Here is a 144179-nt window from a genome sequence, read left to right as displayed (position 1 = left end):
AAGTTCCCATCGGCAAAAACACGTGGGTTTGCTATCCTGGCTCCAAGATGGTGGAATGAGCTCCCCATTGACATCAGGACAGCAGATAGCTTGCACATCTTCCGGCGCAGACTGAAAACTCATCTCTTTCGACTCCACTTCGAGCGATAGAACTATTAACAAAGCACTTGTATACTAATAAAGGACTGGCTTATCTAAAGCCAGTTGAGTAGCACTTGAAATGTTTGGCTCTATGAAACCTGATGTACTTATATGATTCTGTTTTCTTCAAGGTTGTGTCTTCCTGGTCGAATGTACTTATTGTAAGTCGCTTTGGATAAAAGCGTCAGCTAAATGCAATGTAATGTCATATCTGTAGAATTCTGTTATTGCATACCAGGTGGTTGCTGGGTTAGATTATAGTATATTCCCCTCATAGCTGCATGCTTGGGGGGGAAAGCTCATTGTTGCTGCCTCAAAGACCTAGACACGGCAGTCTTGATAGGTAGTATATTCCCCTCAAAGCCGCGGTGCTGGGGGGGGGGGGTCGGCACTGGTCACTTCCAGGCCTACACATAGCAGTCTCTCTAGGTAGTATATTCCCCTCAAAGCCGCGGTGCTTAAGGGGGATGGCTTTTCGGGCTGTTCCCGGGCCTTCACATAGCAGTTTCATTAGGTAGCATATATAGGTAGTATATTCCCCTCAAAGCCGCTGTGCTGGGGGAGGATGGCTTTCGGGGTGTTCCCGGGCCTTCAGATAGCAGTCACTATAGGTAGTGTATATAGGTAGTATATTCCTCTCAAAGCCGCTGTGCTCGGGGAAGAATCGGCTCTGGGCTATTCCTCAGGCCTACACATAGCAGTCTCACTAAGTAGTATATTCCCCTTAAAGCCGCTGTGCTTAGGGGGAATGGCCACATGGCAGCTCGCCAGGCCCTCTACTTATCAGATTTACATCACCAGCGTCAGGCTCGGGCTACGCAGTTTTGGGGGATAGTATCTAATCTCCACGCAGTTTTGGGGGTTAGTTATTTAATCATCACTCATCATGCTATGTATATCTATGGAGTGATGATGCCCGAGCCTAGTCGCCAAACTCAACTATATGCTGCTTCTAATAAACATGTTAAAGGAACACGTGAGTTGTCTGACTGAAATGGGGCGAAGCCTGCGAGCTAGTTCAGGCAGTCAACTCGAGCACTTATGCTTCATTCATACATAACGCCCCCTTGCCACTCTACAACCAACCAAACAGAGTCTCCTTTATATGCCGCTCTATTTAACCTGCCAGATCTCTCTCTATGCATTGCTTGCTGCTGCTATTGCTGCAGCTACCTCTACGTCGCTGCTGCTCGCTGCCCCACCACCACCCCAGCTTCCACCCCAGCTTCCACCTGTAGGCTCGGGGGTTAGTTATTTAATCATCACTCATCGTGCTATGTATATCTATGGATTGATGATGCCCGAGCCTAGTCGCCAAACTCAACTATATGCTGCTTCTAATAAACATGTTAAAGGAACACGTGAGTTGTCTGACTGAACTTGGAATGGTTGAATAATCTGCCTGGTAGTACAGGCAATTTCAAGCACAATAATTCAAAAAATATCTAATTGTATTCTTGGTATGTCTCCACTAATGGTTCTGTCTAGCGACCACTTTTGATTTGTGTGCTCCTCTAACAATTTTTTGTTGAAAGAGGAGGGGGCTTTGACTTGTGTTGCCCTCTCCTCCTTCTACTCAGCATGTAATGAGCAGAACATGTTTGCTGGAGAAAATTGCTCTCAGTTTTCTTTCAGTGTGAACGGTTACCGTGGCACAGGGTTCAAGGCTAATTATTTTGTCTTTTTTTTTCTTTCTAGATAAACTTTGTTTTCCTCTTCAACATAGTAAGAATCCTTATGACCAAACTAAGAGCTTCAACCACGTCTGAAACGATACAGTACAGGTGAGTTGAGAAATAGATCACATTTCTCCTTTTGTTTGCTTTGACAGCATGTAGTTAAGAGGTGATGAAAACATTGGCATCAAAGGAGTGGATTTGGAAAACAGACTTATATAAACTCAATCATAATCATTTTCACAATTTTGATTTTGTTTCACTCAAATCCTTTCAGAGAGAATACATTTGTGAATCAAAGGAAACCATGTTAATGACAACATGTTCAAATCACCCCCAGTGTAGTAATAGTGTTTATCATATTGTTCTTTTGTGTTTTGCTGCATCTCTTTCCTGCTAAGTATTGCCTGTTCTTCCAATTATTATGATAAATTAAAAACAATGAATCACAAAAACACCGTCAAAACAAACCCTCATAATTGAAGCTTGTATGCAAATGTGTCTAAAACCAACCAGTACTTTGTGCAAGAGAGTCATTTCATTCGGTCCCTCCAGTAATCTTTGGAAGTTTCAAGCCTTTTGCACCTTTGATTACTTTGTCAACTGTGTTTTTATCCTCGGGGGGGATTATTTTGAGGGTGTTTGTAGTGTCGAAGCTCAGACAACTTGAGTTCAGGCTTTCCAGGCTGGAGTTGGATTTATGGTTGTGGCGCGACAGATATGCTGACGTGAAGCATGCAGCTTTGTTAACCTAAATATAAAACATAATGGTTTCTTCAAACTGCTGTCTCTTACACAGAAATGCATTAACAATATAACCAGCGGGGGGAATATTTGACAAGGAGAATTGGATTTTCTGTGATGTGTAAATTGCTTGCTTTGGCACAGAATGTCATTATTATGGGCAGTTTTCTGAGTATATATTAACTTTGTTTGAAAACACTTTTGGCACTCACATCTATTGAGTTACGCTATTTCTTTATCTTGTTTAAAATAACTCCAATGTAGAGGATTACTTTGTTGTTGTTGTTATTGTTTGTTTGTGTTCTTTGTAATTATTTGTTCTCTTTGTACATACAATCAGTACAGACCACTGTATGCATATATTTTGCTTTCCATCTCTAAATGACAAACACTGTTTATGCATTGTTGAAACACAAATATTTTTGATCAGAAAGAACTCCAACCGTTCAAACAGTTTCCCATTAGAAAAGAGCTGCAAGCCCTTCACTGAAACCAATTTAAATAAAGTATTAACTTACCATTTACAACCTCTAGTTACATCTTATAAACCGGTGCTTATTATTATTACTTTTTTTATTATTTTTTGTTATTACATTATTTTTTATTGGTTTTTCAGTTGAATTATACTTAAAGTTCAGGGTAATCAACCGTTAAAAACATACTGTTCACATTTTCTTTCTCCAATAAATTGATGTTTTCAAAGTAAATGGATAATCGTTTTTAATAATCATGATATCAATTATTGACCCAAATAATCGAGATTATGATTTTTGCCATAATCGAGCAGCCCTAACTGTACCCATCTTGCTTCATCTCCGATGCATTGATATTTTGAGAATCGAAGCTGTGAACTGTTATATTTCCCCAGCCAGTTGGATAACTGATGCAGATTCATGCCTTTTCCCAAAACCAACTGGGATGAAATCCAGGTTCTTATTATAGTATTTTCATGAATGTAGCTATTGATTTTCCATCCCTGTCTTCACAGAAAAGCCGTGAAGGCAACGCTGGTCTTGTTACCCCTGCTGGGCATCACCTACATGCTCTTCTTTGTAAATCCGGGGGAGGACGACATCTCACAAATCGTTTTTGTTTATTTCAACTCCTTTTTGCAGTCTTTTCAGGTAAGACTAAGGATAATGAAGCAGTATGACACTGGCCAACGCTTAAAAAACCCACACACAATGTGAGTCATGCTGAATTCTTAATGCATTTCCTTCTATCATTTCATAATTTCTCTCAGTTTTTGAGCTTTCTTGTGGGAAGATGATTTGAAGTAGCATTCTGCCTGTGCTTATACACAGCATGGTTCTGCTGCCTCATGTTCAGGGCTCTCAGCTGACAGGATTAACAAAACCATGTGGGCTTGATGTCTGCTCTTTGGCCTTTTTTTTATACCTTCTATTTTATGTGCTTAAATGTAAGACTGAGTGGGCAAAGAAAAACAGATTTCATGCAGTTTCTCTACCATCAAAGTTGTATAGGCTTTTCTTTTGCTTCTTCTCTCTAATTGCACCATCTAAATGATCTGATGTCTAATTAGTTACACAATACAGCCGCATTCACATCTTTTAATATGAATGTATCTCTTCTGCAGGGGTTCTTTGTGTCTGTGTTTTACTGCTTTCTAAACGGAGAGGTGAGTCATTGGAGTTTTGCAAAATACGTTTTTATTAATTCAATTAAGATATGTGTTGCTTGATATATCATCTTAAGAAAGCCCCAATAGGATGTTCTTGCTTAATTTACATCCTGCTACCCTAGTAACGCTGGTTCAAGCACGAGGTAGGATCAGGTATCTTTTGTTTAAAAAAGCTGAGCGATTTTCTTCTCTATAGGGAAATTATCGCATTTTGATTACACCCAAAAATAATAACGTTTCTCATTTTCCTATAATTATATGAAAGCAAATTGCTGATCTTCCAGCTTTTTGTAAGTCATTAATGCAATAATGAAGATTACACATTTGTCAGTAATTGTGAAAAATTAAGGACCCTCCTGCTGTGCTCTCACAAGCGTCGAATAATTGAAATTCGGAAGCCGAGGGGTTTGTTAATTTGATGAAGGATTGTGAAGAATTTATATTTTCTCCCACTCGTACAATAATTTATTAAAGTTGTTTTTGTTTTAAAGGTGGGGTAGGTAATTTTGGAGAAACCAGCTCGAGTGCGCTTGAATTTGAAAATAGATGAGAGTAACAAATGCGTCACTTCCAGGCAAAAATAACGGCTCCGCCCACTTTTGGGGGAAAACAAAGCTGTCAGTTGAACGGCGGTCAATACAAATTCTGAAGTTTTTGCCAATCCGATCAGAAATTGAAGAAAACCGGAGATTTTTGGGTCTTCAAAGAGCCCGATTCCAATGGCCAGACAGGCAAATAATTGCATTAAGCCATTAGAAATCAACGATCGGGCTCGATATGTGGTTAAATATAGCAGTAAGCTATCGATTTTCATAGATGAGAGTAACATCTACGTGACTTTACGGCCCCGCCCACTTTTGGGGGAAAACAACGCTGTCATTTGAATGGCGATTGAGCCTGAAGCCACAGAGCTCTTCTTTTACTGTCCTTTCTTCTTAGAGGAAGTACAGAAACACTGAACTCTTGATTATTTTTAATGTTTGAGGTGCAATAAACGACACAGCAGCTTTTTGGCATGATAAAACTATTATGTTCCGCCTTGCTCATGAGAGTAACAGCTGGAGAAATTACAGCCTCGCCTACTGATTTTAATTTAACCATATATCAAGACCGATTGTCGATTTCCAATGATTGAATGTAATTTTTTGCCTGACTGGCCATCGTAATCGAGCTCTTTGAAGATCCAAAAATCCACTGTTTTCAAAACAATTTGATCGGATTGGCAAAAACTTCCGAATTTGTATTGACCGCCATTCAAATGACAGCGTTGTTTTCCCCCAAAAGTGGGCGGGCCGTAATTTTTGCCCGGAAGTGACGTAGCACAACCGGAAAAAATCTGCGACTTCCTTACAGAGCCCCTCCTCCAACACACACGAACGGCACATGACCAATGAGGGCACGAGATAAGTTTGTGCACAGATAGAAGGCTGACAGGCAGGTAGGCCATCCAGTTATTTTAGCCGGGCCGGCTAAAATGATTGGTCTTGCTTTTTACAGTACTACGGCTTCCACAGATGACATTTTTTAATGGATTTTTTGTCAAAGCACTTAAGATATTCATTGCTATTGGGATGTTAAGAGCATTCCATGGAATATAACAAAAAGTGTATCTCGAGCAGGTTTCTCAAACTTACCTACCCCACCTTTAAGTATTCTCTTCTTGTCAACGACTGATTTGAATGGGGGAAGGGCAAAGTGGGTTGCATGCCTCTAAATGTATTGTATTATTTACGGACGGATCCTTTTAAATAGTTATTTCCATGAACTCAAACGTTGAATCATTGTTGGCGTATACCTACATATTTAACTTGTAGGCTACTTACTTTGAAAGATCAAAATTAGGATTGTATCTACCCTCTGTCTGGATTCTGAATTCAACACTAAAAGAATAGTTTGACACTGACACTGATAAAACGTTCATATTTATTTCTTTAAGCTTAAACTAACAGTTACGGTGAGCAACGGTTAGCGTGAAACACGGGAAAGGAGTTAGCCTAGCTCTGTCACAGCTTGTTTTTTTACACATTTTGTACTGGTTAAACAAATTAGATGTAATGTGTTTTTTTTTAACTGTTAATGGTCTCTATGCTAAGCTAACAGCATCTTTCTCCTGGTTTTAACTCCTTATTCAATAAAAAGTTTCATTGCTTATTAAGACCACTTGTTCAAGGTGTTATGTTGTAATAATTATTTAATGAATATACGCGACAGATTATTCATAATCATTTTAAAATACATTATGTTCATCTTCAACATTTCAGGTACGTTCTGCAGTAAGGAAGCGATGGCACCGTTGGCAGGACAACCATGCCCTCCGAGTGCGAGTGGCACGAGCCATGTCCATCCCCACATCTCCGACCCGGATCAGCTTCCACAGCATCAAACAGACCACAGCTGTGTGACCAGCACATCATCTCCACAACAACATCTCATGCTGTGTCTCAATTAAAATACTCTCCTCAGTACACTGCCATGTCGTGCAATGTGCGCAGTGTGTGAATTTACTCCATGTAGCGTTGTCTCAAACTGAACACGGCTGCTGTGTGCTCTCACTGGGAGCGACTATCGCCACTGTTAGTTAACCCAATACAATCATGGTGGCTACTTTTCAACTGTAGTATAGTGTTACATGTATTAAATATAGAAAAAAAAAACACATGTATACATTTAATTTGTATAGTGCTGTGTTGACCAAAGCAACCGCAATTGCGACTGCTACTTTCATTACGAGTGTCCAGCGTTTCTTTTTGAACGTTATGAGTAAACCACTACTTTGTCTTGCTTTTCATTGGTATGCTTTTGCACCTAAAATAGCACATACATTATATACAGAAGTACGCAACTTGACACATATCATTGATCTTTGTGTGGAGTACAAACATTGAGGTGATTTACAGAACAGACTTTTTCCTCCGACAAGGTCGTAGTGTGTCCAGTTGACTGAAGAGCCAGTCAATGTCTCTTGAATGGTAATATCAATTAATCTAAAAGTATACTTCAATAGTACATGGAGGTGTATCTCCACTGACAAATTGTACATGTTACAGGTACAGGGTTAAAGCCTTTCTGGAAAGTATTTAAACAATGGCCTCATGTTACTGTCACATCACAGCAAGTCTTATGTTAGCTTGTTTTCACTGTCATCTTACTGCTTAGTGGTTGTGAGAGGAGCAAGATCATCTTAGAGGATTTGCAGCAGGATACTTCAGCAGCTCATGCACTTGTTGGCATCTGCTCCATTGTTACCTAGAGGTGCATCGCTCAAACATTATTGCAAGTCTTCTTTAGAGAGATGTCAAAATGCTCCTTGAGTTAACTGTTTCTAAAACTATGAAAGGAAGGTATTTCATTCAAAAGAGGCACTGCTCTCTCTTATAAAAAGATAATTTAAATGTTTCTTTTTGATCAATGCGGGATGATCATTTTATACAAACAAGCCATTCAAGTGAAGTCCTGAGTCTGATCTTGTATACAGTGTTGATATGTTTGTCTTGTATTGTTGTAAACATTGTGTTCAGCTTCTTCTCTTTTCCAGCTATTTTCTTTCACCCTCTATTTCTTCTCCTCAGAGCAGGAAGGTGTGAACATAATTAGCAATTAAATGAGTGACCACCATGCGTGTTTGAGGCGGATGGATGAGCAGTGGAAAATTAAATCTTTCTTCTAAACGAGTAAAGATAAGATTAAATAATATAGAGTTGAGAAATTGGTGCCTTGTCATTTATGTAATGTATGTGTGACATGCTTAGATTCATCATGCAGGCACAGAGGGAGCAGATTACATTATTTTGGCTTTATGAAATCCTTGTGGCTTTCTAGTAATCTGTGTCACTACTAAGCTGCTGGTTTCAGAGCTTGATGAAATGAGCACCAAACACTTGCCTGTGATGCTAACTCCTACATCTGCTCAGGCTGCTCACAATAATGGGAACACTCATCTATCTGCAAAGTCAAACTCCAGAAATACGAAGGTTTATGAACAATCAAATAAGTCTTAATGATGCTGCTAGCTTATGTTTAAATGCAGATGCTCCTTTGTGTATGACCTTCTTTACATGCAGTAGAAGTATTTCTGTCAGCTGGTACAGTAAGAATGTTTAAAGAGATATTTTGATATGTTTGGTGATACACTTATTCACTGTAAAGCTAAGAGTTCAATGACAAACCACTCTGAAAGTGTTTTTTTCTTATCTAACTCTTATCTAATATTAAAATGAATTGTTTTATTTGATTTCAGGTTAACATTTATTTATTGGTTTATTCATATTTATGTCATGTGATATTTCAGGATAAAATGCACTGGATTTACTGTTGATGTTAAGCGTGGAGGTATTGCATCAAACATAACATTGTAGTAAAATGTACATTTCATATTTAATTGTTTGTATTTTTTTATACATTACAGCATCATTTGTTGTTGTTGTTGTTATGCTGCTCAACTGGACTGATATCAATTGTTAATCATTTAATGTAACTATTTCTGTAGTCCTGTTTCCAGTATCATTCAGCTGTAACACTGCAAAACCTTTCATGATATTATGTTTGCAAAACAAATACATAGTCTAATATTTTGATACAGGAGTAAAGAAAACACGTCATTTATTCCAACTCGCCAAAGAGATTAACCGTTTACCAGCATCCTGCATTTCTATTACCTACATGTTTCTATTGTTGCCATTGCATTTTTTAAACCAAATCATGTTGACTTTATGTTGACACCATTTATTGTACATGAGGAAATGTAATCAATGCAGTATGATGTCAGATTTGTTAACTTATAACTGTACATGAATACATTCGACTGATTAAATGGTATTTGTTGAACCACCTATGTTGCCTTACAAACAAAGGAAAAGGAAGCTCTGTAAATGATGTATCATCGTGCTACTGATATACATTTGTACATCCACATGTGAAAGGAAAAAATGTTGATTTAAATAAAAATGATACTCATATTTTTGTTGTTATTGTTATTTCCAAGGGAGCTCGTAAACAACAATGATCTGAGTTGACAGAATATGATGCATTATGTCGATTCAGTTACATTCTGCAATCTGGCATTGGCTGCAGATTGCACTAATGGGATCTGTTTAGTTGATTCATTTGCTATCAATCCCTCTATCGTCGAGCAGTGTAATAAACAAGTGCAGCAGTCTTTGAATGACTTTATCATATAATTATTCTAAAGATAGACTAATGCAGCTTCACTGGCACATGTGTTACTTGTAGATATAGTTTTCAGTGATTGAAGAGTCCTCAGAGAACACCTGCGGGATTACGTAACATTAATGTATTTACAGTTTTATATATTTCAGGCTGGGGTGGAGTGAAGTGCTGCCTGTGCCCAGAAGCCTCAGGACTCCATGAGTTATACGTCCCCCAAACAATTAGCCGTGACTCTGATGCAGCCTAATAAAGGCCTGTTGTGACAATTCATGCTCTGATGGTTGACCACTGCATGAAAGGCGGACAGTGGATATGATGTTCTGAAGTGTGCCAGCGCCAGAGGCAAGCAGCACATCAGCACTGCACTGAGGATTGTTTGCCCCCAGCCTTCTTTGTGTGGATACTAAACTGCATTTCACCAGTCATTACCTCAGCTAAAAATAAATGGCTTGCCTCTCAGCCCGAGGCCACCACTCCAGCCTTCTAATGCTTGATTTATAATGCTATCAGGAGGAATACTCAACACTATGAATCAATTATAACATAAAAAGAATGAAATGTTAATTAGAAAATGTTTCCAATCACTTAAGGCAATAACGCTTTAAAAAAATTATTATCATTTCCATAATGCAGATCCTAAGTGGGTTTATCTGTTATTAGAACAAATTAGCTTGCATACTGTAAATAATGTTGTCTGCAGCTCTTAAGTAGCTTCTCAGGATATACATTGCATTCAGAAAGTATGCAGACCCCTCCTCTTTTTCACATTTTGTTATGTGGCAGTCTTGTGCTTACATTGTTTTAATGATGTGTTTCCCTCAACAATCTACTTTTAATACTTGATAATGAAAAAGTGAAAACAGAATTCAAGAGTTAAATTGTTACATCACATTTACCTGAGTGTTAAGATGCTTAACTGAGTATTTAGTTGAAACTCCTTAAGCAGCAATACAGCATCTCTGACCTCAGGACCATGAATTTATTGAAGGAATCACCTCAGTCCCTGCTTTAGAAAAATACCTTCAGATCATGATGCTTACAGTTGATGGCAAACAGTTCAATCTTGGTTTCATCCGACCAGTGTATGTTGCATCTCCACAGGACCTCTGGACCGCTCCTGATTGCTCAGTTTGGAGGTCGGCCAGCTTCTAGAAGATTCCTGATTGTTTTCAACCTTTTCCATTTAAGAAATATGGAGGCCAATGGGCTCCTTTGAACCGTCAATCCAGCAGAAAAGTTTGTGGTAACCTTTCACAGATCTCAACACAAAGCTGTGTCAGTTCAGCAGGTCGTCTGGCCTTCTATCTGAATTGTTGGTGTGATATAACTGTCAGCTATTAAACCTTATAGCCATGTGTGTGCCTTTCCAAACCATGTTCAATCACTTGAATTTACCACAGATGGACTCCAATCAAGGTGTTGAATGATTGCAAAGATGATAAAGAGGAATGGGAGGTACCAGTGATACATTTCAAGTGACAAAGCAAAAGGATGCATGTTGATGGACTCCAATCAAGGTGTTGAATGATTGCAAAGATGATAAAGAGGAATGGGAGGTACCAGTGATACATTTCAAGTGACAAAGCAAAAGGATGCATGTTGATGCATCTCCTAAATACTCACGATACACTTTAAAAATACAAAATAGGATGAGCTCTCATATAATTGATATCAATTATTGAGAGTAATATCAAGTTAGATTTATATTATGTAAATAAAATGCACAAAAGAATGTAAGTGTTTTTCTTCAGTGACACTAAAGCCCGAATGAAGAAGAATATGAATAGTATAATAAACTTTAGTTCAAACCTTTGGCTCATAAAAGTGCAAAGTAAAACGTAAAAATCAATTTAATGCATCACTATAATCAAGATTGTCAAAAGATAACGTTTTATTGCAGCATTATATCTGCGACACAGGAGAAGCCTTTCGGAGCCAATGTCGATGCACTCTAAGTTCACATGAATAGCATTCCTCACATTAAATAAATGATGCAGTCAGTTTACTGAATTACTAAGGCTATGCAATGGAGTTGAAAGACTCCAGCAACCATTAACTGGTGCGATCCTTGAGGTCTAATTTCAAATTTACTGTGCACAAAAAATAACTGCTAAATATATAGCCTGATGCTCATGAGAGCTGAGCTGACTGACAATACGATGCGGTTTGATGAAGGTCAACCGACCACAGAGGGAGAAGTGCTTACAGAAGCTATTTGTGGAGAACGTGAAGGTCATGTTAATGTTAAAATTAAAATAGTTTAGTTGGATTTGTTTCCAAATTATTTCTCCTCAAATGCCCGTGGGCTAGTCATTACAACTCATGCTGTGCAGACAAACAATGTTCCACTTTTAATTATAATGTACACCGCCAATTTTCAAAGATACCAAATATGGCACTTCCTGGGGATATATAAATGTATGCTTTAAAAAATGTTGGTTTAAATATTTCACTTTATTTTAAAGTGTTAACATAGATTTTACTTAAAGCTCCTTATGGATAAATACAACGGGGGAACTAAGAGGATTACGACCCTCGGCCTCCAGTCAAACACTTTCAGAATGAACTGTCACAGTAAACGTTCACAGTTTAGTTGGTGGCAGCCAGAGAGTTGTTGAACATATTAAAGTAAAGTAAAGTCACTAAAAACCACAAATGTTCAAGTTAATACCTAAAAACTAAATGATAAAAAGTCATGATAAACTGTGAGAGATAGTGAATAAATGATTTGCCAAATGTGCAGCTGCTGAAGAAATTTAGGTTTTTGTCGTACTGTGACTGCAGATTGTTTTTTTAAACGTTTGAACATTTTCAGAAACAATGGAAATGTCATTTTCCAACCCTGTTAAAATAAACTGATCTTGCATGATGCAGGATGTGCACGAGACACCCAACCACTCTGAACTCCAACATGTTCAAGCAGCAGTGGAGCTGGAGCAGCATAACATTAATCATATTCAGTCCTGTGAAAAGGTTGTGTTCATTTTCTTTAATTGCAAATGTGTATTTCAAAGAAGGAGAGAAGGAAAGCGAGTTTTTTTTATCAACCTAAAATAAGTGAACGTGTGGTTTGACATTTTTAAATGAAAAGGCATCTATCAGTTTTGAGCTAGGCTTATTATGAGTTTTATGTGAAGAGTTGAAAGACGTAGATTCATCATCAATGTGATTAAACCGGTCATGGTTTGGATCAAATAGAAATTTGAATTTAAATAAGATTGAGTTTTGTGGCACCAGCCGGATGGATGGCTTGTGACCTTGAGAGGTTTTGTATGATCTCATTGGCCGATTCAAAAAGGTTGAAGCATTAATAATTACATATTACAAATATACAACCAAACTTTGTGGGTGATTCATTCATTCAGCAAATGAAGAGTATGTTGTTTTTCCTCATGTGTACTGAATAAATACAATTAGAATAAAGCAGGGATTATTTGAACAACAGTTCCTCCTGCTGGCTAAATAAGGAAACTACTACTACACATTTCGAATAGAGCAACAATTTATGTATCTGTATTATGTAAACATCTATTTTTACAATGCAGAGAACACATTTCACTGTGTGTGCTGTGTGCTCTGCATGTGTGACCATTAAAGAGGGCTTCATCCATCCCAACATGTATTTTATTTATTTATTTACAGTATATTATTTGTATTTTGTATTTCTTTGGGCTTATTGATGAACAAGTATTTTAGATTCTGCCACTGTGTTTAGGTTGTTGAACTTCAGACACTGATTTAATAAGAAATTCATCTTTTGTCTCAGGCTTTCATACTTCACATGTTTGCTTTTAGTAAAAAGACTTAATAAACTTGAACACAATATTAAATATCTGCCCACTGGTACAGTTTATTAGCTACACCTAGCTCAAACGGCAATCTTATACACTGAGTTGTTTTGACAAAGAAAACACAGTCAAATTGAATGTATTTATTCACTATGATCTTCAACAATAACAGGGGTAGGGTGCAAAGTGCGCACTGCATCTACACAAGCCATCGTAGATAAACAAGGTGAAATATAATGAGTTGTAAATTCATCAGAGATGCATGGAAATTAGAAATATACACGATGGGATTTACAGAAACATAAAGATATTGCGGCCAAGGATTCAGGGATTTCCTGGTGAAGGACAAGCGAACTAATCACCCCTCTTTTTGATTTGATAATGAGTGATGCATTACCAGAATGACAATGAAGTTTAATACGCTTGTACCCTTTTTAGGAGGCCATAATGTATTTCACAAAAGCTTCATAATTGATGCATCCGTTAGCATCCTCCTGGTTTTGCATCAGTTGATCCACCTCATCTTCCCTCATCTTCTCTCCTGTGGAGCATTAGAAAGAAACAGTAGGACGGTTAGCTCAGCATGCATCTTAATAATGATCGCTTTTTTAAAAAAAATCATTATGAAAACTGTTTAGCTCACCCAATGTTGCCAGAACATGTCTCAGCTCAGCTCCCATGACGGTGCCATTCCCCTCTTTGTCAAACACCCTCAGACCCTCCACAAAGTCCTCATATGTACCACAGTCCTTGGCCTTGCAGATGTGTTGGTGCATGGGCAGAAACTGGTCAAAGTCAAGCATCTTGGTATGCATGTCTGTGTGTGAAAAAATGTTTTTACCAAAGGAAATTAAATCTGCGCAGGCTGCAGTTCTGACCGATGTTGAACTTAATTGTAACCTTTCTGCATTTTCCACAGATCTGCATTTGAACCAGAACTGTGCACGTCAGTGGCGGTTCTAGACCAACTTTACTGGGGGGGCCAGGCTGGGGCCAGTTATTTAATGAGATGGGCACAATAAAAGCAGGTTAAAAAGACAAAGACAGTATAAAGTAATTCTGTAAAATAAACATAAAATACGGTAATTGGTATTTGTTTTTGTAAAGGTATTTGTTTTAGTACATTTAAGTTACAGTCCTTTGTTTCAGTTATTGAGACTAAGTTCTACAACACCAAGTTGTCTTTGTGTATTTGTGAATGAAGCGCCATCTCATGGTTAAATCCTGTAATTGAACAAATGGGGAAATGTGGCAACGCCCTCTAGCAATTTGGCAACGCCCCCTAGCAATTTGGCAACGCCCCCAGCCACTGGGATCCGCTGGGTTTTTGGTTGGAATCCGCTGGGTGGAGTCCTATCTGGAGTGCTACATCTGTAGAGTATTTGTTTTAGTAACTTTAAGTGACAATTTAATTAAAACACATAAACAGTATTTGCTTTTATATAAGGTAATGAACAGTTTAATCTCCACTGTACATCCGGGTCTCTAATTTGATTAAGTTCCAATAAATTGTAATATTATAACCTTTTTTTTTTTTTGGAGGGGGCCACAGGGGGGTCCCTGGTCAGTGTTACGGGGGCACTGGCCCCTGTTGCCCCCCCCCCCCCCAGAACTGCCCCTGGTGCATGTAGACATTGACCCACCTTCAACCTTTGGCTTTCCAAGGACATTCATGATCTCTGTGTTGGTAGGATTCTGGCCCAAAGCCCTAATCAGATCACCACACTGGGCGTAAGTGATTTTCATCTCGTTGGTTGGTGTTGTGTCAAACAGCTGGAAGGAATCTTTGAAGTCTAAAATCACAACGAAAAACAGGTGATTCCTTCTGATTACTATTCAGTTCATTGTGATCCAAGAATGCATGCATAATCTTAGAAACAAGGCCTTCAAGATGCTTCAAAGTAATCATGTTTAATGACATCGATGAGGTAAAAGTCCTTTTCTAGAAGAAGAAGGAGCCAGAAATAATCCACTCAAAAAGTGCCCTCATCTTTTTTTTAAAGGGATCTACTTTGATGGAAATATTTACTTTAAAATAATATCCCTGATCTGTTGTATCATCAGCTGTTGCCTTGCATTTCTCACACACTAATAGAGAGGGCACGATCACACAATCCACTCAATCCATCTATAAATAGCTGACACTCCATGCAACACAAACGACAACTACAACAACAACAACGTCAATCTTACCCTCAATTTGCTCTGGGGTGAATTCCAGCTGAAAGGAGACAAAGCAAACCAGGCGGTTAGATGCTGCAGATCATGCGTGATTATTGCAGTTCACAAGGCAAGTTAGTCAAATGTACAGCAGAATACATTCATAAAAGAAACACAGAAAAAACTATTAAATGTGACCTCTGGCCTGACCTTTGTCGTTACAGCGCTTATCCAACAGATCAAGTTGCATTCTGATCATAGTGCGTTGTTTATCGGTGACCTTCAGTCGGATGCCTCCTTGTTACAGTCCGTCTGCTACTGTCTGCCTCGTTGGAGTTTATTTTTAGTCGCAATATCTGGCGATGAATGTTTGATACTGTTAACACCATCCAGAGGTGATATTTTAACCGAGCTTAGATAAGTGTTTGGATAATATTTGTACAAAGCTTCATAGAGCTAGAATGACATTTAGGTTAATACATTAAAAGTTGATGATAATGTCCTGTGACGTTTGGATGCACTCACTTTAAGCATAATTCATTAACCATTTTTCGTGAGAAACATGAAGTTCAAAACGTTCAAAATAACCTTGTTTACAACTTTATCATCACTCTGTATTAATTATTTACAGGGATTCTTCAAGACCAACACACACTTTTAAAAAGTGGATATCAAAGAGATCAGTCAGCATCAGAATGAAAGGACAAAGCAATTGTAAAATAATTGTTGTTTGTTTAACATGTGCGCTATAGCAGAGAAAGAGATGTCAAACCAACTTCTAACATGGAAATTGAATAATACGTCTTAAAATACATTATTGTTCTTAATACCCATGACAAATGATGACTATTTATACTGTATATGTTGGCCTCTCATCAAATAGTGCCCATAGTTTATATCTGATGTCTGGATTTATACAAACCCCAGCTCCTCTATGAAGCTTTGTAAAAATATTATCCAAACACTTATCTAAGCTCGGTTAGAGAGGGATGACGATGGATGTAATTATCTATATTTTTCTTCCTTTCCAGATTTTCCAACCACTTGCCCTCAGAGAAATGCTGCGGGTGGTCTGCTATTCTCAAACATAATGAAATCATATTTTGTGGCTTTAACCAAGCTCCATTATAACAAAGAGGCTCCCCTCAAACAGGAAAACATATATCCATTGAGAAGGGGCCCAGTCAGCAGAAGATCTTTCCATGATGTCTGGTATCAGTTTGTTTCTGAATCCCCCCGACAAGAAGTCAAAGCTTTACACAATTTACAATGCATGTTTGAAGTTTAATGAAGCACTGAAATAACTATAATTGTTATACAAATTGTGAATATAACCTTTCATGTGGCTGTACTCTCCTGTTTCACTTGCACTGCTGAATTTAAGTCACACGGGGTCTCTGATGCTCTTTACACACCAGCTTAGCTTTCAAACAGACCATTGCTGTGAAATCTCATTATTAGTAACATCCCATAGTAAGATCATTAGAAATGCTTCTATTAAAAACATATTTTAAGTATTTACTGGTTAAGTTGAATTTCAAGTGTGAATAATTATTGGTTGATTAAAGACCAAAACACTCCAATCTGTCTAAAAGCAGATCTACAATTGCTCTGCAGTGCTGTTTTTCTTTTGTTTTACCGTGACTGTTGCAGGGTCAAACACCGGGGTCTTAGGGCGCTCTGGCTCTGGGGGTTTGGGGGCTGCTGCAGCTTTCGGCTCTTCTTTCTTCTTCGGGGCCATCGCAAGAATTCAAAGTGGAGGAAAGACACAGCAGAGGGGTACTGCGGTTAGAAGTGACCCATTAGAGGTGAGGTCCCTTTATCCACTGTCCACAGGTGTCATGTCCTCCACAACCCCCCACCCCCCCTCCCACAATGCCCAACCACACTGCCAACAATACAGGGATGACTATAAAAGGATGTGGCTTTGTGCTTCTATTTAAGACAAAGATTGCCATTGTGCGTGTACATCATCAGGATATGAAAGCTCCTACGCCTGGGAGCTTCTGATAATCAGGCTATTTCCATCAACATTAGTGAGACCTTGGTGTGACCTCTGCGATCCTGGACAGTTGACCGTGTTCAGTGAAGTGTGGTGGTTATTAGTGAGGAGGGGATGAAGACAAATGAAGATGTTGAAATGACAGAGCAGCAATGCTGTCTGATGGGAAGTGGGAGCTACAGTTCCAAGCAATTATCCTTGATTATTATGAAATATCGCAACCAATGATGGAGCAGTATTCGCTGTGCCCATGCTGTGCCAAGAGACACGTTTGTGATTATCATTTATCTGGTCTGATCATAGGGATTTTCAGAGCAATAAATACAAATCTGCCGGCTTAAAATAGGATTCATAGAACGCTGTCACTGTCTGATCTCTGGCTTTCGAGCGTTGTTATGTGAACATGCCTCTCTAAAGGCTGGGCATCAACAACACAGTGAGGAAAGTATCTAGAAAGAAATCTAGGATGACACTAAGTGCCACTTTCTGAAGCTGCCATTCACACTTGAATGGACAAGAAATTTGTACACAGAGTGGCAGCTAGGGTGGTGTTTCTGGTGTTCACATTGTTTTCAAATAAAGCTCATGTGAGTGTAACCAACCCAAGCAAACATTCAATTGATTTGCAAATCAATGTAGAGTGCAGCAGCCAAAGGCTATATTCTCTCTTCATAAGAGAATCATAGTTTTGATTTTTAGAAATACTGACTGAGATGTTCATTCAAAGACCTTCAAAATAATATTTTTGTTCCCAGAAAATTTGCTGAACTGCGTCCACACTGTAACCTGTAAGAGCCATTTGAATGAAGGGTCGTGTTTGGGTTTAAGCTGTCATAATTGTGTGTTATTTACTGTGTGTGCCAAGGGGTGTCGCTGTCCTATTACCTAGGGCACAGGTATTTAAGGTGTGTCAAGTCACATGATTGGGTATGTTTGACCCCTGTAGCACGAGTGTTACGTTTTGATTGTTTGTCCGGGCAATTATTGAATGACTTTGATGCCGTATGTATCCCATTAATGGATTTTATTATTTCACATCTGGTAACGAGCTTACCGATAGTGATGGCGAGATGAAGCCTTATGAAGCTTTCCAGCCAATTGGTTCGCAAAAGGGTTAATTTCAATCAATCAATCAATCAATGTTTATTTATATAGCCCAATATCACAAATGTTACATTTGTCTCAGTGGACTTCACAGTTTGTACAAAATATCAGTATGACAATACGACACCCTCTGTCCTTAGACCCTCACATCGTACAAGGAAAAACTTCCGAAGAAAACCCACAGTTTAAAGGGAAAAATGGGAGAAACCTCAGGGAGAGCAACAGAGGAGGGATCCCTCTCCCAGGACAGACAGACGTGCAATAGATGCCGTGTGTAAATTGAAAAGATAATACATTTGCAACATAGGTAGTCCAAATATTTGGAAATGCATGTGTGTATAATAGGAAGATGAATCCACGGGGATATCCATCCAGGACCTATGATCCAGGACCACAGCCACGATTCAAGATCCAGGGCTCGCGATGCAGGACACAGGAGCGCAGGATCATCCATGACTCCGGATTCCAGCTTATATAGACACCAAAAAGAAAGACATTTGGGGAAGCTGGGTTAATCGGAACATGAGAGTACACAGGTACAGACAGAGAGAAGGAAGAAGTAAGATGTCCCCCGACAAACTAAGCCTATATCAGCAAAACTAGGGGCTGAATCTAATCAGCCCTAACTATAAGCTTTATCAAAAAGGAAGGTCTTAAGCGCACTCTTAAAAACGGATAGGGTGTCTGCCGCCCGAACACATACTGGAAGCTGATTCCACAAATGTGGAGCTTGATAAGAAAAGGCTCTGGCTCCCATTGTACTTTTAGAGACTCTAGGAACAACCAACAACCCTGCATTCTTGGAACGCAATGCCCTAGTAGGACAGTAGGGTATAATGAGTTCTTTAAGGTAAGATGGCGCCTGCCCATTAAGGGCTTAGTAGGCGAGAAGAAGAATTTTAAATTCTATCCTGTGTTCTATAGGGAGCCAGGGTAAGGCAGCCAGAACAGGAGTAATGTGGTCCCTTTTCCTAACTCTGGTTAGTACACGAGCTGCAGCATTTTGAATCAGCTGAAGCGACTTGACTGACTTCTTGGTACACCCTGATAATAAAGAGTTACAATAATCCAGCCTTGAAGTAACAAATGCATGGACTAGTTTCTCTGCATCGTTTTGAGGCAAGATATGCCTGATTTTTGCAATGTTACGTAGATGGAAGTAGGCGGTCCTTGAAATTGATTTTATGTGGGTGTTAAAGGATAAATCCTGATCAAATATAACACCAAGATTCCTTACAGTCTCACTGGAGGCCAAATTAATGCCATCCATAGTTAGTATATCTTTAGATAATTTGTTTCGTAGATTCTTCGGGCCGAGTACAATAACTTCAGTTTTGGTCGTGTTTAACATCAAAAAGTTTAAGGTCATCCACGTTTTTAAGTCCTTGAGGCAGTCTTGAATTTTATTTAGATGATTAATTTCATCAGGCTTGATTGATAAATATAGTTGAGTATCATCCGCATAACAATGAAAATGTACAGAATGATTCCTTATAATATTGCCTAACGGAAGCATATATAATGTGAACAAAATAGGTCCGAGCACTGAGCCCTGTGGCACTCCATGGCTAACTTTGGTTGGCGTGGAAGATTCATCATTGACACGTACAAACTGAGAGCGTTCAGATAGATAGGACCTAAACCAGCCTAAAGCAGTTCCCTGTATGCCAACTAAGTGCTCTAGTCTTTGCAATAGGATATCATGGTCGATAGTATCAAATGCAGCACTGAGATCGAGCAAAACAAGAATAGAGACAAGTCCCTTGTCAGAGGCTATTAGAATGACATTTGTGACTTTAACCAGAGCTGTCTCTGTGCTATGATGTGTTCTAAAGCCAGACTGAAAATCTTCAAATAAATCATTGTTTTTTAAGTAATCACACAGCTGTTTTGCGACCGCTTTCTCAAGAATTTTTGAGAGGAACGGAAGATTAGAAATAGGTCTATAATTGGCTAAAACCTCTGGATCGAGGTTGTGCTTTTTAAGAAGCGGTTTTATCACTGCTACTTTGAATGATTGTGGAACATAGCCTGATAATAAAGACATATTCAAAATATTTAATAAAGAAGTGCTAATTAATGGAAACACTTCCTTCAACAGCTTAGTTGGAATTGGGTCTAACATGCACGTTGATGGTTTAGAAGAGAGAATCATTGAATTTAATTGTTCAAGGTTTATGGCTGAAAAGCATTCTAGTTTACTATCTCGTGTAATATTAGAACTTAGGTTTTCGGGAGCTGTTGATAACACTATACTGGTCAAAGGCAAGAGGTCATTAATTTTGTTTCTAAGAGTAACAATTTTATTATCGTTAAAAAAGCACATAAAATAATTACTACTGAGTGCTATGGGAATAGAAGGCTCAATCGAGCTATGGCTCTCTGTCAGCCTGGCTACAGTGCTGAAAAGAAATCTTGCATTATTCTTATTCTCATCTATTAATGAAGAGTAGTAGGCTGCTCTCGCTTTACGCAGTGCTTTCTTATATTCATTGAGAGTAATATGCCAAATTAAATGAGATTCTTCAAGTTTAGTGGAACGCCATATCCTTTCAAGTTGTCTCGACTTTTGCTTTATTTTGCGGGTTTCGGCATTATGCCATGGAGCTAATCTATGTTGTTTTATTTTCTTCTTTTTCAAAGGAGCAACAGAGTCTAATTTTATTCGCAGCGCATCTGTAGCACTATTAACAACATGATCAATTTGAGGTGGTGTACATTTTGTATAAGTTTCCTCCCCTACATGCAGACATGCTATCGAGTTAAGTATTGGTGGAATCTCTTCCTTAAATTTGGCTATAGCACTAACAGATAGGTTTCTGCTGCAGGAGCTTTTGACTAATGCTTTGTAGTCTAGTAACAGTACTTCAAAAGTTACTAAGAAATGGTCGGATAAAGCAGGATTATGCGGTTCGACTAATAGTTGCTCAATTTCAATACCATAAGTCAGAACAAGGTCGAGAGTGTGATTATAGCAGTGGGTTGGTTTATTTACACTCTGACAAAAACCAACAGAATCTAATATAAAGTTAAATGCAACAGTAAAGCTATTTTTATCATCGTCAACATGAATATTAAAGTCACCTACGATAATTACTTTATCTGTTTTAAGTACCAAAGTTGATAAAAACTCAGAGAATTCTGATAAGAATTCTGAATAAGGACCTGGTGCACGGTACACTGTAACAAATAAGATTGGCTGCAAAGTTTTCCAGGTCGGATGCGTAAGACTAAAAACGAGACTTTCAAAGGAGGTATAATTTAATTTTGGTTTAGTATTGATAAGTAAACTTGAGTCAAAGATTGCTGCAACTCCACCTCCTCGGCCCACGCCTCGAGCAATATGAGTATTGATATGGCTGGGTGGAGTGGCCTCATTTATGCTGACATATTCTTCATGTCTCAACCAAGTTTCAGTGAGACAGCATATATCAATATTATAATCTGATATTAAATCATTTACCAATATTGCTTTAGATGCTAGAGATCTTATGTTTAAGAGACCACATTTAATATTCCTGTTTTGTTGCACTGTAGTAGTTGTTACATTTACTTTTATTAGGTTATTATGTATGACACCTCTATTAGGTTGTACCTTCAATTGTCCTTGGGCAGACACACACACCGCTAATATTGGGTATTTTATTGGGTTCGGGATTCCTATGGATGACTGCCTAGGAGAGAGCGCAGAGAAGCGTGTAAGACTGCGACTCCGCCTCCTGGTCTCAACTCCAGTTTGTCATGGATTAAGTCCACAAAGCCCTGAAATGTTTGCCGAAATGAGATTTGCACCTTCCAAAGTAGGATGAATGCCGTCTCTCTTAATCAGACCAGGTTTTCTCCAGAAGGCTGTCCAATTTCATGAGGCTTCATCATGGGCTTCATTTGAACACAAACCCCCCTGTTGGTTAAAGTGTGTAAAACAGGCAGATTTGACATCTCAATAGTGTGCTCTATCTCAGTGGTTCTCAACTGGTGGGTCGCGACCCAAAAGTGGGTCGCGGACCCGTTTCGAGTGGGTCGCAGTTCCCATAAGATGTCTTCCTGGATTGAAGGGAATCATTGTACAAAATAGCAACTCCACCTTCTTTCTTATGCATTCTCTCCTAACTCATAAAACTAAAGTTGGGGGGGGGTTGATTCGATAAGAACAGCTGCACTGTTATTTTTGTTCAATCCATGTTTCCGTTAAAAACATAAAATCGAGATTGTGCTCAGTGATAAAATGATGCCAAAGACCTGACATTTAATAAAGCTAGTTTAAGTTTGTTAAATACACTATCAGTCAGATTTTTTGTGGCAAGCTGATTCACCGCTCTTAATCTATTACCTATCAACACAGATATCGGCAAAGCTACTGGCAGGCAGGGCCCCGGCTTGTCCTGGAAAGAGTTGAGAGTGTTCAGTCAGTGTTTGCGTTTTTTACACACACATTATTATCAGGCTTCGGAGACAGCAGATGCTGTCTTGAAGGGGGGGGGGGGACGTTTTGGTCCGGATTATTGTGGTAGGCATGGTGACGGGGGTGATGGTGCGCGTCTATGCTTCGGTGATTGTGGTGGGCGTTGTTGAGGAGGGGCGGGGGTAAAGGACATGCTGCCAACCCTGCGTATCGCCTTCATGCGGTCATTGAACTCCAGGAAGGACTTGGTGCCAACCCTCTGTATCTCCTTCACCTGCTCATCAAACTCCAGGGGGGTGGGCGAGGGTGAAAGGGTGAGCGGAGAGTAGAGAGAGCTGGGGTGTGAAGGAAGAGTCAGTGCTTCTCAAAGTGTGGTCCGCGGACCACTGGTGGTCCGTGAGCGCCCCCTAGTGGTCCGTGAGTATATTGGTAAAATTTCACATTTGAAATAAATACATTTATTTAAGTTTTTCACACTCTCGCGGGAATATCTCCGCAATGGAACAAGCTTAAGTTTCACTTTCGATTGCATGATATAGCCCAGATAAACACCTTCATCACACATGTTGCCACTTGTTTGTACCATCTTCAGGCGATTTGTAAAAAACGATGTGTTTTTGGATATAAATGTGGAGTTAGTTGGTCCGCGAGTGTTTTTTTATTGGTTAAGTGGTCCTTGGTATGAAAAAGTTTGAGAAACACTGCTCTAAGGTGTTGACAGTGGGGGGTGAATGTCGGTGGACACTCCTCCATTTGTGTCATAGGTCTCCCATAATCCTCAGGCGGGTGCAGTGATACTTCTTCAAGGTTTTCTGCGCGATGTGTTGTGTCTTTCTTCTGTTTTGATTCCTCTTGCGGTTTGTCCTTGGGAGAGGGAACAGATTGATGACGCAGGCAGTTGAATATGTTAGAAAAAAAAAAAGTTAAAATTGTCAATAAAATGGACAGAGTGGTCAGTACAGGCAGTTGAAAGCCACGTGTTCAGTGCAAACAATCTGCTGAATCTCTCCACTCCTCTTCTGACTGGTGGTAGAGGGCCACTGATGAACACCTCCGCATTTAGAGAGCTGACAGTTTCCAACAGACATTTAAAGTATTTTTTCAGCCCTTCTGACTTGTTTCACAACATAATTTGTTCCAATGTGCAGTACCACATTCTTCAAAGTCGGATGTTCAGTCCCAATATGCATGATCTTCTCAGCCTACAGTTATTTATGATTTTATTTATTTATAATATGACATGTTCCGACCTCTATATAAGTGAGGGTCTGAGCTCTCTTAATTCCATCGTGTCACCGGGCCCGGGTACAGGAAGGGTAATATCGTTTTTATTATACATCCATGGGTATTATGAGCGTTGTGGTTCAACCGATCTAAAGCACTTTCTGAAGCAGTCACATGGTATTGAGGGGCAGTGAGGTTTCGATTGTCATCGGTGACGTCACTGGCCCAAAACGATACTAGCTTCAGAAAAAACTTCGGGGATTACTCGACACACGCTCCGAAGCCTCGGAGTCGGCGCAATACGTAACATCACTTACCGATTCTTCATGGATGCAACAAAATAAACGGTATATTTCCACACAGCCTATAGCGTGTTATCCCCCGTAAAACACCAGGGTAGTTTTAGTATTCGTCTAAAGCACATACAGTAGGCTATCCTGTGAATCCACCTAGATCTATAAGCACACACAACAAATAAACATTCTGAAACCCTTTTTATCTGCCCCTTAAAGGTATAGGGTAGGTAATTCACTTCAGAAACACATTTTGTTATATTCCATTGAATGCTCTTAACATCCCGATAGCAATGAATACATTACATACTTTGACAAAATACATACAAATGTGTGGAATTCATCTGTGCACACACAACAAATAAACATTCTGAAACCCTTTTTATCTGCCCCTGTGGCGCTGTAAAAAGCGAGACCAATTATTTTCAGCCTTCCATCTCGTGCACAAACTTATCTTGTGCCCTCGTTGGTCATGTGCACGTTCGTGTGTGTTGGAGGAGGGGCTCTGTAAGGATGTCTGAAGGAAGGGGCAGATTTTTTTCGGCTGCGTATAGCCTACTTTCAAATTCTAGCGCACACAAGCTGGTTTCTCCATTCTTACTTTAATATAGACTTGACTGAACATTCAATATTTTTGTAAAGAAAGTATTAATCAGCTATCCTGTTTTTTTGGGTTTGCACCTACACCATGTTTTGATGACGTTGTAATGTTCTTTTAGTTTGGCTTTTTCATTGCTGTTGGTTTGTATTTACAGCAGTGCTGGAATTGGGCCGGTACTCACCGGTACGCAGTACCGGCACTTCTGGTTCTGACCCATGGAGTACCGGCACTTCTTGCTCAGTACCGGCATGCTGGCGGTACTCCTGTACTCATGCACCGTGCCAGTACTCAACACTCTCCCGCCGTTCTTATTATACATCCATATATATATATACAGCCGCCCGGTACTCAGTAGATGCGTCATGAGGTGCCGAACGGACATTCTCATCGCTCTAAACCGCTGGAGTTTCACAGCGGCTGTCAGCTGTTTACTCCTGTCATTCAAACAGAACGTGCTGGAGAGGGGGCGGGGCTTATCTTCTCCATGTAAATACTGTGGTGGAAACGACTATGTCAAAATTAACCTATTTGACCGTGATTTAATAGTAATACACGTTTCAAAATAATAATAATAATGCCGAAGTAACAACATACTGAAAACTGTTAGTAAAACCATGTTTTAATGCTTTACAATTTACATACCTAGATGCACGTGTGTTGTGTTTATGCAGTGCAACTCCCACCCAGTGGGTGGCTATGTAGAGTGATAGAACAGAGCAGGCACGCCCCGGATAGAAGGAAAGCAAGTCACGTCACAAATTAGCATTTCTAAAATGTTAGCGTGGATTAATAAAAGTGCAAAAAGACAGCGGTTGTCGCCGGAAGAAACTTCAAATACAGAGAATGCTGTGCCTGTGTTGGAAATTGTGTCTGATGGGGAGCTTTCTTTGGTTGATCCTCCTGCTCCAAGTTCTAGTGCATTAGCATTAGCACTAGCTCCGCCGCCTCCTCCAGAGCCTCTAACGTTAGCTGCTGCTGGCGCAACTGCCACCACCAACACCGGGCAAAGCGATGCACCTGACTGCTGGACAACGGACCAGGTGCAATATTTTTGCAAGACCAATGCATGGCTCCTTCTTAAAGATAAGAAGCTAGGATGTCGGATATGCAGAGATGTCAAATCTTTGGGAATACACACTGGACAAGGACTGAAACTGTCAACTGAATGGGGTGAGTGTGCAGTGTCTCATTTCGGTGTTGACAAGGGCAAACAACAAGCTAGCCTGAGAAAAAAAATCAAAGAACATAAAGAATCACAAGCCCATGTAAAAGCTGCTGACATCCTTACATCTGCTTCACGTGAAACTATTCAACATCAAGTGCAGTCTATGCATAAATCTGAATTAGACACCACTATCAGAGTTTTTCGAACGGCATATCAAATTGGCAAACATAGCCGGCCATTCACAGACATGCCAATTGATTTGAATGTACAGAAACTGAATGGGCTGAACGTGGGCAGGGTTTTGCACTCCAATAAAACCTGTGGCGAAATCATCGACCACATAGCTCATGAGCTGAAGAAAAAAATGGCAAAAGACATTACAGAAAACCAAAGAAAACTCTGTGTTTTGGTCGATGAATCTACCACTATTAGTGGTAAAACGGTGCTTGTTGTGTGTCTACGCTCAGCATTAGCTGATGCTGAGCCCGAAATGTTTTTTTGGGAGCTGATCGAGTTGGATGGAACAACGGCTGATGACATCACAAAGGCGTTAATGGAGTGTCTTGGAAGAGATTTTAACGAGGACTTTTTAGGTCAGTGTTTCGTTTCTTTGCATGTGATGGGGCTTCAGTCATGCTAGGGAAGAGAACAGGCATTGCTACCCAGTTGTGTAGTAAATTCCCAAGCCTGTTTGTGTGGCACTGCTCCAATCATCGTCTAGAGCTGGCAGTTGGGGATGTGGTCAAGGAGGTCTCAGGGCTCAATCATTTCCAGATCTTTTTTGACAAACTCTATTCCTTGTTCCATGCCTCCCCCAAAAATCAGAGGCAGTTAGCGCAGTGTGCGCAAGCAGTCGGACAGCGTCTCCTGGTGATAGGGCGTGTTTTGTCCATCCGCTGGGTGGCTTCAAGTGAAAGGAGCGTCAGAGCAGTCTGGGAAAACTACCGAGTGCTTCATGATCACTTCACAAATGCTGCAAACGACACGAGCAGGGATTCCAGAGACAGAGCAAAGTATAAGGGCCTGGATGATGTGCTCACATCTGCAACGTTTGTCAGCAATCTGGGACTGATGTACGATGCGCTCACAGAGCTCAGCGACCTCTCTCGGCAACTCCAAAAAAGAGAGATGACACTGCCTACAGCAGATAGGCTCTTAACTCGAGAAATACGAGTTTTTGAATCCATGGTCACCATGCCTGGCCCACACATGACTACAGTTCATACAGCTCTAGCTGAGAAGTCCTTCAAGGGTGTTGCCCTGCGTGAGAATGGCAGGCTTGTACAGATTCATGCAGGTCAGTTTTTCCGCAGTATGGTAGAGAATCTGAGACACAGAATGACTTCCACAACCTCCTCTCATGTCAGCACAAGAGAAATCCCATTACATGGCCGGGAGGCCCGGGACAATCAGCTAATCCAGGACATGAAAGTTATCCATCCTGGAAGTTGGCCTGAAGAGGAGTTAGACGTACAGTATGGGGACGTAGAGGTGCTACGTTTGTGCGAAGTGCTGAAAGTGGACAGAAGAGAGACTGTTCAGGGCTTTCGCGAATACAAGGAAACCAGGGCATCCCGTACACCTGCTGCCATGGAGCCTCTACTGAAAGCAGTCCGAACCATCGCTGTCTCCACTAGTGAGTGTGAGCGGGCATTCAGCTGCATGAACGATATCCTTACTGCAAAAAGGAATGCTCTCTCTGTCAGCCGACTGTCCAGCCTGGTTTTCATTAAATGTAATGGACCATCACTAGGACAGTTCAATCCGGAACAGTATGTGAGGTCCTGGCTGGCAAAGGGAAGGAGAAGTGCTGATGAAAGAGCCTGTCCAGCTCCAGCCCCTGATACTGATGTCCCCAAGGCCTTCTGGAGCCTTTTCTAACAATGTGAAGTATATTGCAAAGCAGCTCACCCAGTGAGAAGACTTTTGGCATAATGTGCCGATTTGTACAGATCCTGGAGATAGAAGGACTTCAGACCAACCAGGGAGTTATCTGATCAGCTTGGTGTTCAATGTAACTCTTTACCATGGCTCAGACTTTGTTACTTGCAGTTACAGTTTCTCATTTTAGATTGTGCAAATTTTGCATTTGTTTTGACATGTTCTTTGTTCATGCTCTTTATCATTTTTCTGAGTTGGAAAGTTAGATTGCATCATAGTTTACTTTATACATATTTGTATTCTTCAGTGGTGAAGTATATTGCAAAGCAGCTCAGCCATGTGAGAAGACTTTTGGCACTTTTTCGTTTTTCGTTTTCTGAGTTGGAAAGTTAGATTGCATTCAAAATGTACAGAAATACTTAATTTTGTTAAAGCTTTTTATAAAAAAATGCTTCTGACCAGAGCTTTGTTTCCTTGTCATTAATGTTGAACACCACCAGAGGGGCTCTCACCTGAAAGGTCTCTGCTTCATGTGTCTTCAGCAGAAGATCTAGACTTTGATTGCTATATTTTCAGTTAATATTGACCTTACTGAGCTTTAGCCATATCCGCTGCCTATCATAAAAAATGTTAAGTACAGTGAACCTTTCTAAAATATACAGTAGTAAAGAGACAAACCCACCAGCATTATAGTAGCCAAATTCTTGTTTGTGGGCTGTATATATAAAATTGACTTGAAAAAGTTGCTGATTTTAGAGTACTGGCACCTTTTTCATTCCAATTCAAGCACTGATTTACAGGGCCGCCCCTCCCTACAGGCAGATCACGCAGACTGCATGGGGCCTCACCTCGCGGAGGGGGCCTCATCTTGCGGAGGGTTCTTCATTTTGTGGAGGGAGCCTCATCTGAAGCGCAAATGCGGCACACCTACAGTGTGCGCGCCACAGTTTCTCTCCACTAGCATAAATCCAATGAAATCCTGGAATGTGACAGTCAAGTGCTTACAAGAGTGAAACAATACAATTTAATGATGAGATCATAACTCTAGTCTGCATTGAATGTATTTTCAGAAATGTGGACGTTTTACTAAAAGCATTTACAATGGATATTATGCTTAAATAATTCAATTTCTTCAGTGAACCGTTGTATAGCTCGTTACAATTTCATGAAACCATCTGAAGTCATAAATTATACCCATAATTACCATAATTATGAGAGCTAATTAATAATAACTGATCACTCATCAAAATATTGTCTACGTAAATTAAAAATATTTCCCTAATTTTTCCACTGCTGTTCTCTCTTTGTGAGGTGGGTGCAGTAAACAGTATGGATTGAAAAATAAATGTTTTGATTTATGTGTGGGTATCTGAATGTGTATCTGCATTGAATAATCAAAAAAAAGAGAAAACAATTTCTCCTGCAACTTATAAACTTGATTTAGCTGATCAGTGTCTGACTGTCTGACAAACAATCAACATGGGTGATAAACAGTGATACACATTGAGTCTAGTATTTGTTCTTTAAATATTTGAGCTATAGCTATACCGTGGCAGCACATCACTCCCACCCTCATCTACCTACACTGGTTGCCGGTCAAGTCCCGCATATCCTACAAAGTCCTCCTCCTTACCTACAAGTCCCTCCATGCCCTTGCCCCCCAGTACCTATCGGACATCCTTCACCCACATGCCCCACCCCGGAACCTGCGGTCCTCAAACTCTGGCCTGCTTACCACCCCCCGCACCAAACTGCGAACCTTTGGGGACAGAGCCTTCAGTGTGGCAGCCCCCACCCTCTGGAACGCTCTCCCTGCAGAAATTCGCAACATCCCCACACTTGACGCCTTCAAAAGGGCCCTCAAGTCCCATCTGTTTGCCAAGGCTTTCGGCCCCTAAATCGATCTGTTGTTTTGTCTGTCTGACTTTAGTTTTGTTATGTTTGTTTTTGCCCTATTACTTGTAAAGCGACCTTGGGTCCCTTGAAAGGCGCTATATAAATCCAAGCTATTATTATTATTATTATTATAGAATTTAGTAGAATTTCCCATCTTGTATCAAGGTGCCTCATGAATGATTTCCGCCTCTATGTATTGAACACGTTATAATTACACAGACTTCAATACATCCCTTTGTCTTTGCACAACCTTTTAATCTGCTCTGGGCTTCCATCCATCCCTCATGTGACAAAAGAGGCAACCAATCAAAGCAACAGTGGGAAATGGTGAGTATTGTCAAATCGAATTTAGTCTGTGAAGTAAAAGCATGGCCTTCAGCAGCATTTGTTGATTGTGCTATGCCGGACAACCTACATCCCCCTTATCCATTTGCCTTTTTACTGAGTTTTTATAGTCCTTGTTCCTAAATAAAAGCAACTATTTAAAAGTCAATATGAGCTTTGAATGAGCTATGAGACAACAGGTTGGGAAAACAACAACACTAATTGGGGGCCTGCACAGAATAATATCACTGTGGTAGTGATTATATAGTTGTATTCATGATTTAGACAAAATCTACCCACATCTTTAAAAGCTAACTGGAGAATTAAATTACAATTCTAGGGGATGATGTATTCACCTACGCAGCCTAAATAAAGCCTTATGGCTTAGGAACAAGTTGGTGAATTAGCATGACCTGTCAGGAGCAATATGTGCATCAATGGCTTGGAGATTGTTACACTCGGAGAGGCTATTTTGTATATCATTGTAGATTTTAAATTATTCATTAATGCATCAGAAGGCACTCTAGGATAATTTAAAATAGAGAAATAATCAGACTGCCTCTCTTGCTCCTGCTCACTGTGGCCTGGTCGGCCGTGGAAGAGAAGGCACATCCGAGCATAAAATATTTACCAGATTAATGCGTACTGGACAAATAATAGTCATGACTGCGGTTTGTTCCTCGTTATTTTCAAACAGCACATTACTGAAGTGGTCAGTGTCTGGCTGGAGCTAACCTACATAGAGACACAGACGGAAACTGTGTGTGTCAGTGCGATTATAAACAGATCCAGCCCCACATAGCTCAGCTCCAACCCCCCTTTAGATCCCACCAGGTGATTGCCATTGACAGCATGCAGCAACAATTCAAGACATGACCAACCACACAGTCAAGTTTTTGAAACATCCAAGACCTGCCCAATTTGCTATTTTGGAGGTAGTATGTTAATCTGCCTGGTATGTACCCTGGAAAGTGTCCAATTTGTGTACAATGCCGATTGTTACTTGGAACCATCAGATGACCTTGGATGCAGCTGTAGCCTTTGCGGTGTGGGGCTGTTATATAATTGGGAGTGCAATTTAGACGTGTCACAAAATAAAATCATTACTCATGTATCCAAAGTATCACTGCCATGTAGTTAGATTCTGAGGCGATATATTTCACCCTGCAGTATGTGCTGTTTATGGGTCCCAGGTGTGAAATCCAGTTAGGCAAGATACAGAGAACCCTATTTTCAGAAGGAGAACAATGAAAAGGAGAAACACTCTGAGATTGAATGTAGTGCCCCCCTCCTGGTAGATGGAAGAAATGTAAATCTTTCAGCCAATAGCTACACTACATCTAAAGGTTTTTGTTTGTTTTTAACTGCATGTTGTCATGGATCCATAATTGGAGGTTTTGTATGAATTATAATAATAATAATTCATTTATTTCATATAGGCGCCTTTCAAGGCTCTCAAGGTCGCCGTACAAACACAAAACAAGATACACAATACATACTGTAACACCAGCATAAGAAATATAAACAAGACAATGCAGTATATAAATCAATCAAATAAATAAAACAGAGGATGTGTGATGGGTAATGATCATGGTGGATATGCAAATGTGAAGAGATATGTTTTGAGACGTGATTTGAAAATGGGGAAAGAGCCAGTGTTGCGGATGTTAGGTGGGAGGGAGTTCCAGAGGCGGGGTGCAGAGAGGCTGAAGGCTCTAGACCCCATGGTGGTTAAACGGAAGGGGGGTGCAGTGAGGTGGAGGGAAGCAGAAGACCTGAGAGTGCGGATGGGCGTGTTGATGTGCAGGAGGTCGGAGAGGTACAGAGGAGTGAGGTTATTGATGGCCTTAAAGGCGAGGAGCAGAATCTTAAAAACGATACAGGATTTGACGGGGAGCCAGTGAAGTTGCTGAAGAACAGGAGTGATGTGGTTAATGGAGGGGGTTCTGGTGATGATGTGAGCGGCAGAGTTCTGGACCAGTTGAAGTCTGTGGATAGATTTGAGAGGGAGACCAACGAGAAGGGAGTTGCAGTAGCCAATGCGGGAAGTGACCAGGGTGTGAACAAGAATGGCGGTGCTCTTAGGGTTAACCCTCCTGTCGTCTTCGGGTCAAATCTGACCGATTTACTACTTTCATCAATCATATCTTTTTTGTTTTACATTTGATTGCATTAAGGTTTTATGATATCCTTCACAGTAGACATTTGAACATATACAATTGCTGACCACCACTTTCATTGAATTTTGGATGATTTAGTTAACTAAGAAAAGGAATTAGTAACCATCCGGATCAGATATAAACACACACACACACACACACACACACACACACACACACACACATACTCTAGATGTGTGTGTGTGTCCCTTATGTGCCCAATCCCCCCATGTGAATCACACTTGGCACTCACAAACACACACACACACACACACACACACACACACACACACACACACACACACACACACACACACACACACACACAGAACAATTTTACACATTTCCCGCTCGTATGTGCCCATCCCCCCCCCCCACACACACACACATACTCTACTTTGGTGATGATTCATGGTTTTTGTGTGAATAATAGCAGTTCAATCAGGAGAGACATGATGTATGAAATACATGTTTATTACCGGGACACATGATATGAGAGAATGGTGATTGACAGATTACAACAAATGAATGAACTGATGTTTGGCGATTAGGCCCCGGTTTGCAGGATGATCATTCGGGAGGGGACCACCGCTCCGATGAACCCCCCGGGGTCTAGACACTGGTGGTGGTGATAAGTAGTTCGGTCCAGTCCTGAAGGGAGAAGGTTTTAGCTTGGCCCTGTATTAGGAGACAGAGGCGAATGGGTGGAGGAGGGTTGTGCGTTGACATCTGAAATGACAACTGACAGAGAGGGAAGAGCAGATTTAAAGGGGTTAGCGGGTGCGATGATTGGCTAGCTGGGAAGTAACGCCCCTGATCACTTATTGGGAGAGGGGAGGGTATTGAAATGACGTGTAACACCAGGGGGTATTGGTCTTCCTAATTGAATTTGCGCTAAGCTTCATTTAAAACAGGACCGGTCAAATTTGACCGCGAACACCAAAGTAAGGGGGGGGGAGACGAAGACAATAGGAGGATTAAGGGACGGGCAGAGGCGGTTGATGTTGGGTAGATGGAAATAGGCAGACCGAGTGATATGACTGATATGAGATTTGAATGAAAGTGTGCTGTCGAGGATGACACCCAGACTCTTAACCTGAGGGGAGGGGGAGACTGAAGAGTTGTCTATTGTAATGGAGAAACTGTCAGGTTTGGTTAGGGTAGATTGTGTGCCAATGAGGAGAACCTCGGTTTTATTGTCTTTAAGTTTGAGAAAGTTATAGGACAACCAGGATTTGATGTCCTGTAAACAGTCAGACAGGGATGATGGAGGAAGGATGGTGGTTGGTTTGGAGGACAAGTAGAGCTGGGTGTCATCCGCGTAGAAATGAAAGTGGATGTTGTGTTTACGGAAGATATGGCCAAGAGGAAGTAGATAGATGATAAAAAGAAGTTCCAGTCACGAACACCGGTCGTGGCTGGAAGTGGCTGTGATGTGAAGGTTTTGAGTTGGATGATCTGAGTGCGGCCAGAGAGATATGATTTAAACCAGAGGAGAGGTGTGTCAGGGATTCTGATGGAGGTCAGTCTGTCAATGAGGATGCTGTGGGAAATGGTGTCAAAAGCTGCACTAAGATCAAGGAGGATGAGGATAGTTAATAGTCAGCTGCCATAAGGAGGTCATTAGTGATTTTCACCAGTGCTGCTAAACAGTAGCCTTGTTTTAGTCCATTAGAATAGATGAAATCTCAATATGTGAGTATACATTACATAGATGTATAATTCATCAGTTGGATACCTAATGAGAAACTCAATAAATATGATATCTTGAAAATCTTACAGAGAATGTCCAATTACTTACAAAAAACTGTTTCAATAACATTCATGATTAAAATGTATGCAAATGCCTCCAAACTCATTCTGTGTGTCTCTCATTTGATCAATATTGTTTCTAGATATTTACAACCATTTCTGACCTAAAAAGAAAACTTTTTCTGGGCCAAATTGTATTTACATTTGATTTGCTTCAACTAGAATAGATGTGGATGTTCCTTAATCTGTTGACCTCTATTTCCTTTTTCCCATTTCGTTTTAGCTATATATCACAATTCCTTAGTTGGAGGGTTATTCGGATCACCTCTCCTGCAGGGTGTGGGGACTGGCTCATAATTAAGAAATGAGACAAGTTTGGTGCATTTCCTCTCACAGAACTTCTTTGCTGTCTTAACTTTATTGATTGAACATATTAAAACCTAGCTGGAGTAATTATTAAACACCTTTACGCTATGTTACCTGCAAACACGGCAGATTGTAATAATGTTTGTGGCTGTTATGTTATGCCATGCTTGACTAACCTAATACCCACAGTAATAAACGAAATTTTGTATTATATAGCTCCATTATTTATTTATTGGTTTATTTGGATCAAATACCTTTCATATAAATCTCCTTATAACAAAATAGATGTAGTTCTATTGTGAAGGCAAATGAGATTTGTTTCTCAGCAAGTGTCATTTTTATGTGGTTGGTTTAAATGTTTCTCCTCCTAATAAGGTGTTATGTGAGGAGTCATTACTCCACAGGTGTATGTTTTATAATTCCCATTGACTGACAGAAAATAACTGGCTCTGTATTCCTCTGTATTCCTCTGTGTGGAGCTTTGGTGACACTGTTCCACTGTGATCATTTACCAGCACTCAGGATATGTGCGTTCATGCCAATGCTAAAACTAATAAGGTGGTTAATACGCCAGCTGGATTCCGGGTAGATGTGACGTATTCATTATCAACTCCACAAGGCATCAGTGAAGTGTGCGACCATGTAATTAATCTGTCCCCTGTCCAGCAAGGACCCGATGTGGTATCCAGTTTAGAGTTCAGTGCCAGCCTGTACCGGCTTCCCTCCAAAATAGACTGCTGCCATGTTGTTTGGCAGAAATTCTTATTTAGTAAAGATAATATTAACACTGTTTTCTTGGGAGTCACAGCTGGATTTCCGTTGAAACTTTTTTTATATCCACCTTAGAAAACAACATTTATGATGTGTGTGTGTTTGTGTTCGTGTGTGTGTGTCAGAGCCAATTTACTGATTTTTGAACTATTCTTGGTTCCATTCTTTTACAATCAAACACCTACAACACCAAACGTTTTCTTTCAGTGTTTGCAAGTGGACAATTCCTGCATCATTCTAAAAAATAACAAGGAACACAAGTATGATTCTTTCTTATGTATTTTTTAAAGTTTTGTTAAGGAGGGGGGTGTCAGACTTTAGTCCCAGCAGCTGTGCCACAGCGCCCCCCTTGGGCCGCATTGACCAGAAAACTATAGCTTTCACTGATTTAAAAAAAAAAAGCATATATTGTTATTTTCTTCACATTTATCATCAATTATGTTTTACCTTCATTGACATTAATTTACACTTCGAAACAAAGATGTCGTATTGGACATTGAGTTATTTTGCATCCCTGAATCATTCTGACATTTTCCAAGATAACTTTGTATAATAACATCTTCACATTACTTCGCTCATTTGATGAAATCCCCTTGGTGCCTGCAGCTGTGTTACACCAGTATCTAGACCCTACTGTTTCTCTATCTTACTCATGATTTAGTGAAAAGAACAAAGATATTTGTTTATGTGTTCAAAACTAATACACTGAATGTGAGACAGCAGCCACTCTCCGGGACATGGTGACCACCACACACCACAACTGTGCTAACCGCCAAGTGACTGTGACATGTGCTTGTTTATCTAAAATTGCATTGTGTGTTGCGATCTGTGCACAGTGCAGAGTCAAAGTCACAAACAAATCTCTTATCGCAGCTTTTCTTCTGGCCCTCAACCCCACTGCTGCTGTTTCTTATTGATCAGTTAAATTACCGACTCTGTCCATCATATTTGTTTACCAGCCTGCGCTGATTTAATTAGTTGCTGTGAAAAGAAAAGATTGTTGTGGCGATGCATGTTAATGACAAAATGAGATGTTTTTCAAACGGGAAATGTCAAATTCAATATGTTCTGTATAAGGAGTCAGGTAATATAAACTGTCATTCATGAAAAGATTTACATATAATTATTCAAATGTGAAATAATTTTTCACATCAGACATGTTTGTATGCATTCGCTATCACTGGCTGACAGTTTCAGTGTTTTGTTTTTTATATAAAATGATTCACAACAATCTGAATAAATTGAATCATCTGCACCCTATCCAATTTGTTTTTATTGCTGTGTTAACCTAACTTGATTATGCACACATTGTTATTTTCATTTGGTTACCCCATTCATGTATTGCACAAATATGCAGACACAGCTAGTTAAATCTAGCATTGTTCTTTATTATACATTTTTCACGAGGGACTTTGTTAAGCATCAGATTAAATGAGAACACACAATTGAAATAGCATTCTGTTATTGAAAGTTAATGTGTGATCTTGTTAACAATAGTTGATAACACAATCCAAATTAACAATGTTCTGAGACTTTTCTTAGTAATTTAAGGACTTCTTCTTAAAGCGTTCTGGGAGACCTTTTTTCCCACATGCTTCACATTGACATTACACTCTCCCCTGCTGTTTTGGGGTACAGTGCATTTTTTTGCCACCACCAATATCTTATTGCAAAACACTTTGGTTTCTTTGGAATTTGTTGACACTGTTGGACATTGCTGACAATCAAATATAACAAATATTTTTACTTGACATGTGTGTTAAGCAACTGCATGTGTTTGGAATTACAGTATTTGTGTTTGATTTATAATTATACATTTCAGAACAAAATGAAGCTGGACAATTTTTGAAAGAACACTTGTTTTTATTTTACACGGTTGAGGTTTGTTTGTATTTTATAGGGTTGAGGAAAACAAAATGCACCTCTAACTAAATTCATACTTCACCAGGTGACAAAAGGTCTGCCTTTCAAGCCCCTAATGGAAATACACTATTGTTATCTGTGTCAATCCAGGGTCAATATAATGTGACAGCTGTGAGGTGAGGCGATTCTTTTGTTGGGTGTAGAGGTGAGTCAAAGTTATAGTAACCTCATGTTCCCTTATCTTTCTAGGCCATACATTTGATCAAAGTTGCCTCAATGGCTTTAGACATGAACTTGAAAGAAGGACGTTTGTAAAGATAAAGATGACCATTTCAGCAGGCTGAATGCCTAACCCATGTTCGGGATGTCAGAGACAGAGTTTCTTTCACCAGATTGCTTCGTCTTCTCTATTGTCATGGTATACCTATGGGAGTGTGTGAGCTGTCAAGACAATAAGAGTTGCTTCAGAGAAGATGACTGGAAATAGCTTCCCATTCACAAATTGTTTTGAGACAAATAAAGGAAATTGGTTGTATTGTATGTGACGTTTATTGTCTTGGAAACACCACTGGCATGTAGAGCAAAGCTCTCTCATACAAATTGTCAAGTTTCCTGGGCTTTTTGGGGTGTAGTCCCCACTTGAAAGGGATGAGGCGTCTACGGACTTTGGGAACAGGATTTCACTCCAGTGACAGCTTCTTTTCAATACTTTTATTTTGATTGGCAAGTTCACTTTATGCAGTCACTTGCAGGTGAAAAACCTATGAAACAAAAAAGAGAACATTTTAGAATTTGTAACCATGTAAATAAAGCGGACTCTTTTAACTTGACTTTTCTGGAAATGTTGACAAATCAAGTTAATTATTATTTTTAAACTAGAAACTATTATTTCCCCTTCTTTCAGAGGTATTCAATGAATAAAATAAGACTTTACTATTTACGCTTCTAAATCAAATGGATTCTTTATAAGACATTTACTACTTCTAAACAAGAAAGCTTCCTTCTAAGCTAAATAAACAGTGCGTCTAAACTCTGACTGTGCCGCACCATTAACGCAGCACATTTAAACCACACAAACAATGCTGCGCAGCGCCGCTCGCGCTCTAACAAGACACGTGTATACACGCAAACAATTCAACAGAACATTCGCCAGCGGCTCTGCGGAGCTCTCATAGCATGATGGATGTTCTTACCGGCTGCCTGTCCTGACTGAGGTGCCTCCCGTCACCCGCTTCCGTCTACTAGGATCGCACACAGCTACTATTTAAACCCTCCTTGAGGATGCAGCACTGGGCTCTGTAATTAGGGTGATTACACCCAGCTTGCCAGAGGAGGCAGGACTGCCTGCGATCATTACACCTGTTTTCTATCCTATTAATTGGTGGTTTGTCTTTAAATGAAACATATTTGTAGTGTTTGATTTAAATTCTGAATAAAGTTAAGATATTTTGTTATTCTATGTAGCCTATCCATATCTATTAATATTCGACCACTTGTTATCTGTTTTTTATTTCATATTCATTAAAGCTATAGGCTCTGTTTGACTTTGACTGTCTGGTAAAATGTGGGTGGAACATTTAAATAAATGTTTGTATGGAAGAAAAATCCAACTGGAAGTATAAATAGAAATATTCATACGTGGTTCTTAAAACCAGTGAAGTGCAAAGAAAAGATCACACATGAAAACCATCATGTGGCCAAAACATACATGTGCTTTAAATTTATATGTGGGTTTTAACACAGCTTTTGGGAAATGCGTCACAAAGATATAGGGTTTCAATGTCCCTATTCCTACATTCTTGTATGGTTAGGGTATTTATATTCCTTGGTTTTTTGCAAAGGAACTTGTCAAGCAAAAATAAAAGTAATATGTCAATAGCTTATCTGATTGTGTGCATTAAACATCAGAGGAAGACCATAGGCCAAGTAAAAAAACAAAACATCCAATGGTAAGCCAGTTAATAGTTTGGGAAGACAGATTGTATGTCACTGTACTGTAATGTTTGATAATTTTTTCGCAATCTCTAAGGCGTACAAACCTGTGTCGAACTTCCTTCGTGATTAAACTTTTCTCACTTACCTGAGAACGCATTGGCATCTGACTCCCATCATTAAACTGATCTTAAATAATGAAAAAATGAATCTACAAATGGATTTACTTTTGAGTGGGACTCACGCTTTGATGGCAGCTTGCCAAGCTCCTTCTAGGAAAATTACACCATCATTTCATATACTTGGCTATCGCAAATGACTCATTGAACGAACACCTCTTACAACCCCAGAGATGTTTTTGTTCTCATGTTAATAAGCTCTCATCTGTTTTGTTGCCTGCAATTGGTGACATTTGCAAAGCACTTAGGAAACGTACAGAGGTACAGAGAATGTTAATCCTTCCAGATGGATGAAATATGATAATACATATGATGGTGGTGGCTGCAGAGAGTGGTAAAAAAATAACCAAAGATATTTCAAAGGTAAAGCTTCTGCATAAAAAAAAGTGTTACGCTGACAGATTGCAAATGAAGAAGAGATTAGGCATACTTCTGCCACAGTATGTTAAACTTCTGCTGCAGTATTTTGAGTTTGAGTTGGAAATGCACTAGGGTTTAATCTTTCTGCTTGATGAATAAGCAGATGTATATTCACAGCATATTATTCATTGGCTTTGAACCCAGGAATAACCTTTTCCTGTTGGGTAAAGAGCCTTGGCTTATTAAGGTTGATTACATTTGACAAAAACATGGCTTCTGGAAGATTAATGCACAGAGTTAAAGCAAAAAAGGGAAGGAAGGAAGAAAAAATTAATGTATTCATATTCTCACCACTGAACTTGTAACACATGATCATGGAAACGTTAGTGAAGCAGGTACTTAACATTTCACATGAGTAGAGATAAAAAAAATAGCGAATGGTTACATTTTTGATCTATTTCTGACTGACTAGGCAAAGCAACTATGCAGTAGATTGGACACCAAGGACACATTTGGGTGCTGTGGACCCCCAATTTCTCCCACTCAATGTGTCTTTATGTTTTGATGAAATGTCAAGGCCAGTGTGGTTAGAACTAAGACTTACTGGGATGCCTGGTCTACCAGTTTAGCTAACATAAGCCCCCAAACGGTTCAATTTTGACAAGAAATCTAATGTCGAAGGTCAACTAAGAACTACTGCTGAGCTGCATCGACAAGTGCTGTCGCAACAGCACAACATATACCTTTGGAGAGGGGCTGTGTGTGCAGCAGGGCGATCAGTTGTAAATAACATGACAGGTGTCCTAAGAATAATAGTTTGCTTTCGACACATTTTTGCAGCCCATCTCGATGTGACACGGGTCTTCTCCCTCACATTGGTATTACTCAACAATCTCTATCAACTTTTTTCGAGATTTTTTGTTGCTTTTGTCTAGCTATAGAGTGTATGGATGAAGTATGTTATAGGCCTGTCCGAATGTTGGCATCAAAAACAAAAGGCAATGGGATCTTTCAATTGGATTTTGGATTAAATCAAGGAATTTGGCAAAACTTCAGCTAAATGCGATTACAAGGGGGAAAAGGCCAACGTTAGGCTATGAGCGAACGACATCACAGTTGGATGCACATCACCAACGCCAAGCTAGAGGCCAATTCAAGTTTGTTTAGTAATGTTAATACTCAATTGTTATCAACCTCTGTTTTCTAGGCTTTGGCCATGAAATAAAAAGACAGAATCTTCAAAAATCCCTTTTGTGCTAACCACAATTATTTTATCACCGGGGCTTGTAAATGCTAACTATTTTCGAGGTTTTAGGAATCATTCCTGCAGCGCTCTATTGTTTGCACATAAGGATAACACTCAACTTTAAGTCCATTTAAGTTACAAGCCGTATTGAGGTTTGAAAAACAGTGTTTTACCCGTTTGTCATTCATTATCTGTTCAGACACCAGCCTCTATTTGGGTGTATTTCCTACATTACTGTTATATTTAAAGTGCAAAATAAATTGACCAACACTTCTCTCTCTCTCTATAGATATGTATTTATGTGTATATATTTATTTTATGTTCATATGCTTGAACATGCTACATAGGTCTAGTTTTTAATATGTAAGTGCACATCCGGCAGACAGGCCACAGAGCAAGTTAACATTTGATTTGGTTTCATGTCATATGATGACATTGTCAACAACATGGGAACATCACATCCGGATAAATTGCCCTTAACAGTTGCTTTGCGTCAAACCGCTCTACGCAGTAGCATATGGCAGAGAATAACTTTGCTTCTAAAACATTATTTTCTACGTGTGATAATGCATGTGTAATCTCAGTCCACAGCAGCAGTGCATCTCTGTGTGTCAGTGCTTTCGCAGCAATTTTTTTAATTGTTTCATAGTTTGCTGCATGTCATGATGTGTAGCAAACCGCAGAGCCTGTGAGGTAATTACTGAATTACAGCATTATTCTGATATCATAGCTGTGGCCCTGCATGGTTTAATAGGTGGAACATTTCACTCATTTTGTCACAGTTAAGTGCTGGTTCACTGTTGACACCACACATTCATAACAACATATTGTTCCCTCAGCTTTTACAGTTTAATAGAGATAGAATAAGCACTGGTTTTGCATAATACTGTAAAAGTGTGTTATTGTCAATATCTGCATGATAAATTAACAGCAAGTTTCTGTGTTCTCGTTTGAGAAAAGGCAATTTTGTTTTCCAAAAAGTCGTTAGAAAACTCACACTGTGAATCTTGACACTTGAGTTGGTCTGAAGAGGATATGAAACCAAACCCTGGCCACGAAGCAGCAGGTAGAAAAAGCCTTTGGAATCAGAAAGGGTGCATTTTGAACGTCACCTTCAACAACACCTGCAGAGTAAAAAAGGACAAACCATTTCCGACTGGAGAGAGACAGATAATCTAATCCAAACATTAATTTCCTGTTTTGTAGCTGTCTTTCACTAAACAGCTTCAACATTGTATTATCAACATTGTAATTCACAACTTAATGTAATTTTAGGAAAGTGCTTGTAAACATGAATTTAAACAGACACCATGTTTAAGGGGGGTGGATTTTCTCATGCATTTTAAATGTGATTAGTGTTGACAGTACTTTCTAATGCTGCACTATAAATAAATTCCATAATTCATGTCCTAAATTCTTATTCCTACCCAAGTTAATTACCAAAACATTATCAGCAAAAAGTCAAAGTGCTGGTTGTGCCCTAAATTGTCCCCTGTTACTGAAATATATCTGATTTACAGATGTTCACGCCCATATTGGTTGCTTATTATTACACATATAGCAGTAGGGTCTGTTTGAGAATTAATTAACGCCAATGTGATTAAATAAGTAAATACAACTGTTCATGATCAACAAAATGTTATGAATTAGTTTTTATTAAATGTTTGTACTTCCCTGAAAATGTGGACAAACTCCACACATGTCAAACCGTCCACTGTTTAATTTCCAAACTTCAGAAATGTGTTAACTAAATGCTCAAAAATTACTTAAGGAACCGTATAGAGCCTGTGATAAAAACGTACGTCTCCTGCATTATGTCTCGGTAATCCAATCCTACTAGATGCAACTTTTGAGAGACTGCAGGGGGAAAAAGTGGTTTGGCAAAGGCCATGCGATCTGTTGAATGTAGAGTTTGTTTGAGGGGTGAGAAAATATGTCATTTCGGAGTCGTGGTTTATTCCAACGTAAGAGAGTGCGCACCAATCAGAAGCCTTTACCTGCCTCCTCTCCGCCCCCCCTCCCCTTTCCATCCACATACTCACTACTGAACACGACCTGCCTCCTGCCACATCTGGAGACGCTTCCCAACACGAGAAACTTCAACTTTTGTGTTTCAGAAACACTCAGGCGTGTACGAACTGTCAATCCGTCAGGGAGAATTTGGCTTTTCTCGGTGTAGTAAGTAGAGCTTCTTGAAGCCAAGTTGGCGTTTCTGTCTTTCTCTGAGTTTTTTGTTGTTGTAACATTCGTAAACTGTGGCCGTGTGTGACTTTCATACATTCAGTTCCCGTGTCACTGCCACGCTAAATTGTGTTAGTTAAACGTGGTTTCCTGTTAACATGAAATGACACATTTCCATGTTGGGTTTTCTTGAGTCAGAAATAAGAAAAGTGAAGCGCGACAGTGCGTTACTATAGTCGATTTACGCAAATTAAGTCAACAGATCTATGAAAAGTTAGTCATGTCACGCTCTGCTCTGTGACAGGATTTGTGTGTCTTGGTAAATGTAAATCTGTCTGGACTCTCTGCTCGATAGACGGCTCTGTGACTGCGTTGATGGGGACATGAGAGAATCAAATAGTAAAATCCCACAGCGACTGGTGATGGAGTGATACATTTCGGGCTTGTTTGTGCCCAACACTGATTTAACACTTGGAAGAGTGGACTGGAATAAGCCATAAACCGCACAGCTCCATACTGAAGTGTTTAAATTAGTCTGGGAGGAAATTTAAAAGACCTAAAAATACAGCGTTGGTTTCTTCCCTACAAAGAATCATTTGAACTTCCCACCGCAGAGCGAGAGCGACATAAATAGTTCTGACATGTGGATGTAATTTCAGAAGAGGAAAAAAAAGACAGATGCAGAGAAATAAAGAGAACGGGCTGAGCCTGAGCATATAGTAGATTAAAGGAAATTAAATCGAGGGCAGAGCGAGGCGATTACAGAGTTATGATTTCACAAGCCGTCCTAAGCATCGAGAGGCCAGATGGAGTGAAGAAATACAACTCGCTCCACTTTGAAGAGAGTTAAACATAATAACAAATATCATCCGAGCATCATCATTCTGTGAGTGAACCCCACGAGGACTCTTGGAGGTAGAGCTGTCTCAGGTCAGCGATGGGATCCTCTCTGCTCCACAACCTGGACTTCCTTCTCATCTCACTTCTCAGCACTTTATGCCTGGTAAGTCATTTTATATTGTGTTACAACCATGCAACATTTTATTTGACTGTTTTATCAAAAATAACTGTTCCAGCGGTGCCTCATCTGTGCACACGTCACTGAGAGCAGCATTTCATAAAAGAGATACTGAAGAAAATATAATGCCACATTCATTTTTAATAAGAAAAAACCTGAATGTATTTACAAAATTTACTTTGATGTTAATGGAATCTGCATCTATTGCAAATAAAAGGTAGCATGCTTTTGCAAGGTGTACAATAATAGATGGACAGAAAAGCAAAGCATGTAGCAAATTGCTGTCATACTAATCTGGAGTTGTTGTAAATCCATGTTATTAGAGTGTTGGAGTTTTGTTTATTGACACACTTATTGACATATTGACATGGGCTGTAGGGGTTAATAGGGCTCCTAACACAAGCTGCTGCAATTAATGATCACACTTCATTAAATCCATCTCCCCACTGTTACAACAACACAGTGTTTGTGGAAATCAGTGCCTGGTAACCTAGGTTATGTAATAAGCATGGCTTTGTGTTAACTACAAATTGATTTAAGCTCTGCACCTGACTGAACCAAAGCAATTTTGCAGTTGCATTTAATTCATAAATGCAGCAGCTCCTGAACATGTTCACCTCTCTGATTCACAGCTGTAATTATTTACTTGCCCAACATTGTGATTTATAATTGCGCTTTCAAATATTGAAATAGCTGTATCCAGAGGGCCTGCCACACACACACACACACACACACACACACACACACACACACACACACACACACACACACACACACACACACACACACACACACACACACACACACACACACACACACACACACACACACACAGGCAGACAGCACACCGAGTTGGTTCTGTGTGTGTTTTGGCGGTGGCTGTTGTGCATTCAACAGGCAGTTCGCCCAGGCTCTGAGGTACAGTGCATTTTCCCAGTGATGTGGTCCATCACTGTACCGCAGTGGACCTCTAGGCTCATTGGTTTAGATGGCAGAGGAAAACAATTATAACATTACTGTGTATTTATAGCTGATTCAACATTTAGTCGTTAAAAGGCTGTGTCTGTCCATGGTGTTTACCCGTTTTTACACTGGTGTTTGCTCAGTCTTCCTCTCTGCAAAAAAAGCAATTTCTCATCAAACTGTGACCAAACGGTAGATTTCCCTGAAAGCTTAAGCTGTGCGTGGAAAGTGTGTGTCTCGGTTAAAATAAAGTTTACATTTTAAATTGAGACATACAGTTGTCAAACTAAATGGCTGTGTCATTTTCCAGAAGCTCAGCATGTAGCCTACTATACATAATATATCCTGTCATTAATGCCAATTTTCACCAGCACAACACTATTAATTAGTTGGGTCTGCATTGTGTTTTTTATCTCAGCTGGCCTGTTGCAGTGACAGCTCCCAGACAAAGCTCCTCATCACAGAGCCTTTGTTCAGCGTGACTGGCTGCCTCACGTACTCAGTTATTACAGGTTTTAAACGGAAGCACTGCTTTAGGATCCTCAGTGAGCGTTTAATTTCTCCCTCATGACTGTGTTTTGCCCCGTGATGACTTTCACGTGTCTGATTCCTGACTGGAAGGACTACAGTTGTATCTGTCTACCAGAGCCAAGCATTATGTCAGCACTGTAAATGCTGTCATGTCTTGTAGTGCACAAGGCAGTTTTTACCAGTTTGACTCCATGTGGAAAATATCTGTTAACGACATTGCGACATTAGCCCAGAAACAGTGGCTTAGTTCCTCAACGTGGCGGGAATGTCTTGATTAAGTATCTATGTTGTGTTGGACCTTAACATCTAACAACATTACAATAGAAGTTTACAGTTTCATCAAAATTGATGAAAAAGTAGAGGATGTGGCATAACAGGCAAATATATCTTTAAAACATATATATTTTCTCTTAATTTTCTCAGTATCATTCAAAAGGCTTAACGTTTCATTGGCCCTAAAAAGCACATAGAGCCCCCCCAGAATAACGCTTCTGAGTAGCTTTAGCCAAATAACCCTCTATGGAATTTCATAACACAGATTAGAGTGCGGGATAATCTCGTCTCAATCTGTCTGTGGTAATTAGGGCCAGCAGATTACTTCCCACTAATTCATGTTGGTGCATTTGTGAAACATGCTCCTATATTACAATTTATTTTTGCAAGGCTTTTTAACTGATCTCTTGTAGGAATTATTATAATTTATTTCCCACTTTTGGGAGTTTGCATGTGTGCCTGAAGAAGCATGAAATGAAGCATCTCCTTAAATGTATTCACTTTTAATCACTCGATCTCTGCAGAATCATGCAGTTAATCACCATGGACTTTCCTAATGAAAGATTATTCAGTTGACCCTACACTGAAAGGCTGAGTGATTTTTTTTAATTAACTATTATTTTTCATTGTCTCCCTATGAGCCGCCTATGTAAACATAATGTGCAACATTTTCCATCATAAAACGAATATTTTAAATCTCAAATACAGAAGAGAAAAAATAGATTTTTTAAAAATGCATTTGACTTAATGGGGGATATGAGATGTACATTATTTCTTTGCTTTCATTTTGAAAACTATAGTTAAAATTGTAAAATAAGTGCTTTAATAATGCTGCGTTATTATTGTAAAATTAATTCTGGCCGCATCAGTAAGCCTTATTTGCAATGACTTGCAATTTCTCTTGTGACACCTTATTTGATACTAGCTATTGGTCATTTACCTTTAATGCGTTGCATTTATTCAGGGAGTTTAAACCCTGTGGTCGTAGCCTTGATCTTAATTATCTCTCTTATCAGACCCCATTAAGACATGCTTTATTCATGAAATAAACCCACTAACATTTCATACAAATATAAATTGTTGTGCTATTGCAAGGATTGTACGCCCAATTAACAGATTTTACAGTTGAGGCTTCTTTTGAAGAAATCCATTAGTGTTGTACGCTTGGCTGGACCTATCTCCAATGGAATTATTGAACATCACAAAGGCTTTTACCTTGATGAGATTGGTCACTTTTGCACTAAATGTCCTTTTACCATTTACCAATCAGAGCCCAGCCCCACTTCTAACAAAGACAATGAACAGTCTATTTATGACTTTATCAAGTTAGTTCAACTTTAGCAGCAGAAGATCTGTGGAGCGGATTGCTAATTGTTGATTAGCTTGAGCAAATGTGAGCTCTTCCCCTGGCGGGAAGCTACAAACCAGGCCAATGCAGGACATGCCATCAGGTCATGGGAATACACGAAATCCACACCACTAAAAAAACAAACAAGCAGACAGAATATTCATTGATAATCTACAATTATGCGCAAATAAGAGACCTTTTCGAAATGCAGTCATCCACTCTGGAATTAATGCATTATGAACAATGACTGCTATATTTTCAAAGGTCCTATCTTTGACCAGGGGGGAATCAAGTAAAAATAATCATTATCAATTCGATTTTGTGACTCTATGCTTCCTTGGGTGTTTGGATATATCATATTAGAGGTGTTGTGATACCCTGGAATGAACAATAACCGTAATATTAAACAAATAATATAAACATAAATAATTGCAGCACCTCTTAAATCTTACTATCCATTACTGTTATTGGTTTATTTGTAGTCTTTTGTACAGTTTTTTGACAGTCCTGGTTTGTGTATATTATTATACTTCACAAACAAACCGGCAGTGAGCTTAGATCTTGCCCCAAGGTAGCTTTGACATATTGGTTTGTAGGCTGATAATTATTTGATACTAATCCTTCAAGTGGGAAAAGGATGAAACATTTTCATTATAGCTTTGACAAGGCATAGAGTTATGATTTCTATCCATCAGGGAACTCCCACTGTGTTTCCCATGTGCAGGTTCTGGTTCTATGGAGAATTGTAATAGTGTTTGTTACGTGTACTTCATTGTCTGGCCTCAATTCAAAATGTCTGAAAGAGATTTCTCTATCTAAAGACGAAATAAAAAAAGTTGATATCTGGTTGTACCGGTATTGTGTCCGTCTGTCCGGCGGGCTGCCATCGTTTATGCCCTTTTCACATTGTGTAGAAATGTAGAAAACAATATAACACACTGTTGTATCAGGTGGTGGCAGTCCACTGATTGTACAATGTTATGATTGGTTCTTAACAAGTGGCTTGAAGGAAATAACACACAATTTCACATCATGCAAACATTTCAAATTATAGCCCTTTTGAAAAAGCTGACAGTCTTTACAATTCTTCATGTTCGCTGCTGCGTATGTTTAAGCTCTCTAAAAGAACTCATTGTGATGAAATGATTTATCCCACTGGTCTTGGGTCTGTCGTTTGTCTATATTAAAAGCTTTTTCTCCGTATTGACATATAATGATCATCTCCACAAGCTTGATGTGAATTAGCAGGTGTGAAAGGGGACAACAGGTCGTGAAAGCTTTTAAAGTCGTGTTTTAGGTGTACTTATGGAAAGGGCTTAAAACCACAGAAAGCTTGCAGCTCTGCGGTGACGGTCTGCAGACACTTGCACTCATGGCTCGAGTGAAATGTCACATCATTGAAAACACACCAGAAAAAAACAAGTTTACTCCCTCTGCTTTGAGAGTATCATGTAATTGCCCGTGAAGGACTGTGGATAAATTTAAATCAGCAGGAGTTTCAAACGCTGAAGGGTGTAAGAGAGGCTATTTTAGTGCACAGATGGTACCACCTTGGTTCAAATGTAATTTCTCCCTCCAAATGAGATTATGTGGTTGGCAGACTTGAGACATCCTGTTTTGCAATTTAGTTTTACAGCGCATTATGTGGATTTAAGCAGCATGGAGGTGTAAACTATGTGTCAGCTGCTGTACATGCAGTAGATTGTGAGTCACTTCTGTCGTCACTGGTCAGTTAACATGTTTGTCTGAATTTTCCCTGGGATTAGTCTGGGATTGAGCTCACAGAGGCAACTTGTAATGGGAAAATACTTTTCACACACATATCATTATGCTGTGTTTTTCACTGCAGAGCTTTACAGTAGCTGAGAGGATTCCTGAGATAATTACAGAATAATCTAATTACTTGAACTTTTTCAATAGCAAGTCATACATCCTGTGGCACAGGTATCTTTTTTTGTGTATTGACTGACACATAGCTCAGTTTTTAGTGGGCCTGTGAGTCAGACTCATAACGTGTGTTAATAGGGGAGTCTTCAGTTTCACCAGCATGGTAAGGTTATACCATGGCTGTGTTTGACTCAGGAAAGGGCTTGTTTTCTTGACTTACCCTGACCTCTGCTTTTTTCCCCCTTAGCTTTCCTCTTGAAAGATGGAAGAGTATGTGTAACTCAATACCACTTTGTCTCTGCTCTATGAACTTCAGCATTCATAAATAGTTTGACTGTGTGTACGTTATAAGTTTTGGTTGTTGGCAACAACATATTTTTCCCTTTCTTCTATGCCTTTTTATATCTTGTAACCTTGACGACTTAATGATGCATTTAAATCAGCTTCCTAGTACTCAATAATCCTGTGAGTGACGCATCTTCAAAAGCACTTTGACAAAGATCAGTGAAACAGAGAAGGCAAATTAATGAGGCCAAAGATGTTTTTCAAACAACATCTGACATAATAGCTCACACACACATTTTCTTTCCCTTATTTTGGACATGCCATGAATTAAATGAATTGTTACCAGGTTGTTACTTGCCGATGGACAATTCCCAAGTTTAAGCTGAATTCCCCAGTGGGATACGGCTATCTCGTTCAAGTGGCTATTTGTCAAATATTTCAGAGTTATAGACTGCCTCTCTTCTGCCTGGCTTTGATAAGGTAATCTACATAACGTCCAATATCAAGATTGTTTTAACTCAAGCATTGCAATAAGAAATTGGCTGGAATAGCAGTATATTGAAACTCAACAATTCTAAAAGGTGGAGGCTGGTGATTGATTGCCAGTGCTTTGATACGTTTTCTTCTTATGTGGTCCTTCCTCATCACTTACCTGCTGTATCAATATTGTGGTGCAGACTTCCTTGCGGGCAATATGCTTGGAATCTCTGAGAACCTCAGTTGAGTTGACATGTGAAAATTCTCAGAAATGTAGATGCCTTTGTCGTTGACCTACGTTTCTGCTCAGCCCAACCCCCGCTGTTGGTGAAGGGATTGAGTTTCAAGTTTACAGAAGCAGCCAGACTCATTCTACCCTCCTAAATGCAACACCAATTGAGTTTGTACACAATTCAATTACTTACATTATCAGGGGCAGGAATGGTATTTTCTTATTGAATATATGGCAAAACAGCCACAAAAAATATCAAATCAAACTCCAATGTTAACCAATCCTTTTATCCTGTAAAAACAAAAACATTTTAAGTACAAGATTTCATACATCTGATCCAGTTGTTTACGTGATTTAAAAGCAGCTCAGATCTGGGCCAGGAATACTCCCCTGGCACATGGCATATGACTGAGAGGAGGCCGCATTTCTTAAAAGGACCTTTATTAGTTTCATTGCAAAACTCTGGGCCTTATGGGTTTGTAAGTATGCAGTTCACAGATCCAGATTTTCCAGCAATAAGTTAGAAATCCTGACACTGTACAGGGGAAGTCGAGCTGCTTGGCAATTAACGCGTGAGCCAATGAGAACAAACCCTGAATGTGGAAGCAAAGTTACGTTTTTTGCAGATCTTAAAGAGGTTAAAGTATTCGGTATAAATAAACTTGTAATGATCTACAGCAGGGGTGTCCAAACTTTTTTCACCGAGGGCCAGATACATACAAATATACGAAGGGCTGGGCCCCTCACTGGTGAGGTAAATTGCCTCATAAGTTAAAGTGCACCTATCATGCTATTTTTAGGTAATAGCATAGGTCTCAGATATATAAAAATATATAAAAAACATGTCTATGAAGTGTTTTGCTCAAAATACCAAACAGATCACCCATTCTAGCCATGCCTCATATCCCTCTATTTCACTTCCTGTTTCAAAAGTGCTGATTTTGGGTATAAAGCTTTTTTTTAAAAAAAGGAAATTGATAACAAAAAAGGAGGGGGTGGAGCTCATGCGGGACCCGGCAGCTACTGTCTAAACTAAATACTGCTGTGATGAAACGCCATATCATGGATTATCAAGGATTATTTCTGAAACAGTATGGAGCTTAAAGGCTTTCTCTCTTGCCGGTTATACCACAAGGTGAGTTCCTTTCTATTTCCTGCTTCTTCACACACATGCTCTCCAGTACAGGTTAGCTCTGAGTGCTAGCGATGCTAATATAAACACCGACCATATTACGTCCAGTCGGGCATTGTTTCTGATAGCAACTTTCTGATAGTGCCGTGGGTCAACATTTCCGATATTACGTCATATCGAACGTAAATCTGGATCAGCTCCGTTGTACCCCCGTTTTTAGAGATTTGGGTACGGAGGAAAAGAGAGAGGGTTTTATTTTCTGACGCTGCGTGAGTTCCCCGACGCACCGGGGACACATATTTATTAGGGCTGTCAAGTTAACGCGTTAATAAAAAAAAAAATTATTTATAATTATTTTAACGCGATTAACGCATGTGTATTTTTTGTCCTCGGCCGCCCCATAGTTTCAGAGAGCATCGAGTTTAAAATACCATCTACAAGCTGATGCTGACAGCCCTGCTCCTGCCGCCCGCTTGTGGCAGACCACACTTCCACGCTCACCGGCAGGCACCGGCTGGCCATCGGGAGGACCGGGAGGGTGTGTGTATGTGTGGCACGAGCGAGCGAGGCACACCTTACGTGTATTGCTGTTGTTAGCATCTGGTGCTAGCTAGCTGCGCTAACGGATATAAGGAGCTGTTTCAATGAAAACAGAGGAGCGACATTTCACCGAGCACTTGACTTTATGCAGGTAGCCAGACAGTGGGACATTGTACGAAAAGTCAGCACACTCAGCACGGATAGTGCGCGCAACATGATTGCAGCGTCCAGGCAGCTCCCGTTCGAGCATATGCCTTGAGTTGCACATAGCTCCAACGATCCATCACAGTGTCTCTCTCCACACACACACACACGCACACACACACGCACGCACGCACGCGCACACACACACACACACACACACACACACACACACACACACACACACACACACACACACACACACACACACACTGTATTGTATTATTGTATGAGAGGTTCCAGGTTGAATTGAGGCGAATATTTGTAATATTCAGAGGTTGTTGTGTTTAATATTCATGAGAATATTTGTCATTGTTGAAATGATAATAAACACACATATAAAGCATATTTGTCCACTCATATGTTGATAAGAGTATTAAAAACTTGAAAAATATCCCTCTAAGGTACATTTAGAACAGATACAAAATGTGCGATTAATTTGCGATTAATCGCGATTAACTATGGACAATCATGCGATTAATCGCGATTAAATATTTTAATCGACTGACAGCCCTAATATTTATGTATAAAAGACATAAAAAAGTGCATTTTGCATGATAGGTCCCCTTTAAGTTGTAAGTCAGCAAAATCAATCAAATGTAGGTAAATTATGCTTGTTACTTGAATATGCTTTATGAAAAAAAACAGCCTACATCACAGATCTCCATAGGGTTTCTTATATTTTGTTGGCAGCTCATCCTTTAGAAAAAGGAGCCTCAGATTGCTTATAATAACACAGGAAGGGTATATTTCAAGCTTGTTATGTAAATAAGTCATTAGGCTTTTTTCTTATCAACTTAGATTTGTTAGAAATAGTTCTACTTTAATTGACTGAATGTATTTGAGACATTTGGCTTATTAATTCATGAATACTACTGTGTAATATATGTTTGCATATATATTGGAGAAGTAGAATATAAGAGAAGCACAAGTTTCATTTGTGGGCCATATTTCATTATACTTTTTGAATTAGCTGAGGGCCGTTTCAAAATTGCCCCCGGGCCGTAGTTTGGACACCCCTGATCTACAGGAATTACATTTATATTTGTGACTGACATTAGTGAGTATAATGTTAATTAACATTAATGTGTCAAAGGTCAGATAGATAATTAACTCCTAGCACTATGCAAACTAGTTACTACAAGTTAAACTTATGGAACTCACAAGTTCTTCCTGCATCATTAGAAGATATTGCTCATTGTCCAAAATGCCCCTGTGTCTTTCCCTATAGCCCTATATATCCAGTGGCTAGTAAGCAATTACTGAATGAGTGGATTAGTGAAAAGGTTAATTAACTATTAAACCATGCAACGTTGGTTGATTAAATGTACTATGTCTATGTTCATGTTGTTGTGGTTTAATGTTTGCTTTTTTTAACAATCATAAGCAGTGCTTCAAAATGTGCGCAATAAAAGCATATTAGTGAATTTGTGCATAACACCATGTCACTCTCATGCTTATTTCTGGATTCAACTCTGCAATAAGGTGTATTGTTGATGTGATGTGGCAATGCAGTTATTGAAAGAACAATAGTTCTCTGTTGAATAAGTTCATATTTATTAGTTATTAACGATATTTTTCAGGGATAATATGTATCATAAAGGCTACAGTAAATAATTGTAAAAGCCGATTAATTATAGATTCAGCCTGTACTGTAATAAAGGAGGCTGCTACATCAGTTTAAAAGATTTCCAAGTTTTGTGTTAATTATCCCATGTCCAAAATGACTACTTAAAGGTAACCAAAAGTGCTTATTTTACAGGTCTTGGAGAGCACTACTACATATGCGAGAAAACAAATCTAAAAGCATTTTGTGGTTCAAGAGGGGCTGCACAAACTCAGGTTAATTGGCTGAATTGATGACACTTGAGTCAAATACTGTATGGTTGGGGCAGCCAACTATTTTAAACACAATTTAAAAACAAATGTGGTGGTGTGGAGCTAGAAAGAATTAGCCTAACATTAACAGAACTCGGTAGCTCACTCCTCATATTGGCTGCAGGTTATCATCTCAAAGCTACATTAGCTGCTACTAGCATAACACAACTGAATCCATCACCACTGAACTTGCATTGTGGGTAATGAAGGCACCAGGTTTTGACAAGGAAGAAGATGTAGCAAATGGAAAAGAGGATATTTTTGATTCTGCTGAAATTATGTCTTGGAGAATTTTGATAATGGGCCAAGGAAGCAAATTTCTGTCTGCAAGGTACAGTCGTCTGGTTTCAGTTTGTGTGCAGAGGCACTTTTTTGGTTCCCCTGGGAACATTTGAAAATGATTGCTTGCTAACAATTATGCAAATGAGAAAATGCTCAGAAATCGGGTGCTTTACGCTCTTTCTATGTGCTAATAATCTGGTCCACTTCAGTTCACCACAGTGTTAACCTATGAATTAAGAGTATATTACTAAGATTTAAATATACTTGGTTAGAGTGAAAGCAACACCTTCATACACTGGGAAAAAAACATATTTTAAAAATGTAGTCCATAAAGATGATTTTGTGTTAGTGCTCATTTTTTGTGTATGATGTGCAGAGCTAATTATCTTTGACTGAGTAACGGCTGTGTTAACAGTAAGCTGAACGTGTGATATCGACTTGCGCTTTTCTCATCCATGCAAACTGTTTGCCTTTCGCTACAGACTCTGCCTTTTACCCAGTTCCAGCCATTTTCAGTCAAATAAAAGCATGGTTCAAAGACCTCAGCACCAGTGACCCTGTAGTAAGTGGAAAGTGGAAAGCTCACGCTGACAGGCCGCTTGCAGACCTCTCAGTTGGAGCACACCGTGAACAGTGTTGTCCATGTGTGCTTACATTTCCCTCAGTGCACTAGACAGTCTGAGCATCCTCAAATGGATGCATCAACATTTGTGTCTCTGATATGTATTAAATCCTTAAACGCAGTGATATATATGTATCTTTGGAGTTAATCCATTAATGGCTCAGCACATCATTTAGTGGCTTTATGTAATCAGATTTGTGCAAGAACATCTTTTTATAGAGCAAGCTGGCTTGTGAGCAGCCTTTGACAAATACAATGATAAAAAACACCCTATGGAAAACACATTACAATGTCTACAATGTGATTTGTATATAATCTTCCTTAATATCTTGTGTTTCAAATGGACTTACTGTATGTCTTGTGAAGGCTTTTCCCTTGAAGTCACACTGGAAATTATGTTGCGTGTTATTTAAATTAAGCCCTCAGCAATGCTTTAAGGAAAGAGGCTACAACGCAAATAGTAAATATCACTTTGAAGGTCATAGTATAGTTGTTACAGTCATGTTATATAATGGTTTTCTATTGTTCAGCACAAAAATGAACCCTATGATAACAATTAATATGTTAAACTGAATTGATCAACATTATGGTTTTGTTCTAAAAAAGGAATACATACATAAACTAATAATAATAATAATAAGGTTGTCAGTTATTAAACTGGAGTGTTATTCATTTTCTTTTCTGTTAAATAAATAATTAGAGAGATGACTGACCTTGCTTGATGAGTTTAAGTAGTCCTCTACAAAGCACCTCAATCAAGGTGACCAAGTGCAAAGGTTCACTCTCAGCAGCCACTTCAATAAGCAAATCAAAAGGGTTGAATATTAGTGCAAAATGAGGGACACCTTGGGGTGCTTAAACGGTGCCTAATTTGTCTACAATTTAGAGGCTTTATTGGGGAGGCTGTAACAATTAGGGGAAAACATTGTCCTTGCCCTAGTTGTTAGCGAGCAGCAGGCTGCATAGTGCCCCGTTGGTCGACAGTGATAAGGGGCTGATTGACTCTACATGTGTCACCTTTTTTGTACTCAGCTCCTTCTTCACTCAAATGTTAAATGTCTGCAGCACTGATTGCTCTGTTGTGCTCAGCTCTTGCTAGTAATGGCCCACAACATACTTGCTATGGAAATTATTTTCATCAGGTTCCTAAGGTCACAAGGACAAGCATTTGCTTCTGGCTTCAAAGTGTGCTTCATTGTGTTCACTCCTACCAGTCAAACTGGTCAAATATTTTTGCCCACAGGCCCCCACTGCGCACCAGTTTTCCGTGTATTTGTGCTGACTCTTGGACAGGCAGTTCCACATAGCTTTCTGGTTCATTGACTTTAGTTTGATCATTATGTCGTCAAAATCACTCGCTGAGCTGTGACTTAAAAGCACAAGATCATCCAGAATGACCGGCTGTGGTAGTTATAGGGCTGCAACTTACAATTATTTTCATTACTGATGAATCTATGTCACAACACACACGCCCATCTTCGAATCACTAAACTAAAACATAAAAGATAAGGCATAACGAAAGGTCTTTGTTGGCCCATGCTATATCTTTCAACAGGCTTTATGTAAATCAGGCCAATAGATGTTTTGAAATGGATAGATATTTTTCTGCTGATAAACAGACAAACAGTGGAGGCAGAGTCGGGGTTTCTGGCATAACTTCTTCAAAGCTGCATGGAGAAGGGAAAAGGAGGTCAAAACTCCAGCACCACTTTTAGTAAATAGAGCATCACTTGGAGTGTATGATGATGCAAACAGACGGCATCCATGACCCCCTGGACTAGATTATATTGTGAATTGAAAATATCATCATTGATTATGTTGTAGTCTCTATTGGGTTTTCATGAGCAGCGAGAGCGAGCAGCAGTTTGATCTACGTGCCGAGAATACTGATGGTGGCCGATACTCACATCCATTTGGACTTGTTAAAGTGCTTCTCTGTAATGATACTTTGGCTTTGTCTTGTTAAACAAAATGGTATATGAATTGAAAAATTGGCTTTGAGCAATTCATTATAATGATGACAGTGAGATTGTGGGCTCCAAAACTGGAACAAGGTTATGCAAATGAATTGCTGTTAATTGAGGACAAAGAAAGATTTGTGGCTGCCACAAAGACGCTAATGGGAATGAACTGAATTTCTTTCAGTTCAGACGCATTGGATACACCGCACCTGAACCATTAAGTCCACCTGGCCTCACTGTCATCATTCATTTATGAAACCTTTCGTGTAAAAAAGAAAAAGACCACTGAGAGACTTGCAGTCGTTTTATGGCTCATGCAGTGTTTTCTTTTATCAGAGTGTATTTTGGTGAAAGTGTCATTTAAAAATAGATGAGTCCATTAGAAAGTACCTGCTGTCAATCCTTATGAATATCACATAGACCTACTTTTTGTGAACTCACCTATTTTCATTTTCACAAGAACAGTAGGTAAAGGCAATTTCCAAATATTTTGTAAATAATTAATATTCAATGTGTTGTTTGAGTCAATGTTTACCATGAATAAATGATGCTGTTTTCATGCCAACATGACATCCTCTCATGTTTTATCTTTAGTGGCTGTGATTTAGAGGATTATTCCTGAGGTTGCCAAGCAGTGACTGATTATGATATGGTATAATTTGCCATTAATACTACAGCGTGTGTAGAGAACACCGTCTGTTATGAGAAATAAAAGCTCTAAGGATTATAATTCCATTTAGAAATGTATTTTTAACCTATGATCCTTATAATCTATATACAAAAGATGACTGCATTTACATTTATTGTAACTCTTTGTCCTCCTTGCAGTCTGCCACAAGTATTATTAGTTGACAATTTGAAAAATCCATTAAGATATTATGAGTTGTCCGGTGCATTTGATTGTTGCATAAGCAGTAGTCTTTAAGCTTTTAATGAAAATTAAAATGCTTTATTTGCATTGCTTTATTGCTCATGTGTACTTAATCCCTTATGTAATGCAAAACATTTCTTTTTTGTATGTGGGAGAACCACCCAATCAGAGCTATCTCGGCTGTATGCTGCCTTTTAGAGCACACACAATGTTTCCATCAAGGACAAAAGTGCTGTTCTTCAGGCTTATGACCAGAACAGGGTATAATTAGGAACTAAATGCTGCTTCAAGTCAGAATGTGGTCTGCAAGCATTTCCAAAGGACAACCAGTCTTGTGGTTTGTGGTTTTTATCATCAAATGCAAATTGCACAGTTGAAGAGGAGTGGCACTGACTCATAGAGTTTATAATATCCAGGAACCTCATCCGCTAAAACATTCATGCGGTGCAATATGTCAAAAGTAACATATTCATGTTTTTTCCAGATAGTGCGCTGGCCATTAAAAACAAGATTCAGCAGAGATATAATTTTCGTAGACCCCCCTATTTTGTGGAGAAAAACATACAGGAAAGTCCAAAAGCCCTGGAGATCAAATTTTGAATACATGCCAACAACAAGGAAGTGAATGTTAGCCAATGGTGCAAAGAATGGCAAATGACCAAAACAAGTACATTAAACAAACATTGGACTGTATATCCATAATAGAGGCGCTTTACAGTGACCAGAGTAAATATTATCTGTATATTATTTATCATCTATGTGATGAAGTGTGATCTGGAAAGGAAAGTCTCACTTTATATGCACATTTACCTAACAATCTCATCCTCACTGAGGAACCAGCTCACAGAGGGAGACATTATTGGGGGGGTTTGGAGTCGGTAAGGAAAATGTATACGTTTGTGTTTCCAGATAAAAATAAGTTGCTATCAGAGGTTTTTTGTTGACAATCAAAACACAGTTTGAAAGTTTGAAAGTTAATGCCACTTTGGTGTTTTTTAAATATGTTGAAATTGACCCTGAAAAAAGGAAATTCATACACACTCCCAGAGACGGCAAATCTCACATAACATATGTCGGTAAACACATCCATCAATAGGGAGAACATCTAAGAATGATGTAAAAATAAGATCACATTTGCAAAGAAATCTGCCATTATCCATTCAGTTGCAGACAGTACTTATGTGACTTTATGACATTACATTTGAAAAATGCACAGACTGTTCTTCTGCAGTGGTGATGTGTTATGTATGATTGATTTAGGGCATAGTCAGTCGATAGACTTAAAGATTAAGCTCCATTGTTGGTATTGAGACAAATTGAACATCAATTCATCTTTATTAGTGTTCGGTGATTTTTCTGTTGTATCACACCTCAAGGCAATTTCTGCTGTTGGTTCCAAAACATCTATTTTGTAACGCTGGAGATGAAGATGAAGAAGCTGTCTAAACCCAGACTGTTGTCTTGGCTCTCTGCCAGTGGCTGACTGAGAGAGACAGCTTTTGGACTTGTCGTGGTCCTCTAGTAGTGCCACCATCAATTTGCCCTTTCAGTTTACTAGTGAATTTATCTCCTATTCCATCCATCCATCCATCTTCTTCCGCTTATCCGTGGTCGGGTCGCGGGGGTAGCAGTTCCAGCAGAGAGCCCCAAACTTTCTTTTCCCTGGCGACATCAACCAGCTCTGACTGGGGGATCCCAAGGCGCTCCCAGGCCAGCGAAGAGATATAATCCCTCCACCTGGTCCTAGGTCTACCCCTTGGTCTCTTCCCAGCTGGACGTGCCTGGAACACCTCCCTAGGGAGGCGCCCAGGTGGCATCCTAACTAGGTGCCCGAACCACCTCAACTGGCTCCTATTCCCATGGTTCCAATACAAAGAGACAAATGTAATATTTTCCTTGTCCTAGAACTGTTCCCACTGTGGCACCATTAGGCCACAGTGGCTTGGGAGTTTAGAAAGCAATCATTCAGTTTATGGTTATATATTTGTCATAATTTACTAATCTCGATGTCTTTAATTGAGAGTCTCAAGGATATTCCCTTGATTGTGACATATGACGTGCATGTTTTTATAATACATTATAGCTAACTACCTCCTATAATGTATGCTTCATGGAGCCTTCAATGCAGTCATGATAATCACAAATACAAAAAAAAATGTAATCCACCATTTTTAGTAATCATTCAGTTAGTTGCATTACATTTACAAATAAATGTAAAGCGTCTTTGGGTCCAGAAAAGCGCTATATAAAATTAATATATTATTATTATTATTATTATTATATATTTTTTAATATTCATGTCATGTTGTAGTTAAAAGAGTGCTTAGATTCATTCATTTATCTTTATCGTTTAAATTATTCAGCTATTGCAAGTATATTCGCCAGCAAGCAGGCATTTCATTATCAAGATGCTGCATTGTTTCTGTGTTCAGACGTGGAAATATGCTGTGAGTGATTTTAACGATCCACACCACCACGATAATGAGACATTTTCTTTTTAATCTTCTAAATTTACAGCGGTCAGTGCAAAGGTCTCAACCATTTCAAGCTTCAGACTTTTGATCACACAATACTTTGCTGTCATGATTTAAAACAAATCTGGTTTGATATGAGTTTTTGATTTTAGACTTAGAGTTTTGTTCAGTAGTGTATTTTTTTTGTATTAAGAGTAGGTCTGCGATACTACTAATATCATCTTTAGGGTGTGTTTGACTTGGCTGATAGATAATTACACGCCTTTAAACTCAGTGGAGCTTTTACCGATCATTTAAACTCTCAACTTTTTAGCTTTGTGCTCTCTATTGAAAGTCTACCTTACGAGTTCCAGCATTTCGCTCTCTTATTCACTGTAGGGCATTTCAGGAAATGACTTTGGTCAACCACAACTTTCTTGAAAAAAGAAAAAGCGCAAGGCTGTCCACAATCAAGACTGTTGGTAATGTACCGGAAACCCAGTGTCTCCACTCCATGTATGCATGCCGTCTATCCACGTGACTCCATTTTTACATTAAAATAAATGTATTTTTTACTTATAAATAATCACAAATCTACAAATGAACACTGAATATGGGACCAGTCAAGCTGAACTTTTGTAAGTAAATAAAACTGTAAGTTACTAAAATAATATAGAAACCAAATGCTGGAATTAGAACTGTAAATGTTCCTTCAATCACATGCTATATACTGTAGTGTCAGTATTTAGCCATAGTGGTTCAACACTGTCTTGCACACAAGCCTAAAAACAGTTCTCTCAATATTGGTCTTATATCCTTGCAGCGCGTTGCAGTCTAAGTCATCAAGCTGCAGTTTGCAAAGACAAATAGAAACGTGCGGTTTATTCAAGTGGCGTTTGTATTCTAGCGACCGGTGATGAAAACACACATGGCGTGTATTTTTCAAATTTTCATTTTGGCACACATGCAAAAAGTATTTGACAAAAAGATTACTGTTTTGAGTGAAATGCAGTAAATAAGAATGTCAATGTTTCTCCCTGTAAATGTTTACTTTGGAGGTTTGGAGTCTCGCCAAGAGAGGAGGACTAGTTTTCAGAAATAATCAGGGGGCACACTTATTACAGGATTCTCTTCTTAAAATGGTAAATGATACTCTACTATGTCTGTGTGAGATGGCGTCTGCAGATAAAGACATACATGTCCCTCTTTTTTAAGGGTTAGAAAAAATAAACCGCAAAAGTCCCCGCCTCATTTTAGTTTCATGTTTTACAGGGGTTCAAACTGACCTGGAAAGGTTAAGAAATGTGTTGGTAATGTGTTGGAACGGCAGCTTTACTAGACAGGTTTGTGAAAGCAAAAGACTTGTGTACAAAAAGGAAATTGTATGTGAAGTGTAATAAACATATCACTTCACTTTGAAGTGTTTGACTGAAGTGAAAAAATGCAACATATAATATCAATTACTGATCTATAACATAATAAGAGCTTGGTATTTTAAATTCAAGCTGTGAAAATGCACAATTACAAAACTGCCAAACTACTCATACTGTTCTTTATATGCTTTGACGATAATGACACTTGTCCTTTCAGAGCAGTTACCATCCAGATTTACTGTTTCTGGTTTCCTGTTGGTTCAGCTTTTCACCTTAAGTAACACCAGCCGGTTATTCAGATGAAAATAGTGTGACCGCCTCAGCAGCGTTCAGTGGAATATTCTATATTGGCTTAGTATACAGTAAACAGGTAGTATCTATCCTTGTTCGCCTGCGGTCAAATGTTGTTCCATCTGTGGTTGTTTACTGTGCAAAGCCATAAACGTCTTCATTCTGTAACCTTATTCAGCGTTCAGACTGGACATCCTTATTTCAGGACTGAGAGTACTGACAATGTTGATGGATTGAGGTATTATGGTTTTGTGTGCAGCAAATCCACGACAGCTTGGTATTTACAGTATCATTTTAAGCTTACAAAAGAGACAATGTATACACGTCTTTGTTCCCAAATTACTTTTTCTCTCAGCACGCAGATTTAGAAGTTCCTCTGCAGCTTACTCTGGACTTTAAACAGGCTCTAGAGAGAACTTAGAAAGTCTGGAAGAAAGTAAACTTTGCTGCAAAAGAGATGGTGTTCAGTTCATTGGTTGCAGCCAACTGTAGAACTATACATCCTGCTTGGTGTAGTAGTACATAACTACAATAACTGTACGAGCATTTCAATGGTGCAACAATAATCATGCATTAACTAAAATATATACTGGTATTAAATCAAGTTCTGTACTTTAAATGCAAATGTGATGTACTTTTCCAACTTTACCGGCTTCAAATCAATGTAGTAATAATCCCAAAAACATAATAAATTATAAAACAGCTCCAACAAGGGTATTTATATTTTTTATATTTTAGAGAATTTAGATAAAAGCACATTTTGTATTGAGAGAAGGAGTTAATGACTGTACTGACAATGATGTGCTATTAAATTGACCAAACACAGATAGAAACATCTCATATGCGCATATTTAACAAAATAATCATGTTGGACAGATTCAAATTAACAAGGGAGAAATGGACAAATAATCCGCACCAAATTGTAGTTACAGAAAGCCTGAAATGATAATTATATTCTAAGAACATATTAAGTGTAGTTATTTGTATTTGTGTATGGACGTAACCACTTCACTCTGTCTGTCTCTTTTTTATTTTCTTCGGATGTTGGGACTAAATTGCCGCTTGTCAACATATTTTCCTTTCTCATTGTAAAACCTATGAGCAGAATTAGATTTCTACATAGCAGCAGCCAGGTTTGCTGTGAGCAAACGTCTGTCTTTCATTTGTACTGTTTGCTCTGCATCACTGAACCAAAAAAATAAGACTAGGAGTTTTTTTTAGCCATACCTCCAGGCACATTGTATGGCATACACGTTCGTTTGTGTTTTTATATTTCATTTCGCTGGCTTTCATTGGCTCAAAGCACCATGAAAACCCCCTTATAACAGACGATCGTGATTTGTGCGCTGATCCATGCTTTAGTTTCAGAACTAGGCTTGAATTTCTATGTTTTTATTTCCTCTTTTCTTGTCACACTAAAAGAATGAATGTGTTCTTTTTCAATACAATCACATTTGTCATGCCCAAGAGTGATCCTCAGAGAAACAGAGAGCCAGGCGATGTGACCTATTAGTAAGGAAAATATTTTCATGACTGGAAAAACCACACCTGAGGTTCCACGACACTCTCTAACACAATGTTCAAAAGCTGAGACGTATAGGGTGAGAACATTTTAGGAAAATAATAGTGTGTTTGTTCGTGTTATACATTTGTCGAGTTCGATTAATGACCACACAGTTGTTACAACCACAGGAATACAAACTGGGACTATAAACAACAAGTGAAATGGAAACTGTTTATATAAGGGAGAAAAAAACGTCCTTTTTTGCTTCATGTCAGGAATAAATATAGTGCTTTAACACTGATGGGTGGATTGTTATGTTAAGTACAATTTAATCTGACCTTCTAGATAGACCAGGCTGTCTTTCATCCAGGCTACCCTGTTGCTTTCCCTCATATTCCAAAATAAGAAAATGTCAGCAGTGTACATTTTCAAGAATATTTCACAGAATGAAACCAGATTCAGAGCGTGTTGCCTGCAGCACTGTGACCAAAGATGAGGAAACCCATGGCTGGAGGGTTTTGAAGCAGCTGTGAAGAGAAAATCATGTCTGGAGATATCAAAAGTTGTCAATCTAGCATTGAGTTACAGTCAGTAAGGTTAAGAGAAGTCTAATAAAAAGTAACAATCTCAAATATGTTGTCTGTTAAGTGAATATCTATTGCCAAATGAGGTCGCACAATTTGAGCCAATGGCCAAGTGATGAGAGCCCTTGCATTAACAGTTTTTAGGAAAATTACAATGATGATCTCTAGAAAGGGAGATCGAAGAAATGCCGTAAATTATTAAGTTCAATGTATCAAAATCAACTAAATTCAATACCAAATGGCTTTTTAGATAATGCATGTATTCGTTGTTGAATCAGTGTCAGTCATGATTAAAAGATCTGCTCATTGATCATAATGAGCACTTTCAATTTGGTAACAAAGTTTCCCTGTTGAATCAATCACATTGTCCTACTTGTCTATATTCTATAAGAGAAAAGATCGATTGTTTCAGATCCATCAGGCATCCCAGTTGTTGAGTCTTAATGTCAAAGCCTCTTTGGATGTGTAAAAAATGTCAATATTGCTTAATGATGTTGTTCCATGTAGGGTTTACTACATGAGTCTTGCACCTCACTGCCATTTAAACTCAAATGTTCCGTTTATTAACTCAATGTCATTTTCTAATTTTCCAGGCTTACGCAGATGATGTGCTGACGAGAGACGAGCAGATAGGCCTTTTGTTCAGAGCCAAACAGAAGTGTGAGGAGAACAACAAGTCAACGCAGAAGGTTCCTGGTGAGTAGAGAAACAATATGCTTATGTAAAGTGGTAACAATGACAATGATAACATGGTTATTATGCAGGGTCACAATGTTCAACATTGAAGTTTAGCATGTTAACATTGTGCAATATGTTTCACCCATGTGTCTGCTGCACTAGAATTGACCTCCGTGGACAATAAAGCTTAGTGTGGTGAATTAAACTGAAAAATATATATAATAGAAGTAAAACGACCACAACAGTCAGAAGTATTCATCAGCAAGGGCCCATGAACGTCTGTAACAAGTGTCATGACAGACAATATGACATTATTGTTTGGATATTACCGTCTGCATCAAAACAGTGGACTGACTGCAGCCACACAGCATGGTTCAAGATAAGAAAGCTAAACGGCAATATCACAATTCTTAATCCTATTGCAGGTTTTCTTTTTGCCGCAGAGCACTTTTTGCTGCGAGGGTATCTTTAATCACCCAATCACTCAATTGTGTCTATCGTTTTTCCTCCTTTAACCACATAGTGATTTTGTCATGCAATACTAGATTTAAGAAAGGGGGGTTACAGTATTGCTGTTTGATTTTTGTATTGATAACAGATAAAAATCCACAGACCTGCCCATCATGGTTTGAGTATATTGACCAGAATGTATTGCTTAGCAACACTATAGAAAGCTAATCATGTAGGATACGAGAGATTTTGATGATGGCAGGGTCCCACTTCATTAGCCTTGATTGGTTCTCCAATTGTTTGATTTTCCACTCCCTACAAATAATTTCTGTGTCATTTAACTGCGCAAAATGGTTTCATTTGTCAGAATAGGCTCAGTTATTGAGGCACAATGAATTCCAGTTGGGACAAGAGTTTTAATGGGGAGTGCCATTAATCCCCCGTGGGGTTAAAGTGCATGACATTTAACACTCAATGAAAAGGGTGCCGATAAGATGTAGAAGGAGGACCTGGAACAATTCTGGATTGATGGAGGTAGAAATAAATCGACACAAAATATAAAGTGTAGTAGGAACTGTGAGAATCAACAGTGAAGCCAGCCACAGAAACATAAATCAAAGTGTGAGAGTGTGAGTGTGAAGACTGCCATGTTGTCTTGATTGAAAGTGATTTGTGATTTGTTCTGAATGTGATTCATGATGTGCACTCTTCCAGAACGACCTTCATGCTTAATAAAAAAAAAGATAGAAGGAGGAGACTGTTTTCGCCTTTAAACAAAATAAAAAAATTCAGAGCAGTGGTCAGGCAGTTCAATGTGTAATGTCAGTTGATTTTTAACTTTCCTCTTTCCTTTGTCCTCCCTGTGGCTTTCCTGAGGGTGAGATTGAAAGGCGAAGCAGATCCTGCTTGAGTGTATTTGTGTATTTATGGGTTTCTTAAGGGCAGTATTTTCCAGCATACCCCAACATCTACTTTATCCCATTGTGGTTACTGTCATTTCCCTGCTGATTGTTCGGAGAGGGATTTTGGGTTCCACAGCCAAACCAATCATATTATATTCTCTTTAACCCCAGTGCATTGTGGTCACATTGAATAATCTGACCCTCAAAACGCTACCCCCTTGTGAATGAAACACATCATTAAAAATGTTTTCTTCAAGGCTGAGAACACAAAAGCCTTTGTTGACCATTCCCACTAGTCACAGTCCAACTTTTCATGGTTTTGATAAAAGTCAATTTTCAGTTGTTGAAGACATATAACACAGGCACCGACCAGAAGCTTGTGAAAGATGTCAAAGGCTTATAATATAACAACACTGTGCTTTTTCTCAAAGCGTATTTAACAGGATGGCAGTAGGCTACATGCTAATGCAGGGCACAGCAGTCAGTCATACATTAGGTCTCTCTCAGATAAGAGGTGCTGCACATCTGACCACCATGATCATGCCTAATCCATCCTGACATGTCGAAGTGACTAGCATGCCTCGTGTCACACTCCACCAGCAACCTCCAAGCACATTTGCAGCTGTCTTTTTATTCACATATTATTTGTGAATTGAGTTCAAACCCAATAATAGTCTTGATGAGATTTAGATATGTTTGGCACATGATAATGCGATAATATGATTTATTGTAGAGAATAAGTTGTGAAAAGACTGATAGCCTACCACTTTCATGTCAATGTCAAGCTAAAGCTAGCAGCTGGTTAGCTTAGATTTGCATAAAGACTGGGAACAGCTAACCATGCTTTAAAGGTTACAATATCAAGTTGTTTTAATCAGAATTGTGCAAACAACAGGGTTTTATGTTCTGGATATTTCTTACCCAGTAGCAGAATCTTCCTTGCTAAATGTTGTTAAGAATGCATGCTAAGCTCGGCTAACTTACTGCTAATGGAAGTTTCATATTTACTACACTGACCAATCTTCACTGTTAAAACGAAAGGGAGTATTTTTGCTAACATTACAATATAGTCCTTTAATTGTTAATTGAGATGTAGTTGCCCTTTATTTTTGCAGTGTATCTTGAACAATAAGTTAATACATTTATTAATTTCAAAACTTTTAAAACAATTTATAAAACACGTTTTTAGGGTTTAATGCTACATTTTATGAACAGCTTCTCAAAGTGAGTATGTGCTCAGTTTTTAATTATTACAAAAAACAATTAAGTTGTATCAGTCCCAAAGCAACACCTACAAAACTTATTTGTATTTTTACAAATTAAATTATCGTTGATAAATCAGGGCAAATATCAGCCCTATATAAACTTGACATCCTTTCGTGGCAATGTGTCTGTATACAGAGCCGGCCCGACCCATTAAGCGGCCGCTTAGGGCCCCGTAGCCACTAAGGGGCCCCCTAGCAAAAAAAAAAATCTCAGTACACCGTCGCCGTGATAAGTATGTTTAATTAATTGTGTTAATATGCCGAGATTGCCTACTCTCAAAGTCATGTATTATATTATTGAGTCAATAATATAATGCATTAACCGTGCTTTACCTGAACCTCATCATGACAGAGAGGACGGCAGGAATGTAATTTCCCGTGTTCAGTGAATGCAACAGAGGCAAGACACCAGACCAACCAGAGAGTTGAATGGAAATTGGTACCTGGTACAGGTACCTATCCTATGAGCTGTGACAATGTTTAAAATAAACTGTCAGTCGGACTCAGAGTTTTTGAAGATGGACATAAGGACATTTTTGTCTTAAAAAAGACGAAAATTCTCAAGTGGTGGCTCACACAACAACCCCAGAGCCACCACTTGAGCCAGGTAAACAAGGTATGTAAATGTCAGTAAACTTCCAAGTTATGCGAACATGTAAGCAAAGCATAAATTACAGCTACGTTGACGTTACTTTGAATCGCGGGGGTAAGCTAAACCGTTAGCAAGTAGCTATAGCTAGCCAGATATATTAAATAAACACTTTGTCATACAATCTAAATGTAATGTTTTTTAGTGTTACCTGGTGATTTCAAAGAAAGCTCTCTGGGAAATGTTGACTTACTTTTCGACATGAAGCTAGAAGCTACCTTACAGTACACAGTTGATCCTGAGTCCTGTCAGTTAAAGTGTTTCATAGTTAGCTTAGCTAAGCATCAACCTAGCACTGAAAGATATGGATGTTATGTGACAGTATTTCTGAGAAAAAGTAAGCTGAAATGGTGGCATAGTTGTCACTGCTTTACGTGTCAACAGCATGTTTGAACGTATTTGCAGCAGTAAATGTGGCTGTTTGGCCACTGACGTTGCCATAACAACACCTGAATTTAAATGTGCAACCTCTTTTTGTGACAGATTTTTGCAAGAAATTATAATTCTTCTGAATGATATTCCTATTGACAGCTAGTTTATATGTGAACATTATGAGATGGACAGCCAGAGAGAATACATGAAAAACAGTTATGAAATACTATATGACAAAACAAGAATACAGTTTAAGTGATTTGTAAAATATCCATAAAGAAAAATCTGTTTACAGTTCTGTTTCATATGGGTGTTGAGAGATGTATCCATAGATCTCTTAATTTTGCTCTCAAAGTGCACCAGATTGATGCTTTTAACTTCAATATTTAAAAAAAAATCTTCCCGGGGGACCATGAGGAGGTGAGGTCCACGGTGTTTAAAATATGTGCGCTTATTAGGGATGTAACGATACCAAAAACTCACGGTACGATAATATCGCGATAACAAGTCCACGGTACGGTATTTATCGCGATATTGAATAATAAAGGGAAGTTTATTTTTTCAATAAACATTTTTTTTACTCAGAAAATTTTTCTTTATTACATAATAAATCTGATTTGTACAGCATTTTAGTAGGATAGCAGTATTTTAAAGTGTCAAAAACAAAGTGACAGTAACAGACTGGAACAAGAAAACCAGTGTTTTTGTACCTATAGTACTACCAAACAAAGTAGGCATTTTCTTTGTGCCACTGCATCTCACAAATAAACAAGGACATTTAATAATCACACCCTGCAATAAAATAAATCAAGTTTCACTTTAGTTTTTCAAGTAACTCAACTCAAACTCACTAGTCACTCACTCAGCATCATCAGACAGGTTTTTAGGAATATGAGAATGTCCACATTTCCAGGTATTTATAAGCTGGGATGTTTGGGCATTTACAATATCCCCTGCTCTGGAAAAAAATATCTCGCTTGGTACTGATGTTGCTGGGACAGCAGTGGTCGCGTTGACGGAAAAATCTGAAAGCAGTCTGTAATTTTGACGGATTAGAAGAAACTCGGAACAGCGCCAACGTTTCCCCGCAGCGAGGCTCTGGTGTTATGCCATGTTATGCATGCCCTCCAAAAAGAAATGATATAGTTTCCAAACCGTACTTTGCCGTACAGATCAATACATGTCTGGGAGGTTTTGCTTTACGCTGTGCGCGCTCCCGCGAGGTGCATGCACACACAGCATAACACACCCCCCCCCCCCCCCCTGACAGTTCACGGGCGTGCTCTCTCTCTCTGTTCAGACCCGACGGGTAATAAGGGATTATGACGGATATTTTACGATCCGAAAAAGTCTAACGCCACCTCAGTGGGACGGAGAGATATGCTTTGGCCATGGGTGACAGCAGTGGGTCAAACTGTGCATTGTCTCTCCACCACTTCAAAAACAATACAGTTTTTGCCAAGAAGGTGAGGCTTATTGACAGGGCGAGATATAAATATACTGTTGGTACTTGTCAATGTCTCTATGTGTGTAAATGTAGCCCTGTAAATACGATGTCCTTTTGTGTTCTGTTGTTTTATGTTCATGTTGTAACCTACTTGCTGCCATGTTGGACAGGTCTCTCTTGAAAAAGAGATCGATGATCTCAATGGGACCACCTGGTTAAATAAAGGTTTAAAACAAAAAAGTGTTTAAAAATAAATAACAATTTTTTTTTAAATTCATTTTTTTTTTTAAATCGCGGTAGATTTTGTCAGTCTCACGACGGTATTGGGACGTTTATTTACCGCGATATTCGGTATATCGTTACATCCCTAGTGCTTATACTAACATCATAAGACAAAAGTTGGTTCCGTGTTGTGTGTATTGAGAATGCGCTAGAGCAGGGGTGGCCAACCAGTCAGAGGTTAAGAGCCACATTTTTTCTATGTTACTGCAAAGAGCCACATCAAACACACAGTCACTGATAACGCTTGTTTCAGTTTTCTGGAGACAAGATTTCAACCACGTCACTGATGCATCTTTGTGGCATTGGGATATATATTTTTTAAATCCTCTGGAGCAGAGAGAGGAGCTGTGGATTATTGTTATTGATTATTGCATCAGTGTTTCTTAGGGTCAAAAACACTAAACTCACAACTTAAAATGAAAGCGTTTAGTTTATTTAATAAAAGAGCACATGTTCAATGTGAAAAGTGACAGTAGTTATACATTATTTGCAATTTGGTGCTATATATATATTTAAAAAAAATATATTATATATATTTTTGAAACACCTTGAATTTCAGGGGGGGGCGCGGGGCTCCGTTGGCGGGGCGCAGCGCCCCTCCAACACAATGGTAGGGGAAACACTGGATAGTGTTTAATCAACGATAGGTTTTCCCCCCCTCAAAGGTGATTGGTTCACTGCATCGCAGGTATTATTGTGATTGGCTCTTGGGTCACATCAAAATTAGACGCGCTGTCATCCTCTCATACTGACACCTGACACCACACATACACACATAGGGAGAGCCGGGACGAAAGTAACACGGGACGAAAGTAACGGAGCGATTTTATCCGAGCCCAAACAACTTTGACCGGCCAAATTACGTCAGAATTATCAGCATTCAATACTTAACAGACCTACTAAATATCAGGTTTAACTGTCAGGAGTAGCTAGTGTTGTCACGGTACCAACATTTTGGTTTCGATACCAAGTCAAGAATTGCGATTCCGATTCTTTTTTGATACTTTTCTTAAAAAAAGGGAAACAGTCTTAAATGTAATTATTGTGCTTTATTTCACACCAGAACCATAACCATAACACAAACTTTTCAACAATGAGAACAATAAATAAAATAAATGACAAGAATTCGTATTAAATAAAATTAATACATGTCTCACAGACAGGCCTCGTGGTGTCCGTAGGCTTGCCCTCACTGTCAGAGATATAGCTCAAATACTTCCAAATTTCGCTTCTGGCGTCTTTTTTGTCAACAAGCCGAGGCGCAGCGGCAGCTGCACTCCCACTTGCAGCCATGCTTCTCGTTTTCTCACATGCTCTGGCAGCTAGCGCGTGCACGAGAGAGGGGAGGCACTTAGAGCGTGCTTGAGAGGGGAGGGACTTAGAGCGTGCTTGAGAGGGGAGGGAGTTAGAGCGTGCTTGAGAGGGAGGGACTGCAGGCAAGGCTGCAGTGCAGGGAGTGGAAGCAGAGCGCTGAACACACACGGCTCTTATTAAAACGGCGCTTTCTCACCGGAGTACTTTTCCCCGTCATTCTTAAAGTACCGATACTAATGAAACGGCGGAATCGTAACGTTTTTAACGGCAGGGTATCGCGGTACCTTTCAAGTATCGGTACACCGTGCAACACTAGTCAGGAGTCAATGTCTCTCCCCCAAACTCACACATATACAATTCGATATGAACTGAAGAGCCGCATGAAACTAGGCAAAGAGCCGCATGCGGCTCGAGAGCCGCGGGTTGGCCACCCCTGCGCTAGAGTGAGGGGGGCCCCCAAGCCAAAGCTCGCTTAGGACCCCCAAAAGTCTAGAGCCGGCCCTGTCTGTATATAATGTGATTAACACTGAATCAGAAAGGTCCTGCTGGTATCTGTGAAGTGCTTGAGGGGAAGTTTCAGGGTACATTAGCACATCACACAGTAGCTGATCTGCATACCTGATGCTGCGGGCAAACACTCTGGATATGACTCCTCCTGTATGTGGGGGCTGTTTTCTGACCTCTTTCGGGAAATTGCACATTGTTCAATCAATTAAAATAAACATATTACCTTAAAAAAAGAAAAAAAAGAGTCCCTGATGTGGTTGTTGTATGCCTTGATAAGCAATATGTGCTTGTTAACATGCTTGAATTGATTTTCTTTTTTACTGAACAACACATGGCTTGCTTTGACATAATTTCACCTTGAATTGAACTTAAGAGTCTCATGTGTTTTTTTGTTTGTAACTAATGTGGAAATCATTTTAAATCTGAGTAATGTATAATTTAAGAGGCTGCGAGATTTAAGATTCAGTTCAAGGAAAGCATTTATTGTGCTTTCTGGTGACCCATGTAAGTGTTTTCCTTGAAGTGGTCATTAGGACTTTGCCAGAATTCCCTCTTGTGATTTTCCAAAAAAAAATTCCACTTGTATTTTGGTGTGACCATCTTTGGGATGAGGTAGCTCGGAGAATAGCAGCTAAATTGCATTTTTTAGGACGTTTTTGTTTTACTTCAGTATTTGTCTTGCCTGTGTCCAGCCTGACCACCCCCATATGTTTTCGCACTTTATAAACATGTGGTGTTCTATTATAGGAGATGTGTAGTGAGGACTGTTGTAGAAACGCTTGGTCTGAAATGAAGGTTTTGCTCTGTAATTAATTGATTGTGCAAGTCTAGGTCCAGAGAAAACAAATGATCATGTTGGTAAAACCATAGTTTTGGTTCGATTTCAGCATTTTATCCATTTGTTTTTGTTTCTCAATTGTGCTTTAAACACACAAAAATCTCCATTGCGTGGCAAAGACAAGGTTTTCATTGAGGGAAACACTGAGGTTTGCTTGGAGAGGACAGTGGAGGGATGTGGGTGCAATGCCCCAGACCTTGCAGTGTGAAAATAGCTCAGCCTTCAAGCTTGTGGTTTGCGTGTAGAATAACATCAGCGATCATTATAAAAGGTTGCATGTATCATGGGAAAATGCAATATGTGTTTTGACATCTGCAGGTTAGAAACCAATGAGTCTGGGGGAAAGAAAACCGTATTAAAACCCAAGTGACATCACTATTACCAAAGTCCCTCCGTAGTCAGGTTTATATTTAAATCGTGGTCAAGAAATGAACGGGAAATGATATATGTGCGTGTGTTCTGTGTTTAATTTGAGCCTGTTAGTAGGTGGTCCTATGGTAATGAAACCTATGGCAAAAAATGAAAAGCAATTTTACTTTTTCTCCCAGGATGTGTGGTCTGCGTGATTTTCAAAACTAAACTCTGTTTTTCAACCACCAGAGATCTGGAGGAATCAGTCAGCTCTTTAATTTTGCGCTCTAAGTGACAGGCAAATAAAAAGCATGTCGTCATGGCTTCAGATGTTTCTTTGTATAGTTTGATTATAGGAATGAGAAAATAATGGATCTACTGCAAAGAGAGGATAGTTTTAGTTTTATCCTTAACTACTTATTAGTGGTCAAAGTTGGGCAGATGTTTTCAATAATACAATATGGATGCCAAGCCATAAGGGAGGCTTTTGCCAGGAATCTGTGGGGAAAGGGACTTTACTCTCACTATCAAGTGCTGAGGTCCACGGTTTAGCTAACAATTAGGGGCCTCTACGGTCGGAAATTGCATTTTTCTTCCCTTTGAACATGCAACTCTTTGTCTGAAATAAGTAGACATATATTATTACAAAGTCTCATGTTGTACATTCTTCATGAAAATAGATGAAAGAGATTTGGTGATCTTCAGGAAAAGCACAGAGTAAACAATCTTGAAGCTTCCTGCACAACTTTTCACATATTCCTCAGCACAATTTCACAAATGTGAATCTTTAATTGAATGTTTCATCTGATCAGCTAATCCTGTAATTAAAAGCAAAACTATGTGAAATGTAACCGGATGTATTGCATTTTTTTAAACTTTTTTTAGATGTTTTGACTCGTAATGTCTGTTCATTAAGGACCAAAACGAGGAGAGGGATGAGGTATTCCACAAGATATATGATCATTTTCGATTTTTGATTATTATTAATACTGCTAAAATAGAATATATTTATTAAATAGTGACAGTAGAGATATGAAAACAAATTACACCTCGACCTCCAGGGAGCCGTGATAATTAAATTGAAAGATTAAAAAATAATCCATTAGTAAGTTGAGTAATAAAATAATTGGCAACAAACACTAATTGAATGTTACAGTTAGTAAACCAGGCAAAATGGCAAACCCCTTGTTTCCAGCATCTCGTAAATAATAATTAATGGATTATATTAAAGTTTTGGACTCTTGGTCAGCCATGAGATCGGCAAATATTCATATTTTTAATATAACTTGAAGAGAAGAAAATCTATATTAAACTGTTCACTAGCATGCCTCATTAGTGCTTGTCAATATCAAACTAATGAGACAGAAGGGAAACTTTCCAATATTTTTACATTTCTATATTCAACATAGCTTTTATTATGCCTTTGTAACAGGTTATTATATGTTTGTGGATGGTCACAAATAAATGTCAGCTTGGAGTCAGGGATTATTTTATTGGGTTAAGGTGGTCAAAAGCCAAGATCACTGCGATCTAACGAAACAGGGTTTTGGCAACAAACAAAAAAGAAAGAATATGCTTGTTATGATAGTTTAACACATGTCTAATAAAATAAAACTTATAAAGTGATGACATTTTGGAAAGAAGTTGATGTAAACTGCATCATGACTTGTTGACGGAAGCATACAACCACCACTCATTAGTATTTCGCCATAATAAGATACTAAGAGTACTACAATGCAGTGTGGCAGGAAATATTTTTTTAATGAGATCCAATCTGAAATGAATAGCATACAGCAAAAAAACAATATGATGCTATCAAGAAGAAAACATTCATTAAATATGCTGCAACTCACAAACAAGCCTTAATCAACAAACCAGATTCAATGGACAACTTGTTATCTGCATGTGGGAAATTAGAATTTTTGCTAATCTTAATTGTATGAGCAATGATTGGGTTTTTGTTTTCCCCATAACCAAGGCTTTCTTTAAACACAACAAAGACTCACCACACATTACAAGGCTGTTTAACAGTGCTGATTTACATACTGTGTAAAGTTCATACCTGGCCTACTTTTCAAAGGAAAACATAATCCTTGGCAACATGCTGCACTTCTTCTCTTGTAAATGCCTACAGACATGTAATGCTGCAGCAGAGGGAGAACAACACTCTGTGGTTCTAGATTTAAAAGTCAGTAATGCTGTTGTCTCCTCAGAAAGTTACTGCTCACCAGAATGGGACGGCATTGTTTGTTGGCCTGGAGGGCCTCCGGGAAAGCTTGTATCAACCACCTGTCCGGAGTATATCCATGACTTCAACCATAAAGGTGAGCCCTAGCCCCGGATACAGCTGAAACCGTAATGCTTTTTTCCAGCTGCTCAAAGAGCACCAGGCCCCGGATGCTAACGTACTGTAATCATAACTTGGCTTCCTAACCTCTTTCTCAAGTTCAACAATTATTCAGGTCCAATTAAGAAGCAAGCTGAGGATGAGTAATTGCTTGTGTTGAAAAACAAGTGGCAAAATCTGTAATTAAAAATAGCCTTTTCTGTTTGATGTCTAGGACTGGCATACCGTCGGTGTGACAACAACGGAACGTGGGAACTGGCCACAGCCAACAAGACGTGGGCCAATTATAACGAATGTTCAAAATTCCTCCTCCATTACAACCCTAGCCATGAAAGGGTAAGGTCCGTCTCATCGCCATTTCCATGCTCATGGTCACAGTTACAGTGTCTTCCTCCAGAATAGCCTTTGTCAATGCATCACGTTCATTGTAATGCTTTAGATATTTCAGCCTTCTAGGCATTTGATGCACCGTTTTACCCTGCAATTATGACCCCTTTTAAATGTGTAGCACATTGTCAGCATGCCTGCTAAGTAATGCACAGTACAAATGAAATTGAGTCTTATTGAGTGAAATGTAGAGATAATGACGGGAAGATAATGACAGTATGGCAATGTGGTGGCTTTTCGATAATATGAGACTTCAATCAGCTGAATGTCAGTATAAACTAAAGGGATTGCTACACTGACTTAATTGCTAATTGCAAAACTTCTCAAAAAGCATTCAATTTCAAAGAAGTCTAAGAAGTCACCAATAATGACTAAACCGCATAGACAACTTCACGGCAGCCACACAGGGATAAAAGAGATGAAAACCAAAATGTACTGGAGTCATGCTGCTTTCCTGGTATTGAAGTAATCAAACTTTAAAAAAGAAGTGTCCCACAGTAGCCATTTGAGGCTACCAGTTATCTTAGTTTGTTGTTTTTCATGAATGAACTCAAATCTTGTAATTAGTTAAATGTATATGCCCTGAATTATCACAAGTATGCGCACAGCCAAACATTACACCCACATTTTGAAACCAGGCTGAATGGGAGCAAATCTCTGCAGCCAGGTTCCAGTGATTGGTGATAAGACCCACAGCTGGGTGTCTAACCTCGTCCCAGGTGTCCTCAAGGTGTTTGATGGGATTCAGATCAGCACTCTGCTACCAAACTAGGTCTGTTACCCCTGACGCAGAGAGCCATTTTTTTTATGAACCTCACTTTGAAAAACATTGTCACATTGAAACATTGGGTTGAACATGGAGGTACACTTTTTTCATTGCAATCATTATACATACAGTAAACAATCAAAAATAGCTGCAGAAGAAGCACAACAGAAACTGTGTGTGTTTTGTGTTTTCGGCTACTTGCTTGAATAGTCCCAGGCTAGCTTTGTGATTTATTTGTATTTTTTTATTGTCGTTTGCTGTGGTTATGATTGATGATTATTGAAGAGCAAAGCTGACATGGGGATGATCATTGTTCCATGCCTGCCTCATCAGTCAATGTATCCTTATACAATAAGAGTTATTTTTGAATATCCAGCAAAACAAGGCAACAAACCACTTAGAGAGGATACCGAAAATATGGTGGTTTGGGTTAAATAAATATGCAAGTTGTCTTCATTAAGTACAGATGTAACAAATAAATCAACAGTGATTTCTTGTTTCACACGGGACACAAACAGCGTTCTCCTATTGGGGAAAATATTATGATTTTGGAACCATCAACCCTCACCTATAGCAGTAGGACTGACGCACAACTGTTTTATCATACATTACCAATCATGTCTCACAATTGAATGGAATGTATTTTAACTGATTACTTGCGTCATATACAAGTTATATTGCATTACCAGAAAGAGTCATAAGAAGATCGGTGATGCAGCCTTTGTAAATTACGCCCCAAAACTGTGGATCACGTTACCCAACAATATTAGGGAAGCCAATACATTAGGCATTTTTAAAAGGCAGCTTAAAACCTTAAACCTTAAAATCTCTTTACCAAAGCATTTTACTGATTTTACACTATTATACTGCACTATTCTCTGTGATTGACATTGCACTATTTCTCTATGTTATATTCCCCATGTTTTTATTTTTAATTATTTTATCCCATTTTATGCGTTGCTCTTGCTGCTTGTTTTACACTGATTTTATGTCTTGTTTTTTACTGATGTAAAGCACTTTGAACTGCAATCCCCTGTATGAAAGGTGCTATATAAATAAAGTTATTATTATTATTATTACTTTCCTAGGTATAAGTACCAACAGTTTAGGAGAAGAGCCTACATCAGTAGTTGAAACCCTCTCTCTATCTTTATTTTGTCACGAAAGTACATGCACACAGTACTATAAAACAGTAGTTGTTGTGTAATATCAGTATGCAATACAATAATTGTACATTTCACACAAGCAAACATTTGCAACAACTTTAAATACACTTACATAACATCATATATTAGCATCAATAGGGATACAAATAACACAGTATATTGAAGGCCACATCACTGTGTCTTACCATTAACCCAGATAACAACCATCATACCACGTTTACAATTTCTAATCATAACATCACTATTGTGTCTTGTTTATATTAAACCACTAATATCTAACACAGCGTTCGGCTAAACCATCTGTAACATAAAATCCAACAGGGTCTGCATGCGAGAGTCAAACGTGGGATCATAAATAATATAAGGGCACTGACATCACCATCACACCACAGCGCTTGTAGAGAACATTTTTGTAAAGCAGGCAAAGCAACCTCCTGCTCCTCCGTCCTCCCCATGTGACTGACAAAGGTGACCCTGACCGCAGTTTTGTTTCTTTCTCTATCACTGTGTAAAGATTGGATGTCAGTACATAACACTGGTAGTGAATAGGACTACTGGGTATTGTAAGTAGGGTGGAAAACTGCTGTAAGGCTATAAATGGTCAAAACTCAGCTCTTATTGTTTATATATGGACAAATGTGTATCAGTAAAAAATGCATTGTGCACAGTACCTAATGATGCTGACATGGCTTTTAAAGGACTTTTTATTGTATTTTCTTTATGGTCTTAAAACATTTGTTGTACAGTCTTGAATATAAAGCCTTCAATAGCCTTTAAATTAATTAGGTGTATTATTACCAAATTAGAGGTTGGTATTTAGTGGCTCTGCAGTGTTGCTAGTGGTTACGAAATGTTTTTGCACTTGGCTAATAGGGGACAAAGAGAAGAGGAGGACTCAGTTACTCATTTTTAGAAACGTTGAATTACTTTTTTTACACATTTGTGCCATGGGTTGGTAAAATCATCAGCTGTATGTTCCACATACATTTTCCTCTCGGCTGTGTGAATGTGGTGTCGAGGATGTGGGCACAACCTCATCATGGCGCCCTTCAGTTTCTCTATGACTTCACATGTTTATGTTGATGGGATCCCGAGGGAGCGGTTGCAGCAGTTAATGACAAATACATATGCACAAATGAAAGCCCCACACAGCTCAACTGCCATGCCGCAGACCACCACCACAACTTAGACACAACTTTGTTTTTCTGGACCCTGATGCTAAATGATAACAGCAGTTACGTCACACGGGGCTCTTAACCCCCTTCTCAGCATGTGGATGCATAGAAGGACTGGCTCTCTTCTGGCTGCCAGCTCACGACTGAAGATCAAACCGCCCCACCCAGCCTTTCTCAGTCCCGCCACCCATGTCAAATGCTGTTTTCCATCAGAAATGTCTGAGTGTTTGAGACATTTCTGTCACCAGGTGGCAATGGCATATTTAAAGGGAAGATATTCCAATATAGGGCGAATGCTGTAAACACATGCTCTTTCTAATAAAATGACTTAAGTAAGGTAGTCAATAATAATGTACCTGATAGTAATGTTACTAAGCACTAAGAATAAACTGATACTGCAGTGGCTTAAATCAAGTAACTAAAAACATTCAACAAACAAATATGTTAACTAGTTATTCAATGTATCTGCTTCCGTAAAACGAAATAAAACCCCTTTGAGTATGCATGTTATTTTCCAACCGTTGGAAAAACATTTTTATGAAAGCAGCATTAAATGACATTACATTGCGGTAACTGAGGCATATTGAACATTTTCGTTAGCAGATGAGCAAACAATAAATCGTAATTAAGTACAAGCGTGCACAAGATTTGTTTTGATCTATTTACTTTCTATTGTCGACATGTCCTATTACTAAGGCAATTGTTACAATTCATACATTTTCTAGTTTGTTTTCGAGTTCTTTGACACAAACTGCAGGTATTTAATTTGAATAGGCACTACAATGCACTAATGCCCTTGCCACACGAGGACGAAAACGGTCCAACCATGCGCGGGAAGTCTTCTTTGCTGCTTTTGTGCAGGACTACAGCGCCACTCACAGGCCTGGCATATGTACTACAGCGTTTCGAGCGGTCTCGTGTGGACGGAAGACTTTTTTGATAACGATTGCGGTCCGTTATCGTCCTCATGTGGCAAGGGTATAAGGAAGGATGTGCTGTAGTCCTGTCTCAGTATTGTTATCCATTTTGAAGCCTGTTGATTTTGTAACAAACAATGCTCTTTCCACAGGAGGTCTTTCACCGTCTGTATCTCATCTACACAGTCGGGTACTCCATCTCTCTGGGATCACTCATGGTTGCTGTCGTCATCTTGGGATATTTTCGGTGAGTCGATGCAGTGAAAATGTTCCAATTAATCCTTTCAACCACAGAGGCTCCCAAATGAAGCAGGGATCGAAACAGAGTGTAAAGGTTTACCAGCATGATGGCACAATGAAAATGTCTTACCATGTTATACGTCGCAAACATAGATAACAGAAAGCATTTTAATGTTGTGATGGCTTAATGGCTTTGTCATGAAATCATGCGATATGCCACAGCCTTTATAAGCATGCGATGGAGTGTGTCACGACAAAAACACGAAGCATGCAAACTGAATCAAACATTACCTTTGATCTTTACTTTGAGTTTTAACAGACTATGATATATCCACCTTTGAGGAAGAATCTGCCTTCAGGCTTGCAGGAGCGCTGTGACATTTAAGTTCTTTGTTATGTTTATGCTGATTTCAAGACTCAATGAACAACAGCCAAAGCTCGGATATTGATTCTGTTATTCCGATATGCTTGCAAAGATTACAGGTCTTAAGCCTTTTGCCTTTATCCTTTCCCTCTACTACTCCCACAAATAAAGAAAATAGGGAAGTGCTTAAAAATGTGAATAATTGAGAGGGAAATTCTAAGCTATTGCATTTGAACAGCTTTGCTTCTCCTACTGTAGGAATGTTAAATATATATTTGATCATTAAAGAAAAACCCTAAAACAAGGTTGAATTCATTTAATTTTTGAGGCAACAGTTTGTTTTTTTCCCAGCTAATTAATGCAGGGCACATTTGTCCTTATTTGCTTATATGTTAAGCATGGGGAGTATCAGGAATCGATGTGAAGGCGCTGTTTACCAATGTTCCCACCAGCGTGACTTACCATACAGGCAGGCAGTCAGACGGCTTTAGGAACGCTCCCAACTGGCACCAGGAAATCTATGGGCCAAATTAGTTTAATAAGTTATCCCATGGGCCCTTCTGACATTCTGGCTCCGGAGCTCTCCAGCCATGTCTCCCCTTGAACATGTCAGCTTTTGGACAGGAGAGCTCGTAAATGTTTTCCAGGGAGAGAAAAGGGATATTTGACATTAGAAGTTGTGTTCATAATTTTTCACGAGGGAAATGTGCGCTAGATTAGTTTTCCCCTTAAATCAATATCTCTCTAAGGATAGCTTGCCAAATATTCAGCTCATTAATGAGGCTTTAGAAGAAAAATAGCTAATAACGAATAGATTTGTTTCTCCTATAAGCAGTATTGTTCACGTTGGCTTTTAGAATGAATTAAAATATTATGAACATTCAGTTGTATTATTAGTTTTTATTGTATTTGTATAGCATATTCAAATGCTGGAGCATCCCCCCAAAGGCCCGCTCCACAGTAAATGTTCAGACAGGATGTTTTGGATGAACTTTTGACAGATAAACTCGTGATCGTCTGGAAGCAAATTTGCATGCTTTTCTCAACACATGCTTGCAATTTTGGTTTTTACAGCTCCCTTTGAGCGGAGCAATTCAATATTTGTGCATCTCAAGCCCCTAAATCTCAAGAATGTGTTATAGTCAGCAGCGTGGAACTCAGCTGGCTCTAATTAGGATGTGTGTGTGTGTGTGTGTGTGTGTGTGTGTGTGTGTGTGTGTGTGTGTGTGTGTGTGTGTGTGTGTGTGTGTGTGTGTGTGTGTGTGTGTTTGAAAGTACTTGCACACAATTACATGAAGTTGTGCCAGCACACACACACACACACACACACACACACACACACACACACACACACACACACACACACACACACATACAATTTACCAAAGGTCTCTCTTTTGACCTTGCCGCTCTTGTTTGTTTTCTCCCTAGACGATTGCACTGCACCAGGAACTACATCCACATGCACTTATTTGTGTCCTACATGCTAAGAGCTATCAGTATTTTTGTGAAAGATGTTGTGCTCTACTCTGGATCAGCCGTAGAGAACATGGAAAGAGTCACCGTGGAAGACCTCAAGTCCATCACTGAGGCTCCGCCAGCCAACAAAACACAGTTTGTAAGTACACCAGCACAGCACACTCTGACCTTAACGGAGAAAAGATTAAGGGAAAACCACTCACTGAAAATCATGTGTATGCCACAGCAAGCGAAAAGACACATAATGGTACTTTTTCAATGTAACATACAGTATTGATATAGGTACAGTGTGCCATCAGGCCAATGAAGGATTAACTGTTTTTTATGAAAGTCCTAACAGGAATCCTCCTTGTTTCATTGTGTTTCATGAACAGATCATTGAACTTATCGTGTAGTTGGGCATTAACGTTTTGCTTCCAAAAAGGAAGTTGTAATTTGCAAGTCTCACCTGCATTTCCCGTGCTGGAGCAAATAAACGGCACGGTTTGTCCCCATGCCAAGCTTTTACTAGGCCAGTACTTGGCTTTCCCTTTCAGAGTCAGGTTTCAAAAATGGGTGAAGACTGGACACTTTTCACGCATGCTTAAAAACGCAAATAAACAATTTGTGCAATTTATTTAGTGGGCACATCCTGGCTCTAAATTGTGTTTCACTGGATTAAGCATATGCAAACTTGGAGCGAATATTGATATCGCTCTTCTCCTAGGTAACCTGCTTCAGTGCAGATTGTATTTGTGCAAGAGTTTATTCTTGCCTTAAATAATGGCTAGAGTTTTATTTTGGCTTTAGTTTTTTATTAAAGAGGCATTTTTATTATAATTGGAAACACTTTTACATTATTATTTAGGAGGAATGTTTAATTGTTAAGGCACTTGTGATATTTGATCTTCAAGTACATATTTGTTTTGGTTCGGAACTTCCTCTCTATCTAAGGAATCAGTACTGCCAGTCAAGTATGTAGCAAATAACCGCTCTAATGAAAATAGAAATTGGCCATTGTTCAACACTAATACTATTAAAAATATCTCTGTTGATCTATAGTTTTAGTGCTAAAAGGTTTCATGTTACCTTTCATTTGCACATTTCATTTGCTGACAGCATATTCATCAACATTCATCATCAAACATCAGACTCCTAAACATCTGCATTATTTTTAGTCCGTAACAAGAACCTTATACTCAAGCTTTTAAAATCAGTTGTATTAAAGAAATTGGAAAAAAATGTGTTTGTAGAAAACAAAAATATCCAAAGTCCCCATGGCTAAATCCCTGCTGTAGCCCAGAAATGCTTTTTAGAATACACATTGATGAACAACCAAAGCTAGACCACAGTGTGGAGGTTGAGCCGAATCGATGACTGACTAAATTAATAAAGACTTCTGGGACTTTCTGTCAATGCAACAAGAACATAATAGGTTTTATTATTTATTTATATTTATAAACCCAAATTGAGGGGCTAACTACAGAGGGATGGAGGATAGAGAGCTGAATTGATCAAATTGACTTGACTAGACCCTGTTTATTCCACCAAATTATGATCAGCAAGAAAATGCTGTAAATTAAAGGCGAAGTTTAAGTATACTTATCTATAAAAAGTTCATTTTTCAAGTGAACTTGTGATTGCACTTTTAAAGAATAACATTAGAATAAAGCTTGGGCTTCAACAAGTGTAGATAATGAATCAAGACACTGTGTCAGAGACAAATAACAGGGTGTGAATAACACAAGCACTAACATTATTTAAATTATGTACATTTTTTGTGCAAATCAGTATAATTAGACTGTTCGCTCTCAGAAAAAAACGTCTTCCTTCTATACTGATTATAGATGGCATTATGTTGTCTGACATCAAACACCAACTGCATCTCATCTGTAGCAATGTCATCAAAGTGATGTCTCCATAGTTTCTTGCTAATACAATGTCGTATCTGAGCAGAGAGGAGGTTGAAGCCAGCCAAGATGGAGGTGTTGAGTGCTGAAGTAGCGGGGTGATACACATGAATGAATACATCAACACAAGAAGCTTCACAAACTCATTTGTTGACCTCATTTCAGCCTCCCAGGAATGTCCCGTAGTAGAACATCTTCAGTTATCAAGTTACCAATTCTTAGACACACGTTAGCCAATTAAAGGATCTGAAAACTGGAAAGATGTGATCCACTTTCATGGTCTTTCTTGTACTAATGAGGGTCTCCGAAAGCATGCATTCAGTCAGCTGCAGCTGTCTGTTTTGATGGACTCTTACAGTTTTCTGGAAAGTGTTCAAAAAGTGGGACTTTTTGTCGGTGTGGGTATTGATTAAATCAGTTTTCCTTTTCTGTTGTTTGTGTATAGATCAGCTGCAAGGTGGTTGTGACCTTGTTCTTGTACTTTCTGGCGACCAATTACTACTGGATCCTTGTGGAAGGTCTTTACCTCCACAGCCTCATCTTTATGACCTTCTTCTCAGACAGAAAATATCTATGGGGATTTACTCTGATTGGATGGGGTGAGTTATGTTTCATTTACATTCTACACATGCATGTGATTGCAATATGATTAGTGGACTTGCCAATGCTAATTAAAACATTAAATATGTTAAGTATTTTGTAAGGTTGTTATGGTCTGATTAATCATGTTAAAAAGAGAGAGAAATCTGCTGTCATATCCCTGATATTGCATTTTATATATATATATATATCTCAGGACAGTAGAGAATGACTCATACCTGTAAACAGTAAACACACTGGCTGAATATGGGCTTTACAGTTCCTGCATTGTACACACTGTGCGTGTAAGTGACTTAAGCACAGCGCATACAATGTGGATGCTGTGCTACCCGGGTTCTACCAATACTGACAAATAATGGATTTTTTAAAGACTTATTGAGATTATTCTATATATATATATATATATATATATATATATATATATATATTATAGTAATGGTTATTTTATCACAGCATCTTTAATTGGTTTAATTGTATTTCTCAGGAGTACCAGCTATGGTTGTGACAGTTTGGGCAACTATGAGAGCCACGTTTGCAGACACAGAGTAAGTGATCTGTAAAAATACATATTTTATATATCTTGGTACATAAATATAGAGAGAATTACATTTGGCCTCAGTAGTTTTACTTCGCTGATCAGATGTGGGATCTGCGGAAATTCTCCTTCAACAGATTTGCATATCCACATAAGGCTGTAACAACAGCATATCTAAGGTTCAAGATAACAATATCGCATTCTTCACAGATTCTGATTACCGAGTACACCATACACTTGCGTAGTAAAGCTTGAGGACAGCTTTAAAAGCTGTGAAGAATTAAAGTGGAGAGAATACCTTCAGAGAATACTGCCTTAAACCAACTTTGAGGACCGTGGACCCCCCTCTTACTGACTAGCTGTAGTCTCCACATTGGTCCTGGACCACAGTCAAACATGAAGGACCATGGAGCTGAGAGCTTACGGCTAAGCTGGTATCCGGCTGATGTCCAGCACATATTTCACTTATCATTCAGCAGGAGAGCAGCTCCCTGCCACGCATTTTGGGCAGGAAAACAAACTAAGTTTGATAGTAACCAAAGCTGTAGTAAATTATTTGGGATGTAATAAACATTTGGCTGAAAATCAAACCTATTTACAGCGGACCACACTGGTAATACTGACCCACTGTTAACGTTTTTACCCAGTTCTGTGATATTTGCCCCAAAAGGACAGGAAAATCACGTGGTTCAAAAACAGGACAGTGCCCTACTTGGTAGCTTTTGGAAAAATTAACAATATTTTATACCAACTGAAGCCTAAGGTTTTCTATTTCAAAGGAATACTAAAAAGCATTTTCAGAAGTACGAAAACCTTTGAAACATAAGGGGGCTTGATGTGAAGCCCAAGGGTTATGAATCAATTCAGTAGGAAGGAAATGACTCAAATTAATTTCTCAGTGGTTTTATATGATACTTATATCGAATCAATTTGAGCGATGGGGGAAGATAGAGCAAATATGGTGGGTAAATCTCCGTCTAAATCCTATGATTAGTATGAAATGATGGCAGTGATAATCAGAGACACCGCTGGTGACCTGAGGGATCCTGGATCATCACAGCTAGCAGCGAGATCCTTACTCATCTTTTGCTGATCCTTATGTTGTTTATCTGCTGCAGGTGTTGGGACTTAAGTGCAGGCAATTTGAAATGGATATACCAAGTGCCAATCCTGGCAGCTATAGTGGTAAGTACATGCTCACTGCTTGCACCTCTCGCCTGCTGAGCAGTAAATAACACCTGTGGCATAACAGTTGTTGGATAACATCTCATTAGGTTTATAATTACACTAACTGATATCATTATGTTCCTATTTTCTCTTCAGGTCAATTTTATGTTATTTCTGAACATCATCAGAGTCTTGGCAACTAAACTACGAGAAACAAATGCTGGCAGGTGTGACACCAGGCAACAGTACAGGTACTGAGACAAGATATACAAGACTAGCTGCTCCTCTTCATTCATCAGATGTATGGATCACTGTCAGTGTAATAAAACCATGAATATATTTACTCTTACTGCATCAGGCCACATGTACAAGTAAGGCTGAATGTGTTATCGACTAGTCAGTCTAATGCATTTCATTGATTTTGGCTTCAAATGGTTGCTAAATGTGGAAAAGGCCTTTCACAATATTCAAGGTTATGTCTTTCAATAGCTAACACTTGAGCTGCAAACAGAATTCTTGTTGGAATCAGCCTTCTTTGAAACTACTCAGGATTGTTGTTTTCTGTTTCTGTTTTAGCTCTTTAATCTGCAGATGGTTTGGCACACTATGTAGTATTATGTTAAGTTTGTCTGTTTTCTTACCGTTACAGAAAACTGTTGAAGTCCACGATGGTGTTGATGCCTCTCTTCGGTGTCCACTACATCATATTCCATGCCATGCCGTATACAGAGGTGTCTGGAGTTCCCTGGCTGATCCAGATGCACTATGAGATGCTGTTCAACTCCTTCCAAGTAAAGTTTCTGAAATTTCAGAAAATGTTAATTTAGCTCTAAGGGTCCCAATACATATTAATGTATCCTTTCAAGTTGAACAAATGTGATCTGATCATGTTTGGTAATGGTTAATGCATCGTTATCATTAAAAAACCAAACCCTGTCAGATTACTTTTAAGATGTTTGGTTGTAGTTAGATTTCAATTTAGATAAAGAGGAAGAGAGGGATGGCTTATGATTAGAAATACCATGCAAAATATCAAATTATACAGCTCAAATGTCATGTTGTTAAACACGGCTAGTCTGTATATTCATGAAATAATTCTCTTCTCTTTTCCAGGGATTCCTAGTTGCAATTATATACTGCTTTTGCAATGGGGAGGTAAGAACTCAGCTTGGCATCTTACACAACGCGCTCCTGCATGATTTTTAAGCTCCTACATGACTGAGTAACTTCTTTTTGATCTCAGGTGCAAGCTGAGATCAAAAAGTCGTGGAGCAGGAGGACTTTGGCCCTGGACTTCAAAAGGAAAGCTCGGAGCGGCAGCAACACTTACAGCTATGGTCCGATGGTGTCACACACCAGTGTTACCAACGTCACTGCCAGAGGACCGCTGGCCCTTCACCTCACCACCAGGCTGGGGCCGGTGCCTGTTAACGGGCACAGGAACCTGCCTGGGTACGTGAAGAACGGCTCTGTCTCTGAGAACTCTTTACCCTCGTCAGGACAGGAGCTTCACATTCCTGATGAGGAGCATTCGGCTCATACTCGGCCCTGCGAGAACGAGAAACCCTCACCTGTGGTGGAGGAGGAGAGGGAGACAGTCATGTGACCTCCAGGCCACTTTTGGTAGGGATGAAAACTGGAAGAAAATAAATGAAATCAGTCTCAGGGGGTCTGAAGGGGACGACGGCGTGCATCAACACTGACAGTTTTTTCTGCTTTGAATCAAGCCAGGACGTTCCCGACAGATGAGGTTCGAGGCATAAGGGTGTATCACTTTTATGTGCTGGGCCACCTTCATTTGAGAGATGATGGACTCTGTCGCCAACCACCTGCCACATTGAATGTGTAGAAGGATGAAAACAGACTATTGTTTCATTTTTTTGTGCATACATCAAACTGGGGTTAAATACAGTGCAGTACTTGCCAGGAAAAGCCTTAACCACCGGTGTAAAACCAGGTGGATTTTGAGTGTACTTAGTGACACATGCATGCATGATTACATCAGTGTGATCAGACTAAGTAGGTGTAGGGTGAGCTAAAAAATGTTAATGCTACTATTTTTTGAGGCATCTTTTCTCGCTTTCTGGCATGGTATCTCATTAGTTGTGCGTAGACATGAATCCACTTCAGTGTAAAAGGGAAGGTACTCAGGTAATTGAAGCCCTCTTTTGTTGCTCAGCTATTTGTATACTTTTAAAGTGGTGTATTGTCATGGTCAGCATTTCTCCAGGGGTGTGTTATCTAAAGCTGTAAAATATATATTTAACATGTTGTATGATTTCAGATGTTTAGAAAAACCCAGTATTCACCTCTCTAAGTACAACAGATTTTGACGAGTTCAAATGAATGTTTCATATTCAAAGTTTCTACAAGGTCACACAAACGCACAACATAATGCTACACACAGTGAGAATATCTCTTTGAAGACGGTCTCTTTCCTTAGCCTCAGATACAGAGTTAGTTGAGGTAAAAACTTAATTAAAAGGTATCATATGTTCCCACACAGTTTTCAAAAGACAGGACCCCCTTTAAAAACACAGGGTGCAGGAAGCAGTCCTATTTCAGAGGAATGTTAATTAAATGAGGATTCCAAGAAAATCTCAAATTCCACAAGAATTCCAAGAGTGACATTTTTGGTGGAAATGAAGGAAAACTCAGAAATGAATAACACACAGTTATTTGTACAGATGGTCCAGTGGTATGCTGCTTTTTGATGTGTACAGTATATACAAGTCACAATGTTTACAAAGATCAGAAATGCATTCTAATTGTGAGCTAATAGTGTTCATGTGTTTTGTTATAAAGCTATATGTTTTAATGTTTTTTTTATCATGTTTGTTTACGGAATGTTTGCAATATTAGATAATGTATATATTTCTAAACAAAACTGCCGAATATATTTACAGGTGACGAATGGCATTCAAACAAAGTAAGCATTCTGCAAGACATTTTAAACTCCATAATTTGTAATTTATCGCACTTAATCTGCATGAAATGCTGGTTAAGAAAACATTATCTGTTAAACCAAAGAGAACATGTATTTTAAAGTGTTTCTTTGTTTTTCATTATCCATCTTGTTTACACTGACCAAAACGTCTTAAAACCACCCTCTGTCATAAAAAGGATTTGCTACTGGTAGGTAGATAGAAATACAGAAATATAGCCCCCACAAAGATTGAGTTTTCGTTCCAAATATTCTAATGTAAATAGCATTAAGACAAATGAGAAAACAATTCGAAACACTCCGTTGACAACACAATCATTAATATTTAAGGCAGTTGTGTTGCTCTACTTGGAATTGCGTCATATATCACTGTTTGGTTATCTGTCTGATGGAGTTGTGAGAGTTTTACCTCACATCACTTACTTTATGTGACCAAAGCTAATATTCTACGCAGTATTTTTTCTCGCATTTCTTTAAATCCTACAGTCATGAACTTCAAGCTCTCTTGTTCTCCTGCTTCTTTGTTGTTTTGATGACTTCACACTGACTGAATCGTGTTCTCAGCTGTGTTCCACCTGATGCTAGATCCATTAAGAGGTTTGCTTTGAGGCTGGTTTAAAATGTTAAAGCATGGCCAGCTCTTACTGCCTATACAGAGTTACAATGCATCCAAAAAATAAATACAAATTAAAGTAATTTGTATTTAATAAATGAATCGGATATCTTTACAAACTTTTCCCACCCCCCTTTAAAAAAAAAAAAAACTTTTAAAAGGCTGGTTATCACCTTTGTTTCCTTATTTCAAAAAATCCCATAAAGATACCAGAACAAAAAGAGAACTGATACACAGAAAGTCTAAAATAACTATTCCTCTGCGTCATACATGTCTATTATTGCCCACCAAATGAGTAACAATCAGCAGCTGAAAATAATCCCTCACAAATGCACTATTTACACATTCCTGAATAATGATAGCTTGAAGCTAAATAGCCCTGCTTTTATATTGCTTAAAAAATGAAACTACATATCAGTAACCTCAATATAGAAGAATATACAAGAACCAATGATAAGCAGTGGAAAAGAAGCGGGTTTTAGATCTTAAACATTTCCATGGGGGTTGGTCATTATTGCAGGAGGCTGCAGTGAAAGGCTGGAGCGAGACCTTTGTCTCTCGATAATACAGTATTTGAAGATCTCAATTTTTTTCTTCATATTTAACTAACTTCTTTTAGCTGGTATGTATTGCATCTCTGACAATTCTGGAAACCTTTTCTGAATTTATCCATACAGCTGTAAAATATTTTATTAAGGCGATTGTTCAATTTCAATCAGACTTTCCACGTATTGCCAACGTGCAAGTAAACGTTATCTAACTTTTGTGTAAGACCGTATTTTTTATAGAAAAGGTGGATGGTATTGAAAAAATAAATCTTTAAAAAAATGTGGATAATTATATTTGAGCACTTTAATACTCTATAATAAAGTAAGTTGTTCTGATTGTATCATGTAAAATGATTGTGTTTTGGAATCAAGTGTACGATAAGGCCAATCATCACAGAGCTAATGTTGTATTTCATTGTTTTAAGATACCTCTCAAGGAAGTATATAAATTATGTGGTTGTTTTTTTATTTATCTTGTGCCGAAATGTACTCAGTGCAGTCAACATTGGTCTTCATGCTTTAAATATAGTATGTGGGCAGTGTTGTGCATGTTCGCCTTCTCATCACTATGTAGTGATTTGGGAACGTTGTATATATCAGTGTAAAATTGGATTAAAATAGTAAAGTGTTTTTCTGTTCTATAATGTTCATCAGTGAATTGTGAATAAAATAATAAATCTGTAATTTTACTGTACAGAGATTCCTGCAACGTTCATTATTCTGAAGTAGACAAACAAGGCATGTTCTTATATATAAGATGTTTGTTTATTTCAAATATAATATACAAATGTCGTCTTAGAAAAAAAAGTGTGCAAAAATGCGTGAAGTGAAAAATATGAAATAATCGTTTCTGTCCTGTGAAGGCAGAGATCACTTCTGAGCTTTTTTGGCTCCACCTTTAGCCCCTGCTTTTCCTCCTTTTTCTCCTGCTTTTCCTCCTTTTTCTCCTTTGCCTCCCTTTTGTCCTTTGTCTCCTTTGTCTCCCTTTTGTCCTTTGTCTCCTTTGTCTCCCTTCTCTCCAGATTTATTTCCTTTCCCATCACCAGCTTCTTTCTTGGATTCTCCCTTTTCACCCTTCTTTGTTGATGGATCCTTTTCATCTTTCCCCCCTTTAGCAGCCTTGCCATCCTTCTTTCCCTCTTTGGTCTTCTTATCTCCTTTATCCGCATCCACTTTGCCGGAAACGGTTGTCACCTCCTCTTTTTCTTCTACTTTCGCAGCTGTGGAAAACAAAAGAAAATCATTAAGGTATCATCTGGGTCCTGCCTGTAACGCTAAATGGGAGGAAGATTTTAATCCAACTGAATGTGGAACTAATTAGGATGCATTTAATTAAGTCGCATCTGTTTCTATCTGTACTAATAAGCAGTGGTGTAGTGGGCGTTGGACGCGGGGGTACGCCGTACCCCCACTTATTTGGAGCATGATCTTTTTTTTTAATAGTCTAATAAATATAAAATCATTGCCAGTCTTATCAGTTGCAAGTGTGTATTTGTTGTAATAATGACAAAAACATAATACATTTCACAGTAATGGCCTATAATAAAAAATAAAAACGATTTCCTTCCAAAATGATGATTCGTCATCACGCTCGTGACCCCGCGGCGAGCCGTGGGTGTGTCAGTGACACACCCACGGCCAGCTCACCGCCCGCCGATTTTGCGGCAGCTCTTTCCCTCAAGCACGCTAACGAAAAAGCTCTATAATGGAAGGAAAACGTTTTGTACATGACTTATTTTCTAAAAAGAATATAATTCACAAGAAGAAAGAGGCTAGCAGCACCGAAGCTACAAGTGAAGCTGCTACTAGTACTACATCATCAGAAGAGCCGCCTAAAGACGTGGATAATGCTAGCTAACGTGCACGTTAGCTGCGCTAGCAACGTTCCCCTGACTAGCTCAAGTTCACCTTTCCCAGAGGTATGGACGGAGGAGATGTGGCAGAGGAAACAAGAGGCATGCCCGTGGATAGACTGCAAAGCTGGGAAACTGGGCTGCTGTTCATCCATTTAGGATTTATCAGTCTTCAAAACCCAAGGTGTGTGTGTGTTTGCGTGTGTTTCTGTGTGTGTGTGTGTGTGTGTGTGTGTGTGTGTGTGTGTGTGTGTGTGTGTGTGTGTGTGTGTGTGTGTGTGTGTGTGTGTGTGTGTGTGTGTGTGTGTGTGTGTGTGTGTGTGTGTGTGTGTGTGTGTGTGTGAGAAGCAGCGCTGTCTGCTTATTTGCAATGTAGGCTAGGTCTAATCAGAATAATTTCAAGTCCAGATTCAATGTTTGCATTAGTAGGCTATATTTTTCGTTTCGTTTATTTAATAAGTTAATTTCAGGACAACTTTGGGAAGTTTGTTTGTTATGAGTTTTAAATAGATTTTGAAAGTGGAGATAGAGAGAAGCAGCGCTCTCTGCTTAGTTGTACCTTATGCAATTTAGGCTTATAAGTTGTTGTAATTTGGTGTCTTCACAGGTCTCACTAAAAAATCTATTAGGAAGCTGCAGCTAATTCAGAACGCTGCTGCTCGAGTCCTCACTAACACTAAGAAATTGGATCACATCACTCCTGTTCTGAAGTCTTTACACTGGCTTCCTGTGTGTCAAAGAATAGATTTCAAAATACTGCTGCTGGTTTATAAAGCACTGAATGGTTTAGGCCCAAAATACATTTCTGACCTCCTGCTAAATTATGAACCATCCAGATCTCTCAGGTCTTCAGGGACTGGTCAGCTTTCTGTCCCCAGAGTCAGAACTAAACATGGTGAAGCAGCGTTCAGTTATTATGCTCCAAATATCTGGAACAATCTCCCAGAAACCTGCAGGTCCGCTGCAACTCTAACTACTTTTAAATCCAGGCTGAAGACTTTTCTTTTTGTCGCTGCTTTTAATTGAACTATTCATATCTTAGACTGCACTGTAACTTTTATCCATGTACTTTTTCTTTTAATGTTTAATTGCACTGTAACTTTTATCCATGTATTTTTTCTTTTAATGTTTATTTTATTAGCTTTTCTTTTTAATGACTGATTTTAAATGCCATTTTCTTAATCTCTTTCATTTTTTGTAAAGCACTTTGAATTGCCTTGTGTTGGAAAGTGCTATATAAATAAACTTGCCTTGCCTTGCCTAATTTATGTGCCAGTGTGTCCATGGTTTTGAGTCTATGTGTGTGTTGAGCGCAGCGCCGTCTGCTTTTTGAAGTACAGTAACTAAAGTCCTCCCCCCTCCTCACTTCTGTCAAGCGACTTTGTTACCCACTTTGAAAAAAAGGTTAATGATATTCGCTCTTCTTTTTCTGACTCACCTTTACTCACCGCTGGGTCACCAGACCTTCCTTCCACCAACACACTAACCTCCTTTTCCCCTCTCTCTCCAAGTGAGGTTCTTACCCTCATTACCTCTGCCCGCCCTACCACCTGTCCTCTGGACCCTATCCCTTCAAACCTCCTTCAGACTATCGCTCCTGATATTCTACCGTTTCTCACCCATTTCATCAACACTTCTCTAACTTCTGGTCACTTTCCAAACAGTCTCAAGGAGGCAAGAGTAAACCCTCTCCTAAAGAAACCCACTCTCAACCCGTCAGATGTTATAAACTACAGGCCTGTCTCTCTCCTCCCGTTCCTGTCTAAATCACTTGAACGCGCTGTCTTTAAACAACTCTCCTGTTATCTCAATCAGAACAACCTTCTGGATCCGCACCAGTCTGGTTTCAAGGCAGGTCACTCCACAGAAACTACTCTCATTGCGGTCACGGAGGAACTGCACACTGCCAAAACTGCATCCCTCTCCTCTGTCATCATCCTGTTGGACCTGTCTGCTGCATTCGACACGGTGAATCATCAGATCCTCCTTCGCACTCTCCAAAAACTTGGAGTTTCTGGCTCTGCTCTTTCCCTCCTCACCTCATACCTGAAAGACCGTACCTACAGGGTGACTTGGAGAGGGTCTGAGTCCGACCCTTGTCAATTAACTACGGGGGTCCCTCAGGGCTCTGTTCTTGGTCCCCTCCTCTTCTCCTTGTACACAAACTCGCTCGGATCAGTCATTAGCCCGCATGGTTTTTCTTACCACTGCTACGCTGACGACACCCAATTAATTCTGTCCTTTCCCCGCTCAGAGACCCAGGTCGTCGCACGCATCTCGGCTTGTCTAGCTGACATCTCTCAGTGGATGTCTGCTCACCACCTCAAGCTCAACCTTGACAAGACTGAGCTGCTCTTCCTCCCGGGAAAAGATTGTCCAACTCTTGACCTGACAATCAACATCGGCACCTCAGTTGTTTCCCCGACTCAGACTGCAAGGAATCTGGGTGTGACCCTAGATAACAACCTGTCCTTCACTGCAAACATCGCTGCTACAACCCCGCTGCTGCAGATACACGCTTTACAACATCAGGAAGATACGTCCCCAGCTGACTCAGAAAGCGACTCAGGTTCTGGTCCAGGCTCTCGTCATCTCACGCCTAGACTACTGCAACTCCCTCCTGGCTGGTCTACCTGCATGTGCCATCCGACCTCTGCAGCTCATCCAGAATGCAGCGGCTCGTCTGGTTTTCAACCTTCCTAAATTCTCCCACACCACTCCGCTCCTCCGCTCCCTTCACTGGCTTCCGGTAACTGCTAGAATCCACTTCAAGACACTGGTACTTGCTTACCGTGCTGCGAATGGATCTGGCCCTTCCTACATCCAGGACATGGTTAAACCGTACACCCCAGCGCGTGCACTACGCTCTGCATCAGCCAAACGACTCGTTGCGCCCTCGCTGCGAGGGGGACCCAAGTTCCCATCGGCGAAAACACGTGGGTTTGCTATCCTGGCTCCAAGATGGTGGAATGAGCTCCCCATTGACATCAGGACAGCAGATAGCTTGCACATCTTCCGGCGCAAACTGAAAACTCATCTCTTTCGACTCCACTTCGAGCGTTAGAACTATTAACGAAGCACTTTTATACCAATAAAGGACTGGATTACCTAAAGCCAGTTGAGTAGCACTTGAAATGTTTGGCTCTATGAAACCTGATATACTTATATGATTCTGTTTTCTTCAAGGTTGTGTCTTCCTGGTCGAATGTACTTATTGTAAGTCGCTTTGGACAAAAGCGTCAGCTAAATGCAATGTAATGTAATGTAATGTAATGTAAAGTAGGACTAAGCATACCGGTAGTTTCTGTGGACCTGTCTGCCCGTTTTGTGAGTGCACTGCGCGCGTGCGCACTTGTGTGGCATTGTTTGGGATGACCTAATTAAAATAGCGTCCCCCCAGTAAAAAAATCTCCACTACACCACTGCTAATAAGCATGGTCTATTTATTTATTAAATTGGATTGTTTGACCTAATTTCTCAGTGAGGAATTAGACTAAAGTTTACTGTCTGTTTTGTCTGAGTTACAGAGAACGTTTTTTTGTTATTGTTTATGAGGACGTATATCATCGCTAACAGAGCTAGTGAGGATGAATATCTTGGTTATAAGATAAGATTTAATTTAATATTTACAACATTACATTACATTGCATTTAGCTGATGCTTTTATCCAAAGCGATTTACAATAAGTGCATTCGACCAAGAAGATACAAACTTGAAGAAAACAGAATCATAGTAGTAGCCTACATCAGGTTATAGCCACAAACATGCTACTCAACTGGCTTTGATAAGCCAGTCCTTTATTAGTATATAAGTGCTCTCTTAGTAATTGTATTGCTCCAAGTGGAGTCGAAAGAGATGAGTTTTTAGTCTGCGCCGGAAGATGTGTAAGCCATCTGCTGTCCTGATGTCAATGGGGAGCTCATTCCATTTTGGAGCCAGGATAGCAAACCGACGTGTTTTTGCTGAAGGGAACTTGGGTCCCCCTCGCAGTGCGGGTGCAGCGAGCCGTTTGGCTGATGTAGAGCGGAGTGCACGTGCTGGGGTGTACGGTTTAACCATGTCCTGGATGTAGGAAGGGCATCCATTCACAGCATGGTACGCAAGTACCATTGTCTTGAAGTGGATTTTAGCATTTGCTGGAAGCCAGCGGAGGAGCGGTGTGGTGTGGGAACATGTTGGAAGGTTGAAGACCAGACGAGCAACAACAGAACAGAATACCAGTTCCAGACCTTAGAGAATATTTGGACCTTTTCAGCAATATGTTGCTTGTTGAAAGTTTGATGAGACGATGGTTACCACCAGGGGCGGCGGGTGCTGTAGGCTAGGGAAGGCTAAGCCTTCCCAAATATGTGTGTCACTGCATCCTGGTAAAATACAAATATAATGTATAATGTCTGTGTCTTTGACATTAGCGCTGCTAGCCACCTGTGCCCTGTACTACGAAGCCAGTTCAACATACCCTGGATATGTTTGAGTAACAAACAAACTAACAACAACAAACTAACAAACGAGATCTCGCTAAGCGGTCCTACGACGCTGGTTATCAACTCGGTAAATCAAGCCAGGGTTTCTCTGAGAGCGCGTTCACGTCTAAGACACGAGTGGATCTGACTTTAATTACATTTGACTCGAGTGTTTCGTCAACATAATGTGTTGCTTAAAATAATACTTCTGCATACAGTATGTGACACTGTAAGTGTTGCACGGCCAGATACGGCTGGAGAAGCTGACTCAGATAAGGAAATATATGATATATTATGATATTATTATATGATCGATGATCTGATTGATGATGTAATATGAATGATAAGTGCGACACGTCGGCGTCTCCTCTGCATACGGCAGTTTCAACTGTATTTCCTTTATCCTGTAATATGACTTGAGAGATTTAAACTCCGCACACTGAGTTGATCTCTTTTCTATAGACGCCGGAGGCGGGCAGCGTCAGGTAAAAAAAGTTATTTAGCCTTCCCAAACCTGAGCCTCACGCGCCGCCTATGGTTACCACACTAATGCAGGGTTGCCAACTCTCACGCATCTGGCGTGTGACACACGCTTTCACTCTCAATCTCACGCTCTCACGCTGCCCAAACTATTCTCACGCCAAAAACAAGAATACCGAAGACCAGAGCCCTAGAGAGATAAGAGTTACGACACTCTTTGATGTCGCCGCCAGCCGGTCACGTGGTTTATGTATGCCGGGATAGTTCAAAACGCACTTCCGTTGCAATGCTTCTTTATGGCAAAAACAGCACAAACATGGTCAAAATAGTCATAGATTAAACCAACGCTGTTATTTTTTAAAGATTGCTTTCATATTTACATGATGTGGTTACGCTTTGTATGGATTGGCACTATTTATAAGTTTCGTTATTTAACAATATTTTGAGGGGAAAGTGTGGTAGCACAAGCAGGCTATGTTGCTGTCACTGCCAGGGCAGTCACGTCCGTAGTATAGTTGCGCTGCGCTGTCATGTTCTTCTATGGGACAGACAGACAGCAGCGATTGCGTTATTGAATGGTAAATATATATATATAAAAAAAACACACACACCCAAGTACTTTTTCAGCTGTAATTGCATTATTGCATACTTTTTATTGACAGTTTTGCATTTGGAGAGGCAGGGTGACAACGGAACGCTTGGTAGCCTATTACTTAGATACGTTTTACATTTTTGGAGGGAAACGTTTGTGTTCATGTTAGCATGGGTAGCATGATCATGTTAAGACTATGAATATAATTTTACCACAACAGTGGATGAACAATTGATATATGTGTTTGAACAAGAACAACAGGAAGAACAAAGTAAAAGGGACGAACAAATGTGTGAACAAGTATTAAGAACAGTGTATGGAAAAAGTGATGTGATGTGGGATGTGTGTTAGAACAAAACAAAGTCAAATGAATGAGAAGGAGAACAAAGAGGGTTAGGGTTCAACAGAAAAAGATTAATTCAGCCAAAAAACACAATTTTGATTAATCTAAAGTGTAAAACAATCTTCAACACAGACCAAATGAGTGCCCTTGGACAACAAAACATGGTGGGGCAAAAAAAACGATAAATTAAATTGAGAGAGTGGGAGACTGAAAATGATTACTATGATAAATATTCAAATTATTTACAAAACTATTTACAGAAGCTCCTGTTGAACCAGCAACAAAAACAGGTTTGTCAACAATAACGAGGCCACTTTGCCAGGGGGAGGTGATCCAGCGACGAGACAATAAAGCAATTCATATTAGGTTCTGTTGAGACACTACAGAATATAAAACCTTCCAAGCCATGACCTCTCAGAGGAGAATGCAGCACATCAAACTGGAGTCAGGAGTGTGAATAACACATTTTGGCCAAAACAAATTGTTGCCTACCAATACAGTGACTGAACATTGGACACCAAAAAGTTTGACCTCATGTCGTCACGCAACACTGTTACTGCCCTAAGTCATTTCAAGATGGAGGAGTATGATAAGGCCATCAGCTTCCTCCGGGACTCCATCCATCTGTTTCGGGGCCTGAAGATCGGTCCCAAGGGCAGCTGGAAACCAGTCCAGACAGGACTGGTGATGGCCACAACAACAATCCTGGAGGTCCAGCATGACCTGTGGCAAGGGCACAAATTTGTTCTCACAAGCCGCTTCACTCAAGACTGCCTGGAAAACACATTTTCGTCCATTCGTCTGAGGAACTCTGTCCCAACACCTGTATAGTTCCAATATGCTCTGCGCTGTCACTGTGGGTGAAAAAAAAAAGTGCTAATTATTTTTTAAGTGTTTAATTTTTTAAGTGTTTATTTTGTTAAAAATAAACATTTTGGATGCATGAAGGAATGAAGGATGACGGAAGGATGAGCCTTTTAGGCTCATCCTTCCGTCATCCTTCATTCCTTTTTATTTTTTTCATTCACTGCTGTAGAGTAGCCTATTCAGTAGGCTATTATTTGTTTAAGACTGAATAATACCTTTGAAGAACAATCATTAAACTAGTGTGTATATTACAATACAAAGGAATCTATCCTAGCATGCCATCAAGCATTAAAAAGTAGCGCTAGGCTAGTTGTACAGTACAGATGAGTTAACAAAAAAAAACAAAGTACAGTCAACATGTCACATAATGAAATGTTAGTATATCCCAAAATTCAATGAAATATTAAATGAAATATTTATCACAAACGCCACCTCATTTCTACTAGTGCTAGCAGTTAAGTCATATCATACAGAAAAAGCCGACTAAGGATGGCTGACACGGTCAGGTTCAGCGGATAAAAACCAAAATAACAATAAAAACACATAATCAATCTAAATCCTGCTTGTTAGTTACCCAGCATCATTGATATATAAGCTGCTAGCGATTCATTACTGAAATCTTACCTTCAAAGCTGACGAAGTCGCGCTAGCTAACTAGCAGGCAATGCTAGCTAAATTGGTTGTAACAACCAAGATAAAATATAGATAATTACGCTGTGCATATACAAATGAAGACCAGTATAAGCATCATAAAGGGCCTCTGATACAATATAGACAGTTGACAATTCAAAAGAGTTCGATATTTCAGCAACTTACCTCTGGAACTAATCGACGCGCCGTAATGTAAGTGAATGAGGTCCAACGCCCAAATGACAATATTTTGAACTATTTCGATGTCCATACCCCGGAAGTAGGCGCCGCCATTTTTTACAACGGAGGTCTATGGGAGTGTCGTAACTCTTATCTCTCTAGGGCTCTGCCGAAGACTAGAAACGGTTTTGAAAACTTTTGTCAGGTAGTGATCGTCTTCTCAATAGAACATCTTTGATAATGTCTTCTGGCCAATCAGAATCAAGATAACGGCGTGGTGTTGTTGCAGGAAGTCCCGACGGAGAATACTTTTGCTGTAGTACATCTCTATAGGCCTACATCGATACAACATTACGTGTTGATAGAAATCAGACCCCACGGTTTGATGATTGATAGGTGTGTGGGCTGTCTTTCATTTTGACACACAGAACAATGGGGGCTATCCGCCCTTATCCACAATGTAAAGTCATTCACACAGCCTCTTCCTCTTCTCTCTGTGAGGAGCAGCAGGTTCAGCTTTCAGAACAAAGTAACACAAAATTAAAATGGCATTCATTTTTTTTTTTTAAATATGTCGTGTAGTAATAGATGTATTTATTTTTCTTCTCAGGAGAGTACCAGAATGTGTAATTTATGTTAGTATTTCAAAAAATCTCCTGGGGGAGAATCCCCCCAGACCCCGCTGCAGGGATTGGGTTTTCAGCATGTCAACTCTTTCACCTGTGGGGAAGTTGCAGGATTGGATCCAGGTCGCCCTTTTTATTTACTACAAGACAAATGTGCCTTTTTATTTCATACAGTTCAATTTGGATTGAGACAGGAAAATAATCTAAACCTCACGCGTGGCGTTTCACTGTCAAGGGGAGCGTGTATGTAATTGCATTGCAAATACTGATTTGAGCCTCACCACTGTATGGGTTAGTTAGCCCTACCATAGATTACCCAACACAAATACTCTGGAGCCGCAACTGCCAACCCGTATTGCGCATGCGCAGATCTAAGATCCAGTAGAAATGATAAAAAAGTAAAAGTCTGCTGCTTATTGTTCTACTAGGCCAAAATAGAGTCAAAGACTATTTGAGAGTGAGTGTGTTAATTCATATATTTGGAGTGTGTGTGTGTGTGTGTGTGTGTGTGTGTGTGTGTGTGTGTGTGTGTGTGTGTGTGTGTGTTTCATGTCTAGGCCTCTCACGATAATTAATTTTGTTGGATACATTTTCCCCGGAAATTATTTTGCGATAAATGATAATATTGTCGGCACCGTTGTATGACCATTTTAGACCACTGACATAATGATAATATATAATATTAATTCAAGTACATCCTTTCAAACTGCTAGTCACATCCTCATGTAAATGGCAATTTATCGAGTTCATTTTTATTTATCGTACGATACGTCAATTAATTGCTTATCGCGACAGGCACACAATAAAACAGTGGAAACAAACATGTGTTTGACTTTCATTAGTGAATGAAACTGTGTGTCCTTTATAGTCTGTGTCCAATATTGTGTATTTGTATATTGTATATATCCTATATATATATGCTAAGGTCCCGCTGCTGACACGATAGCAGTCATTTAGTGCGCATATGTGTAATTAAACCCATTATATCAAAATCTCACTCCAGCCAGGTACCCAAAGTTGGCAACCCTGCACTAATGTCTGTTTGATGCTACCGCTAATAGTATGTTAGCTTAGCATAAAGACTATAGAGAACAGTCCAAATGTTACAAAATCTGCCTAAAACATCCCTAAAGCTTATTAAGAAATATAACTTGTTTGTTTTTGTACACAATTCTGGTTAAAAGGACATGAAGAGTATAAGAAACAGAAGAAACAGTAACGACAAGACTAGGGTTACTGCTCCTGAAGAACAATAGTTAATCACATGACTTTACCTCACCTTTTGTACTCTTTAAATAAATGAGCAAAAACATTTTAGTGAGCTCTTAGTGTCTCCCCCTTTTCCTAGACTTTTTGCCAAGCAAAACTTGGTTGCAGTTACATTTTTAACAGACGGATAAAAGAGTTGTTTTGAAGTTTACATCATCCTTATAAGGTTTTCACTCCTAATTCATTTTTCGTTAACATTATAGCCAAAATACCCACAGCATTCTCTTTCAGGAATCACTTTCGACAGACCACCTTTCCACATGAAAGATGCACCTCTCAAATAAAGCTGACACTGAGCTAACAGGGTCCGACCGACCCCCTAAAATACATGAAACAGCCTTAGGCAGGAACGATAATGTTATATTGAAAGAAACATCGGTGTGATTTTACACTTGAAAACTGTGAAAATTGCTCAAAGGACCGGCTCCAGTCGAGGCCAAACAGAGTTTCTTGGAGTCTTTTTTCCAAGAGCCAAGCAAACATTTCTTAGGTGCTTTACAAATGCTGCAGAGACACTGGATACACAAACGCAGGCCAAGAAACCAAACGACAAACACACACCAAATGTCAAACTTTGCCAGAGGGGTCAGAGTAAACCTGAAATTATTTTTGGTCCCTGTGTTGGGTTAATCTAGTTGTCTTAGAATAATCAACCAACCATCAGAATGTTTGTGAATAGATGTCTTTGTGTCTACAAATCTTATCCTCTGGCATTTCTCCTCCGCTCATGAGCTCTATTTCTGCCCTATTTCTTTATATAGCCTACCAGTCAGATTTAGACACAACTCGGAGGGATGAGGCAACGGGTTAAAGAGTGGGTTGGTGATGGGAAAATGAAGAGCTGTAATTAAATGTCAGAACTTGACATTGTTTGACATCCACATTGTTCTAATTTCGGTCAAACTTTGAGTGCTGGTGCCATGAGTTTCCATACTGTGTGTAGTAGAGGAATACATAAAGGTTATCAATGCCCTCTACAAAAGGCCTTGACCCTCACAGCACCTTTAAATATTTAAAGTTCAGCTCAGATACTGCTGGTAGAATTGTTTATAAAACCTGGGGGCACAGGGCATTGTGACATTGTGACATTTCAAGGAAATCCCGGCTCAGTCTTACTGACAAAATTGTAAATGTAAACAGAAGGGATGTTTCTGCTCGCAACAAGCTGTCTTACTGATATAACAAATATTTCCAACAAATATGGTTTTCTTCCTGAGGAACAAAGCAGGACTTGTAACTAGACCAAATTCCTTTTCACAAATCCGTCACTCATCAGTTGGTGTGCGATGAACCTTAAACGACCTTCTGTCCATTCAGAGCTATAGCAGACAGATGTTTCAGAAAGGTGTTTGAGTTGTTAAAAACAACAGCTGAAACTGTTCGGCGATAATAAGAACTTCTTCATTTTCAGCCACTTGATGGCAGATAAGGGAAGGTAGTAAAAAGGAGGGATTGATTCACAGCTCTGGCTTTTTCTCCTTTGTATTTAACGCACTTATTGTAAGTCGCTTTGGATAAAAGCGTCAGCTAAATGCAATGTAATATGTAATGCTTGTGAGGAGAAGATGGCTGTTAGACAGAGAATACGCCTGTGTGGCTTCCTTCTCTGTATACCCTGGACACATATTGGCCGTTAAATTGGTTAGCTTTCATTTCTCGTACTTTGTTCCAGATGCTCTTGACGGCCAGGTAAGAATGTGGAAAACAAAGTTCAGAGAAATTGTTAATGGGAAATGTCACATATCTGAATGGTGCAAAAACAAAGGATGTTTTTTCTGCAAACCCTTAATCAGATTCTACTGTTTTGTGTGAAAACATGTATTCATGCACACATCCCTAGATAAGAGTGGGCATGTTTTTAAACCTCATTTGTCACACAAATGATTTGCTTTATTTAGTTTGTTTCGTTCTGATTGCTCTGGTTTTCTTAGGTGCGCTCTGCTTTGCATAATCAAGCCCTCTTTTAAAAAGAAGGAAAAAAGAAAAAGGCTTCTGATTATGAATTTCATTTATTTTATTTTTTTTATGTGCTCGTCTGGTTTGTCAGATATTATTATTATTTTTTTCCCGTGTACTTTAAGCATGACATAATCACTTATGCAGTTTGCCTCATCCTTAGTTAATGCAGAGGCAACATTACAATACGGTTAGTTTGGAGTTCATGGTTGAGAACAGATAGCAAATATGTTCATCCTTATTATTTGTTAATAATAAAGGCCTCCCCCAGAGGCGCACGGTTGATTAGTTTAATTAGTTATAGAGTTACAAAAAAGGATTTAATCCAATGCGTATTATATCATCTCCCCAGACTACACTAGGGATTGCAGATATATGAACGCTCTCACCACAGTAGGTTTAGCATGTGCACCCCCCACCCTCTAAGGCAGATCTTGTTTGACACAGTTATCATGCAAGAAAAACGTATTGACAGCTCAATGCTTTCCCTTCCATCATTAACAACTCAAGAACCATTGAATGTATTTTTGCACATGAATGCGTAACATATCAAACCGAGGAACAGACATGTCAGTCCTATATTTGTCACATTTCTGAGAAAAACACAGCTAAGATGTCTGAGATGTCTGAGATGTATAAACAAGGCAACACATACTGTAATATTCCTGAGAAATAGGGAGAGAGAAAAAAAGAGAAAGGAGAAGTAAAGACCAGAACATTAAAAGACAGATGAGGCCGATGTCGCTGACACCAATGATCATATAATTAACACAGCTGGATGTAGTGTGAGTGCTTTATTCAAAGCTAAACCAAAGGAGAGCAACCAGGCAGGTTGGAAGACAGAAATACACAGAGCACAGACATCATGCTGCATGCATTACCATTTTCACAGATAACAGTAAGAGCAATTTTCCATACTCAAAGTTATATGCTCTGAACATTTCCACTCAAAGATGAATGAAGCAGCGTGTAATCTATATGAAACACATCTTTTAAAATAGAAAGACTTAAAAAATACAAAAGTATAAACTGCAAATGTCTGGCTGCTTTTAAGTAACCTAATTTGCAAAAGCATGACAATCTCTGTTTTGTAGTCAAAGTTAAAGATGTCATTTCTTCTGCACATACGGAGTTACTGCTGCACTACTCCACCACAAAGCAACATTTGCAAAGTTCAAACTCTATTTCCTGGCTATAGATTTCTAAAGTGATGTGGTTGAATGAGTTACTTGTTTGCCTGAATTTCTCTTGCAAGATACGGAAAATAGCATTTAGGAAGACCAGATGGATGTGTGTTGCATGAAGAGGACTTTTAGAGTGGCTACTTTCATATGCACCATTTACTTTAAAGTCACTTAGCCAAGAGAAAAGTCTGCAGGAAGATAAGGGAAAAAGAAGAAGAGGGAAACATTCATCCTGTCTCTGGCAAGGTGAGAGAGCCGGGTTGCTCCTCGCTGACCCTAACTATTGAGAGCTGGCTGCTGGTGGCACTTTGAGTTTGGACCTGCTCAGAGACTGTCTGAACTGCAGATGCATCTGGGGCAGCTGGAAGAAGAGAAGAGAAGAAAGGAGAAAAGAAGAAGAGAGAAGAGGAGAGGAACTTTAATTTAACACAGCACAAAGAATTGAAACAAGTGCTGCAAGTTGTGAGGTGAGAAGAAGACACAGTGAAAAAGTGAAAAGAAATGAAAGCTGTCCTAGGGAAGATGTTAACCGATGTTTTTTTATAGATAGAAAAGCTATCCAGGTAGCCTTAACTTCAAAATGAGCAAAGAGTCTTGCAAGACCTTTGGGTTAAAAGATAAACAGTGTTCATAAAAACACGTCTCTTCTCATAAATAGAAACCAAGATCCAGAGCTTAACAAACAAATAATTGTTAATCCTGTTTTCCACGCCTCCACAGTGTGCTTTTGTGAAAAGCAATCATACTGGCTCAAGGGGGCATTACGTATACAATGTGGTTTATTATTGTTACAGGGCAACAATGTATGATACAGCCTTATTTATCTTACTTCATTTTCTTATTCTACTTATTTGATTTGGTGCCACAGGCAAATGAAGTTTCAATAAGCAGCTTCAAACCGTGGCACGTTCAAAAAAACAGTTAGAACCATTTCAGGAAATAGCTTGTGTATCGTGGCTTGGAAATATATTATAGAAAGGTACTTACATCCTGGGATCTCAGTCAGCTCATTAAGAGGTGGCACTGTCTCTAATGTGTTGGCGTATTTCTTGGCGGCCTGTCTTTGCACATTTCGTGCTTCTATTTCCTTTTTGGTTCTTGGAATTCGACATTTGAATATACAACACAGAGTGATGACTGAAAAAGAGAGAGAAAGAGGGGGGGGACAAAATGATTTCATTAGGAGAGTCTTAACAATTTCAACATCCATATCTATGATGATAGGTTTAGGTGTTTTTTTGTCACTTACATACATCTGAAAATGATCATGACTTTCACAATTGTGTTTTAGAGTGAAATATCTCAACAACTGTTGGGTAGATTTGATATCAATCTTTGGTTCATTTCAATGGCTGATAATTAAAGGTGGGGTAGGTATGTTTGAGAAACCGGCTCGAGATACACTTTTTGTTATATTCCATGGAATGCTCTTAACATCCCGATAGCAATGAATATCTTCAGTGCTTTGACTAAAAAATCCATACAAAATGTCATCTGTGTAAGCCGTGGTACTGTAAAAAGCACGACCAATCATTTTAGCCGGCCCGGCTAAAATAACTGGATGGCCTACCTGCCTGTCAGCCTTCCATCTGTGCACAAACTTATCTCGTGCCCTCATTGGTCATGTGCGCATTCGTGTGTTGGAGGAGGGGCTCTGTAAGGAAGTAGCAGATTGTCTCCGGTCGTGTATTTTCAAATTCTTGCGCACTCGAGCTGGTTTCTCCGAAATTACCTACCCCACCTTTAAGTTTGAGTAAGCACCATTAGCAGGTCAAATCTTTTATGTGTCTCTTTCACACCCGCAAAACAAATGTTGTGCAAAAGATAGTCAACATTACCATTGTGCGCACGTGAACGTGATAAACTAAAGATTCACAAAGCTTTACACGTCTGCAGACCTGATAAAAATGCTAATGTTAGTCCTTTGCGATCGATTCAATTCAGAGATGTCAAATACCTAGCAAATCAAAGCTACCTGCATGGCTTGATCTCACTAGAATAATGTAACTTGTAGGAAAGTATCTAACATATAACGTATGCCTACATAATTGCACATTGCATAACAGTGCAAGTATGTCCTCTTTCCTAGTGTGACTCACTGCTGGAAACCCCCTGCCTTTCCTGAAAAAAAAATATCATTACTTATCAGACAGATTGTGCTTGATAATCACACTGAGGCAGATGATTCAACCCAGTCTCACGGCATTTCGTGTTCACCAACACGATTTTTAATCTATTGATTCGTGTTCACCAACACGATTTGCCCCTTTTTTTCGTGTTGCACAGCACGATTTTAAAAGCAAAGTATTTCTACTGCCTGCAGCACGTCTTTAGGCTTGTTTGAGACAAGCGAGACCTGCGCAGTTGCGATCAACGTCTTGCTCGTGCGTTGCATGATGGTTAGTCATTTTGCCCGACTTGCTCTGGAGGCTCGCCTACATGAGACGTTGAAATCTCGCGGGACAAAGACGCCCGCAGCCTTGAGAGCGAGGCGCGGCGAGGCGGCGCAGTTCCTCTCCATGGGCTGCGGAAGCGAAATGCTTGATGGGAAACGACTCGCTGGTATCTCGAGCTGAGCGCTCATTGGTGGTTTTTTCCACGTGCTGGTGATGAAACTCTCCAATTGGCTGGGCAAAAGTTTGTTGTTGTTTTGTGTCAGTTTTACGTCGCCACATCCATTCACATTTTTCATCATTGTTCCACAATATTTATCATCATTAAATTAATATCCATATATTTTATACTATACTTGCACTGCTTACCGTTTTCATACTTTATATATCTTAACATATGAATACACACTGTTCATACTGCTCTCAGGCTGCTGTGTATATCTAGTGTATTCATACGACCCCTCCCTGTTTATTCATCATTCAATTAATTCTATATTTTATTCTAGATTGTGTACATTACTTTTTACTTTACTGCTTGTTGCACCTGGTTAGAAGCTAAACTGCATTTCGTTGTCTCAGTACCTGTAATATGTGCAATAACAATTGCAAAGTTGAATCTAATCTTGAGCAGGAACAAATGTATTTACTTAGTACATATCTGACATTAACGATTAAACACATGTGTGCATTCTTTATAAATGCAAACCGAGTCAAGCCGACTCCGGAGGCAGCAGTATGCACCTTCAAGCTGTTTACAATCCGCCAAAAAACCAAGAGAAGAAGAAGACGAAGCCGACTCCGAGCTGTCCGACTTCAGGCAAGCTTTTTGAGACCTCCCCCGGCTGCGATCGGCTATTCTCGTCTACTTTCGAGGCGAGCCGCAACGCGTCTCAAACAAGCCTTTTTTCTCCGGTCGGGTCGAGGAAGACCGGAAGCTGTGTGGTTCATAAAAACATGTTCTTACTCAATATCAAGCCACAGTTATTGCTTTTATTTGAAATCGTATAATTTCGGACTTTTGTTGCCGTCTGTGAGGAAAATAAATGGGGCTCAGAGCCTCAGGATACTGAAATCTGTATTTTTTAAATCTTTTTTTCCTTCTAATTTGTTATTCTTTTCAAAATAACACACTGTTATTTACTCACCAATAACACACAATTATCCTTGCTTTTATTTATTGGTTTAATTCCATAATCTCGGGCTTTTTTGGCGTCCGTCAGGAACTGAATTTTCAAAATAAAAATAACCGGAAACAGATGTAGGCATTTCGAGCGATTACCCAAGATCCTCAGCTATGGTTTTAAGCTCGCTTATTGGATGTTTTAGCCGCAATGCATGCTGGGATTTGGTGTTTATATGATATGAAATCCGGAAAACATTTTAAAATAATAATTAATTCCGAGCGCTCTTGCTTTTCTCTTTGAAAGTCATCACATAACGGCATTGTAATACACGGTTCGGCAGCATTGTATATTACAGATCTGCCATAGTTATTTATTTATAGAGCCCTGATGAGAAGACCTTTGGAAAAACTGAGAAAATGCCGCCGAAACTGAATACTTGACGTGGATCATAAATATATTCAACAATTAAACAACATCTTCAATTTCTCTTCACACAATACGTCTCCTTGCAGTATCAACACTAATTCGGCTGACTTTTACATCTGATCTAATTCACAGATATAGTTATATTTACACCATAACGGTACACAGCTGATATAAAAGGACTAGTTTTTAAAGATATTACTGATTTTCTTTGAATGTAAGAATGTAAATACTGAGTCTGAAATAGTATAGCAATATGCTGTAACATTATGTGAAAGCATGAATAAAACTACACATCTTCAGATGTTGTACGAAAACATAAGTGTCCTACACTAATAATACAACGTTATTATGGCTGTGTGTACCTTGTGTGCACCTCCTAGTGGTTAAAGCACGTTATTGAATTATTGTGTTTTACTTGATTACAAAAATATTAAGAGTACATACTTTCATAGGAGGAAAGTATAAATATAGAATATAAAAAATCAAGAAGATACTATAAGTGATCTCTACAATAAAACAGTTTAGTGCAGAATGTACAAAGATATTAATAGGAGGAGGTGCAAAACAGAAAAACGAATTAACCTTTATTTAAACATTAAATAACAGATTAAGGTCTTCTTTTAAATAAGAAAAAAACTTTGGGGGTATCTATCTACAGATAAATATTAAGCCTGACAAAGTACTTAACGTCTAATATATTGCTTTCCTGCAATGTTAACTATGTTGAAGCACATATTTTAACTGATATTATACATATGAATTATACTCTTATGTATGTAGATAGAATAAGAAATGTGCAGAATATGACAGTTTAATGGTGGAGGTACACACATATTGATAGATGTCTTGTAATGCACTGTTGAGGAACCTGTGACCCAAGTGTTTCATTCATTGCATAACTACACCGTAGTTGTGTATATGATATGTCAATAAACCTTTGAAAATCTTGAAAGGGATGTGCAAAATAGCCATAATATACAGTCTTTAATTAACTATTAGTAGAGAATAACGAGTAATGAATATACTTTATTACTCGTTTCCATTCATGTCAATTGCAGATACATGTTTAGTCTTCTCAAGCACCAACTATCAAATATCTCTCCTGATTGTTGGCACTTGACAATCACCTTCCCTGAATTTTACTCAGGTGTAACTAAAGTCTGATTTAAGGGTTGTTTATATTTCACATCATTAATCAGAATCTGCAAAGTAACTCAAATAAATGCAGTGGAGTAAAAATACCAGGTTAACCTCTGAATTGTAGTGGAGTAGAATTACAAAGTAACAATGAGCTGTCATGTGGGTATTAATGCTACGCATTATGGACACAAGCGATTTTCACCCATTTATTAATTATATGTTTTACATTTGATAACACCAATGTGTTTAATACTGGCAACTTCTAATTGTGGGAAAAACGAAAACGTTCAGTAGAGACGTCCCATAGAACATTTTGCGAAACACAATAGCCAGCATGTGTAGTTCTGGGGGGGCGTTCGATTCCAGTTTTGGATAGTCTGGCGTGGTTTCGTTCCATTTCACACAGCTGTTTGACGCTCTGCGTAACCTTACGGGGGACTGTAGTCCTAAACGATAGCTGGGGATTATGGGTAGTGTAGTGTCTTCGCCCATCCTAAACTCAGAAATGTTGACAATCGCAATGATGCTCGAAATGTCACTTATAGGCCTACGTCTGTTTCCGGTTATTTTTATTTTGAAATTCAGTTCCTGACGGACGCCAAAAAAGCCAGAGATTATGGAATTAAACCAATAAATAAAAGCAAGGATAATTGTGTGTTATTGGTGAGTAAATAACAGTGTGTTATTTTGAAAAGAATAACGAATTAGAAGGAAACCATTTTTTTAAAATACAGATTTCTGTATTCTGAGGCTCTGAGCCCTATTTATTTTCCTCACAGACTGCAACAAGAGTCCGAAATTATACGATTTAAAATAAAAGCAATAATTGTGGCTTGATATTGAGTAAGAACATGTTTTTATGAACCACACAGCTTCCGGTCTCCCACGACCCGACCGGAGAAAAAGACGTGCTGCAGGCAGTAGAAATACATTGCTTTTAAAATCGTGCTGTGCAACACGAAAAAAAGGGGCAAATCGTGTTGGTGAACACGAATCAATAGATTAAAAATCGTGTTGGTGACACGAAATGCCGTGAGACTGGGTTGGATGATTGCATGCATCGACATCTTTGGCCTGCAGTTATTTCCAAAGTTTTCAGTCTACTTGAAGAATAGTTTGTGGAGGTTTAAAAATATATTTCAAGAGGTATACTAACTTATTGCTAAAACAAACACGGAAAAGATGGCAATGACCTGCCATAACCGCAGCCCCCAGAAAACAACAGACTCTGAGGTGATGGGGTCCGGCTTCTTCGGAGGATCTGTGGGCAAAAGCTGTGGAAAAAGAGACACAGATTTTTTGAGTTTCTTCCTCTGCCCCTTACACATAAACCTTTGTTGGCCTATTTCTGTGAGGGACAATTCCATGATTTGATACTACATGGTTGACATAGTCATCACATTTATTTTATTTCTGACTCTTTTTTCAAAACATTAGCAACAAAAAGGTGAGAAGTTCTTCAGCATCTATTCAGCCACACGACAACTACAACACCCACATCATAAACCATGCAGCATGAATAGGCTGATTTCCAGACTTTCTTGCATTTCCTCTCAACTTTCCCAGTGGTCTTTGATGTCGCTCTGCTGTGTGTGTGTGTGTGTGTGTGTGTGTGTGTGTGTGTGTGTGTGTGTGTGTGTGTGTGTGTGTGTGTGTGTGTGTGTTGTGTGTGTGTGTGTGTGTGTGTGTGTGTGTGTGTGTGTGTGTGTGTGTGTGTGTGTGTGTGTGTGTGTGTGTGTGTGTGTTAGATCGATGGCTTGGATCACTGTTTTTTTTGTTGGAGCCAGCAGACAATTTGTTCGCTGATATAATCATTGTGAGGAGCTCTCCCTTGTATATCGATCCCTTGATTGGATGATACAAGGTTGCTTTGGAAACTCTACACTTTAGTCCATAAATATACAGCAATGTATCAGCTACCACTTATTACAATAGCTGCCTTTACTGATAACACCATTATGTCCTGAAACTGAAAAAAATATATCCGAGAATAGCCTTTCACAGTGATGGAGCAAACACTTGGGGACTGAGGCTCTGCAAGAGGATAAGAAATGAAAAGGAACTATTTCGCTTTGGTAGAAATACAGTAAAAATAAAAACACTATCAATGCCAAGTATGACTGTTATTTATTTTTAAATTATTTTTTAATTATTACTTTTATTCTGGTTTGTTTTGTGTTTGCATCTTGTATTTTAAATCTATTTATATTATGTTGTGTGAGCTTATCTCTCTGTACAGCACTTTGGTCTGAAGGTTTTTAAAGTGCTATATAAATAAAGTTGGATTGGAATGTGTTTAATTTAACATATACTGTATACCTACACAGTATATACATACAGTATAGCAATAAACTATTTGCATGTAAATGTTGACCACTATGTTTCAAAATTACGGAGAGAAAACATTGCAATCACATGGAAGTATTGTCTTGACGCATTGAGGACAACTTCACCAAATATCAGCAGATTTTACAAAGAGCTTTGTTTTGCACCGTTTCCAACATTTCCATGTGCATTTTCCTTGGTGCCAAAATGACAATTTTTCAACTGGTTGCATGTTGATGTTTGTTAGACCTGACAACATGTGACAGCACAGTGTGTCTTCAGGGCCTCTGAGTGTCTGCTGAGGAGGACACAAGAAGGACTGTGAACTTGAACAAAGAAACTGCACGAAAAAATGATCTGAATGACTTTACACTCGTGTTTGTCCAACTCCCACAGAAGGATTAGCCTTGATGGGGATATTTGGAGCTTCTCTTGAATAATAACAATTTTTGCGTCAAGAACGATTATATAATGCTAAATCCTTTCCTCTGGGCCATTTTAGTGGATGGGATTAGCAGTTATAAGCCTCAAGTCTTCTGGTGGAATAAACAACACAAATTCAGAAGATTATTGACCTCAAATTACCTTTGTTTACCATTTTATACCCAAATGTATAACATGATTTTGTTGGATGGTTGGTTGGTTGGATCATTACATATTATATTCTTCCTCTTTAGAGATGTTGCTTTGTTTTTAAGAAGATCCTTATCGAGGAAGATTAGTATAATAGAATGGAGGATTAATATCTAAAAATAGAAAAACCAGCATTGGGTTACAGGTTTAGTTATGACACGTGTATTATAAAAACACCAATTACAAAACATTGACTCACAATAAGATTACTTTACACTGGATATTTGCAATTGTGTGCCATGCTTACCACATTTAGATTATATTTCCTGAAGTGTCTATAGTTTGTTTCATTATACAGCCACAGATTCTAGTTTACTTTAATAAAATCTTATATATTAGACTCTTTAGTCAGTAATAATAATATAGTATTTTATATTTTGAGTCCTGTTTCTACATGGGTGAGTAGCCAAATTGTCTATTTTTCAGAGGCAGAATCATTTCATGGTTTGTTTGAAGTCAAATCATTGTAGTAGTCAAATTCTTTACAATGTAACCCCCTTCAAAACAACTTGTGGTAGCACAACTCGTCATGTTATCCTCTTGCTTGCACCCATAAAAAACACGTGTCTCGGCTATATGTAAGACTATATAATGTATCAGGTTTCTACAAATGTTCCCTCTCTTTTCATCAATAACACAAGCAACCGCTCAGGCAACCAAACAACAAGTAGAAATGACATAAATCAACCTTATAAACGGCAAACACCTGCACCCATCACAGAAACCCCTCAGGATAGACCATCCTCAGAGGGGACCTGTGGAGGACATGGTGCAGTATCAGGCTCTTACCTCAGGGTCCGGGACCTGGGAGAAGACGGAGGACAGACACTGAGACAGCAGCAGAGCGCCCCGCAGCAGGGGCTGAGATGGACATACAGGCTGATCCCCAACCATTCTCTCCCCCTCTTCCTCCCTGCAGCCACCCTGCCCCCTCTGTCCCTCTGCCTCTTCCTCTCTTCTTTATCTCTGTCTGCCTGCCTGCGCTGGCGCCGTGGAGAGGACAGGACCACAATGGCCCTTTGGTGATTAATGGTGACTATGGTGCTGACGCCTTCCTCCCATCCACAGTTGTCTGCTGCTCTGCTCCTCTTATTTGTTGCCTTTCCTCCCCTCAACACTGCAGGAACACCAGACTGGCTCAAACCACTGCAGGCAGCTGAAAACTGCTCCACTACTATGCAGGGAGCCAAGCCTGCAGTTGGGGTACATTAATTAATCAATAGCCCTGGTGTGGTTTACAGTCAGCTCATCCTGCCGGGGACAGGCAGTGTGCACAGTGTGGGGGGATGGGCGCTGGGCAGTGCAGTTAGCCATGAGGCTGGCCTGCGCAGGACACTGAAGCAAATGGCTGTGAGCGTCATCATTTTTATTACCTTAGAAACTGGAGTGTGAAAATGCTCACAGCCTCCCCCCTTCTCTGTGGCAGAATATGTCAAGACAAAGTGCCGTGGAACAAGTGTTTCCAATATGACTAAGGAAAGAGAAAACAGGTCAAATGGTCATATGTGTTTGGGTAGTGGGTGACGTTAACGTATGATGTTTCCAGAGATGGAAACAAATTTGAATTTAATATAAGATTCCTCAACAAGTTTCCAATTTAAAGTCAGCGAGTTGTATTTAAAGATCATAAAGAAAGTCTGTAACAAATTGCAGATCTGTTTATTATTTTGATGTATCTTAAATGTTACAAGTTGTCCAGATAATAGGGGTGGCTCTAAATTGTTCGTACAATGCTGTATGTGGTTAAAAATACATAATTTTCTAATTCCGTGTTTTGCTTATAAATTATTTGTCTATTAACCAGTACACCAGACACAGCAGTGCACAAGATAGAATGACAATATTATGATCTCTCTGAAAGGCCCCAAAACAAATTGAAATACATTAAAGTGATATATCGTATAGAAAGTGATATTCCAGTAAAACTAAATTGTAAGTTAAGCTTTTCACAAAAATGTGTATGCACCAGTTGCTTGTTTCTGGGTAAATGTTTCTATTTCTTTACAAGCCGCAAGAAGTTCTCTTCTTTTCACCTTACGAGTGTGTCTGTGTACAGTTTGTGTGACCGCAATTACATCACAATTGATTGATTGATTGAAAAGTTTATTAACAGCTTGTATATTGGGTACAGTACAGTACAGCTCAAAACATACAATTGTTAAGGGGATGCAGACCAGAGAAAGACTTTCGTCTTGTTTACATCAGGGTCCCCCATTTCCAATTCATCATATCATTTAAGACATATAAGACATATTTGACATACAGATGGCTTATTTACAATTTACATACAGGTGTTTTTTTTACATACAGATTGCTTGTTTACAATTTTCATTTTAGATTTCGTTCTAATACATCCTAACCGGACATTTAAGACATACCAAGTCTACAGATATACAGTTAGTAACAGAGTCTAAAATGCGAGTATATACATAGATGGGGGGGGGGGGGGGGGGAAGCTGTCCATTGAACGACAGGTTGAGATTTGTACCATTACCGGGGCCAGTTTTGCGATGCTCTCCCCCGAAGGTGCTCTTTAAGAGAGGTTTTGAAGGTAAGTATAGTTTTACTTTGCTTTACAGTTGTGGGAAGAGCGTTCCACCTTGATGTGGCATAATTGCGAAACGTGTATTCCCCCTTTTTTGTGCCAAATCTGGGTTTCACATGATTTGTGGAGCTCCCTCTGGTGTTATGATCATGGTATTCCTTGACCTTTGGGAATAATTTTGACATGTACATGGGTACCATAGAGGTGTAGTGGATCTTGTAGACCAGGCCCATTGTAATAGCTATACTCTGCCGTCTACTCTAAGCCATCCTAGGTTGTCAAAGTGGGCAGAGGTGAGGTGGGTTCTAGATGAAAGGTCAAGCAGTAGTCTGACCAGTTTATTTTGCGATGTTTGAAGTTTTATTTTTAGTGCCTTGGAGGTGCTATGGTACCATGACGTGCAAGCATAGTCATAGTACCCTTGAATGAGTGCTCCTGCCAGAGTTTTCAGGGTGTTTTTGTTTACCAGAGAGGAGATCCGGTATAGGAATCTAGTTCTTTGATTGACTTTTTTTACAATGATGTAAGATACAGTCACTAAACAATACAGATGTGTAGTTAAGGTCAAAATGAATATGAAAAACAATCGGAAGTGCCATCAAAAATGGTTCAAAATGGCGTCTTGACAGTGATACCGTCACAGGGTGATGGTTTAGCTCTATTTATGGGTAACTACCAAAGCCTGAGTAGAATATCTGTCCTTTAACTGATAAATGCTATATTTACTTGGTCCTGGGTAAATCTTTAATTAACAGTAACAAATTGATCTTGTCTACACATATTAGACAATTTGGCTCACACATTAATCACAAAACTTGGGCACTATACATTGTGTGAATTGATCCAGGAGAAATCACTTGACCATATGTAGCACACTTTAATCTGACTTCCCTGTTATGATTAATGGGAAATGCAGCCGGTCCTAAGGGTTTTGGTGATAATGGGAACCCTTATCCTCAGCCTTAGCCTCAGTCGGAAACAGCTCCCAGTGATTGGCTCTTGTCGGAGGTGTTGGATGCAATCACCATAACAGGACTATGGAATATAAAAGAGCCTGCTGTGTTGCTTGAATAAAGCTTAGGGTTTTGAATTTCTTGTCATTACATTATTTGAGAATAGATTCGGTTTTTGTAGCTTGGTTTGTCAAAGTTAACAATACAATAATAAGAGAGGTGTTGAAATGGTTTTCTGTCCTGGCATTGTATTTGTCTTCAATGGAGGTTTAAAGACATTAAGCATCCAATTCACCCCCTTTTGAAATTACATGTCTATCTGTATTACGGCTACTTAATCATTTAAATGAAAATGATTGAGAATTGAGAATACATTATTTTATCATCATCACCAATGCTGTATTAATAATTATGTGGGAAATGTACAAAAGCTCAACATAATACAAATTATGAAAATACACCCAACAGATAAAACACAAACGTTCAATAATAAAAAAAACCTGCTCTAAAACAAGGAAATACATTCACCAATTTGACATAAAATAAATGTTGATGAAGAAACCCAGAAAAGACAAGCAAATACAGTCCAACACAACATTACTATTCTTCAATATGCACTCTTGCTTCTATCACATGAAGTTAGATACATGCAACTAAATAAACAGATTGAGATCTCTTTGTATTCTTAGTAAATGGATGTGTTGGTGAAGAATGGGTTAAGAAGCATGTGTTGCATCTGTATCAAACACTGAAGGTCAATTCACTTGTCTTATTGTAATACAGGGAGTCAAAAGGCCTGTAAGTGAGTGCTTGACATTTCCGTCCTGGCCAAATGTTGAGCTGTATTCTGTGCGATAGAAGAGAGATGTTTGGAGCCATTAACACCTGTTATCAGGAACATTAGGGTGGTAGAGCTGGCCTGTACATTTGTGTTATGTTATACAAGTATGTCCCACTTTCTATGTTTTTACAGAATAACAAATCAGTTATATAAGATAGATGCAGGAACAGATAACAGCGTATTCAGAATGGAGCAGCTGACGTAAATAAGCACAACATGTGGCGCTCTGCTTTAATAATGTAACTCATTAGGGATTTTCTTGAAAGCTTGAAATATCTGAGCATCTTCATTTTTTCTCTGCTTTCACCGAGCGCACTAAATAAAGCCAGTTTATTAGGCTTTGCAGACATGAGACCCATGAAGCATTGGATGTGATTGTGTCAAGACAAAGCTTTCATATTCATAAAGCATACACAACAAACATATGTCTCTGCCAGCCTCCTGGGGGTTCGAGGTGGCTCGGCTGGCATGTCATCCCCTTTGGTTTCTCCCAATTATTTCTATCTCTCTCTTCATTGTGAACTCTCAGATAAAGGTAACATATCAGTAGCCTGTTATCAGCCGCGCTCATGCATGAGCACGGCTGATAACAGGCTACTGATGCACACATCTCCCTCAGGCAGAACAACCCAATGGCAGTGATCGTATTCAAGAGCAAAATGTCAAAGCCATTGTGTCAGCATGTGTTAAGGGACTTGTGAAACAAATGTGTTCTTCCCTCAGAGTGAGATACCCTTATTGATCCCTACTGGGGACATTTGGTTGTTGCAGAAAACACACAGGAATAAATAGAGATTTGTACGCAGAAAAATACAAGGTGTTTATATAATATAATAAAACAAAATAGGAAACTACACAGTAGGATTTGGAGACAAATAGCATGGTATAGACAGTCATCCGACGTGAGGCTGAGTGTTTCCTGGAGAAATTGATTATTTCCAAGACGGAACATTTGACAGAACATAGGAAGCAATTTGATTTCAGAGTCAAGTGTGACGGCTAGGTTAGTACAGCGATGTGGAGGGAGGAAAGCTGCAAGCAGCAGAGAGAATGCTATAGTAAAATGCATACCAGTTTTCTATGCTGTCAACATTTCATAGTCAGCTTGTGTTAAGTGTCAGTTTGATTAATTGAAGCAAGATATTCTACAGTAATGTCACAGCTGTGTTTATCTTTACATTGCTAGTGTATCATTATTTGACATCATAATTATCAACTCTTTAATTCACAACATAGCTTTCAGAAGCAGTGAGATCATGTTCATGTTAATATCTATTGATTTAATCGCAACTAGGTAATCCTAATGACAGTTCAAATGTACAGTATTAATAGCACATCATTGCTGTGTACAACAGAGTACAAAGCGATTGTTTAAGTGGCATTGTTGGCTACAGATAGTGTTATTACTGGACAAGTCAACAAGTCACTGACTGTCAGAACAACCCATCACAAGAGGTTGATGTGCAGGATATGACCAACCACACTGCCATCTAGTGATGCCATCCTGCTGAGATAATCAAGACTAAAAAAGAGCATGCTGTATTGACATGATACAAACTTCATTTTTTTAAAAGCCAACGTTGCTTACTGAGTTTCAAATACACATTTGTGGGTGATTGTAGTAAAACGCCATCATACTTTATTGTAGAAGTTATTGTCAGCAACAATTCCACTCCTGCTTTACATACACTATGATCAACATTTCACTTGTTGAGCTTATCAGTGTTTCACCACTTGCTTAGTAAAGATAACAGCCCATTACTTTATTTCTACTTACTGTAAATGAGCACATTAGGACACCACTGTTTATTTTCTTTCCATTACATGTAAATGAGAAGCACTAGGAGATGAATGGACTCATAGAGGCACAAACCGTTTGCTGGCCTGAGTAAAGTTCACAGAACCCTCATATACTGATGGCTAACTTTAACCTCTGCGTTCACGGCTCCACTATTTACTTTAGTTTCTGGATGCAGTCAATGGTCTGCAGGAAGCATTGGTCCAGAACGAGGGAATACCTCTGAGGAGAAGGATGGAGAAAGGAGTCATTCAAAGCTGGAATGACAAATAGGTGAGGCTGTTTACGTATGCTGTGTTTACATAAGTTTGTGTTTGGTTTGGTGGGTTATTGGGCATTTTGGAATAAATCTACACCTTTCTGCGTAATACAGCTACATAAAACGATATTAAAATTGTTTGGGGAAGTGTAATTTATTTGAAAGTGATGACACTATTAAAAAAATGTAATCAACCACATTATCTGTGACATTAATTTGTGACTGAAATGAAACAGTGAAATTAATATTGAACGGCAATGAGCTTGAATTCAGATCCAATAGCTTGTAATATCTCTCTATCACCAAATATAAGCTTTGTATTAAATGTTTGAGAACATATTGGACATGCTCTACAAAACTGAATTATGAAGTTGTATATTATTAGATTATTTAAGTTAAAAATCTATTTTACAAGAGAGTCATGGCTAAGATTGTCTGCAGACAATTTAAAGCACGCCTAAACAAAAATGTGTTAAGTTCAACATGTTCTCTTGAATTGAATGCAGGAAGGGACCACGTATTTTCACCAACACCTTTTCTCACGCACATTTTGAAAACATTATATGTATTAGGCAATCCTGCAAGGCATGCAGTCATGAAGCTAATGGTATCTCATCTGTTCCTACAATGACATCTCCCTCTACTACATTAAAGCGTGCCTCACCTTCTATCCAGGAGGTATTTAACACAAGCTGTTTTTTGTTACTCTGAGCATAAAGGCTTTCTTCATCACATCCAAACTCTGATATTTTTGTCTTGTGGCACTTTTCTCGCTCAGTCCAATGGGGACCTGCCAATCTCCCACAGGGTCCTGGAAGAAATAGTGCGGTATTTGAAGCAGCACACTAACTCAGCCATGGTTTTAAATTAAGCGTGATGTGGAGGGAGAGGAAAGGTGGAAGGGGGGTTTCTGCTGAAATCCTTTTGGCTACATCGGAAGAAAATAACTCGGATGTTAGTTTGAATGTGGAGCGCAGTCCCACCAGGCTGCGCACGTCCAAGCAACCTTTGGGTTGAGGAGCGAGGCGTGCATTCTGTACATACGTGTGACACGCTCTGGGGACTGTACGGAGGACTACAGTGGGAGTTTGTGTAGCTTGAGCCCTCATTCATTTTCAACCACTATTCCCACACATCTGGTTTTAAGTCAGAAATGATTAGCAGGAATATTTAAAAAGTAATACTGAAATGTATGGGAACTTAACTGGGGTTTTTACTGTTTGGCTTGGCCTGTCACACATTTATGAACAACCATCTGGGGCCAAAAAAAACTCATAACTCTAGGAAAGTCATAGCCATGAATGTAAACAATATATTCAAAACATTTGGTAAAGATTGGGTTTGCCTTCCATTGATTAAATTGGACATTGCGGATAGCTTACAAAACAGACTGTTGCTTTCTATACATGTAATGCACTTCAGGTTACCCGCAGAGGAAAACACATGCAGAGTTTCAATGAAACGTGACTGCAAGCAGAGAAAATCTGAATCAAAAATGTCTGTAATCAGTAGGAACACTTGTCACACCACGGTTACACTTGAAAGCTCTGCTACTCAAATCGCCAAAAGCACAAAGGAACCAACAGAAACCGTCTTGAAAGGTTTAAATGGAGGAAAAGACCTCGATCCGTGTGATGTTTTTTGTGGCAGAGGAGGAGAGCCTGTTTCCTGCAGACTGCTGTGTGTCACATGTGACAGGAGAAGGTAGGGCTCAGCTGGAAGTGAGGCTGAGCAGGGACCGGCCAGTTCCCCTGGTTAGTGTCTAGTCTGGGCTGTCACAGAGCCTGCAGGAAAACATGCTTGGCTTGTCTCATCGCTTCATTGCAGAGCTGCCAGTCATGGTGGAGAGTGCTCTTTAGCGATGCCCTCAGCGCCTGCGTTTCCTCCAGCTAAATGACCAACCAGGAGACAACAAACAAAAGCAACATGGACATCTCTGTGCTGCCCAAACATGAGGGCTTGAAATGAGCACTGTCCATAAACAATATGTCCTTTGCCAGGCATCATTTTTTCTGTCCTCTTGTGCAAATCTTGAGTTGGAAAAACAAAAATCTTGCTTCTTTTAAAGTAAGATGTTGACAAATGACAAGCAATTTTTCCGACCATCTACCAGTTCCTGTTGCTCGGCGACTGCTGCCCCACTGGTTCTGGGGGAAAAGTGCTTCTTAGGGGCAGAGCTCTGATGGCAAGAAACAAGATAGACATGGTATAATACTTATAACATAGTCAGGGAATTTAAAAAAAAGAGGAAAAATGTCAAATCTATTTGAAATGGTCACATCACACTGACTGTAACTGACCTTTGCATACCAGTTTTTCCCTTGCTGACTGCCCAGTCCTTACTTTGGATCGATTTGTGTCGACTCCACCTGCTTTTCGAGGATCGTGCGGCGCTCCTCCTGGTTCGTCTCTTTTTCTCTGGAATATTTAAGCAAGGTCTCTGATTAAAAATGTATTTAAAATGATTACATTCCCTCATCGATGGTGACTTTAGAGATGCACTAATGAGACTTTAGATGGACATAGATTCATTGATAGATTTACTAACTCATTAAATAATCGTTTAATAGAGAAGTAGTCAGCAATACATAACAACCTGCAGTGCTAAGAAAACCATATCAAGAATCCATGGCTCTGAAAAGAGCTTGTATTAAGAACCACAAATTAAAATAATTTTTGGGTGGTGAATCAGAGGCATCATTTTGATGTCTGATGCACACAAACAAGCCACATGAAAATATAATCTCAGAGGTTCAGTGTTTCTCATGTGAATCATTTAATAGACACGCAAACAAACAAAGTCTCAGCGACTCATGGAGTCTCTCCTTCTGAGCACAGGGGGTTTTATAGCCATTACACTGAGTGCGCTCATATCAGCTGAATATTGTGGACATTTTGAAGAACTTGGGCCCCTGAAAACAACACTGAAAAACAACTTGCTCAGTCCAACACATTTATTGTGTAGCAAATTATAAATAGAGTAGCAGGGTGTCCACTTACTTGAATTCTATACTGCTTCCCACAGCAGGCAACACCAGTTTATGACCGAATTTAGAAACAGAACTGCAAAAATATAAAAATAAATGACTCTCTGAAAAACAGGCATCAAACAAAATCAAAACAGTCTGAGTGACTTGTTGTAAAAGATGTCTTAAAAAACAAGTCTTACTGTAACAGTTAGCAGAAAAGAATAATTTAAGATTCAATTAAAAGATCTGACTGATTCCATTCAAATAATATTTGATGTATGCATATCCAATGATAATTAAGCACACGTTTCATTACTGTACATACCCTGAACATGTTGTTCTTTTGTCAATGTCTCCCTCTTCAGGCGCAAATCCTGAACTGCAAAGTGTTGTCTTGGACTGCCTCTCATCGCTCTCTTGCTGCAAACATTGATTGTATATCATGAATGCATTTTTTTTTTTAAAGTATTGCTATGTTTTGAAGGGACATCTTACATTTTTGTTCCATTTAATTGAAATACATTAACGTTGAGTTTGTCTTTCATTCCCATAGTTTTGCATTTGAGTGGTTTTACCTCGACAGACAGCTGCTGTATTTGGTCCTCCAGTTCTTTGATTCTGGCCTCTCTCTCAGCCACGGTCTGCCTCAGCCTGTGGATGACAGCGTTGTGCTGAAAAGGCTCGCTGCTCTGCTGTTGTCTCAACGGGGTCTCCTGGCTCTGGACATTTTGCTGTTGGCCGAGCTGTCTCAGCACCTCCTGCATCTGAGACTGCTGTTTCTACCAGAAATAGAAGAGGCGGTTATTGTTAAGAGCAATTTACAGGCTAGGCGTATCACAAAAGATCCTTCTTCCTGTAGTCTGTGACTCATTTTAACTCGTAAATGTGATTTATTTATTATTCCCAATAACAGAGGGGTTTCTTTGGAAGTTTTTCCTTGTCCTATATGAGGGTCTAAGGACAGAGGTTGTTCATATTCATATTCTGAACAAACTTTAAAGTCCCCCGAGACGAATGTTGAATGTGGGGTTTTGGGCTGTATAAATAAAGTTTGATTTATTGATTGTTTGTGCCTGTGTAACACAATCTGAACTGTGTACTTAATAAGTCATTAGATGTGTTAACTATTAGATGCCTTTAATGGAGCATTTGCTACAACCTGAAATGTGTGTAGAAATAATATAAAGTGTACTAACATAGATATATTCTCATGTCTCATAGCCTTACCAGCAGGGCATCCACTAGCTCATTATCATGTTTTTCCTTTTCCAGGAGGGTGGAGATCTGGACCTTCAGACATTTTATTTCGGTACACAGAGATTTGTTCCTGGCTTTAGAGGCTTCCAACTTTTTCTTCACATCCTCATGGTCCTTCAGGATGGCCTCATAGTCCGCTGAGATCCTCTGGAAGAAGAACAGGGTCTCATCAACAAATACTCATATTCAAATGCATTTACAATTCATGATACACACCTCATATGCCTCCCTCTTTTCCTTTTCGATGGTGCGGATGTAGCTGAGGTTCCTCTCTTGAGGAAGGGTTTTCTGGAGGACTTTCTTGTCAAAAAGCTCTTCCTCCAAACTCACGATGCTTGGCTGTCTCTGCTGAGTTGACTGGTTCAGCTGCTGCTCCAGGTCCCGAACCTGTTGCACAACACCCAGTTATGTTCACGTTGAGTTTGGTTGTTTGATTTATATTTTTGCTTTTTTATAGTGACTATACAATGTATTTTTAACTCTGTGACTAGCTGAATGACTTCGAGGTGGATTGTTATGAGTTTCAGCTTACCCTTGTCTGAAGAGCCATTATTTGCTGTGATCGACCTCTAAAGCTCCCAGGGCTGTTCAGTAATTGCTGAAAGTTGACCTCCTCTCCAATCTCACTGGTCAAAACCTACAGTACAGTTCATATTTTAGATACGGAAGTCAATGCTGATTAATCATTTCAATTAGAGTAGCTACAGGTATAACATCATTCTACCTTCTGAGCTACTTTCAGCTCCTGTTTGGCGGACTGAACCTGGTTGCGATACTCAGTTGCTTTCAGCTGGGCAGCAGCTAGTTTTTCCTGAAGAGATTTCACCATTGGATGTTCCTGCTTTTGTGAACAGATAACACACAATTCAGAATAAGTTGCCATCATTCAAATAAAAACGTTGTGGGAATTGTTCACATTTATTCTTACCTCACAGTCTTCTGATGTCTTGTACTGTGACTTTGTAATAATCTTTTGCCCAGGTGGAGAGAACACCAACGCCGCCTGCAGCTATAGGGAGAAGCATAAGTGACACGTATATATTGTTTATTCCCTTGGTAACAAATTATTTCACAAATATAATTAAAAAAACATATCTTTGTCTGAGTAATTATTGAATTTAAAGGTGTAAGGATTTGTGTGACATCAATCTGCAAATCAAATGTCACAATGAAAACTCAGCTACCTCCTTCTCAAGCACTTTGACTCTGTTGCTGTTTTGCTTAGATTTAATTTTTTCTCGCTCAATTTCAACATTAAGCTCTCGATTCTTCTTGGACAGCTCAACAATCTTGGTAGCTGCGATATCCCCTGCCAGGCCCGACGTGCCTAAATGGAGGAGAGGATAAGTCACAAGGAAGCTCTGCCATCATACTGTGGTGCAAAGCGTTGGTGTTTTACCTGCTAATACCAGTCGCTCTTCTTCTCTTTTCTTGTTCAGGTGTTTAATTTCAAAATCTTTCTCACTCAGTAGTTTGAAGAGCCGACCATTTTCATCCTTTAACTCCCTCAGCTGGTCTAGCAAAGGTTGTTTGTCTTGCAGTAGTCTATAGGGAGGTCATTAAGAAAAAATAGACACTAAATAGATAACAGTGGTTCAATGCAAGTATAAAAACATGATTCTTCAACAATAAATAGTTGATTAGAATGTATTATTTATATGTTTAGTGCAATTAATAAAGTTTCATAACAAATACAAATGTACCATACAAAACTATATTTTAGCCAGGACTCACATGTGCTCGACATTCTCTGCCTGAATACCTTGCTTAGATAGATCCAAATCATCCTGGGTTTCAATGGGTTTAAGCTTATCTGGTTCTTTCTCCTTTGTCCGATCCAGTTTTCTTTTCTCCTGCTGTTTTTGTAGCGCTTGGAACTGAAGCCGTAAGTCGTTCATTTCATCCTCATGCTCCATGATCTATGATTTATAGCATAAGAACAACTTATAAAGGTGGAAAATAGTTAAAAGTTGTGGGGGCATTTGGTTAAAGTTATATCATGGGTTTTTTATGTATATTCCTCTGGATTTGAAGTTAATAGATTTGGCATGTTTGGTTTAACTTAATCAAATAATAAATAGGCACATTTTCCGAGCTTGCCAATTGGTAGTTTCATTGCATATATTTGACCATTGACCAAATCCAAGAACTTCTTTAAATAAATACCAAAAAGGTAATTATTGTGAGGATTACAGCAAACATGAGACCATCATATCTTTATAGCTCCCAGAGATAATGACATACAAGACCTCCTTCTTGTTGTGCAAAGTCCATGACTGTCAGGAGGTTGTTATTGATGACCACACTGACCTTTATTTGAAAATGCATGAGCCGTAACAGACCGAAACTGACAACTTTAAGCAAAATAAACACTATGCTAGATTTCGTAACGAGCAATTAGCAAGCTTCTGTTGACGATAATATGAGTGCCTGTGAATACACAGATGTCATGACAAATTCGTGTCTTCAAACTTCTTACTAAGTAGGCTTCAGTTACATTTGAAAAAAACTAAGAAAAATAACTCACCCGTGGTGTATGTGTCCAAGTACCGTCCTTTTAAAACACATTTGAGTCTGTTTCGCAACCTTTTGAAGCGAATGTGGAAAAACCCTTCCACGCTGATTGCGACGCTACTGTGTCCATAGCAACGGCACTCTAGAGAGTTAGGACAAGATCTCGCGAGAGCAATAATGTAGCTCTGGGAACAACATAGCATAAAATTACGTTTCTCCATGTTAATATTATTACCAAGCAATATCCTAAAAGACCATTGGAGGGCGACATACATTACAAAGTGTCTCAGTCACTATTATGCAAACACACATAAGCACATGTATTGTGTTGTCATGGAAGATATTGGCCTCTGGTGTTTTTTGACCATATACATAAAAATGGCAATGGAATCCTCAATTGGAATTATTTTGATTAAAAAAAACTGTAAATAAATGATATAGTGTAACATGATACATATCAGTTGGCATCAGCATACTCACAAGAAGAGCATAGTCACAATGACACAGCATTTAAGAGCCTCTTGCCAACATGAAATGACGCATTTCATTTCCTGTTGATCTTAGGGTGGGACAACAGGAAAGTATTTTAAAGCTTGATAGATATCAGTCCAGGAAAGAAGTTTTAACATTTGATGGGTGAGGTAGGCGAATGTTCAAATGTGTGAAGGGAATTTTTTGACACCAACTGTTGAACAATAAAACAATGACTAAACATTTCCCATTTACAGGAAGTATCAAACAAGAAAGAATGACCTAGATACAAGAAGAAACATTTAAAAAGAAACATTTGTTATGAATATGTTTAAACATTCCAAATATATGTGAAAAAAGCACATATGGAGAGTTTTCAAAACATACACAAAGACATTTTAGAATTACAAGACTTTTATTTGCATTTCCAGAAAATAAATATTTCCATATTTTCACACATTTAAAACTTAACTTGGTAAATAACAAGGCATCTATTTAAGCATATCCCAAGGTAGGCTACAGTATATAATGATCATTAATTGTGTGAAGATGTACCCAAGTAACCTAGTCTCATATGTCCCATGAAGACTTGTCAATCTTGTGAAACATTGGACCACAGTGTATCACAAGATTATGACAAATGTGAAGAAGAAGAAGACTTGGACTTCGCAATCATTTTGTGTAAAAACTATTAAATAAATCACACATTTTATTTACACAAAGGATATTTGTGGTTTTGTTTCCTGTTTTGTTCCTTCTTTAATTTCTGTGTGATTAGTTTATAAATGTGTGACTAACCGATACTGTGGTGAGTCCCTATGGGTGAGTCGCAAACCTTTTGTGACCTTGTTGTTTACATAATGTCTAAACACAGGCCTTGTTTGAGACCAGATGTTGGCAAAGCCTTAAATACCTCCTTAAGCATTCGGATGTCCATTAAAAAATGAAAAGAAAGTGGACCAAGGTGCAATCAGTTTCCATTTGACAAAAATACTTGCATAATTACATAAAGATAAATCGCTGGTGTAAGACCAAGAAAAAAAGAAGAGAAAAGTCTGATTTCCTATTGGTGGTTGTTTTCAATATAGCCTTAGTGATTGGACTGATTTTATGTTTTTATCTGTTTGTTTTTATCTGTTTAGCTTTTTATCTTATTTATTGATGTGTGTTTTGTCTTTTTGTGTGATATGGACCTTGAGTCTGGAATAAAGATTGGAACTAGTCCAACTTAGTTGTTTTTGATATTTAACACACTTCTTCTGGAAGAGCTGAAAATAATAGGTGGAGTTAAAACACTCCAGAACACTAATTGGTTTGCAAAAATCATCACTACAACCTCAAACCTGCCTTATTTTAAATAGCCAAGATAACATCAATAAATAGTAATACCGCTTTTATTTAATTCACTCAAACCCCTAAAACAATTGGCTGAACCTGAAGACATTTTACAAAGTGCAAACATTCCTCTATTTGGGGGAAAAAGAAAAGATCCCGAAAATCTCATGTTGATGATCTGACAGCAGATTCACACAATTCTGCTATGCCGATCAGTGGAGTATCCAACCTGCAATGAGGCGATTCTTTCAGCGGTACAATTTGAAATTGAGTAAAGGAAACAAAAGTAAGTTGAGTCAGTGAAACGGAGGCATTAGAGGATAGGCATTAGAGGTACTCAATTGGATAGACCAATTTACAGTAGAGGTGAGCTGCTAAACGGGATGTGTGCAAACAAAATATATCACATCTGTAAAAAGTAAACCTTCGACACACCTTAACATGAGGTAATATTAAGGGATATCAAATGTCCATCTTAGAGTCCATGTTCACTTTTCTTTCAAGGCTTTCTGTTCTTCTCTGGGTTTCACAATGTAATCGTTGTACATTGAATACAGAACCCCTAAGAACAAAGAAACAACAGGGATAGGTTACACATTAACCTTTACAATCTACTTGTATAATTGAAAAGTAAAATTGGTCATAATGCCAGAATCCAGACTTATATTTCTTTTAAGGATAGAGTTTTAATCCAAACCACTTGTAATTCAAAATAAAATCTACTCAAATCAAATACATCATCATAAACAAGATACATACCAATGGTTATGGCACCAACCACAAAGCTTTGGGCACCTACACGCATGTGAATCAGGTGAACTGACATTTTTGTATCGCCACGATTTTTCATTTTCATCAGTCTCCAAGCCACAATGGCAAAGAATCCAGCCATTCCTGCAAGTAGAAACGAGTAAGATCAATTTAATTTGATGACTAAAACAAACTTCAACAACAATTAAAGTGCAGTATTAAAAATGGGGGAGACTCAAAAGGTACCATGTGAAATAAATAACATAATGTGAATAATTTCCATGTGTTGTGAAACTGTGAATGGATCATAGCATGAGTCTACAAATTGAGACCTTCCCAGACTTTCTCTATAAAAAAGAAGCGAGCCCTTTTTGCTGGAAAAATCCAAATGATGTAACGGTTGGGCAAGCTGCCTATGTCTTGCATCTACACAAATCCTATAGGGCCAACAGTGTGTAGCTAACGTAGAAAGCACCGTTTTGAGTGGATAACTTTGGCTATCTTCCAGAATCCCTGGGCTGATCTGGCTCATAAAATAGCTAGCTTCCTGTTTGTAAATTACTTAATAAACTCATGTTACAATCAATCAATGCATGATCAATGAAGCGTAGTTAAGTTGAGCAGTGTTTCCTTCACTTAGATGTAAGACTATATTTGGCAACCTTTTTTTAGCATTTGGCTGATGCCCAAGATGCTAACTTTGCTTGCGCCTATGGAATGTTTGAACCAAATAAGAAAGCCGATGTTTCGCGCAGCTCAAATCAGAAATAGTCTATAACTAAACATAACGCATTAAAGCATCCGGCATGTTATAACATGGCATATATTTCTTGTCTCTTAAGTAGACGCAGTCTGATGTATAGCTATAATTAGAAAATGCTTTTTCAAATGGCAGTGGATGTTAGCTTAACATTTGGACCGTTTCACCAATTTGAAGGCTCTGTGTTTCCAGATGTTGCAAAATGGTGTTGATGACAAAACCTAACTGCACAAATTGGTCTTCACATTTGTATTATTTTGATTATTTGGCCACTTAAAAATGCCCTTTATGTGTAAGCATGGGTGGAAGGGATGTTGCTTGTGAAAAATGTATTCAATTAAGACGTTGATGACCTCTGGGGCAAAATAATTGGTCATCATTCCAATACTACTGTACACTGAGAACTCTGGTGTGTTGTCGAACACACTACACAAAAAGGAGCATAGTGTTCAGAGTGTACAACATGGCATTTTCCAAACAAATATTTTCTGAATTAAAGCTCACCTATTATCAGGGTTCTTACACCTTTTCCAAAGTCAAATTCAAGCACTTTTCAAGCATTTTCAAGGTGCATTTTCCAGCTTTTCAAGCATCTTACAGCTGTTGTAAATTACATATTTATATACACATACTCAAATGATTATTTCCCTACCTCACATTAAATCAGATGTTCTTTATGCTATAAACAACCAAATGTGTGTTTCGTGATAGCCTTCTACACGAGGATGAAAAATTAAAGAAAAAAAAACTAAGTTTAATATTTCAAAATGAGTGACCCATCTGTATGTCCCATATAACCTGTCTGAGCCAATATAAAACAATCAGCCAAATCACTTTTCAATACATTATTGATTACTATTTTTGAGGTACTTTTAGGTTGGCAGTAAACACAAGTCAGAGGTACATGGTGTACTTCTACTCCTCTACAGTTCAGAGGTACATGGTGTACTTCTACTCCTCTACAGTTCAGAGGTACATGGTGTACTTCTACTCCTCTACAGTTCAGAGGTACATGGTGTACTTCTACTCCACTACAGTTCAGAGGTACATGGTGTACTTCTACTCCTCTACAGTTCAGAGGTACATGGTGTTCTTCTACTCCACTACAGTTCAGAGGTACATGGTGTACTTCTACTCCACTACAGTTCAGAGGTACATGGTGCACTTCTACTCCACTACAGTTCAGAGGTACATGGTGTACTTCTACTCCTCTACAGTTCAGAGGTACATGGTGTACTTCTACTCCTCTACAGTTCAGAGGTACATGGTGCACTTCTACTCCACTACAGTTCAGAGGTACATGGTGTACTTCTACTCCACTACAGTTCAGAGGTACATGGTGCACTTCTACTCCACTACAGTTCAGAGGTACATGGTGTACTTCTACTCCACTACAGTTCAGAGGTACATGGTGTACTTCTACTCCACTACAGTTCAGAGGTACATGGTGTACTTCTACTCCACTACAGTTCAGAGGTACATGGTGTACTTCTACTCCACTACAGTTCAGAGGTACATGGTGTACTTCTACTCCTCTACAGTTCAGAGGTACATGGTGTACTTCTACTCCACTACAGTTCAGAGGTACATGGTGTACTTCTACTCCACTACAGTTCAGAGGTACATGGTGTACTTCTACTCCACTACAGTTCAGAGGTACATGGTGTACTTCTACTCCACTACATGTATTTAATACATTTAGTTACTTCACAGATCAGGATGAATGATGTGAAATCTAAGTGTTAAATCTTTAGTTCCACCTGGAGTAAATCCACCAGCTACCCTGCAGTATACAAAGTCATTCAAACTAGCTGCACCTTTACCAGCTTTGAGAACACTTTCAAGATCAATCATTAGAAAACATATCATATATATTATTCTGAAATGGACCAATCTCCACAACGACTACTTTTACTGTCGCTACTTTCACTATATTTTGATGAGAATACTTTTCTACTTTCACTTGAGGAACATTTTGAATGCAGGACTTTTACTGTGACAGAGTATTCCTACACTCTGGTACTTCTACTTTTACTCAAGTACAAGATCGAGTACTTTTTCCACCTCTGGTAGTGTATTAGTCTGAATTGTAGCCACAAAATCACGCAGAGCTGCATAGAAATAGACTCACAATGGTAACAAGTGGAAAATAATATTTACAAATGTGTACAATGATTTGTAGGTAATGCTGACTACTCAAGACACCTGACTTATACATCTGCAAAGGAAGACTGTGTTCATTCTACAATTACATGGGATTAAAGCAAAATGTAGTTTTACTTGTATAATACTTCAATTTTATATAAAAGACAGTTTGTTTTCATCTGTTTTCAAATAAACAAAGTCTTGGCTTTCAGAATATTAAACTTGTTTCGGCAAATTCAGATGATAAATACAACTTTGAAGCTTCGGCATAATTACAAGCAGAGAACGGACTAATGTAACGTCACAGCAAGCAACAGCCGGTGTTTCTTGTGAGTGTTTCCCCGGTACACAAACGCAAAAATACACACACACACTCGCGAGCTTCCCCCAGACCAGTAATACAAACGAAAATGTGTCTTCGGGTCAATGTGACTGATTTCGAGAGAGCAAGTCACATTTGGTTTAGGCACGAAACATACTACCAGTAGAAATACATTGCTTTCAAAATCGCTCTGTGTCGAATCAAGAGATTATATTTCGTGACTATAACACGAAATGCCGTGAGTGCTTCATCCTCTGAACACCACAGGATGGCGACTGTAACGCACATAACATAGGTTACGCTCCTCTGAAATGATTGTCCCCTGCAATTATTATTATCCCTCAATCGAGATCGCTATTCAGCTCGCTAACGTTAGCTTAAACAAACGTAACATGCAACGTTAGCCTAATCTAAAATGCTCTACTACGGCGTACCTTTCATGTGGCTCGTCAGCGCAGACTCTCGCATCGTTATTTTTGCAAACTTTGCAGGAGGCTACTCGTGGGCTTGACCCTCGTCTTAGCCATGGCTTGTATTTGTCTTCTGCTAGCCAACGCTCGCTGAAACTGCAACCTCCTGGCACACAGTCATCTATCACTCTCATCAGAATGCCCGGGTCACACGTAACACAAACACTTGCAGGTCGCGCGCATAGCGCAGGAAGGCCGCAGCGGAGCTGTTTTATGTAGAAGCGAAGCAATTCTTTTCTTTTAATCTAAAAAGCGAACTATTCAGTCATACAGCAATTTATTGTAAAAGTAAAGCATTTTCAAGCACTTTATCTCAATTTCAAGCACCATTCCCAAAATTCAAGCACTTTCCCAACCTTGAAAACACCACGTCAAATTTCAAGCATTTTCAAGGATTTCAAGCACCCGTACGAACCCTGTATTATGCTATATTTGAACAATATATTATAGGGCCATATCTATACAAAACATGCCTCTGAGGTGCTTTGCTCAAAATATCAAACAGATCACCCATTGTAGCATGCCTCATACCTATAACCTGTTACGAAAGTGCTGATTCTGGGTCGGTAGCTTCAAATGTAACCCGAGCTGCTGCTGGCCACGTACCTTTAATATCCGGCTTAATTACACATATTCTCTCTAGTACAACATTAGCTCTGAGTGTCAGCAATGCTTGCTAATGTAAATACAGACCATATTACTTGCAAAACACATTGCGCATTGTTTCTGATACAACAATGTTTCTGAAAGGGGACGATAGGTTGGGCCGTGACGGGCTGCATGAGTGCGACACACCATCAGACCTGCCACTAGTTTCTAGAGATGGGCGAGTCCTGATTCATCCGGATCATTAACCCGGATCCTAGAAATGAGCTGGTCGTGACGAGTCTCCCCTCTCCATTAACCCGAGTCCTTTGAGTCCTACACCTGGTGTGACGCACAAATTAAAAAACTATAAATTGCGTCACTCGCTACTCTCCTTATAACGTGTAAAATAACATTACAACGTACCCCATTCCATCTGCCTAGCCTTTAGCAAGTAGGATAGCTGCCAGAAGTTATCGTTTGGCTCAGGGGACGGGACGCGGATCAGTGAAACTTCCTGCAGACTCGTGGGGACTCAGAGGAGCCGTAAGTTACGGCTCCTAACCGTCATAGCATAGCAGATCCAGAGATCCATACTCGTCATGTGCGCGAGCATAGCGGCCGGGAAGACATTTTACTTAGGGGGTGTGGCCAAAAGTGGGGAGAGATTAACAGTAACACGTTGCAGCCCCTCCTCCGGCTCCCGCGGCTATATTGGCACGAGTCAACAGCAGACTCAGAGATTCGCAAATCCTGACTCACTGTGCAAAACACAGCAGACTTGTGCGGACTCAGAGCTGTAACCGTATAGCAGCAGATCCAGAGATCCAGCAGACTCGTCGTCATGCACGAGTCAACAGCAGACTGAGATTTGCAAAATGACCCTTTTTTTTGTGATCAACATGTTTTATTAAAGCAAAAGAAACGACTTTACACACATAGGCTACAAACACCAGTATTGCAATGATTACGCAGTCCATGAGAAAATAGGGGGTGGGGATTAGATAAATACTGTTTTCATGACCCAAATATGTATATATGTTCATTTTAATTAATTTCTTATTTGTCATAGTTATTTTATCATGGGTGGAGATACTGGGTGAAGATATGCTTGATTTTTTTTTGTGTGCATTTTAAAAAATAAGGGTTTTGCATTATATGTAGGCTATATAGTTATTTTAATATGTTCCTTTACTAAAGCAAATTTTGCACAATTGTGTTTTAATTTAATAATAATAATAATTAAGACATTTTATATATTCTAACTGTTTTGCAATTTTCTATCATTTGTCATTGTTTGTTTCTTTTTGTGTGCTATGTTCAAAATAAACGTTTTGCCAAGTAAGATCCATATTGGAAATGCAGCTATTACACGCAGGAGACTGTTGCACAACATGACCATTTTGTTAGAAGTCTACACTGAAACTTCATTAATTAGAGCCGGAAACATAGTGGACTTAATCAAAATCGCGGGATCCGTGAATCCAGGACAATGATCGAGAGAGACCAGTAGCCTACGAGTTAGTCAGCGGAACTTCACAGACTCATGCCCCGGCCACACGAGGACGAAAACGGTCGTTTGCGTTACTGTTGTTAGTGTCATATGGACCGTTCGGCCACACGAGGACGACCGAATACGGCACTAAACGACTGCGGAAACGATAACGGGTCCCAAGGTGAATAGAACGGCATACGCAACGCTCTGGGGGGTCCAACGGCTCCGTGTGTACGCCCTATACCAGGGGTGCCCAACCAGTCGATCGCGATCGACCGGTCGATCGCGGGAATATTCCCAGTCGATCGCGAGATGTGTCTAAAAATAGAACAACAATATTCTGTTTTATCGTTAATGTCCTATAACATAATCTTCCTGTGCCAGAATAATGCACTTGAACGCATCAAAGCTTTGTGATTGGCCGGCGTGACCCCATGTGTCGGGGCGTGGCTGGTGGGCAGTGGGCAGTATTTCGCTGACGTTGTCCGTGTCAAATTCAACAGGAGTGACAGTCCGCACGCCACACACACAAGACCGCAATTATGGCAGAAGCAAAAGAGCCCAAAATATATGATTTTCACTCCGAGTGGGAGGATGATTATTTTATCTATTCCAATTCAAAGTCCATCTGTCTCATCTGCAATGCGAGCGTGGCTTTATCGAAGAAGGGTAATTTAGGAGCGGCATTTTCAAAACAGTGCACAAACGCTACGAGACAGAACTCCCTCCTAATTCTGCCCTCCGCTCCCAAAAGGGGAGGGGCCTGAAAGGACAGCTAAATGCACAGCAGTCCATTTTCACCAGGCCCAACAACAAGAGCAAGGCTGCTACCAGAGCATCTTATCGTGTCAGTCACGTTCTTGCGAAACACATGAAGTCTTTCAAAGATGGCGAAGTTGTGAAAGAAGCATTCCTGGAGGCTGCGACGCGCTTTTTGGGGACAGTAAAAATAACAGTAACATTTCAACAGGTTTTTGATATAATAAAAACTCAAGTTAGATACCGTTATTAATCAGCTGTAAGTTTTAGTTTGTTTGAACTTAGTCATTATAATTATTGTACAAAATGGTATAAGAATGCAAACTTAAATTGATTATAGTCTATTATCAATTCAGGTTAAGAAACTGTTGCTTGCATCCTATTTTAAAAAAGGCATTTCTTTTTATAATCTACTAAAATGCAACAAAAAAGGGTTTGATTCTATTAATTTTGTCTTTTTTATTGCACATTGGCAGCAGATTCCTGTGTAGCTTCAGATCTGAGTTGTTTTATTAGTAAGCCTAATTTATACTTTTGTACCAACACTATTTTTATATAATGGCAAAGAAAGGGTTCAGAGTATTTTCTTTCTTTCCTGTGTCATATGTGGCAGCACTGTTCAATGTTTCTTGAAAACATTACCCACTGTAGTATGTGACATGTGAATAAACTCCAACTCTGTATCAACAACACTGTTGTGTAACTTCAGTTAAATACTTGTATGTGTGTAGATTAGAAAGAGGTAAGATAAAGGATCTGCAGTATTTTATGAGGTATTAATCGTACAAAGGTCAGTTTTATACAAGTAGAAGTGTGTATGTATCTTGTAGTAGGCTGTCAGTAATGGCTACGCCTCTCTATTTGGACTGGTAGATCTCGGCAGACTGGCAACTTTAAAAGTAGCTCTCGGTTCAAAAAAGGTTGGGCACCCCTGCCCTATACGATCATTTTCTGATAATGATGAGGCAATAGCCCCGCCTCTCCCCACCTCTGCTGCTCACCCCCGCGTCAAAGTAAACTGCACACTGAATTCAGATTATTTATCTTTCTCTCGATATGGACATAAACGCGAGTGAAGTCTAATCTGACAGGACGGAGACACCTCTCAAACTACATAAACTAGTTATAAATATGTTTATTTTTACTGTCGGCCGAGTCACTCATTACTGGATCAGCTGCTGCATGAAACAGACACTGGCGCTGTCCAAAGAGAGGGAGGAAAAAGAGAGGCTCCATGTATTTTATTATTATATTATATAGAGTCATTATTCATTTGTTTTAAAGCTCAATAAATAACAAAGAAGACCTTTGACCGGCACTTTTATAATTTTGTTGGAAGATTTAAACTTTAATACACGTTGACTGGCGAAAAACTCTGCCCGGTTCCCTCGGCCCCCACCACGGAGAATAAACAGAAGGGCAACCATGACAACCATGCTTCTTCGCTGCTTTTGTGGAGGAAGTTACAGCGCCACGTACAGGCTCCTGCATATAGAAACTGATGAACTCAGTGTGCATCTGGACCCGGTGACAACATTACCTATTGACGCAGCAACCACTGTAAGTTATATTCTTGTTTAATTAGACTTCTCGGTTTCATTTATTCGACTCTGTATAATTGTTACTGTAGCTTAAACGGCTAAATCGCTTTTGAGAGATTTTAAATCTCAGATCTGCTCAGGCGAAACCTGCTTTACAGCTCTCAGCACTCAAGCCTGCATTATTAACATAGGCAGGGACAGTCTATTGTCGCCCATCAGCTGTAGATAGTTAACTAATTAACTTCAGCTGTGAGAACTGAGCAATCAGGCGTCCATTTCGGGTAGCTCCTTCCTGGAGCTCAGCTTCAGCGGCAGACAGGCTAAGACTGACAAAGACATTAGAGTCCTACAGGAGTAAGACTGACAAAGACATTAGAGTCCTACAGGAGTCACGAGGGAGGCAAAGAGGAGGCAAATCCTACTTTGATTGAGCTAAGTATCGTTGGTGTTTTTAATTTTGTTGTTTAGCCCCTCATGCTATAATCATGTGTATTTTCTCCATTCCTGTTCATGTGTCTTCTCGCAATTATCACTGGCCCCGTGTATCTCGTAATCGATATAACCGGCCTGCTCTCGTCTATCCCACGTGCTCCACTGAGATCCAACATCTAGTTTCAGGTGGCCTGTGGAACTGCCAGTCAGCTGTTCCTAAGGCTGACTTCATCTCTGGCTACACCTCCCTGCAGTCTCTGGATTTCCTTGCTCTCACTGAGACCTGGATTACTCCATCCAACACATCCACCCCAGCAGCTCTCTCCACTGCATATTCCTTCTCCCATACACCCAGACCCACTGGCAGAGGAGGTGGCACTGGTCTCCTGCTCTCTCCCAAATGGAGCTTTTCCCTCTTCAAGCTACCTAACTTTACTCCTTCCACCTTTGAGTTCCATGCCGTCACAGTAACCCATCCTATACAGTTAACCATTGTTGTTCTCTACCGTCCACCAGGCGCCTTGGGGGACTTCTTGGAGGAATTAGATCATCTCCTCTCACACATCCCTGAAACTGGCCCTCCCGCTGTACTTCTCGGAGACTTCAACCTCCAGATGGGGAAGATAGACGAACTAACATCTCTGTTAACCGCCTTTGCTTTCTCACTCTCTCCGTCCCCACCGACTCATAAAGCTGGCAATGTCCTTGATCTCATATTCTCAAGGAACTGCGCTACTTCTAACCTCTCTGTAAACCCGCTCCACACATCCGATCACTTCTTCATTTCATTCTCTCTATCCCTTTCCAAACATAACAAACTAATCTCTTCCCATCCTACACTTGTCCGCCGTAACCTTCGCTCCCTCTCTCCCTCTACCTTTGCCTCGTCGGTGCTCTCAGCCCTCCCTTCCTCTGATTCGTTCCAACTACTGCCTCCAAACTCTGCTGCAGAAATTCTCCTCTCTACTCTCTCATCCTCTCTGGACTCGCTCTGTCCTCTGACATCTCGGCAGGCTCGTCAGTCCCCTCCGGCTCCCTGGCTAAATGATGCACTGCGGGCTAATAGAACCGTCCTTAGGGCAGCAGAGCGGAAATGGTGGAAATCCAAACACCGTGACGACCTCCTAACCTATCAAGCTCTCCTCTCCTCTTTCTCTGCTTCGATCTCTCAGGCAAAAAGCACTTTCTTTCAAGATAAGATCCAATCTTCCTATTCCAATCCTAAAAAAACTATTTTCCATCTTCTCCACCCTCTTGGACCCTCCAAAAGCTCCTCCCCCCTCCTCACTTCTGTCAAGCGACTTTGTTACCCACTTTGAAAAAAAGGTTAATGATATTCGCTCTTCTTTTTCTGACTCACCTTTACTCACCGCTGGGTCACCAGACCTTCCTTCCACCAACACACTAACCTCCTTTTCCCCTCTCTCTCCAAGTGAGGTTCTTACCCTCATTACCTCTGCCCGCCCTACCACCTGTCCTCTGGACCCTATCCCTTCAAACCTCCTTCAGACTATCGCTCCTGATATTCTACCGTTTCTCACCCATTTCATCAACACTTCTCTAACTTCTGGTCACTTTCCAAACAGTCTCAAGGAGGCAAGAGTAAACCCTCTCCTAAAGAAACCCACTCTCAACCCGTCTGATGTTATAAACTACAGGCCTGTCTCTCTCCTCCCGTTCCTGTCTAAATCACTTGAACGCGCTGTCTTTAAACAACTCTCCTGTTATCTCAATCAGAACAACCTTCTGGATCCGCACCAGTCTGGTTTCAAGGCAGGTCACTCCACAGAAACTGCTCTCATTGCTGTCACGGAGGAACTGCACACTGCCAAAACTGCATCCCTCTCCTCTGTCATCATCCTGTTGGACCTGTCTGCTGCATTCGACACGGTGAATCATCAGATCCTCCTTCGCACTCTCCAAAAACTTGGAGTTTCAGGCTCTGCACTTTCCCTCCTCACCTCATACCTGAAAGACCGTACCTACAGGGTGACTTGGAGAGGGTCTGAGTCCGACCCTTGTCAATTAACTACGGGGGTCCCTCAGGGCTCTGTTCTTGGTCCCCTCCTCTTCTCCTTGTACACAAACTCGCTCGGATCAGTCATTAGCCCGCATGGTTTTTCTTACCACTGCTACGCTGACGACACCCAATTAATTCTGTCCTTTCCCCGCTCAGAGACCCAGGTCGTCGCACGCATCTCTGCTTGTCTAGCTGACATCTCTCAGTGGATGTCTGCTCACCACCTCAAGCTCAACCTTGACAAGACTGAGCTGCTCTTCCTCCCGGGAAAAGATTGTCCAACTCTTGACCTGACAATCAACATCGGCACCTCAGTTGTTTCCCCGACTCAGACTGCAAGGAATCTGGGTGTGACCCTAGATAACAACCTGTCCTTCACTGCAAACATCGCTGCTACAACCCGCTGCTGCAGATACACGCTTTACAACATCAGGAAGATACGTCCCCAGCTGACTCAGAAAGCGACTCAGGTTCTGGTCCAGGCTCTCGTCATCTCACGCCTAGACTACTGCAACTCCCTCCTGGCTGGTCTACCTGCATGTGCCATCCGACCTCTGCAGCTCATCCAGAATGCAGCGGCTCGTCTGGTTTTCAACCTTCCTAAATTCTCTCACACCACTCCGCTCCTCCGCTCCCTTCACTGGCTTCCGGTAACTGCTAGAATCCACTTCAAGACACTGGTACTTGCTTACCGTGCTGCGAATGGATCTGGCCCTTCCTACATCCAGGACATGGTTAAACCGTACACCCCAGCGCGTGCACTACGCTCTGCATCAGCCAAACGACTCGTTGCGCCCTCGCTGCGAGGGGGACCCAAGTTCCCATCGGCGAAAACACGTGGGTTTGCTATCCTGGCTCCAAGATGGTGGAATGAGCTCCCCATTGACATCAGGACGGCAGATAGCTTGCACATCTTCCGGCGCAAACTGAAAACTCATCTCTTTCGACTCCACTTCGAGCGTTAGAACGATTAACGAAGCACTTTTATACTAATAAAGGACTGGATTACCTAAAGCCAGTTGAGTAGCACTTGAAATGTTTAGCTCTATGAAACCTGATGTACTTATATGATTCTGTTTTCTTCAAGGTTGTGTCTTCCTGGTCGAATGTACTTATTGTAAGTCGCTTTGGACAAAAGCGTCAGCTAAATGCAATGTAATGTAATGTAATGTACTGCAGCTTCTCCAGCGGTTGGAGCTAAACGGAGCTGTCTCGTGTGGACAGACACTATCCGGATGACTATTGTGTGTGGACGGAAGCTTTTTTGCGATTGCGTTTGCGTTAATCCTATGCATTTAGCCGTTTTCATCCTCGTGTGGCCGGGGCATCAGATTCGCAAATCCTGACTCACTGTGCAAAACACAGCAGACTCGTGCGGACTCAGAGCCGTAACCGTATAGCAGCAGATCCAGAGATCCAGCAGACTCGTCCTCATGCACGAGTCAACAGCAGACTCAGATTCGCCAAATAACCCTTTTTTTTTGTCATCAACATTTTTTATTAAAGCAAAAGACACTGTGTAGCACAGGTTAATATAACGTCAGTTTAATGCTCGTGAAATGCAACAAGTTTTCGGTTTCACCGGTAGGATTTCTACGCTCTTGGTGATGCTGACTCATATGACTCAAATGACTCGTATGATCCGGATCTCTTCAATGACTGACTCAGAAGACCAGGGGCCCAGTCCAATAGTCCATTTAGCTTAGGAACCTTCCTAACCAAGTGAAATGACCCGGAAGTACGTCAGTGGCAGCCATGATAAGTGCCGTTCCAATTCTCCAAATGAAAGGAAAGGAGGTTTCAAACTTCCTTTATAACCTCCTTTAGCTTAGGAACCACTGGACCTCCCTTACCGAAAGGAGAGGAGAAAATGCTGCCCCCACAATGCATTGAAGCCGCAGCATTTGACGTCACACAACAGTCGGCCGTTCACGGACACAAACGATAATGGGAGAAATGATATCATGAAAGTTACGGTGCTTATTACGCATTTTAAAACGTATGTGGTAAGTTGCCAAAGTGCTTTGTTTTGAACGTTCATCAGTATTATAATCAAAAAGAGAAATATGAACGTTAGTTTTGACTGAAATGATCAAATAAAGTCAACATTTCACTGAGCTGTGTGGAGTTTGTTCAACTTTTAAAAGATGTTTGAATGGTGATATACACAGTGATAGGTGTTAAGGACTAACTTTTATAATAAATACATTTGTATTTATTTTAAGATATTTTAATAGTTCATACAATCATACGTATTGGGATCATTTGTATAAATGTGGACCGGAGGGAGAGGGTGACGAGCATAAGTTTCACTTTCCTTTTTTATTTCAATTCCAACTTTGGTCATGAAGAATATGTTTCTCTGTTGTCCACGTTCATAAAGCATAAAGCAACAGCATCAGAGCACGGTGCAGAGTCTCTAGATGAGTTTACAGTAGTCCCTCGTTCTTATTAAACATCCATGTTGTAGTCCTCTGTATAGAAAACTGTAGTTTCCATAGTTTCCCCACAGCAGCAGACGCACACAAGGACATCCGCTGGCGCATCATAAACACGTCGGATAGTGAAAGTGCATTCGGATTCTCTAAAGTACCGCGGTCTCTTCTCCTAAATCCTTTTGAATTATCCTATCCACTATCCCTTAACCCCGTGACGTTTCACTCAGAGGTCAAGGAATAGGAGATAGGGTTAGAATTTAGGAGCTACTTTTTGGATTATCGGAACGCAACCCCTGAGTCCGTAAAAGGATCCGGATTTGCCATCTCTACTAGTTTCCTAAAGAGGAGGGGCACTTTATAAAGTTGCACAGATACAGGAAATGGACTCAGTGTGCCATCTCTTTCTATACTGTCTTAAGTGCCATTATGGACACCCGTGTCATTCATAATAACACTAATCAAAAACACCAGAAAGTTCATTTAAAAGAATACTTTCAAACAAGTTAGATTCATTTTACTTTGTTCGTGATAATCATTAGGGCACAGTATGCACTTACCCACTGGGACAAATGGATTCTCCTTTGCCTTTCGCATGAACTTGGATTCATTCTCTTCATAATCAGACATCTTGACTAAGTAGCAGAAGAAAAAAGGAAAATGATATACACATTTGACTTAGAGGTTTTAGCATTCCAGCTAATTCAGTACAGGATCCAATGCATCCATTGTTAGATTCATATAAACTGCGCTGTAAAACTTTATTAGAGTCTGGGGTAAGCTTCATGATGTAGCCTACATATTAACAACCCACGCTTGTTTTTGACTCAATGTTCCGATAGATCTAATGTCCATTTAACATGAACTGCTAAAGGTTAAACATGAAGGGCAGATAGTCAATAAACGACCTTTCTTGCTATTAGTATTAGTATTCTCTGCATATTGTAAGATAGGCCATGTATAAACGGTTATGTTATGCTAAGTAATACTGTTTTACATGTTGAGCAAAGTCAACATAAAATAAACATTGGAGGAATACAGATAGAGGACTTACACAATGGAGGACTTACGTTACTGTTTTAACACCAGAGAAAACATCCATTAGACTACGCCACAGTTGGCAAAACAATGTCTTACCTGTTAACGGGGTGTGTCGTCAAATGTATCGCCTGAAAACAAAATGTCCCTAAAATGTTTAGCAGTCTTCAGAGCTTCAGATCGCACGTAGTGTAGAGGAAGAGGCGAGCCGTCAACGTGATGTAACTACCGTACTGCGTAGGTCTGACGTCAGCGGTGACACGCTAGTGTAACGTTCAAATCACAAGACAAAATGGTAAAACATAGAAAATCCCTTAAATTAAGTTTCGTATAAAATGTGTGTAGGTCCAGGCATTATTTAAGTCAAAGTTAAACTTAATACAATATGATATCCCCTCTGGCTGCATAGCATATGTTCAATATTAGTATTATCTGATTATGCTCAGGCTACAGAGACTGATGGTGGTAGTGAATCTGATGTGTAACGAATGCAGCATCACTTGTACAACACACTCAGAAAATCAAAGATCGTGAAACAAATGTTGGGTACTACTTCCTGTCCGATCGGCGTGTATCGCAGCTGTACTTCACTTTTTCAATGTTAAATATCACACCCACACGTTCACGTTTGTTTGCGCCTCTGTAAAATCCCTTCTTACGTGCGTCTCTGCCTGTTGTTTAAACGAAGGTGGAGGTAGATGGGGTTGAATACTCTTGTTTTAGTGTGGATCTTTGGGATGATGTAACAGAATGTTCAAATCGTTCTAGTACTAATGGCTGCACCGTGCACGTTTCTGAAACGTGCTGGTTCCTGTATGCGATTTAGGACATAACAATAGAGATGACATTACTAATAATAATAATATTTATGTTCCACATTTTTTGTTTTACGAGACACTTCACAATTACTTTAAAGGTCACCTATTATGCAAAATCCACTTGTTCCTGTCTTTTATACATAACAAAATATTTGCTCACTTTTTGTCCTGATCCATTTATATAAAAACCTGACTGAAAAATTAGCTGATCAGATTTTGGCCACTTTATAATGTCATAACGATTTGTTGGCTTGTGTAACCATTAGCCAACCAAGGTCACACAACCTTGTCACCTGAATCTCCTCCTAGAGCACCATTGTGTTTGTTAACCAAATATCTCGCAGAGGGGAGTGGCTCCTTATTTTCATCCAAGTAAAAGACAGAATCAGCACTTTTGAAACAGGGCTGAAACAGAGGGGTTTATGGGTGCTACAATGCACGATCTGTTTGGTATTTCGAGGCCAAACACTTCAGAGACATGTTAGGTAATATATCTGAGACCTATAATAAAGTAATGAAAAACAGTATAGGGGACCTTTAACTGATACAAATCGAGAATCCTCTGATTTTTTTCTTGAAATTATCAAATGTTGCCGGCCAAGTTATATACTAGGAACTATTTATTGGAAAACCGGTATTTCCTTTTTTATAGAGCTGCAGAATAAATATTAATATCTTCCCGGAAGAAACTTGAAACGTTTCTGCAGAGCGTCTGCAGTGTGTCCTTTCTTGAAAAGGACATTCAGAACAGCTTTGAAGCCCTAATGAGCCTGGAGTAGTTCCTTTATACAATTATGGACTATCGGGTCCCACTGATCATGAACAAAGCCTTGATGTGTAGATTAAAGTAGACAGATAAAGTAGGAGTGGTGCAAACAACCAATATCTTCCAGACAACCTTCTGAGCACCCTGTTGTTTAGTGAAATGTAGTGCCATATCTCAGTGTAGCCTACTTCTTACTGATCCAACACATATGTCTTAGCTGATCTGGGGAAGTAATATTGAAAATTACCAATTAATATGTTTACTCTAGCTTTTCACTTTGCCTTGTACCCAGACAAGGAAATATAACTTAAATTCAAAGAACTGTCTAAAGCAAGCTGCATCAGTCAATAGGAACAAGCCTGAATGTATTTTTTGTCATGTCAGTCACCAACATGACAGGCAAAACACTTTAAAAAAATGACATACTTTTATATTTAAAAGGCTAACCTATCATTGTAGCTGCACAATACCCACTCAAAAAAACGTCATAAAGGCATGAAT

At 39.4% G+C, this 144179-nt stretch overlaps 6 protein-coding genes across 9 annotated transcripts in view; 2 read left to right on the top strand and 4 right to left on the bottom strand.

Annotated features, from left to right (window-relative positions):
• The window catches only part of LOC117558414 (corticotropin-releasing factor receptor 2), a 62713-nt gene extending 53555 nt beyond the window's left edge, over nt 1-9158 (top strand). Inside the window, exons 9-12 of the mRNA XM_034234607.1 lie at nt 1840-1925; nt 3550-3685; nt 4159-4200; nt 6465-9158. Coding sequence (XP_034090498.1) covers nt 1840-1925; nt 3550-3685; nt 4159-4200; nt 6465-6605 — 405 coding nt within the window. The 3' untranslated portion in view covers nt 6606-9158. The remainder of the gene's footprint in view (nt 1-1839; nt 1926-3549; nt 3686-4158; nt 4201-6464) is intronic.
• Nucleotides 9159-13335: 4177 nt separating this feature from the next.
• On the bottom strand, nt 13336-17058 carry myl13 (myosin, light chain 13). Its single transcript, XM_034234580.1, has 5 exons — nt 16957-17058; nt 15351-15378; nt 14801-14950; nt 13801-13974; nt 13336-13698 (listed from the first exon to the last, which is right to left on the bottom strand). The coding sequence occupies exons 1-5, from the start codon at nt 17056-17058 to the stop codon at nt 13592-13594; spliced, it is 561 nt and encodes a 186-aa protein (XP_034090471.1). The 3' UTR covers nt 13336-13591.
• A 25863-nt stretch (nt 17059-42921) lies between these two features.
• pth1r (parathyroid hormone 1 receptor) lies at nt 42922-89682 on the top strand. The gene is made up of 13 exons (XM_034234426.1): nt 42922-44021; nt 64318-64420; nt 74993-75103; nt 75341-75462; nt 79690-79784; nt 81573-81759; nt 83955-84108; nt 84594-84654; nt 85763-85829; nt 85968-86062; nt 86461-86602; nt 86925-86966; nt 87055-89682. Exons 1-13 carry the CDS (start codon nt 43956-43958, stop codon nt 87415-87417), a joined length of 1608 nt encoding a protein of 535 aa, XP_034090317.1. The 5' UTR covers nt 42922-43955; the 3' UTR covers nt 87418-89682.
• Nucleotides 89683-90659: 977 nt separating this feature from the next.
• tmie (transmembrane inner ear) lies at nt 90660-113305 on the bottom strand. The gene is made up of 4 exons (XM_034234623.1): nt 113190-113305; nt 110599-110716; nt 105347-105496; nt 90660-91136 (listed from the first exon to the last, which is right to left on the bottom strand). The coding sequence occupies exons 1-4, from the start codon at nt 113292-113294 to the stop codon at nt 90787-90789; spliced, it is 723 nt and encodes a 240-aa protein (XP_034090514.1). The 5' UTR covers nt 113295-113305; the 3' UTR covers nt 90660-90786.
• Nucleotides 113306-117545: 4240 nt separating this feature from the next.
• ccdc13 (coiled-coil domain containing 13) lies at nt 117546-125674 on the bottom strand. Of its 4 annotated transcripts, none has more exons than XM_034234407.1 (14): nt 125550-125674; nt 124757-124941; nt 124422-124567; nt 124207-124349; nt 123951-124031; nt 123747-123863; nt 123555-123659; nt 123239-123409; nt 122993-123169; nt 122341-122544; nt 122091-122185; nt 121797-121859; nt 121097-121214; nt 117546-120975 (listed from the first exon to the last, which is right to left on the bottom strand). In XM_034234407.1, the coding sequence occupies exons 2-13, from the start codon at nt 124936-124938 to the stop codon at nt 121136-121138; spliced, it is 1563 nt and encodes a 520-aa protein (XP_034090298.1). In that variant the 5' UTR covers nt 124939-124941; nt 125550-125674; the 3' UTR covers nt 117546-120975; nt 121097-121135. The 4 variants fall into 4 exon arrangements, with proteins under 4 accessions (XP_034090298.1, XP_034090299.1, XP_034090301.1 ...); XM_034234408.1 differs by having other exon boundaries at nt 121107-121214; XM_034234410.1 differs by having other exon boundaries at nt 122341-122538.
• Nucleotides 125675-126403: 729 nt separating this feature from the next.
• On the bottom strand, nt 126404-142353 carry higd1a (HIG1 hypoxia inducible domain family, member 1A). Its single transcript, XM_034234648.1, has 4 exons — nt 142194-142353; nt 141617-141691; nt 128102-128236; nt 126404-127904 (listed from the first exon to the last, which is right to left on the bottom strand). Exons 2-4 carry the CDS (start codon nt 141684-141686, stop codon nt 127831-127833), a joined length of 279 nt encoding a protein of 92 aa, XP_034090539.1. The 5' UTR covers nt 141687-141691; nt 142194-142353; the 3' UTR covers nt 126404-127830.
• Nucleotides 142354-144179: the final 1826 nt, after the last annotated feature.

The sequence above is a fragment of the Gymnodraco acuticeps genome, unplaced genomic scaffold (genome assembly GCF_902827175.1).
Source record: "Gymnodraco acuticeps unplaced genomic scaffold, fGymAcu1.1, whole genome shotgun sequence".
NCBI classification, from domain to species: domain Eukaryota; kingdom Metazoa; phylum Chordata; class Actinopteri; order Perciformes; family Bathydraconidae; genus Gymnodraco; species Gymnodraco acuticeps.
The sequence above is the reverse complement of the archived record's forward strand: the minus strand, read 5'-3'. Positions and strand labels throughout refer to the sequence as shown.

Coding starts and splice junctions, on each gene's coding strand:
- pth1r (XM_034234426.1), top strand. CDS start 43,956: ATGGGATCCTCTCTGCTCCACAACCTGGACTTCCTTCTCATCTCACTT. Junction 79,785..81,572: donor GTCATCTTGGGATATTTTCG/GTGAGTCGATGC, acceptor TTTTCTCCCTAG/ACGATTGCACTGCACCAGGA. Junction 84,655..85,762: donor GCCACGTTTGCAGACACAGA/GTAAGTGATCTG, acceptor TATCTGCTGCAG/GTGTTGGGACTTAAGTGCAG.
- tmie (XM_034234623.1), bottom strand. CDS start 113,294: ATGGTTGGGGATCAGCCTGTATGTCCATCTCAGCCCCTGCTGCGGGGC. Junction 110,717..113,189: donor CCCAGGTCCCGGACCCTGAG/GTAAGAGCCTGA, acceptor CTTTTTCCACAG/CTTTTGCCCACAGATCCTCC. Junction 105,497..110,598: donor CGTGTTTGTTTTAGCAATAA/GTTAGTATACCT, acceptor TCTCTTTTTCAG/TCATCACTCTGTGTTGTATA.
- ccdc13 (XM_034234407.1), bottom strand. CDS start 124,938: ATGGAGCATGAGGATGAAATGAACGACTTACGGCTTCAGTTCCAAGCG. Junction 124,568..124,756: donor GCAGAGAATGTCGAGCACAT/GTGAGTCCTGGC, acceptor ACCTCCCTATAG/ACTACTGCAAGACAAACAAC. Junction 123,864..123,950: donor AGACATCAGAAGACTGTGAG/GTAAGAATAAAT, acceptor TGTTCACAAAAG/CAGGAACATCCAATGGTGAA.
- myl13 (XM_034234580.1), bottom strand. CDS start 17,058: ATGGCCCCGAAGAAGAAAGAAGAGCCGAAAGCTGCAGCAGCCCCCAAA. Junction 14,951..15,350: donor CACCCCAGAGCAAATTGAGG/GTAAGATTGACG, acceptor TTGTGATTTTAG/ACTTCAAAGATTCCTTCCAG. Junction 13,699..13,800: donor ACATGTTCTGGCAACATTGG/GTGAGCTAAACA, acceptor AATGCTCCACAG/GAGAGAAGATGAGGGAAGAT.
- higd1a (XM_034234648.1), bottom strand. CDS start 141,686: ATGTCTGATTATGAAGAGAATGAATCCAAGTTCATGCGAAAGGCAAAG. Junction 128,237..141,616: donor GAATCCATTTGTCCCAGTGG/GTAAGTGCATAC, acceptor TTCTACTTGCAG/GAATGGCTGGATTCTTTGCC. Junction 127,905..128,101: donor GGTTGGTGCCATAACCATTG/GTATGTATCTTG, acceptor CTTTGTTCTTAG/GGGTTCTGTATTCAATGTAC.